A 144,179-nucleotide genomic window follows, 5' to 3' on the forward strand; every position below is an offset into this window, starting at 1 on the left:
GCAAGAGCACCTAAAAGCCACACAAAAGGGGCACAAACTGTTCCTCCTCCTCCTCCTCCTTACCCACTTCAGTCTGTCCCTGCGATACCGAGTCATTACCTTTCAGCAGCCTCTACTGACATGGATGATGGTATAGCACAACCAATGGCTGATCATTAAGGATGCATGCACTGTATTGTCACCATTTGAGGAGGCCACAAAGATGGTGAGCAGTGACAGTGCATGCATCAGTGACACAATCCCTGTTGTGTTCCTGCTGGAGCAGACTCTGCGTGGCATTATGGACAGGGCACTGGAGGCAGAGCAGCAGTAGGAAGAGGAGGACTTCCTTTCCTCTCAAGGCCCATTTTATGCAGACACCATCATTCCTATGTCACAGAACACACAGGAGGAGAGAGGGGAGGAGGATGAGGAGGAGAATTCTGGCACTTTCATAGGCTTTGAACAATAGGAAGACATGCATCAATCTATAATCGATGGCTTTCCAACCCTTTTCCAGGACCCTTGGGAGTAGTATGTGGCTGGGAGGAGGAAGTTCCACATGCTGTCATCCTGAGTGACCCCGAGGAGTCTGCTTCTCAAACCTCTGCAAATTTGAGGTGCATGGGCAACCTCATGCTTCAAAGCCTGCGAAAGGACCCAAGAATATATAGCATAAAGGAGAAAGATGATTACTGGTTGGCAACCCTCCTTGACCACCGTTATAAGGGGAAGGTCTCTGAACTCATCCCGTCCCCACAGAGAGTGCAGAGGATAAAATCTCTTAAGGACACATTAAAGAGGATTTTATTGAACATTTTTCCTGACTCTAGTAGGTTACAGTGTGGTGGAAAACGTCATTTTGAGTCTCCCGTCGGTCAAGAAAGGAGTGTTGGAGAAGGCATCCGCCTAAGTGAGGCATTTTGGAATTTTTTTAGTCCTCGCTGCCCAGGGCTGTCAGCTTCCACATCCCATCGGCAGCGTCTGCATCACATGGTGGACGATTACCTCGGGGCCAAAAGAGAGATGGAGAGCTTTCCAGCTGACAATCCATTGATTTACTGGGTTATGAGAATAGACCACTGGCCAGAACTTGCCCAGTATGCTATTGAGTTGTTGGGCTACCCTGCATCCAGCGTGCTTTCAGAACAGGCATTCAGTGCTGCAGGAAGTTTCGTTACTGATCATAGAACGCGTCTATCCACAGACTCTGTGGACCGTTTGAATTTTCCAAAAATGAATCAGTCCTGGATTACCAGCTATGGAGCCCCTGATGCTGATGTCACTGATTAAGTCTTTTTGGGATGTGGAATCTCTGCAGGACTTCGAGGCTGCCTAGCTTTGAGGGTGATCAATCATTTCATCTGGAAGAATCTTTTTGGTATAGGTTTCATGGGCTCAATTAACACCCAAAGACCAATTTTTCTGCACCTGTCTGACAGGTGCATATCATTGCAATTTTTTACAGCAAGGCAAATTCTTGCTTTCATCAAGAATACCTCTATAGGGTTACTGTGGGAAGGCACCACTGACACTGAAAGACCAATTTTTCTGCACCTATGTGACAGGAAAAATGTCATTTTTTTTTTACATTATAAATTCAATTATTGCTGCAGCAGATTCTAGACATGGTACAGATCTGCCACTTTACAGTTAGACTAAGGGGACCCCCCTGGCACTATATTGGAAGGAATTTTTCATTTTTTTTATTGATCCATGTCCCCCAGGGCAGGCCCTGGACCCCTATAACCATTGTATGCCTAATTACTTGCATTTAAGCCTTCAAAATGGGCACTTTTGATATTTGACATTCGGGTCCCATTGACTTTAATGAAAAATAGAAAAAAATAAAATAAAATACTCTGCCACATCATGTGCTGTCAGAGGGGGAGGGGTCATCTGATTACATCAGCAGGTGGCCCCGACCTTGCCTATATAACAGCTGTCACAGTGAAAAGACAATGGAAGCAGAGTATTTTAATTTTTTTTTCTATTTTTTTGGGTACATCAGCATCATGATTGAACATGAATGGACATTGCGGGACACTTTTTTTTTTTAATAAAGTAATTGTCAAAAACTGTGTGGTTTTTACTATTTGACACTTTTTTTGGTGAATGGGTACAATGTACTCCATACCCACTCACATGGGGGGGGGCAGGATCTGGATGGGGGAGATCTTGATCTCTATGCATTTTGCTAGATTTAGCTTCCTCAGGAGAAATGGAAGGGGGTTCAGGGATGCTCACTCCTATGTTGAGGGTACAGACCAACCCAGGGGAGTTATATACTGTATTGCAGCACCAGGACCACACACCAGGTTGTGGGACAACCCCCCAAGAAGGGGGAGGGGCAATATATCTATTTATCAATTTAAAGTGATATACTGCCCTCTGCACCTTCTTGGGAGATTTCCCCACAACCTGGTGTGTGGTCCTGGTGCTGCGACATAGTATAGAACCCCCTGGGTTGGTCTGTACCCCTCAACATAAAAGTGAGCATCCCTGAACCCCCTTCCATTTCACTTGAATGATCTCCTGAGGAAGCTAAATCTAGCAAAATGCATAGAGATCAAGATCTTTGTTTAGATCCTCCTTCATCCAGCCCATTGATACCTGTATATCACTTTGAATACTCGATCTTCAATATTAATGTACCATATGTAAATGTCTGGGTTAGATATTATAGTTATGGAGGTTATAGGAGTTCAGTATACCCCTTATGGGATGTTGTCACATATCCTATATGGATATTGAAAGTTTTAATAATGTTTTAAAGTATGCTCTACTCTAGTGCTTTTTTCCTTTACATTGAGGTTACATTATGAGTGGCAGCCTTTAAAGTCCTTTCTTTCTCCATCTCTATAGAGATTATGTACATACCACCTAACAAGTTATTGCTTTATGGTCCATTTAAAGAATATGTAAACGCAGCATTTCATGTTCCTGTTATTTGCCTGCTGTACCATGTACTTGTACATGAAACAGTAACCTTTCCTTTATATACTACTTCCTTTGTGTGCAATACTTGGTGTCCCTGCCAGTCCCCCTGCTTTCTTATAATAAAAACTGACCACACTTGGCATGGGAGCACATCCAATGATCAGACTTGTCCTGCACTCCCCCCCCCCCAATCCACACAGCCATTCACTGGGAAGAGCTGTTATTTCTCTTCCTCTCTGAGCTCCTTATGCAGCTGAGACCAGAGGGTATAAGGCAACTAAGATGTATTTTACCGGGGGCATAGCTCAATATTATAGTTGGCCAGTTCCTTTTGATGGTTTTCGATTGTCAACCTTGAGCTCAACGCATTTCCTGGACTGTTACTGCTTCATAATGAGTACAAATACTATATAAAATAATAAAAAATGACAGTTGAACATTCATATAATACATAATGAGTTGACAAACCCCAAAATAATATCCATATTTTGCAACAAGATACCTCTTGACTCACCAGGTTACAATCTGGGAACCCCTTTGAGCTCAAGGTGGCGTTCCTTTAACAAACTGAATTACTTTTAATGGTTGATTTGTATGAATTAAATTTGCTATATTTTTCTAAAACAAATAATCTGTGAGTATGCAGTGCCTCAAAAGTCCAACCATTTTCTAATGCTTTATAAATACATGTTTGGATAAACAAATTTCTTATATTTTCATGGAGCTCTGTTTTAAATAGTTAATGTCATCAGATAAAAATTTTCTGACTGCTCACATACTGTACATACAATGTTTGAAATTAGCACTTACTGCCACTGCCCTTGCCTAGCAATCCATGTATTACATTTTTTATTTATAGCCTTGTAGTTTTTTTTCACTGTCTGACATTTTTAAGAGTGTCAGATTTCTGTATTAAGCCCTGCACTGACTCTGACATCACCAAGATGACTGGCTATGAAACATCCAACATCTAAAGCTATGTGTGAGAGAGTGCCTGAACATTATCAGTGACAGTTTCAATGTTCCGCAAAAATAGAAAGAACTGCTTATTCTTCACTGTCATAGATTGGTGAAGGCTTCACAGGTAGCAGCTGGATAACATGGTTGGCCAGGAGTGGGGAGGGAGAGAGCAGTAACTACTGACAAAGATCATAATGAATTGCTATGCATGGGTACATGTGTACACATGTACATTTCCATACCATTGTTTTTAATGGTCTGGTTCATACTGCATGTGTTGCACTACATCACATCATGAAAAAAAGCTCAGGTATGTTTTTCCATCCAGCAATGTGCATTATGGGGCCTACTCCTGGCAACAGGTCATATCCTCTTGGCCTAGATACATTTGGAAAATGACAGCCTCTTCTCAAACTTCTCTAGATGCTGAGCACATCATTCAAAAAAGGTACAATGAATATGCATATTAATGCAGGAAAAAACACGTGAGAACAGAAGAACATAGGTGTGAAGCCCAGTGGTGTATTTAGGTTTTGTGCTGCCCTAGGCCTGACTAAACTCATGCACCCCCCTAATTTAAATACGACCCACCCCTTGCTGCCGAGGCCACACCCCTTCCTGTTTAAGACCCGCCCTGTCATCTGTAAACCACACCCCTTCCTCTTTAGGCTCATTTGGCACCTTTCAGGGGGGAGGGGGAAACAGGTACCCTTCCCCACTCCCTGGAGACTGCAACTAAAATGTGGACTGTTTAAAGGGTTTGCATTGATTTTAGCATGCATGGAGCACTTTGCACATGCCAGTGGCGGCTGGTGCTCAAAATTTTTGGGGGGGTGCAAACTAAGAAATTAAGAAAAAAAAGACATCAATTGCAGCCTCACTGTGCCCCATCAAATGCAGCCACTGTTCCATCAAACGCAGCCACTGTGCCCACCAAATGCAGCCACTGTGCCCACCAAACGCAACCACTGTGCCCATCAATTGCAGCCACTGTGCCCACCAAACGCAGACACTGTGCCCCACCAAACGCAGACACTGTGCCATCAAACGCAGCCACTGTGCCATCAAATGCAGCCACTGTGCCATCAAACGCAGCTACTGTGCCCACCAAACGCAGCTACTGTGCCCACCAAACGCAGCCACTGTGCCCACCAAATGTAGCCACTGTGCCCATCATTTGCAGCCACTGTGCCATCAAATGCAGCCATTGTGCCCCATCAAACGCTGTCACTGTGCCCCATCAATTGCAGCCACTGTGCTTTTAAACGCAGCCATTGTGCCCCATCAAACGCTGTCACTGTGCCCATCATTTGCAGCCACTGTGCCTTTAAAGGCAGCCATTGTGCCCCATCAAACGCTGTCACTGTGCCCCATCAATTGCAGCCACTGTGCCTTTAAACGCAGCTATTGTGCCCCATCAAACGCTGTCACTGTGCCCCATCAATTGCAGCCACTGTGCCTTTAAATGCAGCTATTGTGCCCCATCAAACGCTGTCACTGTGCCCCATCATTTGCAGCCACTGTGCCTTTAAATGCAGCCATTGTGCCCCATCAAACGTGTCACTGTGCCCATCATTTGCAGCCACTGTGCCTTTAAACGCAGCCATTGTGCCCCATCAAACGCTGTCACTGTGCCCCATCATTTGCAGCCACTGTGCCTTTAAACGCAGCCATTGTGCCCCATCAAATGCTGTCACTGTGCCCCATCAATTGCAGCCACTGTGCCTTTAAACGCAGCCATTGTGCCCCATCAAACGTGTCACTGTGCCCCATCAATTGTAGCCACTGTGCCATCAAATGCCAACACTGTTCCCATAAAACTCTTATAATTTTTTTCAATAACTTTACCTGCTGTGCCGAGGAGAAGGGTCAAGCAGTGTGGAGGAGGGTAGGCGGAGCATAAGGCTCCACCTCTGCCAGTCATCGGCCGCTTATGGGGGCGTGAGTCACACGCCGCCCCCTGCATGAGAGAAAGTCCCCCCACCCGTCTTCCTGATTCCCGGCTCCCGCGCCCGCCCCCGCACACATGCAGCCCACGGCAGCCGCCTTGCTGTAGCGGGCGGCGCTGCTGTGTATGGGCGTGCTTGTCAGAGGGTGGAGGGGCGTGAGCTCTGCTAAGCACGCCCATACACACGCCCCTCCACTCTCTGCCAAGCACGCCCATACACAACAGCACCGCTACAGCAAGGCGGCCGCCGTGGGCTGCATGTGTGCGGGGGGCGGCCGTGGGAGCTGGGAATCGGGTGGGGGGACTTTCTCTCATGCGGGGGGGCGGCTTTTTTTGCCGCCCCCCGCAAAGTGCCGCCCTAGGCCTAGGCCTTGTCGGCCTAGGCCAAAACACAGCCCTGGTGAAGCCAGTCTAAAGAGTTAGCCCATCCAGAATTTTTATCTTAGTTATGGGAGAATGTTTTTGGAGTAAATCACCAAATTATTTCTTAAAGTGAATAGATTTCCTCACAAGATTTCCATCCCTAAGGAAGGGACAATATCCACAGAGTTGAAGAAACATTACGGCAGTATGATTCAGAAGGATAAGCCTTGCTCTGGCTTCATTCATTCTATATATATGTTTTTGAGAAGACACTTGGAAAATTACTGGTAATTGTAAGAAGCCTGTCCATGTATCCTCCTGCTTGCATTTACCAGAGATGAATATAACCTTTTTTTGTTGAAACTCTTTACATATGTCATTGCTATGTTCCTCTTTCTACACCATCTTCTGAAATCATGTTGTCATGTTACAATAATGTAGTGTCTATAGCGCCACTCTAAAGGTTTGAAAATCATAAAATCTTCTAGTTAGCTAGGGTAATAGTAGACACTAACTGCGTTTTTTGTTTTAAAAATGGGTTTATCAGTAACTTGCATTAACACGTCACCATTTACTGCAAGAGCACATCTCTTTTTTTCTGCAAATTATCATTAAAAAGCAGTCACTGAGCTCCAGACAACTGACTTTGCCTATGCTGAGAAGAGAAATCTGAGAGAACAATGTCATCAGGCTTTTATGGATGGTAGAAGCATTTCCTCAGTCTCTTATCACCAGTGATCACCAGTGAGCTTATACGTGTAAGACACCATGTGTAAGCAAAACCAACAACTGCAGAAGCACCAGGATGTACATGGCTGTGTGATCTCCAAGCCAGCATCTTGGTCCAGGAAGCAGATGATAACCCTGGTTAATGCTTAACCACTTCAGCACTGGAAGGATTTACCCCCTTCCTGACCAGGCCATTTTTTGCGATACGGCACTGCGTCGCTTTAACTGACAATTGCGCGATTGTGCGATGTTGTACCCAAACAAAATGTATGTCTTTTTTTTCCCATAAATAGAGCTTTCTTTTGGTGGTATTTGATCACCTCTGTGGTTTTTATTTTTTGCGCTATAAACAAAAAAAGAGTGACAGTTTTGAAAAAAACACAATATTTTGCACTTTTTGCTATAATAAATATTCCAATTAAAAAAAAAAAAATTTCTTCATCAGTTTAGGCCAATATGTATTTTTCTACAGATTTTTGGTAAAAAATTGCAATAAGCATATATTGATTGGTTTGCGCAAAAGTTATAGTGTCTACCAAATAGGGGATAGATTTATGGCATTTTTATTCTTCTTATTTTTTTTACTAGTAATGGTGGTGATCTGTGATTTTTATCGGAACTGCAACATTGCAACGGATACTTCTGACACTTTTTTGGGACCAGAGACATTTATACAGCGATCAAAGCTAAAAATAGAAACTGATTACTGTATAAATGTCACTGGCAGGAAAGAGTTAACATTAGGGGGCGATCAAGGGGTTAACTGTGTTCCCTATGATCATTTCTAACTGTGGGGGGAATGTGGCTGACTAAAGGAGGAGAGAGATCATTGTTCCTACTTAGTAGGAACACACAATCTCTCTCCTCTCCCCTGACAGAACCGGACAGATCTCGGTTCTCGCTCTGTCACAAGCGTTCGCGGGTGTCCAGCGGTCATCGTGCCCGACGGGCATGCGCTTCGGCTCCCCGGGGACACGATGTAGCGCGCGCCTGCTACAGTGTTTAAAGAGCCGACATACAGCTATGACGGCTAATCCAGGGGGGCCAACCTGCCACAGTGTAACTGCGGCGGCTGGTCGGGAAGTGGTTAAAGTGTATCTATACTGTATCTAAACTTTTTTTTCAGTTTTGAATTGAATGTGATAGAAAGAATTGAGTACTGTTTGTGATACTTTTTTTATTTGTACCAACATGGAAGGAAAAAAATTGAATGTGGAAAAGTTAAAACCCTATTAGGTTTTACTGTGAACTGGGGCTAGATTAGAGCAATTTCCCCTCACTTTCTGTACTGGGACAACATTTTGCCAGACAGGAAATGATGAGGGAAAATCTGCAACAGGTATAAAAACAATAATAGAAATCTGACAGATGTGCTATCATTCCCTTACTTAACTTAAAAAAAAAAAACTTTTTTTTTTTAAATGGGCATCTTTTAGATGGACATCTTAATAATCATAAAATACAGAGATTTAAAGCTCAGTTGAAGCAAAAAAAATCCCCTGCAAGGCAATGTCATAATGTGCTAGTATGCATCACATGCTAGCAGATTATGAGAGCCTTACCTTAAAATGAAGCCCTCTGGCTCTGCTCTGTAATCAATGAGAGGGCTTCCATCTTCCTCTGGTCTTCCTTCTGGGTTTGCGGCCTCCGGCTACATGAGTGGTTGGGGGCGTGATGACGTCACTCCCGCACATGCATGTGGGAGCCACCGTTTATGGCATGGGCTCTGAACGTCACCTGCTACATGCACTCTGAATATTTCCTAAACAGTGCAAGTTTAGGAGATATTCCCACTACTTACAGGTAAGCCTTATTATAGGCTTACCTGTAGGTATAAGTGGTATAACAGAGTTTACTACCACTTTAATATTGACATAAAACTCACGCACACACACACACACACACACACCACAGGTTGCACTGGATAGACTGGCGTCTTTATTCAACTTTACCAACTATGTAACTATGTAAAAAAAATAAAAAAATATTTCTGTCTGTTGCTGCCGGAGGGGGTGTTTTTTTTTGCTTCTCATTCTGGGTTAAGGTTTTTACGTCAAGATAGGAAGCGTGTTACCTGCACCGTGTTTAAAACACACTGGGTGTGTGATCTGCTGCAGAATCTGTAAAATTCTGGAGTTGCATGGCATTTACAAATATCAAAATCAACTTTATGACTTTAGCACAAAAATAGATACTACTCCCAGGATCCTCTCTCTAAAACATTTGCTTCTTACTGGGGCTTAAAGCTGATGTCCAGGTTTACTTTCACTTTAAATAGTTTGTTTGAGACAAGCTGGTCCAAATAAACTATTTCCTTCATTAACATATGTGCCCACTAGCGGTGCTGTACAAACTGTATGTAGCCTCAGCTATAGCACTGAGTTCTTCCTGAATACAAAGCTGCCCATGAATAGCTGAGTGCCACTCAGCTCAACACTATTTTGTTCCAGGTGTGAGACATGAGGGTCTCATCTCACACCCGAAACTAAGCTGAGGCTACATACAGTTTCTACAGCACACCCGGTGGGCATACATGTTAGTGAAGGAGATAGCTTGTTTGGGTCAGCTTGGCCCAAATTAACTATTTAACCACTTGCCTACTGGGTACTTTTACCCCCTTCCTGCCCAGGCCAATTTTCAGCTTTCAGCGCTGTTTTGAATGACAAATGCGCAGTTATGCAACTTTGTACCCATATGAAATTTTTATCATTTTTTTCACACAAATAGAGCTTTCTTTTGGTGGTATTTAATCATTGCTGGATTTTTTATTTTTTGCTAAATAAACAAAAAAAGACCAAAAATTTTGAAAAAAAACCTCAACATTTTTTTTCATAGTTTATTATAAAATTTTGCAAACAGGTAATTTTCTCCTTCACCGATGTAAGCTGATAAGTCTGTACTAATGGGCACTGATGAGGCAGCACTGGTGGGCACTGATGAGGCTGCACTAATAGGCGGCACTGATGGGTGGCACTGATGGGCACTGATAGGCAGCACTGAAGGACACTGATGGGCACTGGTAGACAACACTGATGGGCACTACGAGGCAGCACTGATAGGTGACACTTATGAGGAGGCACTGGTGGGCACTGATTGGCAGCACTGATTGGCACTGATTGGCAGCACTGGTGGACACTGATTGGCAGCACTGATAGGCAGCACTGGTGGGCACTGTTGGGACTGCACTGACAATCAGGCCACTAATAATCAGTGCCTTGATTATCAGTGTAAATGTCCCTTGCACACAAGCCAGTTATTGGCTCTTTATCCTTACGCTGTCAGCATGAGGAAAGGAATGCAGATAACCAGCTTGTGTTTACATCGTGATCAGCTGTGATTGGACGCAGCTGATAACCTGGTAAAGAACCGCTGATCGGGCTTTTCCCCCGATCTGTGATCAGCTGTGTCCTGAGGACACAGCGATCACAGAGCCCGCCACCTGCATGCCTCAGCGGGAGTGCGGTGGGTGTAATCACAGAAGGACATCATGCGACGCCCTCCAAGAACTAGCCAGACACGCTGTAGCCATCATTTGGCTCATTCGTGCCATCAGCAAGTGGTAAAGTAAAAGTAACCCTGGAAAGTAATACAAATAATAATAAATTTAAAGTGCCCCCATCCCGTGGTAGCGAATGCATATGTAGGTTGCACATGCATATGTAAACAGTGTTTTCTCTACACATATGAGGTATCTCCACAAACATTATAGTGAGAGCAATAATTCTAGTGCTAGACCTCCTCTGTAACTCTAACTTGGTAACCTGTAAAAAATTTGAAAGCATTGTATATAGAAGTATTGCAGTTTGTCGTCATTCCACAAGAGTGTGCAATTTTAAAGGGTGACATGTTAGGTATCTATTTACTTGGCGTAACATCATCTTTTAAATTTTAACAATACATTGTCTATATATTGTGTTCTTTGCATAAAAATTTATTAGAGTGTATTTTCTCCAAAAAAATTTCGTTTTAAAAACCGCTGCGCAAATATTGTGTGACATAAAAAGTGCAACGATCTCCATTTCATTCTCTAAGGTCTTGGCTAAAAATATATATATAATGTTTGGGGGTTTAAGTAATTTTCTAGCATTTTCTATGTGTAAACAAAAAGTGTCAAAAAAGGCCTGGTCCTTAAAGGTGGTGCTGGCATTCAGTAGAGAAAAACAGCCAAAGGCATTGTCAGATAAAGTGCTGTAAGAGGTAATAAATACCTATAAATGCTATTTAGCATGCATGCATGCAATATGAAAATATAAATCTGATGCTAGCTTCACTATAACTCCCAAAGGCTTCACAAAAGACTAAAAAATTAAAGTGGTTGTAAACCCACTTGTTAATTTTCAGACAATCACCTGTCTTCCATAATGCTATGTCTTCACTGTTTCTGCTTTATTAAAAAAAGCCATCTATACCTTATTTCCAAGTGCCATTCATCACTCACATGACCGGCCACCTCTCACCTCTCTCGATCTGACAGCTACAGCGTGAGGGGACGAGAATTCCCTCCTGACATCAGTCGGGAGTAGAGATGGAGAGAGGCGGCCGGTCACGTGAGTGCCGAGTGGTGCTAGGAAATAAGGTATAGACGGCATTTTTTTAATAAAGCAGATACAGTGGAGACATAACATTATGAAAGAAAGGGGATTGCCTGAAAATTAACAAGTTATTTCAGCAGAAGGGGAGGGGCGGTCTCTGACACAGCTGACAGGCAGGGAGGGGTGGGGGGGAGAGGGGGACAGAGGAGACCTGCGGATGATGGAGCCATGTAAACTGACCACAGTGTCAGGGCTCAGCAGCCATGATAAATCGTGGTCAGTTTACAGGGGGGAGGGCAGCACCAGGCAGGATCATCCAGGTATTTCAGGTGATAAAAAGGACCAAATGACACAGCACAAACACTGTGCTGTAATTTATACTTTTTTTATAGGGTAACAAACACTGTAAGTTTCATACATTTGGCTACAAAATAAAGAATAGCTATAGGCTCACATAGCATACAGCTTTAATTTTAGACTATGTGATTTAGAGATTGCTGAATGTTTAGGTTGCAGTTAAATGTAGAAGAGAAATCTCAGACATGATATACAGTGGGGACGGAAAGTATTCAGACCCCCTTCAATTTTTCACTCTTTGTTATATTGCAGCCATTTGCTAAAATCATTTAAGTTCATTTTATTTCCTCATTAATGTACACACAGCACCCCATATTGACAGAAAAACACATAATTGTTGACATTTTTACAGATTTATTAAAAAAGAAAAACTGAAATATCACATGGTCCTAAGTATTCAGACCCTTTGCTTTGACACTCATATATTTAACTCAGGTGCTGTTCATTTCTTCTGATCATCCTTGAGATGGTTCTACGCCTTCATTTGAGTCCAGCTGTGTTTGATTATACTGATTGGACTTGATTAGAAAAGCCACACACCTGTCTGTATAAGACCTTATAACTCACAGTGCATGTCAGAGAAAATGAGAATCATGAGGTCAAATGAACTGCCTGAAGAGCTCAGAGACAGAATTGTGGCAAGGCACAGATCTGGCCAAGGTTACAAAAAAAATCTGCTGCACTTAAGGTTCTAAGAGCACAGTGGCCTCCATAATCCTTAAATGGAAGACATTTGGGACGAACAAAACACTTCCTAGAGCTGGCTGCCCGGCCAAACTGAGCTATTGGGGGAAAAGAGCCTTGGTGAGAGAGGTAAAGAAGAACCCAAAGATCACTGTGGCTGAGCTCCAGAGATGCAGTTGGGAGATGGGAGACAGTTGCAAAAAGTCAACCATCACTGCAGCCCTCCACCAGTCAGAGCTTTATGGCAGACTGGCCTGACAGAAGCCTCTCCTTAGTGCAAGACACATGGAGTTTGCTAAAAAACACCTGAAGGACTCTAAGAGGGTGAGAATTAAGATTCTCTGGTCTGATGAGACCAAAATAGAACTTTTTGGCCTTAATTCTAAGCGGTATGTGTGGAGAAAACCAGGCACTGCTCATCACCTGTCCAATACAGTCCCAACAGTGAAGCATGGTGGTGGCAGCATCATGCTGTGGAGGTGTTTTTCAGCTGCAGGGACAGGATGACTATTTGCAATCGAGGGAAAGATGCTGCCAAGTACAGGGGTATCCTGGATGAAAACCGACTCCAGAGTGCTCAGGACCTCAGACTGGGCTGAAGGTTTACCTTCCAACAAGACAATGACCCTAAGCACACAGCTTAAACAATGAAGGCGTGGCTTCGCAACAACTCCGTGACTGTTCTTGAATGGCCCAGCCAAAGCCCTGACTTAAACCCAATTGAGCCTCCCTGCGGAGACCTAAAAATGGCTGTCCACCAACATTTACCATCCAACCTGACAGAGCTGGAGAGGATCTGCAAGGAGGAATGGCAGAGGATCCCCAAATCCAGGTGTGAAAAACTTGTTGCATCTTTCCCAAAAAGACTCATGGCTGTATTAGATCAAAAGGGTGCTTCTACTAAATACTGAGCAAAGTGTCTGAATACTTAGGACCATGTGATATTTCAGTTTTTCTTTTTTAATAAATCTGCAAAAATGTCAACAATTCTGTGTTTTTCTGTCAATATGGGGTGCTGTGTGTACATTAATGAGGAAACAAAATGAACTTAAATGATTTTAGCAAATGGCTGCAATATAACAAAGAGTGAAAAATTTAAGGGGGTCTAAATACTTTCCGTCCCCACTGTACATAGCATTGAAATTTTAAAATCCAGTGTTGTGCCTGTTTGCAGCGGCAGTGGTCTCTCTCTCTCTCTCTCTCTCTCTCTCTCTCTCCTTACAGGCTCAGAGACAACAGTCATAGCCATTGGCTCCTGATGCTGTCAAGTCCTGTGAGGAGGAAATGGGGGTGAAGCCAAGCAACATTTTGTGTGTCAATGGGAGCTCAAAAGTGAACTCACAGGCGTGCCACCATAGGTAGCGGCTTGCTATGTTGGCACAAAGAGAAGAGGAGAAGCCAAGAGCACTGGTGGAGGACCCCAGAAGAGTAGGATCAGGGCTGCTCTGTGTAATACCATTACACAAAGCAGGTAGGTATACTATGTTTATTATTTTACTTTAAAAAATACCCTTTACAACCATTTTAAACCAAAGTAGTACATAAATACTACTGGTTTCCCTAGATGGTGGCTATAGTTAATGACTGCAAGCTAAACAGTTTACTATACTTGAGCTGAGACCAGACCTCCTGACCAGGATGTCACATCATGGTACAAATTATTAAATACACTTAACAAATAGATGTAGTGTTCTTTGCATGTGCACAGGCATAAAGATAGCAAAACATCTATTTATGCTTTCAAAATTCATAATTTTGCTCCTGTCATATTAATTCACATTCTCAATCACATATATGGCAAAGAATATTTTACCTCCTACTGAGTTTTGTACAATACACTACCAAATAGCAGATTTTCTCATTACAAAATTATAAAGCTCCAGCTTGCCATTACTATTATTGCACTTACAAAAGAGCACCATTTCCCAGTGAGCTTTTAGAAGTACTCTACTATTACGTTAGTAAGAAAACAACCGTCTTCAAATTATTTTTAGCAAACACATTAAGGGGATGTTGAAGATCTAGCCTTAACCCTCTATGGAAGCAATGTAAGTAAATTGGAAAGAACACTCTTTTATGTCATAATGCATAAATCGTAATTATGATGTTTGCTAAGACAACTTAAAGCATTGTGTATAATATGATTCACTACCCAAGAAATTTCCATCTACTGCATTCTATGCTTGTATTAGCCAACTTGTTATTATAGGCCCATTATTTTTAAACTAAGCAAAGCCATTACCTAAGCCAAAAAGTGACTCAGTAATTGCAATTCCATCTTCAGGAAAAAAACAAAAACATCAACTAACAATAATAGCGTATTTTGCTGTGAAAATATTAAGATGACTGAAATGTCATTGAGAACTGAGGGACTCAATAACATCAATCTTGTAAAACATATAAAAAAGTGAAGTGCCTAATATGTTAACCTGATATAAAATGCTGCTTGTACTTCATCTAAAGTCAATGTATTTAAAAGACTACAGAAGATGTACAGTTCTAAAAAATCATTAGAACAAATAAATAACTATATGCGTAAGCATGTCACTAAATTTAATTTCCAGATGATGATGAATAAATAAATACATTTTACCAGTATTATAGGTGCAATAGTGTTAATAAATGACCATGAAAGCAAAATATTATTCAGAGTTTAAAGAGTGAAAATATGCTTAACCACTTAAGCCCCAGATCATTTGGCTGGCCAGAGACCAGAGCACTTGTTGCAATTCGGCACTGCGTCGCTTTAACTGACAATTGCGTGGTCGTGCAACGTGGCTCCCAAACAAGATTGACGTCCTTTTTTTCCCACAAATAGAGCTTTCTTTTGGTGGTATTTGATCACCTCTGCAGTTTTTATTTTTTGCCCTATAAAAAAAAAAATTAGCGACAATTTTGAAAAAAACGCATTATTTTTTACTTTTTGCTATAATAAATATCCCCAAAAAATATACAATTTTTTTTTCTCAATTTAGGCCGATACATATTCTTCTACATATTTTTGATTAAAAAAAATCGCAATACGTGTTTATTGATTGGTTTGCGCAAAAGTTATAGCGTCTACAAAATAGGGGATAGTTTTATGGTATTTTTATTGATATTTTTTTTTACTAGTAATGGCGGTGATCAGCGATTTTTATTGTGACTGCAACATTATGGCGGACACGTCGGACAATTTTGGCACGATTTTGGGACCATTCACATTTATACAGCGATCAGTGCGATTAAAAATGCATTGATTACTGTGTAAATGTGACTGGCAGTGAAAGGGTTAACCACTAGGTGGCGCTGTAGGGGTTAAGTGTGTCCTAGGGAGTGATTCTAACTGTGGAGGGAGGGGCTGTGTGTGACACAACACTGATCACCGCTCCCGATCACAGGGAGCTGTGATCCTACAGTTTGTTCCAGATATTGACCTATCTCCCTGCTTAACATAGGCACAAAATTATTTGCTAAAGCAGTGTTTCTCAACTTTTGTCAGTCAAGTCAAAATCTTGTGGTACGCCATTCTATGTAAAATATAAAAAATGTAATGTAATATAATGTAAATGTAAAAAACTAAAGCTAATAGTTTAACATAACATAGCAACATCCACACATGTTGGACACCAAACGTGATTTATTTTTCCAAAGAAAACACACTGTTAAACACTAGTACTGACTAGTTCTGAGATGTTTCTCTTCCTCACTCAGCTAATGTGACCCCAGTGCTGATGGAGAGGAAAAGGGGAGCTGCAAGCAAGGATGCTATGGAGGCACCCAACTTCCTCCTTATCAACCGATGATGTCATTGCTTGTTAAAACTCTGTTGGCCGGCAGGTTGAAATGGTGCACAATGAAAACCCGTAAATTTGTGGAGCTAAAAGGCAGGCTTGATCCTGCTGCCCTTTATACAATTTTGGGCAATTTTTAGGCATTTTGCCAAGGCACCCTTGAAGAAACCTGAGGGCACCCTGGTTGAAAAAGACTGTGCTAAAGATTTGTACCTATTTCTTGTTCCTTGTATCTAAAAAATATTCTCTTCTGTCTGGTAGGATTTGTGCGGGGGGCAAGAGACAACGCAATTTGAGCTCTCAATATTATACACTTGGCCCTGTTGTGGGCGATTCCATGCATCCTACTTTCTACAGATGCAGAAAAAGCCTTTGATAGGGTTGACAGGTCATTCATATGCCTTACTCTGGAGCAGATAGGCCTAGGTCTCACATGATCAAATGGATAACGTTATTTTACCTTACCCCTTCGGCCTGGGTCCATGTTAACAGCTTCTTAATAATTACCTTCACCATCTCTAATGGGACTAGCCTGAGTTGCCCCTTATCTCTCATATTTTTATCTTGACCCTTGAATCTCTACTTCTCTTTATTAGGGAAAACCTTGATACCTAGGGAATCCATATAGCCTCACATCATAATAAGTTTGCTGCTTTTGCAGAGGACCTTCGTTTTTTTGTTACTACCCAAATATTTCTATCCTGAACCTCATGTCAGAATTTTAGAAATATGCGGATCCTTCTAACTTTCATATCAATTATGAGATGTCCAAAACCTTGAATCTTAACACTCACCAAGCTAAAACATGATTTCTCATTTAAATAGAATCCTCAAACCCTAAATATGTGGGTATTCATTTACTTAAAGACCTTACTGTAGTGTTTAACCTTAACTTTCCCCCATTCCTTCAAAAAATAAGAATTGATCTATGTCTCTGGTCTTGGAACACTTTTTCGTGGACAGGTAGATGCAATGTTATCAAACAGAATATTCTATCAAGACTTTTGTATCTCCTACAAACCCTCTAGAATAAAAAAAATACTATTCTATGCAAATTCAAGAATGAGGGATGCCTGACCTTACCAGGCATCAAATTAAACACTGTTATATATTTAGTCCATGATGTAGACTGGTGTAGACATGATAAACTTAAGCTAGGGATACTCTTAAAAAAGACTGCTTCTTCTCTTCCCCTGCTGGTTCTGCCTTAGTGCCTCCAATCCATCCCACAATCTAATAAATTTCAAACAACAATGGGCCCCACTTGGAAAACTAACCAGAGGGTCTTTTTCACTATGCATCTTTCTGAACACCCAAGTCCTCTATTTCCAATCATTGGAAATCCAACGTTCTAAAATTCTGTCCAAATCCTGGACTTCAAGACCCACTTGCTCAACATGGCTCACACTTGGCTCTCACTTTCTCTGGATACTTACTGAGCATCTTTGGGACATTATAAATGGAAACAATTATATTTCTTTTCTCTCTTCTTTACCGTTATGACTTTTGACCAAACTTTGACACTTTATGAAAAGGAATGCTTAAAACCAGTATTCACTAATCATGTCCTCTTTCTATGAAACAAATTATTTCTTTATATAGACAGAGATTCTTTACCTTTTTTTTTTTGAGAAATAGGATGGAGACTTATGCCCCGTACACACGGCCGGACATTGATCGGACATTCCAACAACAAAATCCTAGGATTTATTCCGACGGATGTTGGCTCAAACTTGTTTTGCGTTCACACGGTCGCACAAAGTTGTCGGAATTTCCGATCGCCAAGAACGCGGTGACGTCAAGCACGTACGACGAGACTAGAAAAGGCCAGTTCAGAACCAAGCGCGGCACCCTTTGGGCTCCTTTTGCTAATCTCTTGTTAGTAAAAGTTTGGTGAGAGACGATTCGTGCTTTTTCAGACTCGTGGTTTTCAGATCGTTTTCTGCCGTTCAGTTTGTGCTTGTGGGTTTGTATCTGCTTTTCAGTGCGTGCAAGCAAGTTCCGCATGACTTATAGTCATTGTATTCTTGTTCGTTTGTTACTGCTTTTCAGGTCGCTCTTCACAGGCCTTGCTGTTCTTCAGTGCGTTCTGTTACTTTGTTCTGAGTAGCCGACCATTTTCTAGCCATGTTGCGTATGCGTACTCCTCATAGAGTTCGTGCTGTGCGGGGGCTTGGTGTTGGGGTCCTGACCTTGACACAAGTCCAGTCCATGAACAGGATGGGGAGGAGTTCATGGACCAAGAATTGGTTGCTTCAGCGTGACCAGTTCTCTCATATGCCTTTGCTCCGTGAGATCCGTGAGAATAATCCTGATGATTTCAGGAACTTTCTCAGGATGATGGACCCCGTGTTTCACCGTATGTTGGCTTCGCTGACCCCTTATATTAGCAGGCAGGATGCCTGCATGAGGCAAGCCATCACTGCGGAGCAGAGGCTCATCGCTACCCTGCGGTATTTGGCGACAGGGAGAAGTCTGCAGGACTTGAAGTTCTCGACAGGCATCTCCCCCCAGGCTCTGGGTATCATCATCCCAGAGACCTGTTCTGCCATCATCCAGGTCCTGCAGAAGGAGTATATGAAGGTAAGATTTTTATCCTTTAATATCACATTTCATTGTATTTAATGTGTGCTAATATATTGTATTTCTTTCCTCATTCCCTAATTACCATGATTGGAATATGCTGTGAATGTCCCCTTTGTCCTCATGCATGCTGGATTTTTAGGTCCTTCATACAGATTGTCCTTCACTAACCTCCCCAGCATGCTCTACGGGCCCTATATTCACTACATGTAGTCACTTAAAACAATGTATTTTATCAGCTCCATAGTAGTGCTTTACCCCAAACACCCCCTAAAATGTTTTGAAATGTTATTTTAGCTTTAAGGCTTATTTTTTGTGGTGTCCCCAAATCATTTTTAGTAACCCTCCCTCCCCCAACTGCTAAGTCAGCTGATCCCAATTCTCTATCTATCCTCAATCATCTATCTGCTGACTTTGCCAAACCCATACACACTATACCCATCTCTTTTGTGCTCTGATTTATGGATGAATTCCCCAAAGCATGTAGTGCAAGGGCCTGCCTGTATACTTTCAAATGGTACTGTTTGAATTTTTAAGATCCTATTATTATCTTGAGTCAGGTAATAGCAGAATGTTCAAATGTGCTCAAATGTGTACAATGTGTATTTATATCTTTGTATTCGGACACTTCTTACCTGTCCAGTGGGCTGCCAATAGTGTAACTAAGGAGGGGCTGTTCCAAGTAATACCTTGTATTTAGGCATTCATCTCTCAACGAAGTGAAGAGGGTTACCTGTCCAAGATTTCCACACCCCCTATAATGTTAGAAATGGCCCATGAGAGGGGGGGGAGGGAGAATATGATAGGTGTACCTTATACTTTGGTGTTGTTAAATTCCCCTTAATAAATGCTATCTGGAGGTTGCCCCAGAATGTTTGTGCCTAATCTGCTTGCCATGTTTCTGAGCAAAAATATACATTTTTTTTTTCATCAACAGTTTCCTTCCACGCCACAGGAATGGCAGACTGTGGCCTCCCACTTTGCCCAGCGGTGGGACTTTCCTAACTGCGGAGGGGCAATTGATGGGAAACATGTCCACATCATCCCACCACCCAACTCGGGGTCATACTATTTCAACTATAAGGGGTTCAATAGTATTGTGATGTTGGCGGTGGTGTTGGCTAATCAGGACTTCTTGTATGTGGACGTGGGGAAGAATGGCCGGATGTCCGATGGTGGAGTCATCGCCCAGATGGAGTTCTACAGGCGTCTCCAGAATGGCAGCATGGACTTGCCAGCTCCAGAGGACAATGTGGAAGGACTCCCATTCGTGTTTGTTGCTGACGAAGCATTTGTGCTGGGGGACCACCTGATGCGGCCATTCCCGATGCGGACCCTCACTCTGGAACAGAGGGTTTTTAATTACCGGCTGGCCAGAGCCCGAAGAGTGGTGGAGAACACATTTGGAATCCTGGCCAGCCGGTTCCGCCTATTTCTGACACCTATCCATATGGCGGAGTATAAACTGAATCATATTATACTGGTGTGCTGTATTCTCCATAACTTTTTAAGGAAACATTCGGCCAACTATGCTGGCTCAGTTGGACCTGAGGCTGGAGTGATACCTGAAACACTGACGGCGCTTGAAAGCGGCCGTCCTGGCTTGCCCTCCCTGAGTGCCTGTGATGTCCGGTTACGATACCTGGAGTTCTTTGCGGGTAGGGGGGCCATCAATATGCCTTCAAATTTGTGAAGCCTTTTTCCAATAAAAAAAAAAAAAGAAATTCTTTGTGGAGATTTACTGCTTGTGTTTGTTTTAGCTGACCCTGACAGCAATGAAAATGGCGTGATTGTGTAACCTTATACAAAGCACTGTTGGCTGTTATTTACTAAAGGCGTATACACTTTTTATACTACAAGTGCTCTTGAAACTGCAATGAAAATGCTCTTGTAGTGCAAAGAGGATTTGCCCTTAGGAAATAACCACCATTTTTTACAAAAACAGCAATTACATCACCACAAAAGTGTTGTAGCGTTGAGACAATAATCCACACATTCTTGATTAACAAACTTTTTAATACCTGCACAATCACATGTGCATTTAGAAACGGTTTTTAGAACAAACCAACATGTTTGTTGTATAACAATTTTTGGGGTGGCATTATCAAAAATAGAAATGTCCATTTACGATAAAACAGGCCTGTGTAAAACCAATAAGAAAGACAAAAAACTTGAACTTACAAAGTTCACATATGGTAAAACCTGAAGGCAATATCAGACATGAGTATTTAGGAACTGTGTTTGATATTGCATTCAGATGGGGTCAAATCACCCCTTGAAAAGCCAAATTTGGAAGATGCACACCAATTTAGGAATGTCAACATGTGCTAGCTGCCATCACAGGGGATCAAGGGACATGTTTTAGGGAGCAAGCCCTTCCTCACCGCTACTTTATTATTGAGGAAGGGGTTTCACCCCCAAAACGCGTCCATTGATCTCCCGTGATGGCAGATAGCACATGTTGGCACACTGTGTGCATCCTCCAAATTTGGCTTTTCGAAACATTGCAAAAATATTTTAAACATTGTACCACACAAAAACATAAGTGATTTTGTGGGGTATTAAATTTGCCCCAAAACATCAATGATGTTGTTATTTTTTTGAATCACATCATCGATTTTTGTCTTGATGTTCTCCAATTCTAAATTACACCCTATGATCTCCCCGATCAGGATCTGGGCACTTTCTGATGTGAAAGGATCTCGATCCCTAACAACATGATCACCTAAAAAGAGAGAAACAAAACAAAAACAGGTATCAAAAATCTGCCAGCATCCATCTCTTACCTGAGCCTGTGGTCGCAGACACTCACCTGTTGTGGTGCCAATTTCAACCACATCTTCTTCCTCCTCCTGCTCCACTTGGGTTGGGGGGATTTCACCTTCTTCCACAGGTGGGGGGTCTCTGGTCTCCTCGGAGAGGGGTGTCCTCCGAGTCTTTTCTCCCCTATGTAAAACAAAAATGGTATAATTAGCACACAGTGATTTGATGGCAGAACTATAAAGAGGAAACATTGCTTGGAAGTGGGGTACAATTGTCAATTTTAGCAGAGTTCCAAGATGTTGCTTTTTTATTGTCCTTTGTCAACCTGCAATACTTTACCTGTTTAGTACAAGCTTCACAGATGGAGACCCCCCTATGGTATACACTGGAGCACCTGTGTGCCCCCCCTAATAAAAATGGTGTTCTTGTGTCCCACACTAGTGCTTCAGCGTCCAGATGTGAAAACAGCTGCTCAGTGTCCTCTCCTTACACAGAATCTAGTTTGCATTTCATTCTAGTAACAAACCCATCTACACAACCAAATATTTTGCATCCAAGTAGGCCCTAAAAAATGTAGGAAAATGCATATGGCCTAAACAATGGTGTTTTAGAGGGCGAAAAAAAAAATGTTTGATACGAACGAATAATGGGCCCATGAACATTAAAATTGACATTTTAAACTGTACAATTAAGAAAAGCATATGGAGCAGCACGAACGTAATAAAGACAAAAAGAATAAGAACACAGCACAACTACTTACTTTTTTGCAGCACTCATCGGATCTTTCGGTACTGCTTGGGCTCTCTTAATTTTAGGTCCGACCACCGCTTCCTGAGCTGATCTTTCGATCGTCGTACCCCGAAATTCCTGTGCAGACTTTTGACCACTTTCGCCATGATCTTGGCCTTTCTGACATTGGGGTTGGGGTAAGGCCCATACTTCCCGTCATAGTCAGCCCTCTTCAGGATGTCCACCATCTCCAACATCTCCGCAAAGGACATATTTGTGGCCTTAAATGGTCTCCTTCTGGATCGGGATGTGTCCGGATCTGGGCTTTCCTCCTCCTCCTCCTCGTTGCTATAATTAGCATGCACCTGCTCTGACTCAGCCATGTTCTCTTCACCCACTGCGCCGAATGAAAAGGGGCGGGGAATAGACTAGAAAGAATGTCAGGGATGGGCGGAGTTACACGCATGTGCAGTGTGTATAAAGCGTAACACGCGTGCGTAGTACGTACGATCTGTGAGCGGACGAAGGAGCATTGGACGCGCCGATCGTAAGAACGAAGGTAAGAGACAAACTTGTGCCTATACTGCTTCTAGATTGAGGCCTATATTGTAACAAGATTAGGAGAGTTTTGTCTGACATTAGGCTTTGTCTTGTGTTGTGTCTTGCAGTAAACATGGATATCTTATTAAAAGATAATGACTTCATGTCACTATTCATTGAGATGTTAAGGGAGCTGTCATGTCTGTGGGAGATCAACAACCCACATTACAAGAACCAAACAAGGAGGAAGGCTGCACTGGATAAATTGTTGGAAATTGTGAAGCAGGTGATCCCCACGGCAGACATCACATTTTTGAAGATCTTAATTGGTGGCCTGAGGAGCACATATGTAAGGGAGCGCCAGAAAGTCCAGGATTCGCAGAGATCCGGAGCAGCAGATGACATCTATGTCCCCAGGCTGCATTTTCTGGCAGGCCAGACTGAACCCAGATCATCCCTCTCCAGTCTTCCTTCCACGCTTCCTTCCCCTCCAGCTGAGGCTTCTGACGCCCAACCTGGGCCTTCCAGGCAACAACATGTGGAGGAGCCCAGATTGAGCCAGGTATAGCATTCCTCTAAATAGTTCAGGTTGTCCAATCAATGATGTTAACTAGATGTTAGTTTGGAGTACTAATTTAGGATTGTGATTGATGAATCAAAAACTAAAACCATGTCCCTTTTTCATACACAGGGAAGTCTCAGCCAGGAGGTGGCCGGGCCGAGCCGGCTGCCTGATATGCCGGTCCCTCCACTCCCCCTGGAAAGAGAAAGTGGCAGGGGGGAGGAGTGCCCTAGAGGAGGCTGCCATAGGCCTCTTTTGGAGGGCTACAGAGGTCCTGGGAGCACCACACACCGTGGAGGAGGACATTGCTGCCATCATTGCCTCTAAAATGCAGAGGATGGAGGAGGGACAACAACTCATGTGTGAGTCGCTCATATTGGAGGCTCTTAATAAAGGTATGAGGGGCCAAATTACATCTCAGACACACCTTTGCGAACTCACAGATGGTCCTCCTCCTCCTGCAGTTCCTCCTCCTCCTTCACCTCCAGGTCCTCCCAGTCCTCCTCCTCCTCCAGGTCCTACTCCTCCTCCTGCCAACAGCACAGCCACAGCCTGGAAGGAAGCAGGGAAGGAAGACCAGAAAGTGAGGACCCTGGATCCAGTCTGGTCGGCCAAAAGATGCAGCCTCTTGTGGTACCACAGCCTGGGGACACAGATGTCATCTGCTGCTTTCTGGATCTCTGCGACTTCTGGACCAAACTGCCCTCCCTTACATATGGACTCCTCAGGCCACCAATTTTGATGTTCAAGAATTGATGTCTGCCCTGGGGGTCAAAGGCTTTGCTAATTTCTGCTGTTTATCCAGCGTTGCCTCCCTCTTTGTTTAGTTCTGAGCCCTAATAAAGGAATTTTGGTTGGAATTATACTTGCCTATGTGTGTTTAACTTCAAAAAGGACAGTTTGTTTGTGAGGATTCAGGTACATTTCAAAAATACAATGTGAAATTAACAAGGGACACCAACAACAAACAATCTCCTTGAGATTAAATAATAAAAGATATCAATGGTGTTGTGGTAACTTGACACACAAAACACACACAAAAATAGTCTGGAGTAAAACTAAAAACAACATTAAACAAAGATCAGCCTTGGAAAAAATACAAACATAAAATCTAAAACAAAAATGGCATAAAATCCAAAAAAAAAAACAAAAAAACATTCTGTCAGATGTGACAAATAACAATATATTCAGGGAATCCCAATAAAAAAAACAAAAAATACGTTTGTGAGAAGTGTGTGTGAATATGAGCAGCAAAACTACTTAATTCTTCTCACATTATAAAGAAGAAGAGAGTGCACTGTATTAAACCATTTTTTACATTGCAGCGTGACGAAAGTGCTGTATCCATTGCGAACGCTAAGTTTACCAGAACGAGCTGTTCCGTGTCGGAACTTCTTCTGAGCATGCGTGGCACTTTGTGCGTCGGAACAGGCCACACACGGTCGGAATTGACGCGATCGGATTTTGTTGTCGGAAAATTTTATCTCCTGCTCTCCAACTTTGTGTGTCAGAAAATCCGATGGAAAATGTCCGATGGAGCCCACACACGGTCGGAATTTCCGACAACACGCTCCGATCGGACATTTTCCATCAGCCTGAGACTTATGCCTCAGGCCACAAGAAAATCCAACATTTTTAACTTATAAAATCTTCCAGCAATAATAAATATCAGGTTTCCAGCTATAAAATGTTAACACAATGGTAAATGGTATGTTACACATCCTTTGATCTTCCCCAAAACTTTCACATTTTTGGGTCCAAGCTATAATACAGAAATGTACTAACTTCATAATTCCAATAGACCCTATTTTCTTTTTTTTTTAAATCATAACTCCATTATCTTCAAACTTTACATGAAATGCATTATTAAGCATTTAGTAAACACAACAGGTACATGCCTTCTGGAAAAAGTCACATCCACCTACGATGTAATAATGGTTAAATTCAATAAATTACATTTAACATATGGAGAACCTTACCAGCTGATTTAGGGGAATGATGAAAAAAGTTGTAACACTTGGTTTCATTGGATAGATTTTACCAATATGGAGGAAAGTAAATGCTCTGCAAGAAATGTTGAAACTTACTATCACACAGACTATTTCCATTTCCTACTTTCCTTGTATTGTATGCCACCCATTGCAGCAACATTTCCCACCTCATAAGATGGTATTATATGTATGTTGTAGTTTGTTTTTACATTAGAAAAGGATTGATTTTGCAATTGAGTCAGATTAAAAGCAGCTGGCCCACTCAACAAAAGCTTTTCTATTTCTTTCATGATTTGAACCAAAAATGCCTGTATGTTGAGGGTTTGTCTGTAAAGGCAGACATTTGTCCAACCATATTAAAATCCCCTCCGATTACTGTGAGGGGGTGAAAAGAAATTTGTAATTTATCCAAGACTAGAGACAAAAATTATGCTTGCTCAGAATTGGGTGCATAGACATTTAGCAGAGATTTCAGGGTCTTTGCATATGTACATTCCAACAAAATATATTGACCATGGAGGCTCTATGAGGGTACTTTCACACTGAGGCGGGGTGGTGTCAGCGGTAAAGTGCCGTTATTTTTATCGCGCTTTACCGTCATTTTAGCGGCACTTTTCGGCCGCTAGCGGGGCACTTTTAACCCCCGCTAGTGGCTGAAAAAGGGTTAAAGGTGCCTGCAAGCATCGCTGCCAATGCACTTTGTGGATGCTTCGGCAACGCTGGCCATTGATTTCAATGACAGGGAAGTTTTTTTTGGAGCAGTGTATTCACCGCTCCCGCAACGCCCCAAAGATGCTGCTTGCAGGACTTTTTTTCCTGTTCTGCAAGTGCACCACTCCAGTGTGAAAGCACTCGCGCTTTCAAACTGGGGTAGCAGGGGAGGGCATTTTTCAGGCACTTTACAGGTGCTGTTTTTTAGCCCTTTAGCACCTGAAAAATGCCTCAGTGTGAAAGTAGCCTAAAGGAGGATGTTATTTTTAAGTTGCAGTTTCATTTAACCAGTATGGCCATGCTTTTCCAGTAGGGTCAGAGGCGAAATACGAGGTAGGAAAATTTTTAGATGCAAATTTAAGGGAGACACCTACTCGAAAATACATCTCTTGTACAAAAATAACATCTGCACCTGAATATTTAAACTCCTTCAACGCCATCCATCTTTTCCTAATTGGGTAGAGATATTTGACATTATAAGACAAAATTCATATAGACATAAATATAGGTTCTTTATCAATGCTATCAGTAGTTTTGTAAAGCCACCAATATGTATGAAAAAGATAGGAAATAGAAAATACTGGTCTTCATATGAACAGGAGCTATTTATAATTAACTCTATATTCTGGTTGAGGTCCTTTATGCCGCATACACACAACCAGACTTTCTAGCAAACTAGGTCCGACGGTCTTCCCGACGGACTTTTGGCAGAGGTCCGACGGACTTTCAGAACGAATGGACTTGGCCACACACGAACGGACTAAGTCCGGTCGAAAGTCTGTTCATTTTGTACGTGATGATGTAAATGGTACAAAAAAAGTTCAATAGCCAGTAGCCAATAGCTTCCCTTGCGTCGTATTTGGTTCGTCGGACCAGCACACAGACGAACGCTTTTCCAGATTTTTAGTCCATCGGACTTGAGTCCGTCGGACATATTTGAAACATGTTCTATTTCTAGGTCCGTCTGATTTTTTCCCCAAAAAACGGACTAGCCCACACAGGATCAGATTGTCCGACGGACTAATCCCGTCGGACCTAGTTTGCCGGAAAGTCCGGTCGTGTGTACGTGGCATTAGCTTTCTTGTTAGGATCCTTTATAATTGCTTGCATTGGTCGTAAGTTGTTTGAAGTTAATATTATTACTCCAACTAGCCAGGTTAAGACTGCCAAAGACCAGTTGTTTTTTTCTTATTATAACATCTTTGTACAATAAGATTACTCTTATCTAATATTATCACTGTAAGTATATACTTTTGTCATTATATGGTATTGTATACCCTTATTTATCCTGATACCTGATGATATTACTCAATTGTGATATGCATGTTGATGCTTTAATAAATTAAACATCTCTACTTGTTGTTTTTTAACAAAAAAAAATAATAAAAATGTTTGTAATCAAGAAAATACAAAAACCAACAAAAAACTAGAACCAACAAATATGAGTCTTGCAGCTGAAACTACAAGGCTGGTATAGGTAAGACCACATATAAAAAAAGGTCAAAATAATTAGCAATAAACCTACACTGTGTGGGCATTTCGGGACACCAGGGCCAACCCACAATGGTAGTGAGGAAGCATTAGGACAACCTTCACAGGGCAAAAGCCATCCGCAGCTAGAAAGAAAAAAAAAAACCCGAGTGTAAAAATAGCTTACAATACAGACCTCATGGATTTACAGGGCATTCCCTATGGGGATCAGGGAATAAGGGTAAGCACCATGTGCCAGGCCAAAGGACAGAAGGTAGCCTCATCAGGTGTTGTTGGGCGGGGGAGTCCAGTTGGAGCAGAATGTTGTGGCATCTAGGATGATTTCTTCCCCTTGGACTTTTACATGGTCCAGATTTTGCTGGGTGTTGTTCAAAGTTGTGCATTGACAAGATCAAAGCTTCTTCTGGAAGAGGTGTCAGGCCCAGGTTTTTAAGGAATGCTTCACCTTCCTGTAGATTCTGAATGCTGAATTGGGGGCTATCTTTGGTAGCTTTAAGCCTAAAGGGGAAACCCCAATAGTAAGACACTCAATTATGCCGGAGATGTGCAGTAATAGGCCTCAGATCATTTTGTTTGGCTAAGGTTATAGGGGAAAGGTTGCTCTAGATATGAATCTTTATCCCTTTAAATTTGGATTTGTTGAAAGTGGAAGTTAACAAAGTCTCTTTGCTATCATAGTACTGGAGACAGATGATAACCTCCCAAGGATGGGCCCCAGTGGGGGGGGTTTAGGGCCAAGGGATCTGTGTGCACAGTCCATGCGCCAGTCAATATTAGGTACATTTGGTGCCAAGGTGGTAAATTGGCCCATTAGATAAGACTGGAGTTGAGAATCACCAACAGATACACAGATTTTGTTACCTTTGCCAGTTTTTTGTTTTACCTTTCCCAGTTTTCCAAGTCCTCTTGTTGAGAAACTGCGTGCTTCTGGGATAGATTATATTCTTCTAGCACATGGTCAAACTGAACCAAATCATGAAATCTGGCCGCTAGGTGGTCTATGCATCTCCCAATAAGGTTATTTTCCCCTCAGTTCTTGGGCAATCTTACTCACTTCCAGAGAAATAGCCGGAGTTATATTCTGCAACAGAGTATGCAGCTTCTCATCCAACATGGTTAAGTATAGAACTGTGGATGAGAGTGGAATAGTAGGAGATATGGTACCTGTTTCTTATGTGACTGCGGAGGTGCCCTGGAGATTTGTTGAATCACTAGCTGTTTTGAGGCCAGGCATGTGGGCCTGAAGAGAAATTGATCCAGCATGGGAGATGTGGCTCAGGAGGGGGTGATGGAGAGAGTTTTTTGCACCCGCTTTGGCCCATGAGGTATACAGGGTGATGGTAGGTCAGGATGGCATGCCCCTGTGCTGATTATGTGTTGCACAACCTGAGTGAATTCCCGTAATGGCTGAGGTGTGGCAAAGCTCCCAGTTTACACATCCGTCATCTTCAGTGGTTCTGCATGCTTTTCTGAAAATATACAGTTGCCACAGTGTTGCCCTTTTAAATGCATGTATGAACAAATATATTTCTAGAAACTAGTAGATGTGTTTAATTTGTATGAAAATGTTTATACTAAAGCATACAATATTATTTATTTTGCTTTATTATTATTCAGCTAAAGGTGAGTAGATTGGATCACCCAAATTGTGAGTGACACTAAATGAGGCTTATCATTTGTGAGTAGATGTTTGCTTGGATCATTGAGCCCTCTAGGCAAAACACACTACTGTTTTTGAATTGGTAAAGGTTCCTCAGTACACTACAAGTTTAATTTCAAACAGAAATTCCTGAGAATACCATTCTTTTATGCCTCCAGTTGGCAGTGGAAGAGGCCAGTGTGGATCCCATTTTTATTTACTGCCATAGGTTACATGGGATTATGGATTCTGATTCTGTACATCCCTTGTGGGGTCATTGCCCTAAAAAGGAACTATTTACTTCCATATTAAAATATGTCATCTTTTCCTCACTCTGCATCTTCTTCAAGAGCTCCCAACAGAAGACAAGACAAAGGAACAGACATGTTTTATGAGTACTTTATTAATATTTTCATTATGGCCTTAATTACTGTGGGCATAGTTGTTTGATTTGAAACCAACATTCTGTAAGACAGATTGTTCCATGATTATGTCCAATTTAGACCATACCGTTATTTGTTTTCTCCTAATGAGTCATTATACACTCTGTTATAAAATGTAAGATCTTTATGAGATCTACCTATAATAGCTAAATTATGAATATTAATTTGAAGTTTCAGTAAAACATTCCTTGTAATGAAGCATTTTTTACATTTAAAACATCATCAAACATCTAATTTCAGAGCTTGTATATAATAAATAATTGGGCACAACACAATACAGCCTTAAACAACGGAAAATTAATTTAGTATGTTGGCTCTGATATAGCAAAGTAGTATTTACAAGGATTGCTGTTGTCAAGCCTGAGAACTAGAATAAGTTTTGGTTTTGCACAAAACTAAGAATATTTATGATTGTATTTCATTTCCAACTTTAGGATTGTACCTGATTGCTGCATTGATTTTACAAGAGGGAGAGTTATTTGTTTTCATGAAATCTTTACTTTCATCAGTTGACAACAGCACAATTGCCCAACAGAAAGTGGACATTAAAAAGCTTATTGATAAAAGCTTATGAAGAAAAGTCAGTAGTAACTGAAATACATTTACATATTTTTTCACAATGTTATTTCTGTAACATGGGGATGGTGAACACGCACATCATGTTATCTTAAAGCTCAGTTGGACCTTAGCCATTTTTAATACTGGAATACACTCAGGCTGCATGTACAGCAATAAATATGGTTGTGATTTTGTTTTCTTGTGTTGTACATTCTTTGTACAAGACTTGAGACTGGGGCAGAGGTTCACCTTCCAGCAGGACAACAGCCCTAAACATACAGCCAGACCTACAATGGAATGGTTTAGATCAAAGCATATTCATGTGTTAGAATGGCTCAGTCAATGTCCAGACCTAAAGGAGTAGGAGACTAAAACACCTTAAAGTGAACCTTCTTTTTTTACTGCATGTCTTTATAGCTGAACTCCAGGCAGATAGTATAAAAATACAAATATTTCAGTTATATCACAGAACAGTGTAAATTTCGGCCTATAGTACACCACTCAGCGCCACAGAACCTCTAACCACATTAATCCAGATCCTTCAGCAGATAAAAGGACATACAAAGAGCTATCTACCTGACCCTCTGAAATAAAGATATAAAAACCAAGGGTAAGGAGAAAAAGAAAAGCAGCTGTTTAAAAAAGCAAATCAATATAAATAAACAGTATATAAGACATACATATGATAATAGATGGTCATATACTAAAACAGCGCTAGGTTGAACATAAACAGAAGTGTGGCCAACTACACACATAAAAAGTCCATAAGACTAGTGCAGTATCAGTTGTGATTCAGAGAGTGTTCGAGTAGATCCTAGAGCATGTCACAGCGTGCACCTTCCACCGAACATTCCAACTCCACCATATGTGAACACACTCCCCTTCGGGGGTCAAACTCACCAGAACTTTAAAAATCAAAGCATCCAATTTTAAGAGATATTCTGGACCACCTCAATACAGCACTTCTCTGGTGAGTTCTGGTGAGTTTGACCCCCGAAGGGGAGTGTGTTCACATATGGTGGAGTTGGAATGTTCGGTGGAAGGTGCACGCTGTGACATGCTCTAGAATCTACTCGAACACTCTCTGAATCACAACTGATACTGCACTAGTCTTATGGACTTTTTATGTGTGTAGTTGGCCACACTTCTGTTTATGTTCAACCTAGCGCTGTTTTAGTATATGACCATCTATTATCATATGTATGTCTTATATACTGTTTATTTATATTTCAGTTATATATTCATATATATATTCCGTTAGCCTATGAAGAGTATCACTTTCTGCACTATGAGACTTAACTAGTGTTGAACAGAAGAACTTAGATTGGGAGTGGGATGGGCAGCCCTGGGGATGTTCTGCAAGAACATGTGCTGATTAAGGACAGACTAACAAAAAGAGAGAACAGAAACATAACTATTACAGGTTGGTGGTAGAACGGTAATCGCAAGCTGGACATAGAAGGTTTGAATCTGCTGAACCGGCTGAGATTCAAACCATGTATGGGCAGGCTGAATGTACCCTAGTTGATCGATTGATTAACTTGGGTGCAACCAGCCTTCTGGATTTTACATGTGATTATTGTTAGCAGCTGTTATAGCCGCTAGCAATAATCACTGTGTTCTTCTGGCGGGGACAGCTTCCCCCCCCCCTTAGGGGGTACTACCCCATGAAACACTCAACCTGTGGTTACAGGAAAGAAAATCATTCCGTCTATGGCTGGCCTAACTATATTTTAAATTGCAGTAGAAAAAATTCTGGTCACTACCTTGGCTCTGCTGTCTTGAGCAGCAGTGTAGACATTGTTTGGAAAGTGACTCAGCTACCATATATGTATTTAGGCATTTTTCATGATTGTGCTGTCAGTTCATTGGCTCTAATTCACAGATGATTAAAACATCCTAAAAAAACAACCAAACATAACCAGTTCCCAACCACGCTATAGCCAAAAGATGGCTACAGTGTGGTCGTCCAGTTCTGGGAGGGTGTCCATGGATGTCCTCCCAGAACCATCCCCCCCACGCACCCCCTGGGGTACACATCCGGCGTACTCTGCTCTTCTCTCTTTTTCTGTCTTTTTTTCATTTGTTTAGAAAAAAAACCCAGTGGTGATTAAATACCACCAAAAGAAAGCTCTGTCTGTCTCAAAAAAACAAAAACATTTAATTTGGGTACAGTGTTGCATGGCCGCGTAATTGTCATTCTAGTTGCAACAGCACTGAAAGCTGAAAATTGGCCTGAGCAGGAAGGGGTGAAAATGCCCAGTAAGTGGTTAATTGACCTAACCCCTAACTCATTAATATGCTTCAATTAACCTCTTCAGCACTTTGGTTTTGTCAAGTACATCCAGAGTCTGAAAAAATGAAAAAAAGTTTGTGGCTATTGCAACAACCATCAGCTTGTTTCAGTTTTGTGCAGCAGGCTCAGGTCTTTTATGTAAAAGTGATTTGGATGTCTGTAGACCCACTTTTATGGGACTTGGGGTTCCCCCACAGGGGAACCCCAAACCAAAATTTTTTATAAAAATGCGTGGGGGTCCCCCTAAATTCCATACCAGGCCCTTCAGGTCTGATATGGTTATTAAGGGGAACCCCGTGCCAAAATTTAAAAAAAAAATGGCGTGGGGTCCCCCAAAAATCCATACCAGACCCTTATCCGAGCACGCAACCTGGCAGGCTGCAGGAAAAGAGGGCCACATGCCACATGCCCTCAACATGGGGAGAGGGTGCTTTGGGGTAGCCCTCCAAAGCACCTCATCCCCATGTTGATGGGGAGAAGGACCTCATCCCCACAACCCTTGCCCGGTGGTTGTGGGGGTCTGTGGGCGGGGGGCTTATCGGAATCTGGAAGCCCCCTTTAACAAGGGGACCCCCAGATCCTGGCCCCCCATGTGAATTGGTAATGGGGTACAAATGTACCCCTACCATTTCACAAAAAAAAGTGTCAAAAAGGTTAAAAAACACAAGAGACGGTTTTTGACAAGTCCTTTATTAATTTCTTCTTCTTCCATCTTCTTTCTTCTGGTCTTCCTTTGGTGTTCTTCTTCTTCCACCATCTTCTTCTTCTCCCTCTTCTTCTTCTCCATCTTCTTCTTCCTATGCTCTTCTCGTCCCGCATCTTCCTCTGGCTTCTTCTCCGTTCCGTCCACACGATCCACCTCAGTGGGAGTCTTCTGTCGTGTGATGCTTCGGTTCTTCTGACACTTTTTATATAACGGAGGGTGGGGCCACCCGGTGACCCTGTTTACGTAACCGGGTGACCCCGCCCCCCTCTGACAACACGGGAAAAGCCACAGGGAAGTCCCCATGCATCAGAGGAGGGTGGGGTCACCGGGTGGACCCACCCTTCATTATATAAGAAGTGTCAGAAGAACCAAAGCATCACACGGCGGAAGACTCCCACTGAGGCGGGACAGAGAGAAGAAGATGGAGGAAGAAGAAGAACTTTTGGGGGAACCCCATGCTATTTTTTTTTTATGTTGGCGCGGGGTTCCCTTTAAAATCCATACCAGACCTGAAGGGTCTGGTATGGATTTTGAGGGGGACCCCCCACGCCTTTTTTTTTTTTGTTTTGGCGTGGGGTTTCCCTTAATATCCATACCAGACCTAAAGGTCCTGGTATGGAATTTAGGGGGGCCCCCCACACATTTTTTAAAAAATTTTGGTTCAGGGTTCCCCTGTGGGGGAATCCCATGCCATTTTTATCAATGAACTTTTATGTGTATTGCCGGACCGACAATTCATTAGAGCCAGCGCTAGCGATAGTAGTTTTACAGTAGTTAGTATGATTAGTACTATTAGTAGTGACAGTAGCGACAGTAGTTTTACATGACTTTTTTCCTTTAGAAATGTCATTTTGCTGTCAGACTGTTCTAAACATGAGAAACATGCGCCCCTTTACAGGCATACTATAGACACCCCCCAGGTAGTAGTGATAGTAGCGATAGCAGTTTTACATGACTTTTTTTCCTTTAGAAATGTCATTTTGCTGTCAGACTGTTCTAAACACTGGAAACATGTGCCCCTTTACAGGCATACTATAGACACCCCCCAGGTACAAAATTTAAAGGAATATTACACTTTTATTGATTCACTTTAAGCATTTTTAAAATCACTGCTCCTGAAAAAATGGCCATTTTAAAAACTTTTTTTTGCATTGATACATATCCCCTGGGGCAGGACCCAGGTCCCCAAACACTTTTTATGACAATACCATGCATATATTCCTTTAAAATTAGGACTTTTGATTTCTCCCATAGACGTTTAAAGAGTGTTCCGCGGCTTTCGAATTTGCCGCAAACACCCCAAATTGTTTTACTGTTTGGTGATCTATCACTATCGCCGCGATCGTGCATGCACAGTACAAAGAGCACTGCAACAGGCGCAACCGCTGCCGCGAGAGCTTCACACACATCCCAGGCAGGCATACTCACAATGCCTCTTAGCAAATACCTTGGGGTGTCTACTTTCCAAAATGGGGTCATTTGGGGGGGGGGTTTGTGCTATCTGGACATTTCAGGACCTCCATAACTGTGATAGATAGTGAGGAGTAAAATCACCATTTTACGCCCTTTTTTCTAAATTTTTGGTCTTTTTCCATTTATATCACAAAAAACAAAAATTGCAGAGGCAATCAAATGCCATCAAAAGAAAGCGCTATTTGTGGGAAAAAAAGGACGCAAATTTCATTTGGGTACAACATTGCAATTACCAGTTAAAGCAGCGCAGTGCCAAATTGTAAAAAGTGCTCTAGTAATTGAGCAACCTAATCTTCCAGGGCTGAAGTGGTTAATTGCATGACTTTTTTTCCTTTAGAAATGTCATTTTGCTGTCAGACTGTTCTAAACACTGGAAACATGTGCCCCTTTACAGGCATACTGTAGACACCCCCCAGGTACAAAATTTAAAGGAACATTACACTTTTATTGATTCACTTTAAGCATTTTTAAAATCACTGCTCCCGAAAGAATCAGCCGTTTTAAAAACTTTTTTTTTGCATGGATACATGTACCCAGGTCCCCAAACACTTTTTATGACAATACCATGCATATAAGCCTTTAAAATTAGGACTTTTGATTTCTCCCATAGACTTTTAAAGGGTGTTCTGCGGCCTTCGAATTTGCCGCAAACACCCCAAATTGTTTTACTGTTCGGTGAACGGGCGAACAGCCAATGTTCGAGTCAAACTCATGTAAAAGCCCATCCTTAGTGCCTGGTAAGAATGGTAGGAAAGTATCATGAGATAGGTATACAATGCAACAACATACAGTGCAATCGAGCACTAAATGTGGGTATATCCAATGTAACCATAAATAATACAAATAGCCAACACCCCCTATGTATCAAAGAGACCCGTGCTGATATATCCAAAGAGAATATGTAAAATATGAGTCACTAGTAGTACCTTTATATGCAGTATAGGTGTCTAAACTTCAATTTGATAGTAGTAATGAAAAGGCATAAAGCAGTCTAGAGACTATTAGGCGGCAAACAGAGACTACCATTAATTAATATATAAATACTATAGAAAAAGATCTGTTAAATTCCAACAGTATGCAGGGTCTGTAAATGTGTAAAGGGGGAAGAGCACACCATGATTAAAAGCATAATGGTCTCACCTAAAGCTTGGGTAGTAAATTGTATGACACAAGGCAGGTGGTGGGGCACCACAGATATTGAATCCAAATTTCTTGAAAAGAAAGAGGATGTAACAAGATGGTAAAGGTTTATACCTAAACTGCAACCAAAGCCAGCAGGCTTGGTATGTGTAGAATCTACAACAGAACAATGAAATTATTACAGCAGAGAAGAAAAAGGCAATCACTAGGTTCAAGGTGGAGCATAAAACAAAAAGGGTATCATTCCATCTGTAATCAATAGGCAGGCAAACAGGTCCAAGCATGCAGGTGGTAGGTAGGTGTGTTGGCTGTGATATAGGGCTAAATGAACAGCCCTATATACACGTCGCAATCAGGTGTGCGGTATGACTTCCACATCACCTGACTTGGCCAGGGTTTTGTGCGCTTGCACTATCACCGCGATCACGCATGCGCAGTACAAAGAGCACTGCAACAGGCGCAACCACTGCCATGAGAGCTTCACACATGTCCCAGGCAGGCATACTCACAATGCCTATTAGCAAATACTTTGGGGTGTCTACTTTCCAAAATGGGGTCATTTGGGGGAGGGGGGGGTTGTGCTATCTGGACATTTCAGGACCTCCATAACTGTGATAGATAGTGAGGAGTAAAATCACCATTTTACGCCCTTTTTTCTAAATTTTTGGTCTTTTTCCGTTTATATCACAAAAAACAAAAATTGCAGAGGCAATCAAATGCCATCAAAAGAAAGCGCTATTTGTGGGAAAAAAAGGACACAAATTTCATTTGGGTACAACATTGCAATTACCACTTAAAGCAGCGCAGTGCCAAATTGTAAAAAGTGCTCTGGTAATTGAGCAGCCTAATCTTCCGGGGCTGAAGTGGTTAATTGCATGTTTTTTTTTATCAGATAAATTTTATTGAAGACGTTTTTTACAATTTACAACAAAACTCAAACAATCAAACATTCCAACTAAAAACAAAACTAAGCAAAGCAAAATAACACAAAATAAAACAAAACAAAACAAAAAAACAAAACACGACTTCATTTTATATTGAAGACTGAAGAGCTCAGATTAATTATGTGACTTCCAGATTGTACAGTCACTATTACTTATTACTTAAGACCTTCTAAACCTAACAATATATTGCCAGTTATATTCATATATAGAAAGAAGTGCAGCGCTGGATAAATATATCTTGACAAACTTAATGTGAATATTTACAAAAAATGCATTTAAAATAGATATAAATGCGTGATCAAAGATTGATAAAATAAGTGACCTTAAATTTTATCAAAAAATGATGTGAAAAAGATAAAAAATAAAAATTAAAAATGAATAACAAAAAAGTAAAAAATCCTAGTGTCCATATATTGTTGAACAATGTGAAGTGATGAAATAGTGACTTCGCTACAAAGGTATATGTGTGACTTCCACCGCAATATACACCTGTCACCTTGAGAAGACTAAAGGCTTACCAGAAAGCCCTTTTAAAAGGCATGATGACACCAACACTCAAAACCTTGGGTGCTTCCTCCAGCAGGCAAACCTCATCCGTCATAGAAAGGATATCTCCCTCACAGATGTCAGAGTAACACTCCAAAGTGCTCCCCTCCAGGATAGTAGGTACGCATCAGCAGAGTGTTCACTTCATATAGACCATGTACATCCACTGAAGATCCGATGAAAGGAGACAGCTTAGAGCGGTGGTGGATGTCCAAAAAGAGAAAAGAACTCTAATAGTGCAGAGTGACTTAAACCTTCCTTTAATTAAAAGTGCCAAAAACATCCATAAAAAAATAAAACATATCCTTGCAAGGATGTTTGAAAAAGCCTCAGTTCGTATCAGAACATTCTGCGCATGCACAGTACTAATTAGTAATAATTTATTAGGCAAATTATATTTCTCTTCCAGTTTGTCAAATGGGTATAAAACCCCATTATCAAAAAGCTGACAAAGAAATACAATGCCAGCCCTTTTCCATAAATCAAAGTTTTCGAGCTTTGCTACCTCTGGTAATAGTGGATTATTCCATATAGGCATATATTGGGTATATCTCTCATGAAAGGTGAGTTGGTGAACGGTAGTCCAAACTTTAAGAATTAAATAGAACGTAGGGAAAGAGCGTTTACTACAGAGATGATAAGCTACTATTATTTGCACCAGTGGCACCACTGGAAACTGGGAAAATACAATTTGCTGTATAGGGTCCTCAAGATCTATGATATTCCAGCCATATAGATGCTGAAGTTGTGAGGCTAGATAATATAGTTTAGCTTTAGGGACAGCTAGACCCCCTCCATCCTTGGGCAACTGCAAGACCCCCAATCTAATCTGTGGGTGTTTTTATTTCCAAATAAGGTCTCTAAAAAGGATGTCCACCTGCCGGAAAAATCTCTGAGGCGGCCATATAGGGCAATTATGTAGAGGATACAACAATTGTGGCATCCATACCATATTTACCAGATTGGCCCTGCCAACTACCATTAAAGCTAGCTTGCTCCATATTTTCTCCTGTTTGTTCCTCTCTACATACTCATTCACTTGTGGTGTAATTTGAACGGCTAAATATTTAAATGCAGAAACTACATCTATTTGGGATGCAGAATTTGGCAAATTAGCCACCGGATGGTCTAACTGTAAAAGAACCGACTTGTCCCAATTTATTGTAAAACCTGAAAAATGACTTCGCTACAAAGGTATATGTGTGACTTCCACCGCAATATACACCTGTCACCTTGAGAAGACTAAAGGCTTACCAGAAAGCCCTTTTAAAAGGCATGATGACACCAACACTCAAAACCTTGGGTGCTTCCTCCAGCAGGCAAACCTCATCCGTCATAGAAAGGATATCTCCCTCACAGATGTCAGAGTAACACTCCAAAGTGCTCCCCTCCAGGATAGTAGGTACGCATCAGCAGAGTGTTCACTTCATATAGACCATGTACATCCACTGAAGATCCGATGAAAGGAGACGGCTTACAGCGGTGGTGGATGTCCAAAAAGAGAAAAGAACTCTAATAGTGCAGAGTGACTTAAACCTTCCTTTAATTAAAAGTGCCAAAAACATCCATAAAAAAATAAAACATATCCTTGCAAGGATGTTTGAAAAAGCCTCAGTTCGTATCAGAACATTCTGCGCATGCACAGTACTAATTAGTAATAATTTATTAGGCAAATTATATTTCTCTTCCAGTTTGTCAAATGGGTATAAAACCCCATTATCAAAAAGCTGACAAAGAAATACAATGCCAGCCCTTTTCCATAAATCAAAGTTTTCGAGCTTTGCTACCTCTGGTAATAGTGGATTATTCCATATAGGCATATATTGAGTATAGCTCTCATGAAAGGTGAGTTGGTGAACGGTAGTCCAAACTTTAAGAATTAAATAGAACGTAGGGAAAGAGCGTTTACTACAGAGATGATAAGCTACTATTATTTGCACCAGTGGCACCACTGGAAACTGGGAAAATACAATTTGCTGTATAGGGTCCTCAAGATCTATGATATTCCAGCCATATAGATGCTGAAGTTGTGAGGCTAGATAATATAGTTTAGCTTTAGGGACAGCTAGACCCCCTCCATTCTTGGGCAACTGCAAGACCCCCAATCTAATCTGTGGGTGTTTTTATTTCCAAATAAGGTCTCTAAAAAGGATGTCCACCTGCCGGAAAAATCTCTGAGGCGGCCATATAGGGCAATTATGTAGAGGATACAACAATTGTGGCATCCATACCATATTTACCAGATTGGCCCTGCCAACTACCATTAAAGCTAGCTTGCTCCATATTTTCCCCTGTTTGTTCCTCTCTACATACTCATTCACTTGTGGTGTAATTTGAACGGCTAAATATTTAAATGCAGAAACTACATCTATTTGGGATGCAGAATTTGGCAAATTAGCCACCGGATGGTCTAACTGTAAAAGAACCGACTTGTCCCAATTTATTGTAAAACCTGAAAAAGAGCCATATGTAGTAATTAACCACTTGCCGACTGCCTCACGTCTATATACGTCAACAGAGCGGCACGGGCAGGCAAAATCAAGTACCTGGTACGTGATTGCCTTCCCGCGGGCGGGGGGTCCGATCGGACCCCCCCCGGTGCCAGCGGCGGTCGGCATTTGTCTAGGAGCGATCAGAGATGAGGAGGAGGCCATCTGATCGTGGCCCCCCTCGCGATCGCTCCCAGCCAATGAGAAACATCCCCTGCCTGTGTATAGTACACACAGGCAGAGGATGTGATGTCATCTCTCCTCGGCTTGGCAGTTTCCGTTCCGACGCCGAGGAGAGAAGACATCCGAGTAAGTGTAAAACACTACACAACACAGTAGAACATGCCAGGCACACTAAACACCCCCGATGCCCCCCCGATCGCCCCCCGATCCCCCCCCCAATCACCCCCCCTGTCACAAACTGACACCAAGCTGTTTTTTTTTTTTTCCTGATTACTGATTGGTGTCAGTTTGTGACAGTTAGAAGTGGTAGGGCAGTGAGTATTAGCCCCCTGTAGGTCTAGGGTACCCCCCTAACCCCCCCCAATAAAGTTTTAACCCCTTGATCCCCCCGTCACCAGTGTCGCTAAGCGATCATTTTTCTGATCGCTGTATTAGTGTCGCTGGTGACGCTAGTTAGTGAGGTAAATATTTAGGTTCGCCGTCAGCGTTTTATAGCGACAGAGACCCCCATATACTACCTAATAAATGTTTTAACCCCTTGATTGCCCCCTAGTTAACCCTTTCACCACTGATCACTGTATAACCGTTACGGGTGACGCTGGTTAGTTTGTTTATTTTTTATAGTGTCAGGGCACCCTCCGTTTATTACCGAATAAAGGTTTAGCCCCCCGATCGCCCAGCGGTGATATGCGTCGCCCCAGGCAGCGTCAGATTAGCGCCAGTACCGCTAACACCCACGCACCCAGCATACGCCTCCCTTAGTGGTATAGTATTTAAACGGATCAATGTCTGATCCGATCAGATCTATACTAGCGTCCCCAGCAGTTTAGGGTTCCCAAAAATGCAGTGTTAGCGGGATCAGCCCAGATACCTGCTAGCACCTGCATTTTGCCCCTCCGCCCGGCTCGGCCCAGCCCACCCAAGTGCAGTATCGATCGATCACTGTCACTTACAAAACACTAAACGCATAACTGCAGCGTTCGCAGAGTCAGGCCTGATCCCTGCGATCGCTAACAGTTTTTTTGGTAGCTTTTTGGTGAAATGGCAAGCACCAGCCCCAGGCAGCGTCAGATTAGCGCCAGTAGCGCTAACACCCACGCACCATACACCTCCCTTAGTGGTATAGAATCTGAACGCATCAATATCTGATCCAATCAGATCTATACTAGCGTCCCCAGCAGTTTAGGATTCCCAAAAACGCAGTGTTAGCGGGATCAGCCCAGATACCTGCTAGCACCTGCGTTTTGCCCCTCCGCCCGGCCCAGCCCAGCCCACCCAAGTGTAGTATCGATCGATCACTGTCACTTACAAAACACTAAACGCATAAATGCAGCGTTCGCAGAGTCAGGCCTGATCCCTGCGATCGCTAACAGTTTTTTTGGTAGCGTTTTGGTGAACTGGCAAGCGCCAGCGGCCTAGTACACCCCGGTCGTAGTCAAACCAGCACTGCAGTAACACTTGGTGACGTGGCGAGTCCCATAAGTGCAGCTCAAGCTGGTGAGGTGGCAAGCACAAGTAGTGTCCCGCTGCCACCAAGAAGACGAACACAGGCCCGTCGTGCCCATAGTGCCCTTCCTGCTGCATTCGCCAATCCTAATTGGGAAACCACCGCTTCTGCAGTGCCCGTACTTCCCCCATTCACATCCCCAACCAAATGCAGTCGGCTGCATGAGAGGCATTTTCTTTATGTCCTCCCGAGTACCCCTACCCAACGAACCCCCCCAAAAAAGATGTTGTGTCTGCAGCAAGCGCGGATATAGGCGTGACACTCGCTATTATTGTCCCTCCTGTCCTGACAATCCTGGTCTTTGCATTGGTGAATGTTTTGAACACTACCATGCACTAGTTGAGTATTAGCGTAGGGTACAGCATTGCACAGACTAGGCACACTTTCACAGGGTCTCCCAAGATGCCATTGCATTTTGAGAGACCCGAACCTGGAACCGGTTACAGTTATAAAAGTTACAGTTACAAAAAAAAGTGTAAAAAAAAAAAAAAAAAAAAACACAAACAAAAATAAAAAAAAATAAATAGTGGCCTTTTTTTTGTTCTCTCTCTCTCTATTCTCTCTCTATGGTTCTGCTCTTTTTTACTGTATTCTATTCTGCAATGTTTTATTGTTATTATGTTTTATCATGTTTGCTTTTCAGGTATGCAATTTTTTATACTTTACTGTTCACTGTGCTTTATTGTTAACCATTTTTTTGTCTTCAGGTACGCCATTCACGACTTTGAGTGGTTATACCAGAATGATGCCTGCAGGTTTAGGTATCATCTTGGTATCATTCTTTTCAGCCAGCGGTCGGCTTTCATGTAAAAGCAATCCTAGTGGCTAATTAGCCTCTAGACTGCTTTTACAAGCAGTGGGAGGGAATGCCCCCCCCCACCGTCTTCCATGTTTTTCTCTGGCTCTCCTGTCTCAACAGGGAACCTGAGAATGCAGCCGGTGATTCAGCCAGCTGACCATAGAGCTGATCAGAGACCAGAGTGGCTCCAAACATCTCTATGGCCTAAGAAACCGGAAGCTACGAGCATTTTATGACTTAGATTTCGCAGGATGTAAACAGCGCCATTGGGAAATTGGGGAAGCATTTTTTCACACCGATCTTGGTGTGGTCAGATGCTTTGAGGGCAGAGGAGAGATCTAGGGTCTAATAGACCCCAATTTTTTCAAAAAAGAGTACCTGTTACTACCTATTGCTATTATAGGGGATATTTACATTCCCTGAGATAACAATAAAAATGATTAAAAAAAAAAAAATGAAAGGAACAGTTTAAAAATAAGATAAAAAAGCAAAAAAATAATAAAGAAAAAAAAAAAAAAAAAAAAAAAAAAGCACCCCTGTCCCCCCTGCTCTCGTGCTAAGGCGAACGCAAGCGTCGGTCTGGCGTCAAATGTAAACAGCAATTGCACCATGCATGTGAGGTGTCACCGCGAACCTCAGATCGAGGGCAGTAATTTTAGTAGTAGACCTCCTCTGTAAATCTAAAGTGGTAACCTGTAAAGGCTTTTAAAGGCTTTTAAAAATGTATTAATTTTGTTGCCACTGCACATTTGTGCGCAATTTTAAAGCATGTCATGTTTGGTATCCATGTACTCGGCCTAAGATCATCTTTTTTATTTCATCAAACATTTGGGCAATATAGTGTGTTTTAGTGCATTAAAATTTTAAAAAGTGTGTTTTTTCCACAAAAAATGCGTTTGAAAAATCGCTGCGCAAATACTGTGTGAAAAAAAAAAATGAAACACCCACCATTTTAATCTGTAGGGCATTTGCTTTAAAAAAATATATAATGTTTGGGGGTTCAAAGTAATTTTCTTGCAAAAAAAAATAATTTTTTCATGTAATCAAAAGTGTCAGAAAGGGCTTTGTCTTCAAGTGGTTAGAAGAGTGAGTGATGTGTGACATAAGCTTCTAAATGTTGTGCATAAAATGCCAAGACAGTTCAAAACCCCCCCAAATGACCCCATTTTGGAAAGTAGACACCCCAAGCTATTTGCTGAGAGGCATGTCGAGTCCATGGAATATTTTATATTGTGACACAAGTTGCAGGAAAGAGACAATTTTTTTTTTTTTTTTGCACAAAGTTGTCACTAAATGATATATTGCTCAAACATGCCATGGGGATATGTGAAATTACACCCCAAAATAAATTCTGTTGCTTCTCCTGAGTATGGGGATACCACATGTGTGGGACTTTTTGGGAGCCTAGCCGTGTACGGGACCCCGAAAACCAAGCACCGCCTTCAGGCTTTCTAAGGGCGTAAATTTTTGAATTCACTCTTCACTGCCTATCACAGTTTCGGAGGCCATGGAATGCCCAGGTGGCACAAACCCCCCCCAAATGACCCCATTTTGGAAAGTAGACACCCCAAGCTATTTACTGAGAGGTATAGTGAGTATTTTGCAGACCTCACTTTTTGTCACAAAGTTTTGAAAATTGAAAAAAGAAAAAAAAAAAAATTTTTCTGGTCTTTCTTCATTTTCAAAAACAAATGAGAGCTGCAAAATACTCACCATGCCTCTCAGCAAATAGCTTGGGGTGTCTACTTTCCAAAATGGGGTCATTTGGGGGGGGTGTTTGTGCCATCATGGCATTTTATGGCCTTCAAAACTGTGATAGGCAACGAGGAGTGAAATCAAAAATTTATGCCCTTAGAAATCCTGAAGGCGGTGCTTGGTTTTTGGGGCCCCGTACGCGGCTAGACTCCCAAAAAGTCCCACACATGTGATATCCCCGTACTCAGGAGAAGCAGCTGAATGTATTTTGGGGTGCAATTCCACATATGCCCATGGCCTGTGTGAGCAATATATCATTTAGTGACAACTTTTTGTAAATTTTTTTTTTTTTTTTGTCATTATTCAATCACTTGGGACAAAAAAAATAAATATTCAATGGGCTCAACATGCCTCTCAGCAATTTCCTTGGGGTGTCTACTTTCCAAAATGGGGTCATTTGGGGGGGTTTTGTACTGCCCTGCCATTTTAGCACCTCAAGAAATGACATAGACAGTCATAAACTAAAAGCTGTGCAAATTCCAGAAAATGTACCCTAGTTTGTAGACGCTATAACTTTTGCGCAAACCAATAAATATAAGCTTATTGACATTTTTTTTACCAAAGACATGTGGCCGAATACATTTTGGCCTAAGTGTATGACTAAAATTGAGTTTATTGGATTTTTTTTATAACAAAAAGTAGAAAATATCATTTTTTTTCAAAATTTTCGGTCTTTTTCCGTTTATAGCGCAAAAAATAAAAACGGCAGAGGTGATCAAATACCATCAAAAGAAAGCTCTATTTGTGGGAAGAAAAGGACGCAAATTTCGTTTGGGTACAGCATTGCATGACCGCGCAATTAGCAGTTAAAGCGACGCAGTGCCGAATTGTAAAAAGTGCTCTGGTCTGGAAGGGGGTAAAACCTTCCGGGGCTGAAGTGGTTAATGACATCACTGCTATTAGGGAGGTCATAATATCTCCCAAGAATAGGAGCGTATCATCAGCATAAAAAGCAATCTTGTCTTCTCCTAGGGATCTGCGAAATCCGATAATATTCGGTGACTGATGTATAGCAGCGGCCAAGGGTTCAAGAGCTAGAGCAAAAAAGAGGGGTGATAATGGGCACCCCTGCCTTGTTCCTTGCTGTAATGGGAAAGGAGCCAATACATGTCTATTCACCTGAACCCGGGCCCTGGGGCCACAAAGAGAAGCTGTACCCACTGTATAAACTGGGGCCAATTCCAAATTTCTGCAAACTATACCATAAAAATCTCCACTCTATACTATCAAAAGCTTTTGCCACATCAAGTGACAATATAGCTATGTTACCTAAATTATCAAACGGAACCTGCAAATTAATGAATAAACGTCTAATATTTGTAGCGGTAGATCTGTTTGGACCCGGCTATTAATGAATTGTCGGTCCCGACAATACACATAAAAGTCATTGAAAGTCATTAAAAAATTTAAAAAAAATGCGTGGGGGTCCCCCAAAATTCCATTACCAGGCCCTTCAGGTCTGGTATGGATTTTAAGGGGAACTCCGCATCAAAATAAAAAAAAAATGGCATGGGGTTCCCCCCAAAAATCCACACCAGACCCTTATCCAAGCACGCAACCTGGCAGGCCACAGGAAAAGAGGGAGGGACGAGAGAGCACCCCCCTCCCTGAACTGCACCAGGCCACATGCCCTCAACATGGGGAGGAGTCCTTTTATTCTTTTTGGAAATTGAAAAACTATTTGAATTTGAAAACTATTTGAATTTGAAAACTATTCAAAATTGATTTGAAAACTTTTCGAATCGATTTGAAAACGAATAAATGAAACGAATCCCGAAAACAAATTAAACGAATGAAACTAATTTAACTAAACAAATTTATGTAAATAAGGAATCGAAATTAAACAAAACACATTTTTTCATTCTGCACATGTCTAATCCAAAGTGGAGTCAAGGTAATTATTAAAGTCTCCTATTAAAAGCCAGGGGACATCAGATTTATCAGAGGTAAAATGCAGATATTTAAATACCTGAATAGATGAATATGGGGAGAGGGTATATACATATACATATATATATATATACAGTGGGGACGGAAAGTATTCAGACCCCCCCTACATTTTTCACTCTTTGTTATATTCCAGCCATTTGCTAAAATCATTTAAGTTCGTTTTTTTCCTCATTAATGTATACACAGCACCCCATATTGACAGAACAACACAGAATTGTTGACATTTTTGCAGATTTATTAAAATAGAAAAACTGAAATATCACATGGTCCTAAGTATTCAGACCCTTTGCTCAGTATTTAGTAGAAGCACCCTTTTGATCTAATACAGTCATGAGTCTTTTTGGGAAAGATGCAACAAGTTTTTCACACCTGGATTTGGGGATCCTCTGCCATTCCTCCTTGCAGATCCTCTCCATTTCTGTCAGGTTGGATGGTACACATTGGTTGACAGCCATTTTTAGGTCTCTGCAGAGATGCTCAATTGGGTTTAAGTCAGGGCTCTGGCTGGGCCATTCAAGAACAATCACGGAGTTGTTGTGAAGCCACTCCTTCATTACTTTAGCTGTGTGTAGGGTCAATGTCTTGTTGAAAGGTAAACCTTCGGCCCAGTCTGAAGTCCTGAGCACTCTGGAGAAGGTTTTCGTGCAGGGTATCCCTGTATTTGGCCGCATTCATCTTTCCCTCGATTGAAACCAGTCGTCCTGTCCCTGCAGCTGAAAAACACCCCACAGCATGATGCTGCCACCACCATGCTTCATTGTTGGGACTGTATTGAACAGGTGATGAGCAGTGCCTGGTTTTCTCCACACATACCGCTTAGAATTAAGGCCAAAAAGTTCTATCTTGGTCTCATCAGACCAGAGAATCTTATTTCTCACCATCTTGGAGACCTTTGGGTGTTTTTTAGCAAACTCCATGCGGGCTTTCATGTGTCTTGCACTGAGGAGAGGCTTCCGTCAGGCCACTCTGCCATAAAGGCCTGACTGGTGGAGGGCTGCAGTGATGATTGACTTTCTATAACTTTCTCCCATCTCCCGACTGCATCTCTGGAGCTCAGCCACAGTGATCTTTGGGTTCTTCTTTACCTCTCTCACCAAGGCTCTTCTCCCCCGATACAATATATAAAAGAACCGCGCTAAATACAGATCATTATTGAATAATTAAAAAATATGAAGTGATCAAAATATAAACTCAAATAACAACACAATGTGAAAAATCAGAAAAATGTGCTATGAACCACATGAAAAATATTGAATTATTATAACAATTGAAAAAATAAAATAAAAAAATCACAAAAAAAGGGTCCGTGAAAAAAGGTGACTTTTGTTATCAACAGTCCTTATTGCAATATATTTCACCCATAATGACTGAAGACTTTAGTGAATAAATGCATCTTGTGAAAAAATCCACCACCTATGAAGATATATGATTACCAGAGGTAAGCTGTAATGAAGCTTATGCCAAAAAATCCACTCAATGGGGACACCACCATCTGTCTCGGCAGGGAGGAAGGATCACCCAGAACTCATCGATAATGATTAGCTCAGCAATGGAGACCCAGGGAGATAAAAGATACATCCACCATAGTGTGAATCCGTTTGACCAATTTATTATAAAGTAAAGTAGTACACTTACCAAAAAAACAGATAAAACAGCATGTATAAAATCAGCCGGCCGGCCTGCATACACCCGTTCGTTATTAACCCGTTCGTTATTAATTTTTTGTAACCTTGGCCAGATCTGTGCCTTGCCACAATTCTGTCTCTGAGCTCTTCAGGCAGTTCCTTTGACCTCATGATTTTCATTTGCTCTAACATGCACTGTGAGCTGTAAGGTCTTATATAGACAGGTGTGTGGCTTTCTTAATCAAGTCCAATCAGTATAATCAAACACAGCTGGACTCAAATGAAGGTGTAGAACCATCTCAAAGATGATCAGAAGAAATGGACAGCACCTGAGTAAAATATATGAGTGTCACAGCAAAGGGTCTGAATACTTCAGACCATGTGACATTTCAGTTTTTCTTTTTTAATAAATCTGCAAAAATGTCAACAATTCTGTGTTTTTCTGTCAATATGGGGTTCTGTGTGTACATTTATGAGGAAAAAAATGAACTTAAATGATTTTAGCAAATGTCTGCAATATAACAAAAAATGAAAGATTGATTGTGTGCAATTTTGCATGTTTCAAATAATTTAACCACTTGCTTACTGGGGGCCTAAACCCCCCTCCTGCCTAGACCAATTTTCAGCTTTTAGCGCTATCACTTTTTGAATGACAATTGCGCGGTCATACAACACTGTACCCAAATTAAACTTTTATAATTGTTTTCCCACAAATAGAGCTTTCTTTTGGTAGTATTTGATCACCTCTGGGTTTTTTATTTTTTGTTAAATGGGCACTGATAGGCTGCACTAATGGGCACCGATAGGCTGCATTGATGGACACTGATAAGGCTGCACTGATGAGCACTAATAGGCGGCACTGATGAACAATAATAGGTGGCACTGGTGGGCACAGATGAGGTGGCACTGGTGAGCACTGATAGGTGGTATTGGTGGGCACTGAGAGGTAGCAGTGATGGGTGGCACTGATGGGTGGCACTGATGGGCGGCACTAAAGGGCATTGATAGGTGGCACTGAAGGGCACTAATAGGTGGCACTGATACCTGGCACTGATAGCTAGCACTGATGGGCACTGATAGGTGGCAGTGATGGGCACTGATGGGTGGCAGGGATGGGCACTGATGGGTGGCAGTGATGGGCACTGATCGGCACTGGTAGGTGACACTGACAGGCAGCACTGCTAGGTGGCACTGATGAGGCACTGATTGGTACCACTGGTGGGCATTGATAGGTGGCACTCATGGGCATTGATAGGTGGCACTGATTGCTGGCGCTTATGCACTGGTGTGCACTGATTCTTGGCTCTGTGTGGGCACTGGCAGGTGGCACTGGTAGGCGGTACTGGTGGGCACAGGTGAAGCGGCTTTGCCTCTTCCTCTTTGGGGCCGATGTCCCTTGCACAGAAGCCGGTGATCGGCTTTTTTTTTCTCCTCACTCCTCACGCTGTCCTCCCCTTTGCACGCTCTTCTGTGGGGAGCGTTCAAAGGGGAGGATGTCTATTGACGGCCTCCCAGCAAAGTAGATCCGCGCTGTAGCTGTCATTCGAAAATAGCGTGGATCTGAAGGGGTTAAAGTGGACAATGGATGGTGAAAATTGCTTCAGTGTAGTAAACATGGCTTGCCTCTTCACTGGATCGCTAATACCCCTAATATTCCAAGATACCAAAACATGCATGAAAACAGACATAATATAATACCATCTAATTTAGATCCAGGGTACCCCAGATGATGTCTATTCAGATGAAACGCATTGGGTCAAGCTCTGTTAGTGCCATTGCGATATGTTGATTGAATTTTAAGTGCTTTTTTGTCCATGGATATGTGAGTGTTCTTGACCTTTTTACAATAAATTTTATATCTACGGATTTGCACTATGTGGAGTTTCTCTGTTACTCTTGGATATATCGTTTGAGTGCCATCCGGATATAGTGTTTGCCTTTCAGTCTGCCATTTGCTGAGTCTATCCAACCATCACGGGACCCAGTTACATCAAGGACCCAGGGATCATCTCCCATTGTGGCCAGCATTAGTGGTGTGGAAGTTCACCTACTGGTGTGATTACACCTTCTGCTTTGTTGACTCATGGGGCATAAGCCTTACTGAGTCCACTTGCTCCGGTAAGCCTTTTCATTGGTGGCGGATCCTCTCATATGATCTCTGCTGTTGGCATCGGGATTTAATCTCCCTCTCTTCCCTGAATACCTTAAAGAACATTTGTTTTTTCACATATGGATGCACTGGACATTTATTCTTTATATTTTTTCTTTGCATTTTGCCTGATTCTATTCTGATATTATGTGTCATTACATGTTTTACACTGTTTAGAACTAGACACATTAAGCACATAGGCACTTTTTAGATTGCACTGTAGCCATACAGGTTTTGTTCATTTATTAGTGCTGCACATAACTTTTCCACTAGAGTGTTATCTAGAGCTTCATCTGCTGTCCAAAAATGAAGACAAAAAACCTGAATATTAATTTGCCTGACAAAAATATTTAAAAAATTATGATTTTTTTAGTCCTGACTATAATAATAAGAAAAAAAAAATACTTCCTAAAATTATTTTTAACAAGTAACATTGGTAAGAATTGTTGCTAGGGGGCATTTAAGACCACACCTCAAAGTTATAGAATGCAAATTTGTTAGGCTTGAAATTTGTATTAACTACCGACAGATATATTGTTTTTGTTCTTTATTTATTATTTCATAGAAACTAGGGTTGTCCCGATACCACTTTTTTAGGACCGAGTACAAGTACCGATACTTTTTTTCAAGTACTCGCCGATACCGATTACCGATACTTTTTTTTTAATGTCACGTGGCAATTTTTTTTTTGCTATTTTTTTGGGGGGGGGGGGGTGAACGTTGTATGTGTGTGTGTTTTTTTTTGTTTATTTTTACAATTTTTATTTTTTACAATAATATTTTTTTATTCTTTATTGTTTTTTTTTTTTTTTTTTTTTTTAATAAGCCCTTTTGGGGGGCTTTGGTGAGATATCAGGGGTCTTAACAGACCTCTGATATCTCCCCCTTGAGACAGAGAAAGAGACAGAGGATAGAGATTCCCCAGTCCCTTTCTCTGCAGCGTCAGCTGCACTGAGAATGAATGGAGAGAAGACAGCGGCTTCTCTCCATTCATAAACTGACACATTGTAATCACAGGAGATTACAATGTTTCAGTTATGTGAATGGACAGAGTCAGCTGACTCTCTCCATACACAAAGGAAGGAGGAGGGGGAGGACGGAGGAACTGAGGGGGAGAACCGAGGGGACAGATAAGGAGAGAGGAATGCAGGGGACAGATAAGGAGAGAGGAACGGAGGGGGAGAACAGAGGGGGACAGATAAGAAGAGAGGAATGGATACTTCCGGTTCCGGCACCGCATGGAGTAGCTGCTCTCCTCACCAGCTCCCGCAGCTCGACTCCAAAATCGGCATATAAAGCCAGAAAACCCGCAAAAAACACCGGCACTCACCCCACGCCATCCCAGGGCACAGGATGGACCAATTTGTAGAAAAAACCGGCTCGCGATCGTACGCGGCCGTGGCGGCGCGGACCCCACAGCCGCAAATCGAGGCCCCGGCTCCGGCCTACACGGAGCCTCCCACAGAGCCAGAGCCTGATATGGAGGTAAGCGGCGCTGCGGCCCCCTCCCCACCTGCTGATGCAACTCCACAACACACAAGCACATCCAGCACATCCAACATAGAAATGATAGCACAGGCTGTGGCAGCCCTCCTCTCCCCAATGATTACAGCCTCGGTGGAGAAAACAGTCAGCGCAGGCATGCAACAACTACAGGCCCAGCTAGGGGAACATGCCTCCAGGCTTAATGAAACGGAGCACCGCATAGCTAATATTGAGGAAGAACTATACCACTCTCAATCCTCAGTACAGGCCCTAAATAAAACCAACAAATATATTCTTGAAAAGCTGGACGATTTGGAAAATAGATCCAGAAGGAACAATTTGCGATTTGTGGGCATCCCTGAATCACTGCAACCCTCAGCTCTCACTGACCTATGCGCCAGACGCATCCCTGAAGCATTAGGCCTACCAGGTCCCTGCACAGTAGAACGGGCACATCGCATGGGAACCTTCAACTCAGAGCGCAAATCGCCCCGTCCCATAATCGCAAAATACCTCAATTACTCGGATAAAGCCTACATCTTGCAAAAATTCAGGCAATCTAGATCTCTTCAAATCGACGGCATGAAAATCCTGATTTTCGCAGATTATTCTATTGAAGTGTCCCAGAAGAGGAAAGCCTTTCAACAGATATGCTCGGAACTGCATCATCAACAACTCAAATTCACTTTAGCTTTCCCGGCTACCCTCCGACTCAAAGCCCCAAATGGCGACCAACTCTCCTTCCAAGACCCAAAAGAAGCTGAGGCCTTCCTATGATCGCTACACTCAGGCCCCAACCTCAGCCCCTCTCCTAGAGCGGCTCCTATCAACCGTGCTCTAGACCAAAGGAGCCCACGCAAAGACTCTCCAAAGCGTTTCAGAGGCTCGGCACCGGACCAACACCGCTCCACTCTTCACTGAAGACCACAAACACGGTCCCATATTGCTACCCCATACCGCCTTGCCTCTACGGCTATGGTGGTCTAACTCTTAACGGGATTTTCCCACTTAAGAGACGAAGTTAAAGTGTTCTCTTTCAAGCTTGTTCTCTCCTCCTCACCAGGCATGACAGCTACTGGTAGGCCAAGCGTTTTCTCTTATGTTTTATAATTACGGTTTACATTTTACTAACTGGTAAATTTGTTTTTTGTGACAACCAAGGTTTTGACTCTCTCCCCTGGCTCTCCTGTGTATCCAACCCCTCCGTTAATTACTGCACAACTCAAGCTGCCAATGCAATTCACCCTCTTAATACGGGTTCTCAAATACAACAGTCTCTGAGTCCTGCGATGGGAGGTGGATTACACAGTCGACTCCATGCGGAAAAAAGTGAAGTTTTTTGAATATGTTTTATTGTTTCTCTTTTCTACCCCCCCCCCTTTTACACCCCTCCTTATACTACGCACCCCCATCTTATGGCACACACGCCATTAGCGGTCACACAAACCCTTGTTCAAACAAAACAACCCTCTCTACAACCCAGCCTACTTTCACACCACATCACCACCTATTAACAGGTGAAAATCATACAATATCTTCACATACCCCCCCAGTGACCCCTCCTATATGAAACTAGTCTCCTGGAATGTTAAAGGGCTTCGATCACCCAATAAGAGAATGAAAATCCTCCGTCACCTCAAAAGACTCAAAACCGACATTGCCCTACTCCAAGAAACCCACCTTTCCACCCCTGACTTCCACCGAATGAAAAAATTATGGGTAGGTACAGTACTAGGCTCAGACTCCAATGGACGCAAAGCAGGAGTCCTGATACTCATTCACAAAAACCTGCCATGTGAGGTCTTATCTACCAAAGCAGATGCACAGGGTCGCCTTATCTCAGCCCACATCAAAGTAGGAACCAAGGAAATGATAATATCAAACATATATGCGCCCAATAACCCCACAAAACAATTTTATAGTGAACTGTCAACATGGCTCCTCAGCGACCCGGCTCTCCCGCACATAGCTGGCGGAGACTTTAACTCCACAATCCACCCGATAGACGACAGATCCACTTCTAAAGGCACATATCTCCCCTCAGATCTCGATTCACAAACTCTACTAGCCTCAACGATGGAATCCCTCCATCTACACGACATTTGGCGACTCCGGCACCCAGCTGACAGAGATTATACCTTTTACTCCAATCCCCACAACGTATTCACCAGAATTGACTATCTCTTCTGCTCAGACGACCTTCTACCACTGATATCCGACGCAGACATCCACGACATTGCCATATCCGACCATGCACCAATCTCGACCACGATTGATAACCCTGACTTACACCCGAATCCTAAAATATGGCGTTTCCCTTCTTATCTCCACAACAATTCTGACTTCCGTCAGTACATGGAAAACGTCTGGTCAGAATATACTTCGACCAATGACGAACACTCCGACAACCCCAATTTATTCTGGGAAGCAGGCAAAGCATTCCTCAGAGGCCGTATAATCTCCTATGCAGCATCCTTTAAAAGAAACGCACTCAAAAACTACAAACAAGCCAGCTCCCAACTGCACCTAGCCCAAAGATTACTCTACATAAATAACTCCAATGACAACAGGAAGGCATGGCAATCAGCAAAACAATCCTTTGATACTTGGGCCGAAACCCTAGAACAAACAAAAAAAGCCCACATAGATGCCACCCTCCACAAATTCGGCAACAAGGCAGGTAAACTCCTCGCCAACTTATGTAAGGGACCCTATCGACCGACACACATCTCATCTCTCCGCGACTCTCTGGGTAACATACATACCACCCAAAAAGACATAAATAGAACCATGCTACATTACTACTCATCCCTATACGGACCAGATCCCATAAACCCAACGCAAGCACAATCCTTTCTTGAAAAGGTAACCCTCTCTCAAGTAACACCCTCACAGTTAGAAGCTCTAAATGCCCCAATATCCCTCCTTGAAATATCCACTACAATTAAAAACCTAGCTCCTTCAAAAGCCCCAGGTCCTGATGGATTCACGGGAGAATTCTACAAGTCTCTACAACCACTCTTAGAATCCACACTTCATGAAGTTTATCAACATATATGGTCAGGGGGAACATACCTACCCACGGGCAATCAAGCCATTATCAAATTACTAGCCAAAAAAGGTAAAGACCCCCAAGAACCAGGCTCATATAGGCCAATTTCACTTCTAAACCTAGATGTCAAAATCCTTTCCAAAATTATTGCCACAAGACTAGCGGACATCATTCCCTCTCTGATACACCCTGCCCAATCAGGGTTCGTGAAAGGCAGAACTGCCACCATGAACATCAGGAAGGTAATGATGGCCCTGGAACATGCCAAATGCAACTCAGAGGGAAAGTATGCTATCATCACCCTAGACGCGGAGAAAGCCTTCGATAACTTCAGCTTCGAATGGCTGTCTCTGGTCATGAACAAAATGGGATTCTCCGGTTCCTTCGCCCATCTTATAAACACTATGTACACCGCCCCAGCCGCTAGACTGGTGGCGGCAGGCCTCCTATCAGAGGAATTCCGCCTATACAAAGGAACTCGGCAAGGTTGCCCCCTATCACCGCTCCTCTTTAACATCGCATTAGAACCATTATCTAGGTACATATCATACGTAGCCCCACTAAACGGCATCCCCATCGGCAAACAGGAGATTCGCACCTCACTCTTTGCTGACGATGTCCTTATATTCACAGCAAACCCCTCCTCTGACATGTTCACGATTAAGTTAATCTTTGATCAATTTAGATTATGTTCGGGCCTTCGCATAAACTACAACAAAAGTGAAATCCTCCCCCTAGGCACCGTATCCAACCCCCCTTGGACACAGAATTCCATATTCTCAGTAGCACAATCCCACATCACCTACTTAGGCATAAGAATAGGAAAATTACCCTCCTCTCTTTATCACCTCAACTACCCACCTTTACTCAAAAAGATCTCTGGATGGATCTCCCTCTCTCGCTACTGGGAAGATGTCATCTAGTGAAAATGGTCAGCTTCGCCCACCTACTTTATCCATTACAAACCATTCCCTTACTCCTGCAGCATAAAGATACAAAAATTCTTAACGAGGCAATTTCCAAATTTTTATGGCGGAATAAGCGACCACGAATTGCATTTTCTAAACTATACCTTCCCAGGCGCGAAGGGGGTATTAGTCTCCCTAATGTCAGGATCTATAATTTAGTCTGCCTCCTGAGGATAAGTTTAGATTGGGTAGCGCAAACATCTCGTTACTCCAACTTTTACCTCGAAACTGAAATGGTCAATCCATACTCCCTGGTAGCTCTCCTCCACTGCAAGTGGAAATCCATTCCTGCGCCCCTTCAACACAACCTACTACTCCGGGACACGGCAATTGCTTGGAGGGAGGTCCGGAAAACCCTCAAGCTTTCACCGTTTATCTCTAGACATCTCCCAATACAAGGAAACCCGAGCTTTCCCCCAGGTCTGGAACGTCAGCCATATAATACCTGGCAACAAAAAGGCATCTCCAACTTTTCTTCGCTTTGTGATTCAGAATCTGGCCGCCCCATCCCTTTCAAGTCATTAGCGGAGACATTCCAACTTCCACAGTCACACATGTTCCATTATGGTCAATGTATAAGCTTTCTCAAAAACGCTTGCAGAGACGATCACAAAAGATTTAAAACGTCCCTATCGGACTCTCTTCTTTCAAAGGGCCCCTACAAAATCTCAGACATATACCAGCCTCTCCTCCTAAAAGCCATTCCATCACTGGAGACCTCATCAGCAGCAAACTGGGCAAAAGACTTCCCTGATGCCGACTTGGTCAACAAAATACTTCAAGGCCTCAACACTATTTACAAACTGGTGCCCAACGAATCCTGGAGGGAAACCCAACTTAAGATCATCCATCGAGCCCACATACCTTTCCTCTCAAACAAACAAGCTCAAACCTCCTCCACGTGCCCCCTATGTATTCACCCCAGACCTTCTTTGACCCATCGTTTCTGGGCATGCACTTACATATCCAGCTTCTGGGACCAGGTCCTACAATACATATTTGAGGTGACCCTGCTAAAAATACCTAAGGACCCCCTACTCCTCATTTTTGGACACTGGGACCCCCAACTGCTACCCTGGTCTCCAATCTCTACCCCTTCATGCAAGGATTGGATCCTGATATGCCTCCTCTTCGCTAGAAGAGCCATATTAAAAAATTGGATCTCCAACTCTTGTCCCAACACCTCCCAAATCAAAAGGGACCTCCTACAGTTGCTCTACAAAGACAGGATCAACATGGACTTCACGAATGAAAGAATCAGGACACGCTTCCACCACAAATGGGGAACTTTCATGACCTCAACACTCTCTCCCACGGATATAGCTCATCTGGAGACTTTCTCTTTCCTCTATCATGAACCCCCCCCCCCCATCTTGGACGGATTGATCCCCCCAAACCAAGATTCTACAATTTAAGGAATCCAACTCCTACCAAATACTACAACATAATCCAGGATGTCCTCACGCTCTTCAAAACTCCATATTCTCTCCATTTAGGAAAGTGGGGACCACAACTGTTACAAAAGACATAAAAGCCACTACCACAAAAATCATAATTAGCATTATCATTTTAACCTTATTGTTATCATTTTAACCTGTATTTTCTACCCACAGGCTGCATACTTCCATCCAAAACATGATCTTGGTGCTCTTTTCTTCTCACCCCCCCCCCCTGATGTTGATAATCCGCATCTACCTGGCTTTCCCCCACCCTACGCGGGGTACATCCAGTAACATTCTGCTAGCAACCTCAGGGAATCCCCCCCCCCACCTAGACCCATCCAGTTTTACTTCCTCTCTTCCACATAAAAGGTTACCTTTCTCCCCATTCCCCAGGCTTTTTGTCTTTATCAGCTGCTCCATATTTCTATTCTGTATCAAGCCGATGTTTTTCTTTGTTATTTTTGTATAAAACACAAAATACAATGATACTGTCTTTTGATGTCATTCCCTGTATGTTACATCCTTCAATAAAAACTTATTAAAAAAAAAGAAAAAAAAGAAGAGAGGAATGCAGGGGACAGCGGAGGGGGACAGAGGAACGGAGGGGGCACGGAGGAGGATGCAGTGACAGTCAGCTGTGAGCGATCACCGCTGTATGTCACTAAAGCTGGTGAAAGCCGCTGGGGGAGAATCTTGTAACTCCCCCACGCGCCGATCACAGCTGACAGTCCAGGTATCGCGGGAAGCATCGTGAGCATTTGCCCGAGTACAAGTACTTGGGCAAATGCTCAGTATCGGTGCCGATACCGATACTAGTATCGGTATCGGGACAACCCTAATAGAAACTAGTGCATGCCGATTATTTTCTTGGTTTACCTTCTTTGTTTTTGTGTTGGAGAGTTAATAATCATCATTATAAAGGTGAACCACATTTATGTGAACTGCATAATCATTTAAAATGTTAATCTCCGCTCTACAGGTAAGAGCATTAGTTAAAAAAAAAAAACACACATTCTGGCTTCATAATTAATCAACACATTGGGGTTATTTACAAAAGGCAAATCCACTTTGCACTTCAAGTGCAAACTATATGTGCAAAGTGCACTTGGAATTGTACTGAAAGTGCACTTGGAAGTGCAGTCTCTGTAAATCTGAGGGGTAGATCTGAAATGAGGGGAAGCTCTGCTGATTTTATTATTCAATCATGTGCAAGCTAAAATGCTGTTTTTTATTCCCCTTGCATGTCCCTCTCGGATCTACAGCGACTGCACTTCTAAGTGCACTTTCAGTGCAATTTCAAATGCACTTTGCACTTGTAGTGCAAAGTGGATTTGCCTTTCGTAAATAACCCCCATTGTGTGTGTGTTTCAGCAGATCACATCCAACTAAGACTGCTTATCTGTAATTTTTGCCTGTACACTCAAAGAAAGATTATGTTAAATATTCTACTACATGTACAGAATGTGTTTCTCACAGAGGAATTTGCAGCCCACTGACATTATCAAATGTAATGACATTTCAAATATTTGCAGTACTCCACAGGTAATAACTCAGTAAAGGTGAACCATTGATGTCTCACTTTTTGGCACAGTATGGAACCTCGGACTATAAACTAACAGCTGCTATAATCAGTTCAAAAGGCAGTTAACTGTCAACTGTGCCAATGTCACAGTTCTCAACACAGCTGTCAATGTGAAGTGGATAGAAAAAAAAATATATGAATCAAACCTAATACAATATGGCTCTAATTATCTATACTGTGAGGCAAGGCTGGTTTCCCTTGTTAAACTGAACAGTAAATATCCAGTATCATTTGGTCATCTACAGCAATACCACATAATTAAATAGTAAGATTTAATTAGGCAGAAGAACGGCAATAGACCATCAATTTGAGCTTACAAAAAAAGCACCTTACATCCTGACAACCTAAATTATCAAAGAACCTCTTTATAAGGCTTTAAAGGAAACCAGTGTTGATCAATATTCATTTGGTGCCATTGCTGAACCCTCCTTCTGAAAACACTTTTTGTTTGGACATCAGGAAATTCCTCTGAGCTCAATATTCTCTGACCTGAAAACATCACACAGATCAAGAGTTGTGGTTACATTGTAGGTAAGTGGTTCAAAATGTATTCAAGCCAGAGGCAGCCTGGCAACCAGCATTTACAGATGGGGAGCAGCAATAGCTGTCTATATATTGTATGTTCCACAGCACAGTCCTCCTGTGTAAATTTAAAGCAGTGTCTAAGTAAAGGTTTTGAAAGCATTTCCTATGGATAATATAGTATATTTTTCGTAGTCTGTTGCCATTCTACAGGAATGCACAATTTTAAAATGTGACATATTTGGTATCTACTTACTTGGTATAACATGATCTTTTATATTTTACCAAATGACTGGGTATTATATTGTGTTTTTGTGCATTAAAAATAAATAACGTGATTTTTTTCCAAAAAAAAAATGCATTTGAAAAACTGCTGCACAAATATTATTGCAACCCTCACCATTTTATTCTCTAGGGCTTTTCTAGCAAAAAATACAGATATTTGCATGTAGGTGAAAAGTGTCAGAATAGGCCTAGTCTTCAGGTAGTTAAACTTTGTTGCAGATACCTACCTTTTGTTATTCTGAAAAAATAGCTGTTTCTTTGTATGTGTCCATGTGAAAAGTGAATCTAATGGGGTGATTCTATAATATATTATTAATCAGCTGTTATACTTGCAGGGTTCTAATGAGGAAAGCGGCAAAGTAAGATAAGATAAGATAGGATAATCACTTTATTGTCATTGCAACAAAGCACAATTCTGTTTCTGCATGTAAAACGCTCACATTACAAGAAGGAAAAAACAAACAACAATGACCAAGCACACCTAACTAATCCCCATACCCCCCCCCCCGAAGTAGTTGTCACAGCAGATACCTAATCATCACTACTTTCTATTTATTTATGTTAAAAACTTCATTCATCGACCTAATGGCTCTTAGGAAAAAACTTTCCCTGAAACGGTTTGTCCTCACCCTAATTTTCCTGAACCATCTGCCAGATGGCAGCAGTTCAAAAAGATGATGTCCAGGGTGGGACAAGTCACTCACTATCCTTTCTGCTCTACCAACACAACAGGACTCATAAATTTCATCTACGGAGACAAACTTACAGCCCACAACTCTTTGTGCAATGTTTATGATTCTCTGGAGAGTACTAACGTACAGTTAGAATACCAGGTCAAAATACAATAAGTCAGCACACTCTCAATAGATGACCTAATAATAAATAATTAATAATTATTAAAGGACTCTAGGATATTTTTTACCTAGACCATGTTTCCTAAGGACTCGCAAGAAGTATAAGCATTGCTTACACTTTTAAATAACCGCTCTCACGTTCGTTGACCAAGTTAAGTTCTCTGTGATGTGAACACCTAAAAACGTAAAATCAGGGACTCGCTCTACTAATTCCCCTTTATTATAGAATGGTGCCAAGTTAGATTTTTTCCTCCTAAAATCTAATATTACTTCCTTAGTTTTTCCTGTGTTTAGAAATAGGTTGTTATCCTCACACCACTCTACAATTTTTTCAAACTCTTTCCTGTAGTACTCCTCATCCCCACTCTGAATTTGACCAACTATAGTAGTATCATCTGCAAATTTGATGACACTATTTGTTGGAAAGTAGGGAGCACAATCATAAGTGTATAATGAGTAGAGGAGAGGACTCAGTACACAACCCTGTGGCACTCCTGTGCTAATAATGCGCTCAGAGGAGACATACTTAGTCTGATCCGCTTGTGGGCGGTTTACCAGACAATCTCTTGTCAACAAACATAGGGACCCTGGCAACTTCAACTTCAGCATTTTAGCAACTAGTAAATCCAGAATTACGGTATTAAATGCCAAGCTGTAATCAATAAATAGCATTCTTACATAGTTTCTAGGGGACTCAAGATGACTTAGAGCCCCATGCAATGCAAAGGCAATGGCATCCTCTTTTCTGCATCCCTTTTAGCATTGATTTCCCTTTGGGAGTATCTCACCAAAACTTTTTGTTGCAGGGAATGTCCAAAATCTGACTTGTATCTTAGTGCAGACTTTTGGGAAAATCAGTAAGCCAATCACACAAGCAGGAAATAACATATCTAGGGGTGTTCTGTATACCATCTGTTTATAGAATGTCTCTAGGTTGCTCTATTGCTTTTCATTTTACAGAAAATGACAGTACTGCATATTAAATAAGAAAGGTAATTTTTTAATAACATTCAAATACAGTGTGACTTGTGAGGAAACTGTATATGCTATATTATTTTTTTATTTATTTATTTTTCTATTTCTTTTCCCCACAAAAGGGAGTTAACCTTTAAGGGTCTATTTATCAATGTTTTGCGCAAGTTTCACACAACTTTTACACAGGATTTACACATGTTGCCAATTAAACCCAACTAGAAAAATATGTGAATCTTGGATACAGAATTGTGTGAATTGTGTCTAAAAATATAAATCAATTTTTATTTCTATGCAGCCTGGCTACATAACAAGTAAAAAAAACTGAGGTTTCCAGTGAACCCCATGCAAGCAGCTAAAAATACAAATGAAATGCATATAATGGTATTGTATTACCTGCCAAAGGACTTTTTATTTTGTTTACCAGTCCTGAAATTGAAATCTCACCATTTACTGTACAATCTGCAATACAGCTCACATCCAGAGCTTAGTGACGGTGGTGAAGCTTTACTTTGTATAGAATGCCCAATCAGGTGCAAGGAAAGAAACACACACAGAAATTTGACTTGCACATGATTGGATGATGGAAATCAGCAGAACCTCACCTCATTCACTAAGCTCTTGAAAATGAGTGCAACTGCGCTTGCAAATTGCACAGTCTATTTGCCTTTAGTAAATTAACCCCTCTGCTGTTAACTTGCTTCACCTATTTTTATGAGCTTTTATATTGTTTGGAACATTTACCCAAGTTTTGTACACTCAGGTTGTGCTGAGTGTTCCAAATCCTTGATCATAGACAGCATCTCCCCACATGTATATATGTTTTATTTCCCCTTTTTTACAACCCTCCCCCGTATTACCAGTCCAGCCCTTCCCATGCAAGATTTGCATACTGTTTATTTTTGATAGAATTTAAAGCGGAACTAAACTCTGTGAAATAAATGTAACTATTTTTAATCTTAATGCTGCTAGCATTAGTAAATATATAGGAAGTTATATCATATTTACTTGTTTTAAATGTTTTTAAAGAACACATTTCTTCCTCAGTTTAGGCCGATATATATTCTTTTACATATTTTTGGTTAAAAAAATCACAATAAGCGTACATTGATTGGTTTCCGCAAAAGTTATAGCGTATACAAACTATGGGAAAGATTTATGGCATTTTTATGATTATTATTTTCTTACTAGTAATGGTGATCTGCGATTTTTAGCAGTACTGCGACATTTTGGCGGACAGATTGGACACTCTTGACACATTTTTGGGACCATTGACATCTATACAGTTATCAGTGCTATAAAAATGCACTGTTTACTGTGTGAATCTCACTGGTAATGAAGGGGTTAACACTAGGGGGCGATCAAGTGGGTTAAATGTGTGGTCCCTGGGTGTGTTCTAACTGTGAGGGGATAGGACTGACTATAAGAAGAGAAATATCGTTTTTCCTACTTAGTAGGAACAAACAATATGTCTCTTCTCTCCTGACAGAACAGGGATTTTTGTTTACACACACAAATCTCTGATCCTGCTCTTGTGCACACGATCGCCTGCTATTGCTCTTGAAGGTACAGACGTACCCATATGGCAATATGCAGGAACGAACCACTTTGCTGATGTATATGGGTGTGAGCCGTTCGGCAAGTGGTTAGTATGGTCATGGTTAGCAATGTAAGTGGGTGTTTTCAAAGTGTTTCTCAACAAAACAAATAATGGAGACAGGGATGGATGGGTACGTTTGCTTTGAATAATAAAAAATAATAAAATGGTGTTTTCATTTGTGGCAATCAGATACAGTTTAGTTATGCTTGAAGCATCCTTTAGTTTTCCAGAGGATACAGGGCATTTCTTAGGGTTTGCCACCTGGTAATTCTTTGTTAACACCAAGACAGACCATTCCCTTCAACATCCTCTGTCTGTTTCTATTTCTATATTGCATGTTGCATATGTCAACACTCTGGGCCCTTTCCTTTTTTTACCCTCCTTGCTATCTGATTCTTCTAATATATAGTATAAGGGAACAGTAAAATTATTTGCTTGAATACACAAGACCTCAATTCTAAACTAAAGAGATTGCTAGTTTTTCTCAAACAATACAGTAAAATTCTAGGCCCCAAAAAAGTTAGGAAGCTCATCATTACCACGCCACATATTACATCCATGCTAAAGGGGTGAGCACCTGGTACACAAGAAAACCTCCTTTCACCTTTTTGACCTTACATTGGACCCAGAGAGTAACATAATTACATAGTTAGTCAGGTTGAATTAAGACACTAGTCCATCTAGTTCAACCAATAAAAAAATACCTCCATATACACTATCCTATGCCCATAGTTGATTCAGAGGCAAAAAAAACAGTGAAGCATGATCCAATTTGTTTCAGAGGAGGAAAGAATTCCTTCCTGAACTAACCCTGGTATTATTACTTCTAAAAATTAAAATCCAGATATATTTTGAGCATTTAGGAATGCATCCAGCTCCTATTAAAACAATCTACTGAGCTCGCCAGAACTAGTTTTTGGATCTATTCCACATTTTCACAGTTCTTACTGTATATGAAGGCTAAATGTCTTTTTTGTACAGACATAAGGAGTGCCTCCTTGTTCTCTGTAATGACGTGAAAATCAAGTCAATTTGATACATTTTACATGCTACTGTCTTTAGTGTGGAAATAACCATTGTTAGGTTATATTTTCCTCCCCCAGATGATTTATGATTGTTGTACAAAACTATAACACATGTGGCATAGGCTTGGGATGCCTCTGACCTCTCTTAATGGGCAGAGGCCTACCAAGTGGTGGAACTCTTTAGAGAGAAACACTCACCACTAAAGATTATGCATGTTACTACAATTTCTCCAGAATTTATTTAGCCTACGCCATGCCTCTTTTCTCCTTTGAAATTTCGCCATGTGGCATCTCAGATCGTGCTCCACTTCTACTTCAATCTAAATTGATTCATGATTAGAGCCCTGTATATGAGATTTACTGCAGCAATACTGCAATACTGACACACCAATATCAGTACAGTAGACCCACTGATGGTGTGGGATGTTTCAAAGGTCTACATATGGGGAGAATATGCTGATATTAGATGCAAAACGAAAAACCCTGGCCAGGTGGAAGCCTTAAATGTGAAGCTAGAAGCTGTTTTTGTCAGACACCGAGACCCAGCCACATACACTGCTTTGCTGGACTCCATCCAATAAGTCTCCTAATTTTGCACCGATTAAAAAAAATGTATTTATGAAACCTAGCCCATCTACGAGCAGGGGGAGAAAAAAGATAGACTTCTTGCAAGCTTGGCCACTCAGCAGCCAATTGTATAGCCAGGCAATACAGGTATGTTTCACATGAGCAATTGATTACTCATCCTAGACTTATCATTAAACAGTTCTCTCACATTTACCAGATGCTATAATCATCCCCCGCATCCTCTACCCAGAATGAACTAGAGGCCTACATAAATACTATCCCCAGATGGGCTTCCCACTGTATATTATAAATACTATACAGGGTTTCTTGCTCCACACTCTCATAAAGTATATTAACTTTCCTTCCAAGTCTCAGCCCTACTGCCTTCTATGCTAGAGGCTGTTATCATATCTCTTATCTCCCTAACTACCAGCGGCAGCCCGTCCATACGGGTCACAGGGGCACTACCCCCCTAATCCATGCGTCCGGCCCCTAATTTACTTGCAGGGCGCTGGACACATGGATTCCAATGGAGGTTTTTTCTTTAGAAGCATGTGATTAGAGCCAGAGGCTCTAATTGGCTTAAAAAAAGGCTGGTCTCGGGGCGCACCTGAGCCCACCCAGTTGTGTGACAATAGAGAATTAATGTTCACCATTGTCTTCCTAATTCTCCTCCCATCCAATCAGGAAGTGGGTCCTGAGACCCTATTGGCCGAGAGGAGAAATGATCATATTGGACACCGAGGAGGAGGAGGAGAAGACACAGGGGAAGCCACCATGAAGCCGAGGAGGAGGAGGCACTGGGTGATGCCAAGGAGGAGGAAGCGCTTCTCGCGACCTAGATGGGATAAGTGCAGGGCTGGGGGGGTTGACCGTCTGACCTACCCACCAGCCACCACTGCTGACTACCCCTTAGGTGTTGATGCAAAAATATTGACAAAGGTTCTACCAACAAGGCTTGCTTGTTTGGTCCTTTCCAGGTAAGTGCACTGATAGAAATCTTCTGCTTGTTTAAACATCTTTATTCAAACCATAACAATATCATCAGAGTTATTGCCTCTTTAGATGCCGAGAAGGCTTTCAACTCAGTGGAGTGGGCATATCTTTGGGTAACCTTGGATAAATTTGTCTGTTGTCTGAAGTACATTACAAGCACACAACTACAGTTTTATGACTCTAAATCCATGTATCATCTAGAAGTTTTTTTGTTCAATCCAGCGAGTTGAATGGAAAAAACCTTAGCAATCGGTGTACTAGCACAAGCGATGTTAGTGAGGTGATCTCCACCGTCATTGCCTGCCAGCTCTGATCAGATGCAGGTCGAATGCTGGTTTTCCAGCATGCCCGTTTGACAGAGGTGGTTGTGAGACCACCTTTTGTAGAAAACACAGCTGTACACATGGGCCGAAAGTTTGGCTGTTTTTAAGCCTTTGTGTACAGGGCTTAAAGCGTTTATTACCGCAACACTTCATATTCCTGATACGTGCCTGCTGTACCATGTACTTGTATGAGTAAGTATCCTGTTCTCTTTGTATTGCTTCCTTTATGTGAAATCCCTGGTGTTCCTGCTAGTCCCTTTGCTTTCCTATTAAAAACTGGCCACACTAAGCAGGAGAGCTTACCGTGGTCAGTTGTCTAGCTGGGCTGGGAAATCAGTGTACGTTCCTCCAATGATCAGACTTATCTTGACATGCACCACCATTCACTGTCAAGCTCAGTGTGCTGCTGCTTCTCCCCCCCCCCCCCCCCCAGCTCTTATGCTGCTGAGAACATGAGAACAGAGGAAAAGTGACCATTTATAAAAAAAGAGAAAAAAGGTATTTATAATTTTTTTATATCCTGCCCCTTACCACGTGATCAGTTGTTAGCCAGTGACAGCTGATCATGTGATATAAACAGAAGATCGGTAATTGGCTTTTTTCCTCACGCTAATAGCGCGAGGAGAAAAAAAAAAGGTGATCACCGGCTTCTGTCAAAGGGACATCGGTCCCGAACAACTAGAGCCACTGCTGCCTCATCTGTGCCCACTAGCGCTACCTGCCAGTGCCCACTAGTGCAACCTGCCAGTGCAAATCAATGCTGCCTAGCAGTGCCCACCAGTGCCACCTGCCAATGCCCAGTGCCACCTATCAGTGCCCATTAGTGCTGCCAATCAATGCCCATCAGTGCCACCTATCAGTGCTCCCTATCAGTGTCACCTACCAGTGTCTAGGGATGAGCCGAACACCCCCCGGTTCGGTTTGCACCAGAACCTGCGAACGGACCGAAAATTCGCACGAACTTTAGAACCCCATTGACGTCTATGGGACTCGAATGTTCAAAATCAAAAGTGCTCATTTTAAAGGCTAATTTGCATGGTATTGTCCTAAAAAGGGTTTGGAGACCCGGGTCCTGCCCCAGGGGACATGTATCAATGCAAAAAAAAGTTTTAAAAACAGCTGTTTTTTCGGGAGCAGTGATTTTAATGATGCTTAAAGTAAAAAAAAAAAAAAAGTGAAATATTCCTTTAAATATCGTACCTGGGGGATGTCTACAGTATGCCTGTAAAGTGGTGCGTGTTTCCTGTGCTTAGAACAGTCCCTGCACAAAATGTCATTTTTAAAGGAAAAAAAGTCATTTAAAACTGCTTACGGCTTTAATGTAATGTCGGGTCCTGGCAATATGGATGAAAATCAGTGAGACAAACAGCATGGGTACCCCCAAGTCCATTACCAGGCCCTTTGGGTCTTGTATGGATATTAAGGGGAACCCCGCACCCAAATTAAAAAAGGAAAGGTGTGTGGCCCCCAGGCCCTATATACTCTGAACAGCAGTATACAGGCGGTGCAAACAAGACAGGGACTGTAGGTTTGTTGTTAAGTAGAATCTGTTTGTAATTTTGAACTGGTACATTTTTAATGTGTTTAGCTCCAGCCAAAAATCTATTTTAAGCTTTTTGGAAAACCTAGGGAAAGGTTATCACCCCTGTGACATTTGTTTTGCTGTCTGTGCTCCTCTTCAGAAGATTTCACCTCACTTTTTGTCCCAATGATAAATGTTTTTTGAAAATTTGTTTTTTTTTGTGAAACAAGGATTGGTGATAAAGCATCAGTGGAAAGGAGAAAAGTTTTTCCCATATTAACTCTTAAAGGGGAGAATTTCCCTTTCTAGGGGTAGATTTCATCTCACTTCCTGTTGTCTCCTTCCGTTTGCAAGTAGGAGTCATTTGTAAGTTGGATGTTTAAAAGTAGGGGCCTGCCCTATATACTCAGCAGAAATTTGAGCCTTAGGTGTTGTTGTGGCCACAACACTGTAAGCCCTCACAGGGGCCTGCTGTGAAATATTAGATCAAGAATTGTAATTACATGCCCCTGTTGAACAGGGGCAGAAAAATTGGGCCTTTGGTGGTGGTGGTGCTGGTGCCACAACACTGTAAGTCCTCACAGATACTCTTGGTGGGCGCAGAAACGGGCCCTGCTGTGAAATATTAGATCAAGAATTCTAATTACATGTCCCTGTTGAACAGGGGCTGAAAAATTGGGCCTTAGACACTGGTGCTGGTGCCACAACACTGCAACCCCTCACAGATACTCTAGTTGGAGCGCAGGAACTAGCCCTGCTGCAAAGAATTGCATCAAAAATTGTAATTACACGCCCCTGTTAAACAGGGGCTGAAAAATTGGGCCTTAGGCACTGGTGCCACAACACTGCAACCCCTCACAGATACTCCAGTTGGAGCGCAGGAACTAGCCCTGCTGCAAAGAATTGCATCACAAATTGTAATTACACGCCCCTGTTAAACAGGGGCTGAAAAATTAGGCCTTAGGCACTGGTGCTGGTGCCACAACACTGCAACCCCTCACAGATACTCTAGTTGGAGCACAGGAACTAGCCCTGCTGCAAAGAATTGCATGAAAAATTGGGCCTTAGGCACTGGTGGCGGGACTGGCAGTGCCCAGAACCAAAAATGTTCTTACAAGCTATCATCATGATCATTGAGGAGGAAGAGGACAATTACTAAGTATAACAGGATAGTCACTCAGCATCAGCATAGTCAGTCTTTGAAGGGATCTGGCATTTCAAAAAAAATTATTCGGTTACATCACCATCAGGTGCTTGGTAGCTGGTGGTGATCCAAGACTGATTCATTTTTATGAAGGTCAGTCGATCGACCGACTTGATGGACAGACGCACCCTGTGAGCGGTTACAAAGCCTCCAGCAGCACTGAATTTGCGTTTCGAAAAAACACTGGATGCAGGACAGGCCAGTAGCTCAATTGCATACTGTGCAAGCTCTGGCCAGTGATCCATCCTCAAGACCCAGTAACCCAGAGGATTTTCGGTGGGAAAGGTGTCCAAGTCAGATCTTGCCCCTAGGTATTCCTTCACCATGTAAAACAGACGCTGGCGATGGTTGCTGGAATCGATCATACCTTGGGGCTGCGGACTAAAAAATTGTCTGAATGCATCAGTCAGACGGCCACCTTCTCCACCGCTCCTTCTTTGACTGATCGAAGCTTCAGCAACACTTTGTCCAGAAACAGGAGTTTGTAACCTCACAGACTCTGGGAACGCGTTGCACAGACCTTTCTGCAAGGCCTCCCGAAGATGTTTCATCCTCTGCTCCCTCTGTGAGGGCAAGATAAGTTCCGCAACCTTACCCTTGTAATGTGGATCAAGGAGGGTTGCCAGCCAGTATTGTTCCTTCTCCTTGATACCACGAATACGAGGATCCTTCCAAAGGCTTTGCAGGATCAGGGAGGCCATGCAGCGTAGGTTTGCTGAGGAATTCGGTCCGGAGTCCTCTGGGTCACTAAGGACGACATGATCCGCAGTCACCTTCTCCCAGCCACGTACAAGTCCATGTGTTTCTTGGGACTATAAATGATCCCTTAAAGACTGCTGCTGATGCTGAGTGCCAGGGTCCACCTCCATACTGACACAATCCTCCTCCTCCTCTTCCTTTGTAATCGGCAGGCACGCAGGAACACTGTCTGGATAAAGGGGGCCTTGAGAGCTAAGGAAGTCCTCCTCTTCCTGCCACTGTTCTGCCTCAAGTGCCCTGTCCATTATTCCGCGCAGCGTGTGCTCCAACAGGTGGGCAAAGGGCACAGTGTCACTGATACATGCACTGTCACTGCTCACCATCCTCGTGACCTCCTCAAATGGTGACAGGACAGTGCATGCATCCCTGATCATGGCCCACTGGTGTGGGGAAAAAAACAAGCTCCCCTGACCCTGTCCTGGTGCCACAGTTGCAGAGGTACTCATTGATGGCCCTCTGCTGTGTGTGCAGCTGCTGCAGCATGGCCAACGTTGAGTTCCACCTGTTGGGCATGTCACAGATTAGGCGGTTCTTGGGCAGGTTAAATTCCTTTTGGAGGTCTGCCAGCCGAGCACTGGCATTATATGACCGGTGGAAATGCACACAGACTTTCCTGGCCTGCCTCAGGACATCCTGTAAGCCCGGATACCTGCCCAAGAACAACTGCACCACCAAGTTAAGGACGTGAGCCAAACAGGGCACACGGGTCATTTGTCCCTGTCGGAGGGCGGAGAGGAGGTTGGTGCCATTGTCGCAAACCACCATTCCTGCCTTAAGTTGGCGTGGCGTCAACCACATCTGAACCTGCCCCTGCAGAGCTGACAGAACCTTTGTCCCAATGTGGCTCCTGTCCCCCAAGCACACCAGCTCAAGCACCGCATGACATCTTTTGGCCTGCATACTTGAGTAGCCCCTTGAACGCCTACGGAGCACCGCTGGTTCTGAGGACAAATCACAGGAAGAGGCCATGGAGGAAGAAGAAGAGGAGGGGCTGGAGGAGAGAGGTGTGCCAGAATCATTAGTAGTGGCATTTTGGAGGCGTGGTGGCGGAACAACCTCCAACACTACTGCACCTTGTCCTGCATCCTTCCCAGCTGCCAGCAGAGTCACCCAATGCGCGGTGAAACTTTGGTAACGTCCCTGTCCATGCCTGCTGGACCATGAGTCAGCGTTAATATGCACCTTACCACTGACCGCCCTGTCCAGAGAGTCATGGACATTGCCTTCCACATGCCGGTAGAGAGCCGGAATCGCTTTCCGTGAGAAAAAGTGGCGTTTGGGTACCTGACACTGAGGAACAGCACATTCCACAAACTCACGGAAGGGGTAGAGTCTACCAACTGAAAAGGTAGCAGTTGAAGTGCTAGCAATTTTGCCAAGCTAGCATTCAACCACTGGGCATGTGGATAGCTGGGAGAGAACTTCTTTCGGCGGTGCAGCAGCTGGGGCAGGGAAATTTGCCTGGTACAATCTGACGTCGGTGTACAGAAAGCAGATTAACCAAAAGTACTTGGCTGTGACACACCTAATTCTACACCTTCATTCCTCTCAGTGCAGATCTCAGAAAGGACTGAAGGTATAGTGGGGTTGGAGATCTCAGCTGATGAGGAGCAAGGAGAGGTCCTCTTTGTTCTTTGGTGTGGGTCTTTTAGATACGCTTGCCAACGAACTGCATGGCAGGTCAACATATGTCTGGTCAAGCATGTGGTGCACAAGCGGGAGATGTTTTGGCCACGCGAGATACGCTTGAGACATATGTTGCAAATAGCAGCGGTGCAATCTGATGCACTCGTCTCGAAAAAGGCCCACACCAAAGAACTTTTGGAATAACGCACAGAGACAGCAGCGCCCTGCACATGCGGAGCTTTGCTGTGTGATGCAGTCAGTGTGCTGCCCTTAGGCTGGCCCCTGGAGGGCATCCTGCCTCGTTGATGATGTGCCTCCTCCTCCTTCTCCTCCTCCTCCTCTCTCCTATCAGGCACCCATGTTGGGTCAGTGACCTCATCATCAGCTCCCTCCTCATCACTGGAGCAAACCTGGCAGTATGCTGCAGCAGGGGGAGCATGACTGCCAGATTGCTGTCCTTCTTGGGCACCCCCTCTGTCCGTACTCACGTTACTGCCTTCATCTAGCTCAGTATCATCATCAGAGCCTTCTAAACGCTGGGCATAATCCTGGAGCATGTACCCAACACTGTGGTCAAACAGTTCGAGGGACTCCTCAGGAGGACATGGTGGGGCTAGGGAAGGAGTCACTGATGCCATTGAGCCAAGGGAAGAGGCCACGTTGGCAGCTGCTTTGCCAGACAAAGTATCCTGAGCATGGGTGAGAGAGGATGAGGAGGATGAGGATGGCTTGGTCATCCACTCGACCAAGTCTTCCGCATGTTGCGGCTCAACACGCCCAGCTGCCAAAAAAAAGGCCAAACGTGTCCCACGTGCTGATGAGGCTGCACCGTCTCCACGACCAGCACTGTTGTCTCTAGACACAGAGCCTGCTTTCCCTCTTTTATTGGCTTGTGACTGTCTGCCTCTCCTTGTTGGCCTTCCAGACATACTAATGGTCTGCAGTGAGATGTAGCTGCACTAAGCTGGGATATATATATATATATATATATATATATATATATATATATACTACACTAACGTTAAAATAATGTAGCTGCCTGCGGTAGTGATAGGGTCAGGAAAACACCACCAACCTTCTACAGGTAGCTTTAGCTGAACACTGTGCAGAGGACGCACTACACTAACGTTAAAATAATGTAGCTGCCTGTGGTAGTGACAGGATCAGGAAAACACCACCAACCTTCTACAGATAGCTTTAGCTGAACACTGTGCAGAGGACGCACACACTAACGTGTAAATAATGTAGCTGCTTGCGGTAGTGATAGGATCAGGAAAACACCACCAACCTTCTACAGATAGCTTTAGATGAACACTGTGCAGAGGATGCACTGCACTAACGTTAAAATAATGTAGCTGCCTGCGGTAGTGATAGGATCAGGAAAACATCACCAACCTTCTACAGGTAGCTTTAGCTGAACACTGTGCAGAGGACGCACTACACTAACATTAAAATAATGTAGCTGCCTGCAGTAGTGATAGGATCAGGAAAACACCACCAATCTTCTACAAGTAGCTTTAGCTGAACACTGTGCAGAGGTCGCACTACACTAACGTTAAAATAATGTAGCTGCCTGCGGTAGTGATAGGATCAGGAAAACACCACCAACCTTTTACAGATAGCTTTAACTGAACACTGTGCAGAGGTCGCACTACACTAACGTGTAAATAATGTAGCTGCCTGTGGTAGTGATAGGATCAGGAAAACACCACCAACCTTCTACAGGTAGCTTTAGCTGAACACTGTGCAGAGGTCGCACTAAACTATCATGTAAATAATGTAGCTGCCTGCAGTAGTGATAGGATCAGGAAAACACCACCAACCTTCTACAGGTAGCTTTAGCTGAATACTGTGCAGAGGTCGCACTACACTAACGTGTAAATAATTTAGCTGCCTGCGGTAGTGATAGGATCAGGAAAACACCACCAACCTTCTACAGGTAGCTTTAGCTGAACACTGTGCAGAGGTCGCACTAGACTAATGTGTGAATAATGTAGCTGCCTGCTACAGTGATAGGATCAGGAAAACACCACCAACCTTCTACAGGTAGCCTCTGAACAGTGTAACGGCTAAAGCATTGAGAACGTGCCCCGCCCAGTGAAGGCGGGGCATTTGGATTCACTGGACGGAGGGTCCTGCCTGTCTATCCTCTGTGAGGAGATTGAAGGTGTTGTCTCCACTGAGTGGATATCTACATACCACCAACCATCTACAGGTAGCTTTAGCTGAACACTGTGCAGAGGTCGCACTACACTAACGTGTAAATAATGTAGCTGCCTGCTGTAGTGATAGGATCAGGAAAACACCACAAACCTTCTACAGGTAGCTTTAGCTGAACACTGTGCAGAGGTCGCACTACACTAACTTGTAGCTTTAGCTGAACACTGTTCAGAGGACACACTACACTAACTTGTAGCTTTAGCTAAACACTGTGCAGAGGTCGCACTACACTAACTTGTAGCTTTAGCTGAACACTGTTCAGAGGACCCACTGTGCTAACTTGTAGCTTTAGCTGAACACTGTGAGGAGGATGGACTACATTAACTTGTAACTTTAGCTGAACACTGTGCACTACACTAACTTGTAGCTTTAGCTGAACACTGTTCAGGGGACGCACTACTCTAACTTGTAGCTTTAGCTGAACACTGTGAGGAGGACGCACTACACTAACTTGTAACTTTAGCTGAACACTGTGAGGAGGACGCACTACATTAACTTGTAACTTTAGCTGAACACTGTGCACTACACAAACTTGTAGCTTTAGCTGAAAACTGTTCAGAGGACGCACTACTCTAACTTGTAGCTTTAGCTGAACACTGTGAGGAGGACGCACTACACTAACTTGTAACTTTAGCTGAACACTGTGCACTACACTAACTTGTAGCTTTAGCTGAACACTGTTCAGAGGATGCACTACACTAACGTTAAAATAATGTAGCTGCCTGCAGTAGTGAAAGGATCAGGAAAACACCACCAACCTTCTACAGATAGCTTTAGCTGAACACTGTGCAGAGGATGCACTACACTAACGTTAAAATCATGTAGCTGCCTGCGGTAGTGATAGGATCAGGAAAACACCACCAACCTTCTACAGGTAGCTTTAGCTGAACACTGTGCAGAGGACGCACTACACTAACATTAAAATAATGTAGCTGCCTGCAGTAGTGATAGGATCAGGAAAACACCACCAATCTTCTACAAGTAGCTTTAGCTGAACACTGTGCAGAGGTCGCACTACACTAACGTGTAAATAATGTAGCTGCCTGCAGTAGTGATAGGATCAGGAAAACACCACCAACCTTCTACAGATTGCTTTAGCTGAACACTGTGCAGAGGACGCACTACACTAACGTTAAAATAATGTAGCTGCCTGCGGTAGTGATAGGATCAGGAAAACACCACCAACCTTCTACAGGTAGCTTTAGCTGAACACTGTGCAGAGGACGCACTACACTAACATGTGAATAATGTAGCTGCCTGCTGTAGTGATAGGATCAGGAAAACACCACCAACCTTTTACAGATAGCTTTAGCTGAACACTGTGCAGAGGTCGCACTACACTAACGTGTAAATAATGTAGCTGCCAGTGGTAGTGATAGGATCAGGAAAACACCACCAACCTTCTACAGGTAGCTTTAGCTGAACACTGTGCAGAGGTCGCACTAAACTAACATGTAAATAATGTAGCTGCCTGCAGTAGTGATAGGATCAGGAAAACACCACCAACCTTCTACAGGTAGCTTTAGCTGAATACTGTGCAGAGGTCGCACTACACTAACGTGTAAATAATTTAGCTGCCTGCGGTAGTGATAGGTTCAGGAAAACACCACCAACCTTCTACAGGTAGCATTAGCTGAACACTGTGCAGAGGTCGCACTAGACTAATGTGTGAATAATGTAGCTGCCTGCTGTAGTGATAGGATCAGGAAAACACCACCAACCTTCTACAGGTAGCCTCTGAACAGTGTAACGGCTAAAGCGTTGAGAACGTGCCCCGCCCAGTGAAGGCGGGGCATTTGGATTCACTGGACGGAGGGTCCTGCCTGTCTATCCTCTGTGAGGAGATTGAAGGTGTTGTCTCCACTGAGTGGATATCTACATACCACCAACCATCTACAGGTAGCTTTAGCTGAACACTGTGCAGAGGTCGCACTACACTAACGTGTAAATAATGTAGCTGCCTGCTGTAGTGATAGGATCAGGAAAACACCACAAACCTTCTACAGGTAGCTTTAGCTGAGCACTGTGCAGAGGTCGCACTACACTAACTTGTAGCTTTAGCTGAACACTGTTCAGAGGACACACTACACTAACTTGTAGCTTTAGCTGAACACTGTGCAGAGGTCGCACTACACTAACTTGTAGCTTTAGCTGAACACTGTTCAGAGGACGCACTGTGCTAACTTGTAGCTTTAGCTGAACACTGTGAGGAGGACGCACTACATTAACTTGTAACTTTAGCTGAACATTGTGCACTACACTAACTTGTAGCTTTAGCTGAACACTGTTCAGGGGACGCACTACTCTAACTTGTAGCTTTAGCTGAACACTGTGAGGAGGACGCACTACACTAACTTGTAACTATAGCTAAACACTGTGAGGAGGACGCACTACATTAACTTGTAACTTTAGCTGAACACTGTGCACTACACTAACTTGTAGCTTTAGCTGAACACTGTTCAGAGGACGCACTACACTAACTTGTAACTTTAGCTGAACACTGTGCACTACACTAACTTGTAGCTTTAGCTGAACACTGTTCAGAGGATGCACTACACAAACTTGTAGCTTTAGCTCAACACTGTGCAGAGGTCGCACTACACTAACTTGTAGCTTTAGCCGTTACACTGTTCAGAGGACGCATTACACTAACTTGTAGCTTTAGCTGAACACTGTGCGGAGGACGCACTACACTAACTTGTAGCTTTAGCTGAACACTGTGCACTACACTAACTTGTAGCTTTAGCTGAACACTGTTCAGAGGATGCACTACACTAACTTGTAGCTTTAGCTGAACACTGTGAGGAGGACGCACTACACTAACTGTAAATAGTCTAGCTGCCTGACTGTGGCACTAATAGGATAAGAAGAACACCAGCAATTTTCTTCAGGTAGCTGTAAATACTGTAACAACACAAGCCTGCCTGTCAGTAGGAAGATAATAACAGGAACGGATCTAGCTAAACTGAATACAGTGTATATATATATATATATACAACACCTGGGATGCATATATATACACAATACACTGTAAGTGCAGCTAACTGACTGACTATCTAACTTAAATCAAATGACACTGTCTCTCTGTCTCTCAACGCCAGAACACACTACACAGGGCCGCCGTGCAGGCGGCCTTATATAGTGTGGGGCATGTACTAAACCCCCTGAATCATAATTGGCCAAAGCCACCCTGGCTTTGGCCAATTACAGCTCTCTCTACAGACGGCGCTGTGATTGGCCAAGCATGCGGGTCATAGTGCATGCTTGGCCAATCATCAGCCAGCAATTCACTGCGGCATCGAATTTGGCTCGAACGGTCCATATCGTTCGCAATTTGGCGAATGGGCGAACAGCCTATGTTCGAGTCGAATATGGGTTTGACTCGAACACGAAGCTCATCCCTACCAGTGTCTATCAGTGCCCATCAGTGCCACCCATCAATGCCCATCGCTGCCACCTATCAGTGCCTATCAGTGCAGCCTATCAGTGCCCATCAGTGCAGCCTCATCAGCGTACATTAATGAAGGAGAAAAATTACCTGTTTGCAAACAGTTTTTTGTGAGTTTTTTCAAAATTTTCGGTCTTTTTTCCCTTTTTAGCAAAAAATATAAAAAACCCAGCAGTGAATACATACCACCAAAAGAAATCTCTATTTGTGTAAAAAAATGATACAATTTTCATTTGGGCACAGCGTTGCATGACCGCACAATTGTCTTTCAAAAAGTGACAGCGCTGAAAGCTGAAAATTGGCCTGGGCAGGAAGGGGGTTTACCCCCCTGGCGGTATTCCCGAGTGTGACTCGGGGTGAATTTTCAGTACCAAAAGCGGTATCCCCGAGCCACACTCGGGATCGCATCGCATGATCCAGGTACATGTTACTTACCTTGTCCCCAGGATCCTGCGATGTCTCCCAGCTGTGTGAGCGAGCCTTCCTCCGCTCGATCTATCACGGAGCTGAGCTCCGTTCCCTGCGAGCGTTGCGATGCACGGGGACGGAGAACCGCGACAAATTCAAAAAGTAAAACACACAATACATATACAGTACACTGTAATTTTACAGATTACATTACTGTATCAATTTATTTCACATCTCTTTTGTCCCTAGTGGTCTGTTCAGTGCCCTGCATGCAGTTTTGTATCATAAATACTGTTCTTAGGGAGATTGTCCATAGCAAAGCAACCAAAACCGTCCCTTTACATCAGAAGTGGTTTTAGACCAGCTAGAAAACAGCGATAATAAATTAGAATCACTTGCAGAATTGAGCGATAGTGGTTTGTGGGGAAATCCCTCATCAAACACTGAAAGTAATGACAGCGACAATTCTGCAACTGTGCAAATTTCAGTGTTTTTGATTTGATTACATTATTGAATAATTTTTATTATTACTATATTATTATTTGTTATAATTATTTATAGTTATTTATTATATTATAATTTATGATTTTGTTTTTCAAACTTTATCATACTCGGGATGTCTACTAGACTCTTGTTTGGACAGATTTAAGTGAGTTATTCCTAAGAATTACAGGCCTACAATATAAAACACCAAATTTCCATGCAAAATAATTGTACTGCTTTCAGCATCAAAAATCTGAAATAATCATACCACCAGGGAGCTTGTTTGGCTGTACTTATCCTATGGGTCACAGGAGTGCAGTCCATTTTGCCCTCTTGTGACCCGTTTTTAACAGAGAGCGGACTGACGGCACCAATGTCAGTCCAGGCACCGCATCATCCCGACAATGGAAGTCTGGATCCACCAGATGCCTGGACTGACATCCGGCTCAGCCTCTTAGTGAGCAGCTGAGAGCCTGAGATGTCCTCTCTGCCCCCACCACAGCTCAGCACTCCAATGACTGAGGAGGGAGAAAAGCAGAGAGCTGTGACTGACAGTCTGCAGTTATCTACTCACGGAGCTCTGAAAACAGAGTGATCGGTGGTGTTCGATAGCTCGGTTTTCAGTGCAGAGATGCCGGGGGACAGATGCAGCATCGGATTGATGCTGCATCCAACTAGGTAAGTATGAATCTAAAAAAAAAGATTCCTTTATTTCTCTTTTAAGTGCCCAGTAAGCAAGTGGTTAAACTTAATGGTTTGTTTTACAGGGTGATCGTTTACAATCACTTGAAGGCCAGAGTGTTTGCTAACTGTCAGCAAACAAGACGGAGGATAGTTGTCCACAGGCCTGGCAGAGTAGCCAATTCCCAATATGGCCAAACCCACACAAATACGCGCACACATATTGCGAACGCACGTTCGCCATGGTCAACATGCAATGCACGCCAGATTTTGGCTCCCTCAGGCCTTTAAAAGGAAAACTGTGGCACATGGACATTGCTGACTGGTCTTCAGCTTCCTGTTCCTGTGTTTGCTGCTGTTTCTGATCACCTGTTATCGACCCGGCTTGCCCTTGGATACCTCTTGTCTCGCTCCCAGCTCTGACCTTGGATTGCCCACAGATATTCTCTTGACTCATGTCCTGTGTATGACCCCAGCTTGCCTAACCATGATTCTGATACCTGATCTGCTGACCACTGGCTTCCTTACCTCTGCTATTGTCCCTGACTATTCCTTCTGTTGTGCCCTGTCTGCTGTGATCCACCTTGGTGCCCATCTGCTATACCAAGCCTGCAGTACCTATCTACAGTACTCACTTGTTGCTCTAGCCTGCAGCACTAACCTACTGTATACTGCCTGCTGCACTTACCATTGCAACCTGCTTCCTGCTGCGAGTAGTCTGCACCACCTACAGCTCTCCTGGGTTCTACTGCACACCTCATCTGGGATTTACCTGCAGAGAGATCCCTACTGGCAACCCCTGCTTCTTTGGGCTTTGCGTCTCCTGTTATCACCTTCAGGGGCACCGAGCACTCAGCCACAAGGAGAGCCCTCTCTGCATTTTGGCTTCAGGACCAGGTATGTAACACTAACACTCTGCCCCCTTTATCATTCACAGAGGCAAGATACAGAGGTGTCCCCTCTCCCCAGGCCCTGGCGATGGAGCCCCTTGCAACTCAAATCTGTCTCAACCTAGACATCTAAGGTCTAAAGATGGGCCCTTTGAAAGACAAACAGTTGCTGGACGATACCTGAACAATGCTCAGTCTTCCTTGGAGTCTCCTTTAAGAACCTTTGATGGCTTTGGACAGTACTTGGGCATTAGGTTAATTGGTCTAAAATCTATGCTTTGCCCCTTTACAAACATGACCAATTATTGGCAGGATGTTCTCCTCTCCGATGGGTGCATCAGTCTAAGCATTTAGGAATGCACATCTCTCTAGATCTTAAAAGCTTCACAGATCTTAATATTACTCCAAATGTTGATCAGGTTATCTCCAAGTGTTAGGCATAGTCTTCTTATCAAAATGGTATACCTACCTACAGTTACCTATGTATGTATGTAGACAATTCCTGGTTTGAATTCCTCAGTTTATCTTTCAGACAATAAATTCTGTTATAACAATCTTTATTTGGTTGGGTAAGCCCCATAGCATAGTGCTTGTTGCTTTACAACTTTCAATGATTAGCACAGATTTGACACTGTATAATATGCAATATTTACTATTTGGCATCAACTATAGTTATTATTATCTGGCGGTTTACCCTGCTTACAGGTCTTTCAGGGGTAGATCTAGGGCACCCATTTGAAACTGTTCACAAACCTTACCATTTCTAGTATATAAGGGATATTGAGCATCCTTAGAGGTTATTGTGTCTATGAAAACTACACTAAATGCCTGGTATACAGTTCTTAACTGGTCCTGCATGCCTAATTCATGACTTCCCCACACGCCTTCTGAGGTAATCTCAGTCTCCAACACCTGAGCATGATACTAGACACCAAAATCTGGTCTAGACTGACCATTATCATTCTTGACCAAATCTCCTAAGCAGATAAAGTGGGTACCTTTGACTCCTTAAAAGAACAACACCCACTGTAAACCCTGTTAAGGAACAGGACCTTAGTAAATCCCTCCCCTCCATTAATACCCTACTGATGACATTACATAGTTCCAAATCCAATTCCCTTTTCCATAAATAGAAAAAATATATCCTCACTCTAATGCCCCGTACACACGGTCGGACATTGATCGGACATTCCGACAACAAAATCCTAGGATTTTTTCTGACGGATGTTGGCTCAAACTTGTCTTGCATACACACGGTCACACAAAGTTGTCGGGACTCTAAACGGGGCAGTAGCCAATAGCTTTCATCTCTTTATTTATTCTGAGCATGCGTGGCACTTTGTGCATCGGATTTGTGTACACACGATCGGAAATTCCAACAACGGATTTTGTTGTCGGAAAATTTTATAGCCTGCTCTCAAACTTTGCGTGTCGGAAAATACGATGGAAAATGTGTGATGGAGCCTACACAAGGTCCTATCACACATTCTCCGTCGGAAAATCCGACCGTGTGTACGGGGCATTACAGAAAAAGACCGGTAACACACAATGGCACAATATATCAAACTGATGATCTCTGTTAAAGATCAGTTTGCATAGTTGCAATTCCATCATAGGATTTACTATACCCCTAGAGTTTGGATTGCATCCACCCCACTGTCTATCCTATCTGTAACAAAGGTGCTTGTTATCACATGGTGTGGAGTTGTCCTCAGATCCTTAATTATTGACATAAGGTGGTAGCTAGACAAACAAAAGTATCAGGTTTATCCCTGATGTTGAACCCACGGGTCTTTCTACAGGTCAGTTCAGATGATCTCACCCCTCCAAAATATGCTACATTCCTAATTTTTGCATCTTACTAAGCTACTCAAGAATACTCCTTAAGTGGAAAATCCCTTTTCCCTCTCCTTTGGGAAATGGTATACTGCTATCCAAAATGTTCTGCCATGTACCAACTGGAGTTATTCTGCACAAAATCGGTAGGTTAATTGGATCCTGTCTAAATTGACCCTAATATGTGTATGTATGAATGTGAGTTTGAGACCTTAGATTGTAAGTTCCTTGAGGGTGGGGATTGATGTGAATGTATAATGTATATGTAAAAAGCTGCGTAAATTGAATGCACTATACAAGTACTTGAAATAAATAAATAAATCAGTTATCGAACATATTTGCCTTCACAGTCCAGGCTGCCCTAAACTCATATCCATTTTATACATGGCCATGAATACCTGCTCATCACACTTTAATTTTTCCTTTTTATGTATGCCTAATTTTTTTAAGGGTACTTTTTATTAAACTTTTTTTTATATTCCTAATCTTTACTTATAGCTGAGAGCTGTATGTAAAGAGTAAAGCAAGAACTCTTGCTAGCTGCAAAGGAAGGCACCATTTTCATGGAAAGCTCAATCACACTGTTTGGGTTTATGATGTGTCTGGACTGTCCTTTTTTTCTGGCTCTCCCACTTACTTTTAGTGAATCACATTACTGTTTTTATGCAGCAGCTGTGCAAGAAACTGTCTTGCTCCCTGTTCTGAAAAAATATAACAATAGAAAAGTAGATTTTATAAAAACATAACCTCATAAAATTGTGTTTTTTTTCTCCTTGGAGTTTAGACTCAAGTATCATTATAGTGGTGATTTGTATATTACCTTCTGTAATGGCAACTCTTGCTGCATGAAAACCATAGATCCGGGACAAGTTGTAAAAGAAGATCAACATTTTCTTGGGTGGCGGGTGGCGGGTGGCAAGTCTAACCTTTCTTTTCTTCCAGAAATACCAGTGACACTGCTCTCTGACACTTTATGGTGTATCTGTTAGCATGCTTCCTGCTGCATGCTGTGGTTCTTCTCACCAGCCGCTACATTCCTTTAGAAAGCAGTACTGTCATAGTTGCCAGTGGGGTTTCAAAGTATGTATAACGCTTGAATAAATATGTCATTTTAATTATATGTTTCATGATTTGCTCAGCTGTTTTAAAAAAGTCATGAACCAAAAAGATAGACATTAAAATCAAAATTGAAGGAATTAATTTTATTAATGCTACATTTGCGCACAGTTAACCAATAAACCAACAAGTGGGCAGGACGAATAGAGGGGGAGTCAACTCCCTGAAACTTTAACATTAAAAAAATCTTACTAAAGCTGACCATACATGGATCTAAATTCAGCCAGTTCAACAGGGGACATCCACATTTTGATCCATGTATGGGCAGAGAGGTTGTACAGAAGTCAATCTACCAATCGATTTCTGTACAATCGTCCTGTTGGATTTTCTCCTCTTGATCAGGGCTGCATGCTAAAGCCTGCAACAATGATCAGTGTATTCGGAAGTGGGGAAGCCTCCTCGCTGTCAGAATACAATGAAACAGCAGGGAGGATTCCTTCATTCACCTCATTTGTGAATGGTGGAATTGGATACTTTTTTTTGGTTAACCCACTGGTTGAACAAAACAAAAAAAGTATCCATCTATGGACTGCCATACTGTGTTGTCAGCATCATATAAGTATGTAATGCTAGAAATGGGTGCATCACTCTTCTGTTCAGAGATACTGAGGTACTGTAGAAGTGTGAGGGTGTGGATGCTCTTCAGAATGTCTATCAATGGACTAACATATGGGCAGGATGAGCAAAGGGAGAGAAAGCAAGAGAGTGTTTCCTCAGGTGCATTAGGTGCTGGGTCGTTTAGATCAGTGGCTCTCAATCCTGTCCTCAATTTCCCCCAACAGGCCACATTTTGAGAATTTCTCTTAGATAAAATAGGTGTCCAAAATACCAAGCCATTGACTCTGATTTAAAGCACCTGTGCGAGATAAAGGAAAACTTGCAAACATGGCCTGTTGGAGTACTTGAGGACAGGGTTGAGAACCACTGGTTTAGAGCACAGGATAGTATTACCAGTGTATTCATTCCCCCAAAGAAGCCTGGATGGTCAGTTAATGTGATGATGTCAGCAGCCATCCTTAGGGTTGATTTTAAGAACAAAATTAGGTTAGGCAGACCATGGAAAAATCATAGTTTATGTGGAAAGAAGTGTAGTATTTTTATAGCTGATTTAATAAGTGTGCTAGGCTCATAACATTTGTCGTTTTTAAAACAAAAGTACAGTGAAAATGGTTAAAGTTTTTTTTTGCTCTTTGTGTTCATGGTGGAAAAATTTCCTCCCTTCCTGTTCTGGTGACAGGTAGGTACTAGATCAGGAAGAGGAAAAACAGTATCCATTTTAAAAGAGCCTTAATCAGCTTTTTATTACTATTTTTCTTTGTGCTTTATCATGGAAACAAGTGGCCAAAGGAAAGGGAAACCTTCTCAGTGGGTATGCAGGCAGCAAAAAAAAAACCTCTAAAAAATATGATTTGGCTGAACCTCAAATACCTAAGACACAATATTCTACTTTGTTCTTTTATTTAATAAACTAACTGGAGTTTAGAACATTCATATTGAGTATTCAAATGTGGCCTTACTACAACTGCTACTATATTTATATAAGCCAAATACATTTTTACTGTCACTGAAAATGTGTTACACATGACAGGTTAATTGTGATGATCCTTATCAATGTACTTACACTTCACATCTGTTTAAACTGAAAAATTATCCTTAATTTTTAGCAGAGGAAAATTGGATTTAGCGCAGAAGAATAATATATAGGAGATTGGAAAGGCTATGTAGCTGGATTGGGAACTTGGCTCTTGACAAGGAGTCTATCAGCATGGAAACAGGTGGTGATGTCCTGCTGCTACAATACCACAGGGCATGTTTGTTGTGACCACTGGCAACAAGAGAAATATTTCATAGATTAGAAAATTAACCAACCATGGGATAACTGAATATTAAACACAGACCAGTAGGAAAGCACTATTTTATAAATACTCTATAAATAGTATGTGACACTAATTAAAACTGAATCCAGGAATTCACACAATTTTTAAAATGTGGTGGATTACTAAAAGTTAGGTCCAGCAAGGTGCATGCCAGCTCTTTAATTGACAATTTAGATATTTACTGAGCTCCAGAAGTACAGCTATCGCTATAATTTTGGTGCCTGTTGCTGGAATTTCCGGTCTTAGCTCCCACAGTTGCAGAGTCATATGCAGCTGCTCTGCACATCCATCCACTCATTTTGCCCAATCACAGACAACTTTGTATTATGTGAACCTATTCACACAATACAAAGCCTTCTGTGAATAGACAGTAGAGGGAAGGGTGGGCAGAGCTGTTGTGTGTGAGAATGCAGCATCTCTCCTGTCCGAGTGCTGGGAGTATAGTGATAGCTGTACACCAGTGCTTAATAAACCTGTCAAGAGTAAATAAAAGAGCTAAGGCCAGGAGGTGGCATGCACCTCTGTGGACTTAACCCATAGTAAGCCAGCACATTTAAGAAAGTGTCTGAATTCCTGGAGTTCTGTAACAATGCTTAAAATTGCATTGGTCAAATAAAGTAAAGTCTGTTTCTCCATCTAGTATACTGTGTTTTGTCTACCATCTACATTCATAATATGGTTGAAATGTTAGTTTTAAAGTGGTTGTTATTATCCACTACAATAACATAACATTCTGTAACATAACATCTGTAACATAACATTATGTGCCCCAGTATCTAAAAAAGCTGCTAATCTGTACCTTATAGCAGAGCATCTCCCGGCGCTCACGTGACTCCTTGGCTCTCTCTCCTCCCCTCCTCCCCTCCCCTCCAGTTTACAGGGGGGAGGATGTAGCCAGGCAGGATCAGCCAGGTTTTTTTAGGTGATAGAAAGGGCCAAGTTACACAGCACAAGCACTCATGCTTTAAGGTGTCTGTTTTTTTTAGGGTAACAAACATGTTAATGTATTGAATTTCTCAAGGTGAATCTATAATTCCCTAATATCCTTTTCTAAATGAAAATACATTTCAACAGTGGGGGCAAAGAACATTTGAACAGAGGAGGCAAAGAACATTTGACCAATATAGAAAATTGCCTAACATTATAGGCTAAAAACTTTTAATCAGAAGAGGAAATAATATAAGAGGGAGAACTCTGCTAAGTGTATAGAACAGTATGGCAGGCAAGCCACAGCTGGCACGCAGAGCCCTCTCTGTATGTTGCTAGATCGTTACCTGGTTCAAATGAGCTCTAGCCAGGCCACCTGTGATTGGTGCACTGAGACAGCCACTGACACAGCTTTATCATAGTAGGCTAGAGCCCACCTCACAGATGGGAGAAGGAGGGTGGGAGTGAGCATGCGCTGGGTCTGCGGCCTATCACCTCAGAAATATTCCAAGTATGTACAGCGGGTAGAGGAGCCATGGAGAGCGGAGCACCAACTGCAGCATGGAGCCCTCTGCTGCCTGGGGCAGACCCTGCAAGTGCTAAGGGCACTGGGGAGGCATGGACGATTGTATCTCAACTGCAGGGAAAGAGAGCCAAGAAGGGGCTGCCGGAGTGACTGGAGACTAATGGAGAAGGTAAAGGGGGGGCCGGAGGAGGGGAGTGAGAGAGACACCAATAGGACAGGGGGTGAAAGATGAACTGTCAGAGGTGAGCACAGAGACCAATAGGAAGTTCTATACCAGAAGGAAGAGGACAGGGAGACATGGGCCCGGAGAGTCAGACCATGACAATCTAAATATGTACTGTCAGAGCTGCTCCAGAGATGGACAGAGTGCTGGCAGAGATGAGAAAGGATAAAGCTATTTCTTGATGTGGAGAGCAGAATAGAGTTCTATTAAGAGTCCTCAGTGACTGGAGAGTGCAGTATAGAGTGCTTATTGACTGTCCTATCAGAGAGTGCGGTACAGAGTGCTCAGAGATTAGAGAGTGCAGTGCAAAGTGCTCACTGCTGTCCCTGGAGGATGGGGATTACTGGTGGCTCAGAGCGAGGTGCACAGGTGAGAGGGGAGGGGGCGCTGCACCTGCCGGGGAGGGTGGGGACTCCTAGAGAGGCAATTACTGTAGCGGACCGTGTGTGATCTCCTCCCGGGGATCGGACATATGGTGGGGTGAGCGGAGTTATGGGTTATGTCCTCCCACCCCCCCACTTGGGCTCAAAAAGGTTCGCTATCACTGGTATAGAGATTCTTGTTCTCTCTACTGATAATGTAATGACTTGGCTGACGCAGATGAAACTGCTATACAATTGATACAATGTTGCAGGGACAGAACATTATTTACCTTATGTGATCTGTAAAGGGTTTCTGTCTGGTAATCTTATCAAACAGTGGAGTTTCATCTCTGCAACATTGTATTAATTCTGTAGCAGTTCACTCTCTACAGTAGATGATTCATTGCACAAATACTTATTTACTATGATATCATAGTTACATGGTAGGTGAGGTTGAAAAAAGACACAAGTCCATCAAGTCCAACCTATGTGTGTGATTATATGTCAGTATTACATTGTATATAACTGTATTTTGTGGTCGTTCAGGTGCTTATCTAATAGTTTTTTTAAACTATCTATGCTCCCCGCTGAGACCACTGCCTGTGGAAGGGAATTCTACATCCTTGCCGCTCTTACAGTAAAGAACCCTCCGAGCATTATTCATTTTTAAATTAAAAAACTATTATACATGGTTAATTGTGGATCTTTCTAAAATGTAATACTTACAATTTTCTCCCTCCTATTGTGGCCGTTGCCATCGTGATTGTGGGCATGTGAAGCGCAATTGATATCTCTTCCTGGATAAGCGTTGGAGAGGTACATGCTGGTTACCCAGCATGTACCTCTTGATCTCGCTCAAGCGAGATTTACCGGCAGCTGTAGCGCTGATTGTTTCTAACTTTGCCATAACAAAGGGTGGCGGCGGAGGAAGTCCCGCCCTGTTGTTATGGCAACATAAACACATCTCGGCGCTGAGATCCGCCTTGAATTGCATCATTTCATGTCAGGAAATAATGCGATTTTTGATCACAGTACTGCCCAAAGACTCCTGGGAAATGATGACACATCATTTCCCAGGAGCACAGGCGAGGAAGGAAGTGACGAGGAGCTCTGCGGACCAGGAAGTGGCGGATTCAGAGGACTACATAGTAATAGGGTGATTCTGGCAAGTTTAAAAAAAAAAATTTCCTCCAAATGTTTTTTATAGGTTTAGAGGAGTCTGATTCTGAAAAAAAAAAAATTCAGGGTGGAACTCCGCTTTAAGGTTAAACCTCTTTTCTTCTAATTTTGATGAGTGGCCATGCATCCTGTTAAACTTCCTTCCGCAAAAAAGTTTTATCCCTATTGTGGAGTCACCAGTACGGTATTTAAAAATTGAAATCATATCCACTCTCAAGTAGGGATGGGCTGAACACCCCCAAGCAAAAAAATTAGTTCGAACACGCGAACACCGTTAAAGTCTATGGGACACGAACATGAAAAATCAAAAGTGCTAATTTTAAAGGTTACGGGAATCCTTCGTTGCATCAGAGGGGGGCGGGGTCACCCGTACATTTCACTGTGAAACCCAGGTGTTTCCCCTTGTCAGAGGGGGCGGGGTCATGTGACGGGTAGCCCCGCCCTCAACTACATAAGAGCTGTCAAGCTAGCATCGCATCATTGGCTGGGTGCCTCTGGTGGAGGCAGGATCCTGTGCGTGTTCCTTGCTGGAGTCGCTGGAGATCATTCATCGCTGGAGATCGAGAATTGTATTACATCGCTGGAGTAGGAGCATGGATTTATTGGATTACATCGCTGGAATATTTTAAAAATTTTTTTAATACAATGTACCCATTACCAATTCACATGGGGGGCCGGGATTTAGGTGTCCCCTTTGTTAAAGGGGGCTTCCAGATTCCGATAAGCCCCCCGCCCGCAGACCCCCACAACCACCGGGCAAGGGTTGTGGGGATGAGGCCCTTGTCCCCATCAACTTGGGGACATCATCCCCATGTTGAGGGCATGTGGCCTGGTATGGTTCAGGAGGGGGATGCTCTCTCGTCCCCCCTCTTTTCCTGTGGCCTGCCAGGTTGCGTGCTCAGATAAGGGTCTGGTGTGGATTTTTGGGGGAACCCCACACGATTTTTTTTTTTAATTTTGGCGCTGAGTTCCCCTTAAAATCCATACCAGAAAGGTCTGGTATGGATTTTTGGGGGGAACCCCACGCCATTTTAAAAAAAATTTTGGCGCGGAGTTCCCCTTAATAACCATACCAGACCTGAAGGGCCTGGTAATGGAATTTTGGGGGACACCCACGCATTTTTTTTTTCAATGACTTTCAATGACTTTTATGTGTATTGTCGGGACCGACAATTCATTAATAGCTGGCACTAGTGCTAGCACTTTTAAATTACTTTTTTTTCCTTTAGAAATGTCATTTTGCTCTCGGACTGTTATAAACACGGGAAACATGCGCTACTTTATAGGCATACTATAGACACCCCCTGCTATGAAATTTAAAGTAATATTTCACTTTTATTGTTTCACTTTAAGCATTATTAAAATCACTGCTCCTGAAAAAACGTCCGTTTTTAAAACTTTTTTTTGCTTTGATACATGTCCCCTGGGGCAGGACCCAGGTCCCCATACACTTTTTATGACAATAACTTGCATATTAACCTTTAAAATTAGCACTTTAGATTTCTCCCATAGAATTTTAAAGGGTGTTCAAATTTGCCGCAAACACCCCAAATTGTTCGCTGTTTGGCAAACAGGCGAACAGCCAATGTTCGAGTCGAACTCAGTCAAGCCCATCCCTACTCTCAAGCGTCTCTTCACCAGAGATAATAAGTTCAGTGCTCACAACCTTTCCTCATAACTAATATCCTCCAGATCCTTTATTAGCTTTGTTGCCCTTCTTTGTACTCGCTCCATTTCCAGTACATCCTTCCTGAGGACTGGTGCCCAGAACTGGACAGCATACTGTAGGTGCGGCTGGACCAGAGTCTTGTAGAGCGGGAGAATTATCATTTTATCTCAGGAGTTAATCCCCTTTTTAGTGCATGCCATATATATTCTGTTTGCTTTGTTAGCAGCAGCTTGGCATTGCATGCCATTGCGGGGCCTATCATCTACTAGGACCCCCAGATCCTTTTCCATCCTAGATTCCCCCAGAGGTTCTACCCCCAGTGTATAGATTGCTTTCATATTTTTGCCACCCAAATGCATTATTTTACATTTTTCTACATTAAACCTCATTTGCCATGTAGTTGCCCACCCCATTAATTTGTTCAGATCTTTTTGCAAGGTTTCCACATCCTGCGGAGAAGTTATTGCCCTGCTTAGCTTAGTATTGTTCTCAAATACAGAGATTGAACTGTTTACCCTATCCTTTAGGTCATTTATGAACAAATTATATAGGATTGGCCCCAGTACAGAACCCTGGGGGACCCCACTACCCACCCCTGACCATTCCGAGTACTCCCCGTTTATCACCACCCTCTGAACTTGCCCTTGTAGCCAGTTTTTGATCTATGTGCTCAACCTATGGTCCATGCCATGTATTTTGTATAGTAAACATTTATGGGGAACTGTGTCAAATGCTTTTGCAAAATCCAGATACACCACGTCTACGGGCCTTCCTTTATCTAGATGGCAACTCACCTTCTCATAGAAGGTTAATCTAATGTTCATAACATTTCTCTGATTCCCTGTATTCCTCATAAATAAAAAACATTTAAATCTAAGACAAAATAGAATAATAATATTTCATTTTTCCCCCATTCGCACAAACAAAATGTACATTTTTTTTCACAAGATAAATAGCTCTGCCATAAATATATTCCTTAGTTTACAGTGCAGAGGTCTCCATCCTATTACAGTATTTCCTCTTCTGGTCAAATATTCTTACCCTATAGCGTTAGGCTATTTTCTTTATTGGTTGGATGTTCTTAAAGCTACTTTCTCTTAGGATCAAATGTTAGGGAATATTACATTCACCCTGTGAAAGACAACAAGCAGAAACTGACATTTCGCATGCATAACAAACATTACTGGTTTTACTTGTGACTTTTCTGTGAATGCTGAGACATTCACACTGACATAATAAACAAAACAAATAAACCCCCAAGTGTGGTGAAATCTGCCTCAGACAGCAGAAGAAATCCCCCAGGGGTTCTAATCCTTCCTCATTCTATTATATATATATATTTTTTTTTTAAGTTTTTGCTACATGTATACTTTAACAACTAGGAATGGGCGAACGGTTCAGCCCGAGCATAAGTTCAGGCTGAACATTCGTTGTTCGGGCGTTCAGCGAATTGTCAGTGTAGAATAGTAGTTTGGTGTCAGTCTGGGGATAGTGTAAGTGTAGTGAGGTGTAGTAAGGAGGACCATCATTCAGCTTTGCGTAGTGTGCAGCTAGAGTAGGGACAACTCAGATAGTTTCACTGTAGTGTAGTGAGATTGTGTCATTCATACATACATTGGTGTGGAGTAGGGATAGCTCATATAGTTTCAGTGTAGTGTAGTGAGACCGTGTCAGTAATCTTGACATTAGTGTATAGCTAGAGTAGGGACAGTTCAGATAGCGTCACTGTAGTGACGGTTCAACACCATCTATTTGATTGTGTTACTGCCAGTTTAACGCCATTTATGTCTGTGTGTGTTACTGCCAGTTTAACGCCATTTACTTCTGTGTGAGTTACTGTCAGTTAAACACCATATAGTTTTGTGTGCGTTACTGCCAGTTCTGCCATATAGTTACGCCATATAGTTCTGCGTATGTTACTGCCAGTTTAACGCCATATCCTTTTGTGTGCGTTACTGCCAGTTTAACGCCATATAGCTTTGTGTGCGTTACTGCCAGTTTAACGCCATATCTTTTTGTGCACGTTACTGCCAGTTTAACGCCATATAGTTTTGCGTGCATTATTGCCAGTTTAACGCCATATAGTTCTGTGTGTGTTACTGCCCGTTTAACACCATATGGTTTGTGTGCGTTAATGCCAGTTTAACGCCATATCGTTTTTTGTGCGTTACTGCCAGCTTAACGCCATATCGTTCTGTGTGTGTCACTGCCAGTTTAAAGCCATATAGTTTTGTGTGCGTTACTGACAGTTTAACACATATAGTTCTGTACATCACTGTACATTGCAGTATATTATAGTGTATCCGTGGAGTGTGTCTGTGTAGTGTAAGTACTCAAATTAAGGTGCACCAAACACCTCTTTTTTTTTAATCACCAAACACCTCTTTACATTGATTAAAGTGCATCTACATACGGATTTCAACTTCTTCTTTACATTTGCTTATAAGCACCACCCCCTCCCTTCCAATAATGTCTGGGAGGACAACAAGGAGAGGCAGACGTTCCCTTGGCACTGTAAGGGGGCCAGCAACAAATGTGTCCACAGGCAAAGGTGGACGTGGTGGTCAGTCCTCAGGCAGGGCATCATTTCCTCTGTTTAGTGTGTTTGCCCAGGTTATCCAGCCACAGCATGCAGAGGAGGTAGTGGACTGGCTTACTAAACCTTCCTCATCCTCCTCATCCTGTGTCACGCAAGCAGAATTGTTCTATGAACATCAGGTACCCCCTAAGCATTCAAAGGGCTATTTCCAGAGTCAGGATAAAAGGTACCATGCAGTGTTTCAGCTGGTGTGTTTAGGGGACAGGAACCACACTGTAGCAGAGATTTTTGCAGCTCTGCAGGGACAGGCCCAGAGGTGGTTAACACCACACCAGCTAGAGCCAGGAATGGTGGTGAGCAATAATGTCTCAAACCTCCTGTCCGTCCTTAGACAGGGAAAGTTGGCACATGTTCAGTGCCTAGCACATGTCTTTAATTTGGGGGTGTAGCATTTCCTAAATACATACTCAGGGTTGCAAGATGTGCTAAAGCTGGTCAGAAGAGTCTGTAGCCTTTTCAGGCGGTCATACAAAGCCAGTGCTCGGTTGGCTGAAATTCAGCGGGAAATCCACCTGCCCATAAACTGCTTGATTTGTCACATGCCCACCAGGCAGGTCATGAGAATAGACCACTGGCCAGAACTTGCCCAGTATGCTATTGAGTTGTTGGGCTGCCCTGCATCCAGCGTGCTTTCAGAATAGGCATTTAGTGCTGCAGGAGGTTTTGTTACTGATCATAGAACGCGTCTGTCCACCGACTCTGTGGACCATTTGACTCAGTCCTGGATTACCAGCTATGAAGCCCCTGATGCCGATGTCACTGATTAAGTCTTTTTTGATGAGGAATCTCTGCAGGACTTTGAGGCTGCCTAGTTTTGAGGGTGTTCAATTATTTCATCTGGAAGAATGTTTTTTGGTACAGGTTTTGCGGGCACAATTAACACCCAAAGACCAATTTTTCTGCACCTGTTTGACAGGTGCATATCATTGCAATTTTTTTCAGCAAGGCCAATTCTTGCTTTCATCAAGAGTACCTCTATAACGGTTATGGTGGGAAGGTGCCACCGACACCCAGAGATCAATTTTTACGCTCCCGTTACTTTTATCCAAAGTCAAAGTAACACCAGAATGTATCCAAAAAATCTCTAACCTTGTTCCCAGTGCACTACATTGTGGCCTCATCATACACACTGGCTCCCCAGCTGTTGCTGAGCAAAATAAAGGCATTTTGCAGGGAAAATGTCATTTTTTTGGCTTTGTAAATGCAATTATTGCTGCAGCAGATTCTAGACATGGTACAAATCTGGCACTTTACAGGTAGACTAAGGGACCCCCCAGGAACTATATTGGAAGGAATTTTTCATTTTTATGTTTTCACTTTAAAAATTCACAAACTTTTTTTTATTGATACATGTCCCCCATGGCAAGACCCGGACCCATATAACCATTGTATGCCCAATTACTTGCACATAAGCCTTCAAAATGGGCACATTTGATTTTTGACGTTCGGGTCCCATTGACTTTAATGGGGTTCATTATTCGGGTCCGAACTTTCGCGGTGTTCAAAATTTCTGGTGTGAACCGCACAGGGGTCTGTTCAGCCCATCTCCATTAACAGCTTGCGGACCACCTGCCATCATTATATGGCGGCTGTTCAACGTTCTCTAGGTTGTCTGAAAAAATATATATAATGTTTGGGGGTTATAAGTAATTTTCTAGCAAAAAAAAATGTTTTTAACTTGTAAACACCAAGTTTGAAAAATAAGGAAATAAGGGATGGTCAGCACTCAGGATGACATCCAAAATAGTATTACTTTATTAAATACATATAATACAGAGCTGTAAAACATCCAAAACACGTAGGCTGTTTTACAGCTCTGTACATGTATTTAATAAAGCAATACTATTTTGGATGTCATCCTGAGTGCCAACCATCCCTTTCCTTATTCTAGTACGTTGGCGGTGTCAGAAGCCTCAAAGTCTGAGCACTGAGCGGAGCTTTTATGTGGGAAGGTTGCAGCACCTATACACCTGTTTGCCCTGGAAGTTTGAAAAATAGGCTTGGTCCTTAAGTGGTTAAAGTGGTTGTAAAGGCACAAGATTTTTTACCTTCATGCATTATATGCATGAAGGTAAAAAACCTTCTATGTGTAGCAGCCCCCAGCCCCCTCTAATACTTACCTGAGCCCCCTCTCGATCCAACGATGTCCACAAGAGCCTTGCCACTCCGGGGGCTTGCACTCCTGATTGGCTCCATCTCCTGATTGGCTTTTGGCAGCAGTGGAAGCCATTGGCTCCCGCTGCTGTCAATCAAAGCCAGTGAGGCAATCAGGAGATGGAGGGGAGGGGGTGGGACCAAGCTGAGGGTCCAAGTGTGAATGGAGATATCAATAAGTTAACTAAACTCCAGCATAGGATGGAACTGTGGGAATTTTGTGTTAGAACAGTGCCACGTCCTAAATGACAATCTAACACAAGAACAACAAAAATGGACTTTGTAGGCACCAATTATAAAACATACATACATTTATTTTTTACTAAACATATAGTGCAAAATCGATTTTAAAAACATTACAGTAAAAGTGCAAACAGCTAGCTAGACCTCTCTAATGTGAGTTGTATACAATAAATGCATAACATTAGCGGAGATGGAATCCTGCAGTAAATTGGAATATAGAAGAACGAAATAAGCTCTACATGTTTCGCAATTTGATTGCATCTCCAGGAGCTATAAAGTATTCTACAAAAGAGAGATAAAATTACAAGCAATCAGTAACAATAGACAGACAAAAGTTTATTTAAAAGGTAGAATGTCTCCAGTGGTTTGCAGGGAGTGTCAGGATTTGATCAGAGTTAGCTCCCAAAATTAGCGTGCATGCGGAGACACAGGGTATACGTGGGGGCGTATACGTGGGAGCATGCCGGGTATAGAACATACAAAAAGTTGGTACTGGTGGTAAGGGGGACGCAGTCAATCCAGGCTATCTACAAAAGGCAGAACGCATAGAGCTAAAATAAGCTAAGACAAATAAAGAATATACAACAACAGAGTTTAAACAGACGGGTAGATAAATACCTTTGCTGGATAGATGGTGAAAGTCCAGGAACAGACCTCCGCCATAGAGGGTAGTAATGGTATAGAGCTGAAAGTCAGCCCTATATACACGCCCCAGTCAGGTGTGCGGAATCACCGCAACACCTGACTCGGCCGGAGAGAGCTGCACACGCACCCCCGCTGCGGCCGCGCCTGCACAGTGTGAAGGAACAACCGTGCCAGACATCACCGCGCGAGAAGGACGCAGTCCTCAAGTAGCAGGGCTGTGGGCCCCAGTGGGCGCTCCTGGGAATGACACTAAAGGAATGAAGTGGACCTAAAGACGTAGTATGAAGGGAAGAGAACGAAAAGTAAAAAGAGAAAAAGAAGGGGGGAGAGAATGAAGTAGTGGTGGAACAAAAAGATAAAAAGAACAGGGACAGTATGAGGTCATGGTGGAAAAAAGCAGTCCACTAAAGAACTGAAATGCGGCTACCCGGCCGCATGTATAGTTCTGCAGCAACAGCACGCTAAAGGAGCCACAAAGATGGTGTCCAGACAATCTCCACTGCAGGCTCCAGAGACAGAGAGCCAGAGTCGGGGATAATTGAAATTTATGAAATCTAGGGAAGGAGAAAAAGAAGATATATGATTAGATATACATGTCAAACTGTGATAAAGTATTAACCATGTATTTCAGTAATTCTGCGAAGGACAGTAAGGAGTTGATGGCTTGGAAACAAAAGACGCAGTCCTCAAGTAGCAGGCCTGTGGGCCCCAGTGGGCGCTTCTAGAAATGACACTAAAGGAATGAAGTGGACCTAAAGACGTAGTATGAAGGGAAAAGAACGAAAAGTAAAAAGAGAAAAAGAAGGGGGGAGAGAAAGAAGTAGTGGTGGAACAAAAAGATAAAAAGAACAGGGACAGTATGTGGTCATGGTGGAAAAAAGCAGTCCACTAAAGAACTGAAATGCGGCTACCCGGCCGCATGTATAGTTCTGCAGCAACAGCACGCTAAAGGAGCCACAAAGATGGTGTCCAGACAATCTCCACTGCAGGCTCCAGAGACAGAGAGCCAGAGTCGGGGATAATTGAAATTTATGAAATCTAGGGAAGGAGTAAAAAGAAGATTTATGATTAGATATACATGTCAAACTGTGATAAAGTATTAACCATGTATTTCAGTGATTCTGCGAAGGACAGTAAGGAGTTGATGGCTTGGAAACAAAAGACATATCTTCAGAGGGTACCCTTCAGGAGGTTAAAGGAGAGAAGCAAAGCTACATCAGCATGAGTCAAGTAAGGATATATCGCAACAAGTAAGTATATTAGGACGTCAAAAAGTAGCCAAACAAATGACGGGTTAGAGAAATGACTTGTAGGTGTGTACTTCATTAATGCCTGGCCAACGTGTGGCGTTGAGGCGTTCAATCCATTTTGTCTCATGCTGTTGTATTCTCCTGTTCCAATCACCTCCCCTGGGGTCCTGTGGAACAACTGCCAAGACAATAATAGAAGTGTAATGACACCCCGAGTATGAAAGGGGTTAACGTCATTTAGGACATTCCATACCCGAACACAAAGGCAGCTACCGAACACTTCAATCATCTGAACAAGGAACCCATACAAATAATTCTCCCCCAAGTATGAGACAAGGCTTTGTTTTGAGGTTCAAGCAGGAATGAATCTTTATTCAAAAACATGCTATACAGATCCTACTTCAAAACACTCCCCCCCACCCTTGGAAAACAGGGCGGGTTAAACTGTCCAATGACAATGGACACACAGGTCAGGTGTGTTTAACGTCTCATCAGTACACAGTCTTATCAGCAGGGAGAGCTGTTGGAGGAATCTCCCCTCCCTCCATAGAGATACACATCCTGTGATCAAAGGCAGACAGACACAATAGAACATTGGAATACAGCCCCACCCCAAACTAGCACAGCAAATAGTACACAACAGCATGAGACAACACACAATATATACACACGACATTGTGAAGCAGTCACTATTTATAATATGGCACATACGGGGTTCCCAGAGTTTTGTGTTTTGGGGGATATGGACTTGAATCCCAAGTAACATTACTTCCAGGGTCCCCAGGCATACAGCTCACAACAAGCACTGTTCCCCCAAATGCCAGGGCCCATAATCGGTAGGCAAGAGGCTGGCATTCAGTCCTCTCCAAAAGCCTCTGTCCCAGCTAGGTCTGTCACAGGAAGCAACCAAGGTGTTGAACTTATGACAAAGATCAAGATGCCTACTAATGGGGTTGAGCATCCTACCATTGGCAGATGAATAAATGTGGTCTTTAATTCTCTGTCGTAATTGGCGTATTGTTTTTCCAACATAAAATATCCCACATATACAGGTCCTTAAATAGATTACCCTCTGGGTGCCACAGTCAGCCCCAAAGTGTGGATAAAAAAGTTCCCCATTAGGTAGTTTGAATCTCCAACCTGGGGAAATCCAGGGACATATAGCACATTGTCCACATTTAAAAATTCCTGGTTAACTAATCATAGGTCCTTGAGGAGGGACATAGTGGCTTAGTGCCAGTTTATCCCGAAGGGAGATCACCCTTTTAAAGATGATCTCAGGACGGTCAGTGACATATTTGCTAAGGATGGGGTCCTCATATAGGATGTACCAGTATTTATCCAACACATTACGTAACTGGTATTGTTGGTAAGAATATTGCGTAATGAATTTCACAGTGACATGGTCATCTGACTTGGTTTTATGTTGGTAAAGTAAGGTGTTTCTGGGTTGTTTGAAAGCTTTATTGAAAGCTTTACGCAAAAGTGATTTAGAACATCCCTGTCGAAGGAGCCGATCCCTAAGATGGTCTGCATGATGGTCTGCATGATGTCTAAATTGTTATCATTGGAACAATTTCTTCTTAGGCGCATATACTGAGGGTAGGGGATGCTCCGGACGAGTGTCGATGGGTGAGAGCTGGAAGGGAATCATATTCCCAGCTGATTCTTTACGGTAAAGTGTAGTAGCAAGGCAGTTATCTCGATCTTTCAAAATTGAGAGATCAAGAAATGGAATCTGGTACAGGTCACTCTTCACTGTGAATTTCAAGTTGTAGGTGTTTTTATTGAGAAGATCAACAAAGATGTCTAGGGTTTGCTGTGAGCCCACCCAGACAACAAATATGTTGTCAATATATGTACTGAGCCACATCAGTACATGACTGGAGTGGTTGTTCATTCCCTCATTGGAGAATATGTCCCGCTCCCACCCCCCAGGTACAGGTTGGCGTAGACCGGGGCACAACAGGTGCCCATGGCCATGCCCTGCACCCGGAGGTAGTGGGAGCCATTGAAAGTAACCCAGTTGTGTGTCAAGATGAAAGAAAGTAATTTTAGGAGGAATTCACTGAAGGGCCAACAGTGGTGGTCCCCTTCTCTGAGGAAGGTGCGAACCAGCCTGACACCCTGCTCATGAGGGATGCTCGAGTATAAAGCCTCTACATCCAAAGTCACGAGCAGGGCATCGGGAGGGACCGCAACCCCCCACAATGTGTTTGAGAAGATCTAACGTGTCTTGGACATAAGAGGGCAATTGGATGACATGTGGGGTCAGGAAAAAATCGATAAGTCTACTGGCATTCTCAGTCAATGAGCCAATGCCAGAGACAATAGGGCGGCCTGGAGGGGCATGTAGACTCCTATGAGTCTTCGGTAGTGGATAAAATGTAGGGGTTCGCGGGAACTTAGTGTCGAGGTATGCATGGGTATCCTGGTCAATCAAACCCACATGGTAGGCATTTCCTATTATGGATTTGTATTCTATGATGAGTAGAACTGGCCAAAATCCGGCGATACCAAGAGTGATTGTTGAGGATATCCATGCACATCCCGACGTATTGATCATGGGTCATCAATACCACATTTCCTCCCTTATCCGCCTGCTTGATGACTAGATCAGAATGATTACGTAGTTTGGAAATAGATTGAAGTTGATCAGAGGATACATTTTTTGGCATAAGGTCTACTGTGATTTGTCTCAGTTCCCCAGTCATGGCCATCGAGAAGGCCCATATTTGGAGGTTAGTCGTCAGGTCAGGAAATTACCTGGATTTGGGTTTGAATTTGGTAGCAGGTCTAGGTTTGACAGCTGGTGAGGAGCTATTGGTAATGGTATTGGGTGTTAGAGGGTCTATGGTTTCGTTCTCCTCCAATAGGAGGATAAGGTCTCTGAAGGCCCGGAATTCCTCCATAGTGAAATGTTTGATACTTTCGGATAGGTCTCTATCTTGTTTAGAACGAATTCGATCATGATCGAACAGAAATTTATAAGTAAGCTTTCTACAAAAAAAGGTAAACATCTTTAATGGAATCGTATTTATCCAGCTGGAAAGTAGGACAAAAACTGAGACAATATCTAAAAACGTCCAGGTCAGTTTGAGAAAAAATATAGGGGGTAAGGTTGATGACATCGAGTTCTACGTGTGAAGGGTCATTGTGGGGGCCATGGGAAAATTTGAGGGTGATGGCCCCATGGACGCTAGGTGTTGATCAAGTGTGCTCTGTTTTGTGGGGGTCGACAAAGATGCCATGGAGTGAGGTGTAGGCAATGTCATATTGGTGTTAGAGCATGTAGGAAGAGTGTCTGTATCCAAATTGGCCCCAATATTGGGGTTTGGATTAACCCAAGATGGGTTGTGTAACAAATTAAGTGCCTGTGTTGCTAAGATTCCTAAGTGTGTGGTTGTGTGCAAATTCGAACCCAATCGGGTCTGTTCAGAGTGTGTTCTCAAAGCATGTGAGTTGTGTTTGGTAGCTTCTTCAGGGCATTTTTTGGGTTGAGGAGTGGTTGACCACCATTAAGTTCTCTTTTTCATGCTCCTAGGTTGAGATTAAATTGTGTGTTGATAGAGTGGGAAGGAGTGGGGTGAATGGATGAAGAAGAAAGGGAGGAGTCTAATCATCATTTTTTCAGGCCTATACCTTGCAGGCATTGTTTATTTATCCAGGTTACCATCAATTTATCCAAGGTAGGCTTACTGCCTGTGTAAGTGGTTATATTTTCACACTCCCCTTTGCCCTCTTGAATGGAGTTACCCCTCTGTCTCCCCTATCTGTTGATAGAACTAATTTCTGTATTTCAATTGGTGGTCGACTGCGTCCCCCTTACCACCAGTACCAACTTTTATATTTTTGTATGTTCTATACCAGGAACGCTCCCACGTATACCCTGTGTCTCCGCATGCATGCTAATTTTGGGAGCTAACTCTGATCACCTCCTGACACTCCCTGCAAACCACTGAAGACATTCTACCTTTTAAATAAACTTTTGTCTGTCTATTGTTACTGATTTCTTGTAATTGTATCTCTCTTTTGTAGAATACTTTATAGCTCCTGAAGAAGCAATCAAATTGCGAAACATGTAGAGCTTATTTCGTTCTTCTATATTCCAATTTACTACAGGATTCCATCTCCACTAATGTTATGCATTTATTGTATTCAACTCACATTAGAGAGGTCTAGCTAGCTGCTGGTACTTTTACTGTAATGTTTTTAAAATCGATTTTGCACTATATGTTTGCTGTGGGGGAACCTGGTAGGAGGGAGGAGCCAGGAGCACCAGTGTGGGACCCAAGAAGAGGAGGATCCAGGCTGCTCTGTGCAAAACCACTGCACAGAGCAAGTACATGTTTGTTATTAAAAAAAAAAATTAAACAAATCCCTTGTGTGGATTTTTAACCTTGTCTCATCTGACTTTCTGCCTGGTTTATGATTTCTGGCCTCTCTGACGTTGCATGACTCCTCTCTTTTTGACTTCATGTTCCTTAGTTCCCACTAATGTGCTTTGTCCCTTGTTTTCAAGATTGTCAGCGGTGATTAGCAGAACCTTACTAAGAGAAGACAGAAGAAGAATTAAAGGGAGTGGAGAGGAAAAAAGTAGGAAGTGAGAATGGCAAGGCATACTAAAGATGTATAGGAAGGAGCAACAAGGAATACATTATAAACTCATAGGCATTTAACCGTTTGCCAACCATATACTGTATATATATGGCAGCAAGGCGGCTCTCCTGTGCAGTATCACATACCTAGTATGTGATCTTGCACTTCCGGTTCTGAGGGTGCGCATGCACACCGCCTGCGACCCGCTTCCGCTGTGATTTGACACAGAGGGAGCTGATCTGCAGGTACTGAAGACTCAATGTCAGCGTGCACCCACCGATAATTAGGCAGAGAGCCAGAACAGCGATCTGCCAAGTAAACAAGGCAAATTGCCATTCTGTCAGTAGGTAAGGCATTGATCCTGTGTTCCTGCAAAGCAGGAGCATGCATCAATGCCTTCCCCTAGTCAAAGCACCTCCCCCCACAGTGAGAAAGCACTGGCTAGGCACATGGTTAACCCTTTAATCACCCTTGATGTTAACCCCTTCCCAGCCAGTGTAATTTATACAGTGACTGCATATTTTTTAGCACTGATCACTGTATGTGTCGCTAGTCCCCAAAAGTGTGCCAAAAGTGTCAGTTAGTGTCTGATTTGTCCGCCATATTATCACAGTCTCGCTAAAAGCCTCTGATCACTGCCATTGCTAGTAAAACATAAAGAATAAATAAAAAACCCATACAAATATCCCATAGTTTGTAGACTTTTGTGCAAACCAATCAATTTATGCTCTTTGGGATATTTTTACCAAAAATATGTAGCAGAATACATATTGGCCTAAATTTTTGAAGAAATTCGATTTTTTACATTCTTTTATTGGATATGTTTTATAGCAGAAAGTAAAACAATTTTTTTTTTTTTCAAAATTGTCGGCCTTTTTTGTTTATAGCGCAAAAAATAAACACTGCAGAAGTGATCAAATACCACCAGAAGACCTCTATTTGTGGGGAAAAAAAGTACATAAATTTTATTTGGGTACAGGGTCGCATGACCGTGCAATTGTCAGTTAAAGTAAAGCAGTGCCATATCGCAAATATCAAATATCAATATCAAAAAATTGCTTGGTCATGAAGGGGGGGGTAAATCTTCCTGAGATCAAGTGCATAATATGATGACTTTTTCCCTTTTTTTTACAAATCAAAAAATGTGTATAAATGTGTATAAAATGTATAAAAGCTAAATTCTGATATCCAGATGTTAACTGAAGAAAACCATTATGAAATGTAATGACAGCAACGATAATAACCCAGCGCCAATGAGTGTACACCCGGGGGGGTCACTTGGGGCATATGAAAAATAACATATTTTATTTATTTATTTATTTCAGGTACTTATATAGCGCCGTCAATTTACACAGCGCTTTACATATACATTATTCATTCACATCAGTCCCTACACCCTCAAGGAGCTTACAATCTAAGGTCCCTAACTCACATTCATACATACTAGGGCCAATTTAGACAGGATCCAATTAACCTACCAGCATGTCTTTGTAGTGTGCGAGGAAACCAGAGTACCCGGAGGAGAAACCCACGCAGACACAGGGAGAACATGCAAACTCCAGGCAGGTAGTGTCATGGTCGGAATTCGAACCAGCGACCCTTCTTACTGCTAGGTGAGAGTGCTACCCACTACACCACTGTGCTGCCCAACATATAATATGATCAGCATGCTCTGTGGTACATAACATGTATTATGTAAAATCACATTACATCACTTGAACTCAGGAATGGGGGGGAGGGAAAGTGAGGGGGGGAGCAGGAAGGGAACCAATGCAGCTAGACTAATCATAACTGGTGGATACAGATTAGTAGCAAAAAACAAACAAAAATTGTCCAGCGTTCTGGGTGTCACAATGACAATAGCAGCAGTCCAAGGTGAAACTTAATTTAAAAGTTTTAATAGATCCAGAATATAAAAAATTAGCGAATAGTAAGACAATTGTCAAAATTAATACCATGATAACAAAGCATTGTACACTTGAATGAGAAATGTAAAAATATAAAACAGACAGAAAAGTCCAATCAGTAGCAGATAGCCTGAACCGGAGATCCATCCAACTGATCTAACCCCAGGCTGTGAGTGAAAGGGGATGAAGGGGAGGAAAAAGCCCAAAGCTTACAGCCTCTGGAGACTCACATACTCCCCACTGGCTGTGGGATACAGAGGGGATGGCTCACCAGTTCCCGAAGGCGGCTTCGTGCATGTAACCTGAGAACAGGCAGTGATTTCACAGTGAGGAGGGAAGTCCGGCCGGAGCTCCATGCCGAGGAGCAATGACGTCAGCCCAGCTGGAGGGGGAGGGCGTGGCTGCACACGAGGGAGAGACAGCTGATGGTGCTGGGCTGCTGACTCACCGGCTTGTGTTTCCACTCGGTGAAAACAGACTCAGGAGATAGTGTCACTCGGGGAAGCAAGTATTAACATGGATAAAAACAGCCAAAAAAGGAATGATGTATAGAAGACTGCCATAGAGTCAGCTGATGACAATCAGCTGAAACCTCACATGTCTGTGCCTTCTCTGGAAAAGCCTCAATAAAAAGTGATGACACTCAGGGAATCCGATAGTAAGGGCATAAATAGCCAGCCAGGAGGGGAAGGATAGAGTCAGCCATCTGAATGGAAAGTCTTGCTGTGGGCAAATTAAAACTCCCAAAAATGGATGGATGGATGTTCATTGTGGCATGATTCTGAATGGGACCTCTGTCATAAGGTTGCCTTGACGATGCGTTTCGCGCATAAGCGCTTTTTCATAGTCAAGGAAAGAAGGCAACTTCCAAAGTTTAAATACAAGAATGTTAAATGGAAAAAAAGGGGGGGGAATGGAAAAAGGAGCAATGGAAGGGAAGGGGAAAGAGATTAAAATGCGGGCGGGAGTGATTGGCCCATTTCGAGAACGGGAAGGGGAGGGGGGGGAGTGGGGAAATTCCAAGAGAAGGGCTACCCATGTGATCTTATTAATGACGCCTTTTTGTCCCACATGAACCCCCTTCCCAAGGATAAGTCCCCGAAAGAAGATGTAGGAACCAATCAGACAGTTAGATTTATTTCTACTTTTAATGAGAGTTTTAAGTCTATATCCAGAATTAATAAGAAACATTACAATATTCTGTTATTGGATCAACGTCTATCTCCAGTTTTACCTGAGGCTCCATGCGTGACATTCCGCAAAGCTCGTACTATTAAGAACCTATTAGCACCCGGTAAAATAACCAATAAATCATCTAAATCTCCACTTGACATCAGGTCTTATTTTAATGACAGAAAGGGGATTTTTCAGTGCAAGAAAAGGGGATGCCTCACGTGCCAATTTATTGTCCATGGCACCAAAACTATTACGACCAATCTAGGCAAAATTTACGAGATCAGGCAATTTATTACTTGCTCGACAGACTTCGTAATTTATGTTTTGCGGTGCCCCTGTGGGCTTTTCTACGTCGTTCAAACCATCAGGGCCCTATGGGCAAGGGTGGGTGACCATCGTAGACTCATTTCTAAGGGGAGCGATGAACATAGTGTCCCTCGACATTTTCTACGCTTTCATAATAAGGACTTTAGATGTTTAGAAGTTTATGTGATTGAAACCATTCCCAAAGGCACACTGACCAGCAACGAGAGATTTTCTCTGCTTTGCAAATGTGAGGTTTTTGGATATACATGTATGACTCACTTGCCCAAAGGGTTAAATAAGGGGTTGAAGACATGTAGCTTTGTGTAAACTCTGGTGTATAAAGAATGGTCGTATTCTATTTCATGTAACTGATGTAAATACCCATGTATGTTTTATTGTGTTTTTTATGTTTTCCATTGCAAGTCCATTGAGCAGTGGGGATTTTGAACTGGATACCATATCCTTCTTGCCCTCCCCCCTCCCCCCCACTTCCCCCCCTCCCCTTCCCATTCTTGCAATGGGCCAATCACTCCCGCCCACATTTTAATCTCTTTCCCTTTCCCTTCCATTGCTCCTTTTTCCGTTTTTTTTCTCCCCTCTCCCCTTTTTTTCCATTTAACATTCTTGTATTTGAACTTTGGAAGTTGCCTTCTTTCCTTGACTATGAAAAAGCGCTTATGCGCAAAACGCGTTGTCAAGGCAACCTTTTGACAGAGGTCCCATTCAGAATCATGCCACAATGAACATCCATCCATCCATTTTTGGGAGTTTTAATTTGCCCACAGCAAGACTTTCCATTCATACGGCTGACTCTATCCTTCCCCTCCTGGCTGGCTATTTATGCCCTTACTATCAGATTCCCTGAGTGTCATCACTTTTTATTGAGGCTTTTCCAGAGAAGGCACAGACATGTGAGGTTTCAGCTTATTGTCATCAGCTCACTCTATGGCAGTCTTCTATACATCATTCCACTTTTGGCTGTTTTTATCCATGTTAATACTGGCTTCCCCGAGTGACACCATCTCCCACTGAGTCTGTTTTCACCCAGTGGGGACACAGACCAGTGAGTCAGCAGACCAGCACCATCAGCTGTCTCTCCGGTGACTCCCTCGTGTGCAGCCACGCCCTCCCCCTCCAGCTGGGCTGACGTCATTGCTCCTTGGCATGGAGCTCCGGCCGGACTTCCCTCCTCACTGTGGAAACACTGCCTGTTCTCAGGTTACATGCACGAAGCCGCCTTCAGGAACTGGTGAGCCATCCCCTCTGTATCCCACAGCCAGTGGGGAGTATGTGAGTCTCCAGAGGCTTTGGGCTTTTTCCTCCCCTTCATCCCCTTTCACTCACAGCCTGGGGTTAGATCAGTTGGATGGATCTCCGGTTCAGGCTATCTGCTACTGATTGGACTTTTCTGTCTGTTTTATATTTTTACATTTCTCATTCAAGTGTACAATGCTTTGTTATCATGGTATTAATTTTGACAATTGTCTTACTATTCACTAATTTTTTATATTCTGGATCTATTAAAACTTTTTAATTAAGTTTCACCTTGGACTGCTGCTATTGTCATTGTGACACCCAGAACGCTGGACAATTTTTGTTTGTTTTATGAAATGTAATGGCTGTTGGCATGTTAGGTAAAATGGTAACATTAATTTGATTATTGTGTGAATATTAATATTTTGTGCTCCAGAGGCCTCATGAACATTATAGAATCCAGGAATAAAATCCTGATGAATCAGGTACTCATATGCAAAGCAGAAACCAGGGCACCTACTAAACAATAAGTATAGCTTGAGAAGTTTGAGAGGAAAATGGATGGTGTAAAATACAGTATGCAGAAGTTTGGGACTTTGCAATTGTTTAGTGACATGTGAAATTCAAAAAGCTACAGTATGTACCTTCAGGTTGATGGGTTATACAATTCAATTAGATGTAGATGGTCTATAAAGTTTATGAAGTGACTCTGGACCAAGGCATTAGAAATAAATACCTGACTGCCATGGAACATTGGAGATGAGCCAAGGTTAGGATGTAGAAGTTGGAAGCCAACTCACATAAAATATAAAAGTTGGAAACCCACTCTGAGCTGCAGTACCAATGAAGAAACAGAGGTTTGCTGTTATGATGTGTATTTAACCCTCGGTCTACTGTTTTTTTTTGTTTTGCACCACCTTGCACCGCCAGGGTCCAGTCGGCCCTGTACTATAGTTTGGTACATATAATGAATAAATGTTGGTACATGTAATGAATAAAAGTTTTAGTATAATTATTTTTATTGTAAAACAGGGTAATTATGAATTTTGATTATAATATTAACTAGTAAAATATTGAATAACCATGAAATACTAAGCAGTTCTTACTCATTTGGTGATAATAAAGTATATTCTCCATATTTTGAGTAGTAACTGTGAAGAGTATAAATTCACAGATAACGATAAAAATTATAAAGAAATTGTCAATTGAGAGAAACATGACATTTTGATATGTAGGTGTAGGGCATAGGTAGTTAGAAAAGTTATGCTAATATGATGAAAAAGTTCCAATCTCCACTGTTCAAACACATCACTTTCAGATGTTCTTGACATATAATTTTTTTGCACACGCAACACACTGTTCAAATTTTTCTGTCTTTGCTGTTAAGACAGATACAGCAACGTACTTTCTTTCTTGGTGGTTCTTCTAAGGTAGAAGTTTGAGGAAGTCAGGCCCCCCAAATACTCCAGTCAGTGCTTTCCCAAGATGTGTAAGGAAAACCTTCCTTTTGTGTGATTTACTTCCAGTTCCAGTTCCAGTCTGGTTTTAGTGACATCCAGATAATGTAGGCTCTGATAGCACTGACATCGAACATGTTATAAAATGTAACCATTGGCCATCTTCTGATCATTCGTTTAATACTGTAAGTATGAACCATCTGATCCAATGTATCAACACCTCTTTTTGTCTAATTGTAAGACTGAATTATCTCTGTTTTGTTGTCTTCTCGGTTTTGAAAAGTAGTTTGGGAATGCATAGAGCTCAAGAGGGTAACAACTTTGTTTTTGTTGGGACAGTATGGTGCAATCATCACGTCTTTCTGAAAACCAGAGTAGAGTAGACATTTAGTTTTTTTGTGGTCACAATTTCTTGGGGCAGTTCTTTTTTGTTTTTACGAATTGTACCAACAACTGTAAATTTCTTCTCCGGTAATTTTTTAGCTAACTGCAGGCTCGTGAAGAAGTTATCACAAGTGATGTTTCTTCCAGGATGTAATATTCCTTGAGCCAAATCCATTACCACTTGCACCCCCTGATTCACTTCCCTTCCTTGGTCTTGACATTTCCCGGTGTACACCTGCATAGTAAATAGTTCTATTCACAGATGAAGATGGCAAAGCAGTTTGGGTGGTAGGTGCTGTGATGGTCTATCTATTCTATCATGAGAATTCAAGTTGTCTTTTACAAGGATGTCGTTTATTTTGTCTTCATCATCCGATGGCTTGTAATCCTATTGCATGTTGATCTTCAGAATCTGAGTTCAGCAAACTAAGTATTTCTTCATTACTGAGGCGTTTTTGTGAGCCATGCTAAAACGACACCACCAAATCAAGAAAGCATAACAAATCTTCAAAAGCTAAGAAAGCACGTCCTAACATGCAGAAACATGTCCTAAGTTGCAGACTGAAAATGGCTTACAAAGTACAGTACAGTAATCATGTGACTTGATGATTCATAACGAAGAAACCATTGAAGAGCAACATGGGTCCAATGGACCCTGCCATTGTACGATGCTATAATTTGAATTTACAGAAAAAGTGTAAACACAAAAAAATAATGCTTTCAGATTTATAACTATCTAATTAGCAGTAAAAAAGTCATAAGTTCTTATCAAATAATAATAATAAATTCCATAAAAAACACAACACAAACTACCTACAGGGTCCATTGGACCCTGCCGGTAGACGGAGGGTAAATATATTAAATATATATGGAACAGGACCACCAGTTATACAACTTTTATTTTTTCATCTCAATGTTAAATGAGATGTTTCAAAAAACATTTTTGAAAAAAATGGGTCAAAGATTCCTCACTACTGCTATGTTACTATTTGTTCTTTACATCTGATTATTATGAATCTGAATATAATCTCATAACAGCTCTTCCCTTGAAAAGAGTAACTCTCTGGCAAATTCTATGCTGAACACTGGAACAGGGCACACACATAATTATTTAGTAAGGCAAAAAGCACTGTAAAAATGTAGCAGGCTGCAGCAGCCAATCAAAATGTATTTTACATAAATTGAACACCAGTAAAACCCAACAGCTTCCTATTTGTTACTGCAATTTGAGCATTATAATGTTCTTTTTAGTAAATATGTCTGAATGTCAGCTTTTTATGTGTGCAGCAAGGGGTATTGGTGTTATTTTTTTTGTCAGCATGATTATCATTAACAGCTTAACAATATTTGTCACTCCATTGCTTTTGAATTAACTGTCTAATTGCAGTAGTGCATGGAGACTGCTGTGTAACTTTCCTTTCCAGTTATCATGAGCATGACATCAATCTTTTTCTGATCTAATTAGCAAACTGATGTGGTTTTTTAAACTGAGATGTTAAAGAAATTACAGATGGTTATTTAAAATTCTGATTAAATCTAAGAGGAACAGCTATTCTGTCTCAGATTAAATATTTATTACGTATGATCCACATGCTGTTTTGATTATATTGGGTAAGGTCACTAGTCTGTTAAATCTATTTTCTAATCATTTTGGAATCTAGTATCCATGTAGAATAATAAGGATGTGATATACACTTCTTTTGGATACTTTCTAACTTTCAACTTGAAAATAAAAAAAAAAATCTAAAAAGCTTCTGCCAGAGTAATCGTTTGTCAACTGTCAATAACACATTTTGTTCTTGTTTTTACTAAAGTGTAACCTTACTTCAGACCCTTCTCTTATTTCCATCTTTCATTAGTTTTAATTCACTAAGGCCTATCACATCTATTATTTGCCATACCGATCATTATTTTCAGCCATGTGACTGGTATTTTCAGCAGTCCTTAGCTCTTGTTGCTGATAAATAAATGTTGCTATGGCAAACAATAATCATTATAAATGTATGAGCTAAGACTATTTTCTCAGACGTCAAAAAGTCTGTCTGTTCTGTTTATAGTAAACACATTTTTTTTACTCCTTTCACACCATGACAGTATTTGTTGGACAAAGCACAAAGCAGGGGGAAATCTCTCCACTTTTTCTGTCTATATGAGTGTGTCAGACAGAACAGGAAATAATAGAAAATCCTTGTAATGGGGATGTAGGAAGCAATAAAAGCATTTTTTTTATAGAGCATGGACTTAAATGATGTCTTTGTCTCCAAGAGGGAGATTCCCACTACTTGTCCAGGTGAGTGTCAAAACAGGAAGATATTATAAACAGCTTCTGTAGGGAAACAGATAGCATGTTGTTTACTATTTAATTTGTAAAGTTAACTAAAACTTAATATGAATTATCACTTTTCATCTAGACATGTGCAGAATGAAAAAAAGTGTTTTGTTTCATTTTGTTATTTACATAAATTTGTTTAGTTAAATTTTCGGAATGTATTTTGTTTATTCTAATTTGATTAGAATTTTCCAAATTTGGTCGAATTTAATTAAATTCCATTTGAATTCAAATTAATTATATTCAAAATTCTAATTTTGGAAGCTGGTTATAATCTTTCTATTTCATTTTATTCTATTTTTTCTATAATACTCTATTCTTTTCTATTCTTTTATTTTCTATTCTATTCTTTTCTATGATATTATATTATATTATATGCTATTAAAATTCAAATTTATTATTTTCAAATTCAAATTTATTCTATTTGAAATTCAAATTTCAGAATATATACTTTCTATTTCATTCTATTCTATTGTTTTTTTTCTATTCTATTCTATTATTTTATTTTATTTTCTATTCTATTTACATTTAAAATTGTTTTATTCAAACTCAAATTCATTCTATTCAAATTCAAATTTATTATATTCAAAATTCAAATTTATTATATTCAAGATTCAAATTTCAGAAGATGGTTATATTCTTTTAATTTTATTTAATTTTATTATATTATATTCTAATCTATTGTTTTTTTTTCTATTCTATTCAATTCTATTTTATTATTTTCTATTATTTTATTTTCTAATCTAATCTATTCTTTTCTACTATATTCGAATTCATATTTATTATATTAGAATTTTAGGAAATGGTTTATTCTTTCTATTCCATTCTATTCTATTCTATTCTATTCTTTTTTTTTTTTTTTTTACTATTCTATTATTTCATTACTGATATACAGGATTTATATAGTGTCAACAGTTTTCAGAGCACTTTAGCACATGAGGGACTTGAAAAAGTCACGTGACTGTGATGCAATGCGTGGGAGGAGCCAAGGACGCTCTGTGCAGATCAGCAGTATCACACAGTGTACTGCAGTGAATCTGCTCCTGTCTAAGGCGGCTGACTGCTATAGTAAAACCTGCATATGCCTTATCATTATAAGGCACACGTGAGTGGATTGAAGTTTGCCTGTGTACCTTGGTATCCTAACTATTGCACAAAGATTGTTTTTTTCTCTTATCTGCTTGTCAAATGAGATCTGTCTATGATTCTCACATTGGTTGTGAACAGAAGCAAAAGAAACATTGTTACTATAAATGTCAATGAGCACCTTAATTAAGCAAGTGTTTTTAAACAGCTTTGCTAGTGGGACCGGATCAAAGCTTTATACCAATCGGATTCTACACTTGTATAATTGAACCTTCTGAATACATCCCTATATATTTATTTTTATGTTGATTTTTATGTGGATTTTTTACACATTTGGTGGCACTAATTTTTTAATTTTACACTATTTTGATTGCTGGATTTTTTAGGAATTTTTATTCACCGCTGGATTTATTTGAGTATTTATTTATTTATATTTATCCATATATATTCATTTTTATGCACATTGTGAAGCGCTTCAAATATCATTATTTAAGCAGTGTAGCAAGCTCGTCTATAGTGGTGGGGTTGAATGAGGGAAGTAAAGATTGTACCTTTGGGCATGAAGTGTAAGGCGTAGAGCAGGGATATGCAATTAGCGGACCTCCAGCTGTTGCAGAACTACAATTCCCATGAGGCATAGCAAGACTCTGACAGCCACAAGCATGACACCTAGAGGCAGAGGCATGATGGAACTTGTAGTTTTGCAACAGCTGGAGGTCCGCTAATTGCATATCCCTGGCATAGAGGGTATCTGAACAGCAGAGATCTCCTCATGAATTGTATCACTCTTCTGTTTAAAGTGATTATCGATCTCCTATTCTATTCTATTCAAATTCAAATGTATTCCATTTGAATCTGAATTTATTCTATTCTAACTTTGGAAGATGGTTATATTCTTTCTATTTTATTTTAGTATATTATATTGTTTTTTTTAATTCTATTCTATTCTACTCCAATTTGAATTTACTCTCTTTGAAGATGGCTATATTCTTTCTATTTTATTCTATTTTATTATTTTCTATTCTATTCTATTATTTTCCTTTATTTTCTGTTCTATTGTAATCTGTTCTTTTATTTTCTATTCTATTTTGTTCTGTTTTACTCTATACTATTCTATTGTATACTATTATTTTTTCCATTATATTATCTTCCTTTATTTTCTATTCTATTTCTTTATTTCCTTTACTATTCTATTCCATGCTATTCTGTTCTATTATTTTCTATTCTAACCCTTTGTTTTTTGTTATATTTTATTCTATTCAGAAATTTAAATTCAACTTGAATTCTAAAACAATCCTAATTGAATAAAAAAAAAATCTAATTCAATCTAAATCTGAATTTTGTACAAAATTTTGTTTCGTTATTTTGGATTTGTTTAAATTCATTACTATTGTATTAGAATTTAAGAATAATGAATAATTCATCCAAATTGTATCATGTTTTTTAATCAGCTTAAAAGACCTGCATTTTTTAAATAAACAAGCAAGATTTTTCTAAATTGTACTTAGCTGATGTTTTTGTAACTGCAGTAGAGAGCACTTAACGTTATTACTTTAAATAACTTGTCGGGTCTAGTCAAGTCAGGGGCAATATTTATCTGCATTTGACATGCGTTTGGAAAGCATGTCAATGCAGGTCAGCAAAATCCCAATGACTTTAACTGAACAGTACACATGGCAGTTCAGAGGCTGTGGTTGAGATACTTTGCATTGCTCTGCATGTTTTGAATGCAGCATGTCCTGTTGAGGTGCATTTAAACAGCAAGTAAAATAGGCAAATGTAACTTTCTCTTGTTAAGCATTGGGGTTGATTTACTAAAACTGGAGAGTGCAAAATCTGGCGCAGCTTTACATGATAGCCAATCAGCTTCTAATTTCAATTTGTTCATTTAAGCTTTGACAAAACCCTCCGAAACCTTATTGGTTTCTATGCAGGACTGCACCAGACTTTGCACTCTCCAGTTTTAGTAAAGCAACTACTGTGCCTATAGTAAAACAGTTAGACAGTAGGGATGGGCGAACTGTTCGGCCTGAGCATAAGTTTGGGCCGAACATTCGTTGTTCGTTTGTTCGGCAAATAGCCGAACAAACGGGTCGTTCTAACGTTTGTTCGCCCCCCCGAACTGACCACAATGCATTGCGGCGCTGAACAGTGCATTGCAAGCCCTGATTGGCTGAAGCAGTGAAAGCTTCAGCCAATCAAGGCACAGAGCACTGTCAGAGTCATGATTGGACACTGTCATCATGACTTTATCCAAGCATGGCTCATTCCCGCCCCACAGTATAACAGTATTCTTTTAATGGCAGCCATTTTCAGAGTGATTTTGGCATGGAGAGAGAAAGAACAGGGCTCTCGTCAGTGCTGTCAGCTTCCACATCCCATTGGCAGTGTCTGCATCACATGGTGGATGATTACCTCGGGGCCAAAACAGAGATGGAGAGCTTTCCAGCTGACAAAACACTGACTTACTGGGTCATGAGAATAGACCACTGGCCAGAACTTGCCCAGTATGCTATTGAGTTGTTGGGCTGCCCTGCATCCAGCGTGCTTTCAGAACGGGCATTCAGTGCTGCAGAAAGTTTCGTTACTGATCATAGAAAGCATCTGTCTACAGACTCCGTGGACCGTTTGACTTTTATAAAAATGAATCAGTCTTGGATTACCAGCTATGAAGCCCCTGATGCCGATGTCACTGATTAAGTCTTTTTGGATATGGAATTTCTGCAGGACTTCGAGGCCGCCTAGCTTTGAGGGTGTTCAATCATTTCATCTGGAAGAATGTTTGACAGGGGCATATCATTGCAATTTTTTTTGCCTTCATCAAGAGCACCTCTATAGAATTACGGTGGGAAGGCACCCCCGACACACAAAGAGTAATTTTTCTTTTGCATATCATTGCAGTTTTTTACAGCAAGGCCAATTCTTGCTTTCATCAAGAGTACCTCTATAGGATTATGGTGGGAAGGCACCCTCGACACCCAAAGAGTAATTTTTCTGCACCTGTTTTACAGGTGCATATCATTGCAATTTTTTACAGCAAGGTCAATTCTTGCTTTCATCAAGATTACCTCTATAGGGTTACGGTGGGAAGGGGCCCGTTACTTCTATCCAACCACCGAAACCCAAAGGCCAACTTTTACGCACCCGTTACTTCTATCCAAAGTCAAACTGACAACAGAATGTATCCAAAAATCTCTAATCTTGTTCCCAGTGCATTATATTGTGGCCTCATCATACACACTGGCTCCCCAGCTGTTGCTGAGCAAAATAAAGGCAGCTTGCAGGGAAAATGTCTTTTTTTGGCTTTATAAATGGAATTATTGCTGCAGCAGATTCTAGACATGGTACAGATCTCCCACTTTACAGGTAGACTAAGGGGACCCTCCAGGCACTATATTGGAAGGAATTTTTTATTTTTATTCTTTCACTTTAAAAATCAAAAAATCACTGCTCATTTAAAAATTACGGTTTTCACAAACTTTTTTCTTATTGATACATGTCCCCCAGGGTAGAATCCGGACCCCTATAACCATTGTATGCCCAATTACTTGCATATAAGCCTTCAAAATGGGCACTTTGAATTTTTGATGTTCGGGTCCCATTGACATTTTATAGGGTTCGTTATTCGGGTCCGAACTTTCGCAGTGTTTGAAAGTTCGGGTGCGAACTGAACAGGGGTCCATTCGGCCCATCCCTATTAGACAGTATATCAACCAGTGCTCAAGGACCGTGGGCCCTGTCAGTCCCGAGTTCACAAAATCATTAGAATGGAAAGTTTCTTTAAGGAACTACACAGAGGTGGTTCATCCATAAGGTAATGAAAGGACCTTGCTGCCCTCTTCAGATTGGGGGAATCTGTAAACACAATAGCTAGAAAAGAAAAGAGAAGAGAGAGGACACATCCGCCTTGTGCATTAGGATTTAAACTGTTTATTTAAATAATATAAAGAATTCCAAAAGACTCAAAAAAAGTAGTGTTTCAGGGGCATAACCCTCTTCATCAGGCTCTGATGAAGGGGGCTCTGCCCTTGAAGCATGGTAATAAATACAAAAATAATACTGTGCATGTGAAAAGATAATTCTGTGTGAAAAAAAGCAGCACCACAAATGTGAGATATTATCACAAAAAACAAGAAACAAAATAAAGGTGTGTTGCGCTACAGTGATTGATATTAAAAATACAGAAAAAAATATAAATAAACAGTTCAAAAAAATCTGTCTCTCAAATGGACCATTATGGTAAAATGGCAAACTCCATTATTCCACTGTGGATAAGGTTATCCAATCCCTTCACCAAGTGAACACGCCACCCCCACAATAGGTTGGACTCTTACCAGAGAGCCTGGACACTTTATTAGGGTCAAACAGGCTTGATGAATATGTCCTGGCAGGGGTCATAAGCAGGGGATGTACAAAGGAACCACATGAGGAACAGCTCCAGAGCATCCAGGGGACTCCACCCAAATGACAATCGTGTAGTCAGATCCAAATAAAATATAAAACGCTGGATAGTGTAAAATCTGTTAAGGGTTGCATTTGATATAAAGTTTAGCACTTGCACATATCTATAGTAAAAACAGCATTGCGTGGTAAAAAAGGAAGGCCACCACAAAACATCCAAACACATAAAATGCACGATAACAGGAACATACAGCTCAGCCCAACCAGTTTCGTCGACAAAGGAACTTCTTCTGGGGCATGCCGGAAAACGACTAAACCGGTTTTGTAAACTAAACCAGTCGGGCTGAGCTGCATGTTCCTGTTATCACGCACTTTACATGTTTGGATGTATATTAAATGCAACCTTAGGAGGTTTTATACCAGGCATGTCCAAAGTCCGGCCCGTGGGCCAATCACGGCCTGTGTTCTGGTTTTGAACGCCCCGCCTGGTTATCTGGATATATATATCTTTTGTGGCCCCAAATGATCTCCCAGTGCTGGGGGCCACAAAAGATATATATGTCCAGATGCCTTAGAGGGGACAGGGAGGAGACGGGACGAGTGCTGTGCACACAGGAGTATTTCCTTACACAATGGCCTCTGTAATAGGAAGTCCTGTCTCCGGTGCTGCCATTGGACGACTGTTCTGTCCATCAAAGGAGGCGGGACTTTCTATTAAAGAGGCCGCCAAGAAAACAGGAGTTTCTCCTGTGAAAAAAGGGGGGAATACAGCGCTGTGTGGGATAAGGTATAAACAGCAGCCAACACAGCTATAGACCAAAGCAATATGTGTAAAAATAAAAGTATAGCGCTATTTAACCATGAAAAAACTATTAAGGTAAATGAACTCCCTAATACACATACAAGAAATACCCTAATATACAAGGGATATAAATAAAGTGATGCAAGACTAACCCAATAGGGAAGTGATACATGTTACATATATACTACAATGCATACATATGTACATATCTTAGTTAAAAATGAGTAAATCAAATAAAGTGACAAAATGAGTGGATAAAGTGATAATATCACAATAAAGATGTGAAAAAGGTGCCAATATGCATATTTTGCACCTTATTCACATCTTTATTGTGATATTATCACTTTATCCACTCATTTTTAACTAAGATATGTATATGTTTATGCATTGTAGTATATATGTAACACGTATAACTTCCCTATTGGGTTAGTCTTGCATCACTTTATTTATATCCCTTGTATATTAGGGTATTTCTTGTATGTGCATTAGGGAGTTCATTTACATTAATAATTTTTTTCATGGTTAAATAGGAGTTTCTCCTGTATCTAATCTTTTGGCGCTCATCCCACCCCCTCCCTTTCCCATCCAAGGCTGCAGATGGATGGGCATCAGCCAGGCTGCACTGATTGCAATGGTGAGTCTGCATTCCTGGCAATAATGGGGGCTGCATTCCTGGCAATGATGGGGGCTGCATTCCTGGCAATGATGGGGGCTGCATGCCTGACAATGATGGGGGATGCATTCCTGGCCATACTGGGTGCTGCATTCTTGGCAATGGTGGTTGCTGCATTCTTGGCAATGGTGGGTGCTGCATTCCTGGCCATACTGGGTGCTGCATTCCTGGCCACACTGGGTGCTGCATTCTTGGCAATGGGGGTCCTGCATTCATGGCAATACTGGCAATGGTGGGTGCTGCATTCTTGGCAATGGTGGGTGCTGCATTCCTGGCAATATTGAGTGCTGCAGTCCTGGCAATGGTGGGCGCTGCATTCATGGCAATGGTGGGTGCTGCATTCCTGGAAATACTGGGTGCTGCATTCCTGGCAATGGTGGGTGCTGCATTCCTGGCAATGGGGGTACTGCACTGATGGAAATGGGTGTGCTGCATTCATGTCAATGTTGGAGCGGTATATGGGCACTGACCCTTATTTTGCTTCATAGTTCTTTATTTTAAATTTATGTTTTTTTCCTGAAACTTCCCTCCTAAAGTGAAGGTGCATGTTATACGCCAATAAATATGGTATATCCAAATAACATGCCCAAGATCATCTCTTTACTCACACACAGCCACAAAGGCAAGAGAATTCTTGTTGGGCAGAGTATTAGTGCTCGAACTAACACACTGAATTTTAATGGTTCAAAGAATGTCATGCAAAATGGTCGGCCCTCACGCATGTTCACTTCATCAAATCTGGCCCTCTTTGAAAAAAGTTTGGACACCCCTGTTTTATACTATTCAGCATTTTATGTTTCATTTGGATCTGACTACACAATTGTTTTTTGGGTGGAGTCCCCTGGATGCTCTGGAGCTGTTCCTGATGTGGTTCCTTTGTTCAGCCCCTGCTGATGACTAGGGATGGGTGAACAGTTTGGCCCGAGCATAAGTTCAGGATGGACTTTTGTTGTTTGGACGTCCAGCGAACATCCAAACAAAAGTGAGTACACCCCTAAGTGAAAATGTCCAAATTGGGCCCAATTAGCCATTTTCCCTTCCCGGTGTCATGTGACTCATTAGTGTTACAAGGTCTCAGGTGTGAATGGGTAGCAGGTGTGTTAAATTTGGTGTTATTGCTCTCTCTCTCTCTCATACTGGTCATTGAACATTCAACATGGAACCTCATGGCAAAGAACTCTCTGAGGATCTGAAAAAAAGAATTGTTGCTCTACATAAAAATGGCCTAGGCTATAAGAAGATTGCCAAGACCTTGAAACTGAGCTGCAGCACGGTGGCCAAGACCATACAGTGGTTTAACAGGACAGGTTACACTCAGAACAGGCCTCGCCATGGTCGGCCAAAGAAGTTGAGCACACATGCTAAATCTCCCCACGCCTTAAGACAGGGAAAGTTGATACATGTGCCATGCCTGGCACATGTCCTCAATTTGTCCTCAATTTGGTGGTGCAGCATTTCTTAAATACGTACCCAGGGTTGCAATATGTGCTGAAGCTGGCCAGAAGAGTCTGTAGCCATTTCAGGCGGTCATACACAGCCAGTGCTCGGTTGGCTGAAATTCCGTGGGAAATCCACCTGCCCATAAACCGCCTGATTTGTGACATGCCCACCAGGTGGAACTCAACTTTGTCAATGCTGCAGCGGCTATACATGCAGCAGAGGGCCATAAATGAGTACCTGTGCAAATACAGCATGACGACAGGCTCAGGCTGCCTCGGCTTTTTTTCCTCACGTCAATGGCTAATCATTAAGGATGCATGCCCTGTATTGTCACCATTTGAGGAGGCCACAAGGATGGTGACAGTGCATGCATCAGTGACACAATCCCTGTTGTATTCCTGCTGGAGCAGACTCTGCGTGGCATTATGGACAGGGCACTGGAGGCGGAGCAGCAGGGGGAAGAGGCACACTTTATCCAGACACCATCATTCCTATGTCACAGAACACAAAGGAGGAGAGAGGGGAGGAGGATGAGGAGGAGGATTCTGGTACTTTCATAGGCTCTCATAGACAAAGAAGAAGACATGCGTCAATCTGTAAGCGATGGCTTTCAAACCCTAGGACCCTTGGGAGTAGTACGTGGCTGGAAGGTGGAAGTTCCAGATGCTGTCATCCTGATTGACCCCGAGAAGTCTGCTTCTCAAGCCTCAGCAAATTTGAGGCACATGGACAACCTCATGCTTCAAAGTCTGTGAAAGAACCCAAGAATATGTGGCATAAAGGAGAAGGATGATTACTGTTTGGCAACCCTCCTTGACCACCGTCAGAACTCATCCTGTCCCCACAGAGAGTGCAGAAGATAAAATCTCTTGGGGGCACGTTAAAGAGGATTTTATTGAAAGTTTTTCCTGACTCCAGTAGGTTACATTGTCATGAAAAACTTAGTTTTGAGTCTTCTGTCAAGAGAGGAGCGTTGGAGAAGGTGTCTGCCTAAGTGAGGCATTTTGGAATTTTTTTAGTACTCACCGCCCAGGGCTGTCAGCTTCCACATCCCATCGGCAGTGTCTGCATCACATGGTGGACGATTACCTCGGGGCCAAAACAGAGATGGAGAGCTTTTCAGCTGACAATCCACTGACTTACTGGGTCATGAGAATAGACCACTGGCCAGAATTTGCTCAGTATGCTATTGAATTGTTGGGCTGCCCTGAATCCAGCCTGCTTTCAGAATGGGCATTCAGTGCTGCAGGAGGTTTCGTTACTGATCATAGAACGCATCTGTCCACAGACTCCGTTGACCGTTTGATCCTTTTAAAAATGAATCAGTCCTGGATTACCAGCTATGAAGCCCCTGATGCCGATGTTGCTAATTAAGTCTTTTTGGGATGTGGAATCTCTGTAGGACTTCGAGGCTGCCTAGCTTTGAGGGTGACCAATCATTTCATCTGGAAGAATGTTTTTGGTATAGGTTTCATGGGCACAATTAACACCCAAAGAGTAATTTTTCTGCACCTGTTTGACAGGTGCATATCATTGCAATTTTTTACAGCAAGGCCAGTTCTTGCTTTCATCAAGATTACCTCTATAGGGTTACGGTGGGAAGGTGCAACCAACACCCAGAGACCAATTTTTACACACCCGTTACTTCTATCCAAAGTCAAATTGACAACAGAATGTATCCAAAAAATCTATAATCTTGTTCCCAGTGCACTACATTGTGGCCTCATCATACACACTGGCTCCCCAGCTGTTGCTGAGCCAAATAAAGGCAGCTTGCAGAGAAAAAGTCATATTTTTTTGGCTTTATAAATGCAATTATTGCTGCAGCAGATTCTAGACATGGTACAGATCTGCCACTTTACAGGTAGACTAAAGGGACCCCCCCAGGCACTATATTGGAAGAAGTTTTTCCTTTTTTATGCGTTCACTTTAAAAATCAAAAAAATCACTGCTCATTTAAAAATGACGTTTTTCACAAACTTTTTTTTTTATTGATACATGTCCCCCAGGGCAGGACCCAGACCCCTATAACCATTGTATGCCCAATTACCTGCATCAGGTAAGTCTTCAAAATTGGCACTTTTGTTTTTTGACATTCGGGTCCCATTGACTTTAATGGAGTTCGTTATTCAGGTCCAAACTTTCGCGGTGTTCGAAAGTTTTGGGGGGAACCAAACAGGGGTCTGTTCAGCTCTATCCCTATTGATGACCCCTTCCGGGACATATTCATCAAGCCTGTTTGTCCCTTCATAATAAAGTGTCCAGGCTCTCTGGTAAGAGTCCAACCTATTGTGGGGGTGGCGTGTTCACTTGGTGAAGGGATTAGATAACCTTATCCACAGTTGAATAATGGAGTTTGCCATTTGACCATAATGGTCCATTTGAGAGACAGATTTTTCTGGACTGTTTATTTATTTATATTTTTTTTCAGTATTTTTAATATCAATCACTGTAGCGCAACACACCTTTATTTTGTTTCTTGAAGCATGTAAGTCTCACTCCCAGCTGTTGGGCATCATTGAATTATTGCCATTGTATCAGTACTGGATTTATTGTTCCTGTTCATATTTATTTTTTTGAGTATATTGGAATTATTTATATTATTTTTTTTGTGGTAATACAGGAAGCTCCCCCCCCCCTTTTTTTTCTAGGGGTTTTTCTCTTTTCTAGCTATCTAGTAAACAGTGTATATTATTGGAAATTTAGTGATGTAAGATGGTAATTTTCATTTTATTTCTTACATTCCTCCTAGAAAATTGGACAACTTCAATGTGAAATTTAAAAACCTATTGGTTTGTAATAAAAACTCCATACGTTTTATTTGTAACCATTAATACACACTTTGCTGTAAGCAGAATTAAAATAGGCTACTCTATGCAAGGAGATGTTAAGCAATAATTATCTAACAAATGAACTACTATTTTTATGAGCTGTTCTAAAACTGATATTTTTTATGCAAATGCGCCATGATGTAGTTACTTTTATTTATACTAAAGAAAATAAGAGAAGAAAAAGGGAGGAAGGAAGAGGGGGAGGAAAAGAAAAAGGAAGGGTGGGTTAGCAGGATTAGGCTTCCTAGACAGGGTAAACAAATACCTTTGCAAAACAGGATAACAAATAACTGTTTAAAAATCTGCATCTGGGAGTTGTGCCAAAAATACTAAGAAATTGAAATCCAGGCAATTAATGATGCTAATATTTAAGGATGGCAGCTTACCAATCCTTAGATGTGGTGGCTGCATTAGTTTTATTTTTTAGATTGTTTCCCTTTATTTTCACCTGGTTACATAGTTACATAGTTTTCAGGTTTAAAAAAGACACAAGTCCATCTAGTTCAGCTAATAAAAGGGAAAAAATATGCAATCCTATATACACAATCCTATACCCATAGTTGATCCAAAGAAAAAAACTCAGGAAAGCAAATTTCTCCCTGATCCCCCGAGAGGCAATCAGATATTCCCTGGATCACCTTTACCTATAAATGTTAGTATCCAGTTGTATTATGTACATTTAGGAAAGAATCCAGGTCTTTTTTTTAAAGCAATCTACTGAGCTGGCCAGAACCAGCTCTCGAGGGAGTCTATTCCACATTTTCACAACTCTTACTATGAAGAAACCTTTCTGTATTTGAAGATTAAATCCAGACGTAAAGAGTGCCCCCTTGTCTTCTGTGATTACCTTAAAGTGAATAACTCAAAACCAAGTTCACTATATGGACCACTTATGTATTTGTACATGTTGAATATATCCTTCCTTAATCTCCTCTCTCAAGAGAGAATATATTCAGTTCCTCTAATCTTTCCTCATAGCTGAGCTCCTACATGCCTCTTATCACTTTAGTTGCCCTTCTCTGCACTTCCTCCAGTTCTGCAATAACCTTTTTGTGAGCTGGTGTCCAAAACTGAACTGCATATTCCAGATAAGGTATTACTAATAATTTGTACAGGGGCAAATGATCTCTCTCTCTCTCTCTCTCTCTCTCTCTCTCTCTCTCTCTCTCTCTCTCTCTCTCTCTCTATGGCGTCCATAGCTCTCTTGAAACAAGAAAGGACTTTGGAAACTGCAGCTTGGCATTGCCTGCTATTATTAAGCTTATGATGTACCAGAACACCCAGATTCTTCTCCACCATTTATTCCCCCAGTTATACTTCCTCTGGTATGTATATTATGAATATGCTGGTCTCATTATTTTTATGTATCTTGAGAGAGCACAACCTCAATGTGATGTTTCCAGAGTTTTTAAAATTACAATTATGAATTTTTAAAAAATTACAATTATGATGTCTTTATCTATCTATCTATCTATCTATCTATCTATCTATCTATCTATCTATCTATCTATCTATCTATCTATCTATCTATCTATCTATCTATCTATTCTATCGTTGTGATTTTTGAAGTAGCTGAGTTCTCAATACTTTATCTTATTCTATTTAATGCATCATAGGCATGCACCCGATTGCATCGTGGTAGAGTAGCTTGAATATTCATCTTTAAACTACCCGTTTTCTTTTATTTTTTATGAGTATTGTTATGTGACAGCTATGATCATCAGATCGAGGTTTGACTCTTCCTTGCGTTGCATCAGAGTACTTGTGAGTCACAACATGGTGCCCAGATGATAATGAGGCTTGGTTGTAGCCGTTTGATATAAAGGTGGCGGATCAGTGCATCACTCATGCCCCAGGAAGACGTAAGGTATTATGAAACATGTAGGGCAGTGCTATGCGCTGACGCCATCACGCCACATGCGACCCCGGAACATGGGTGTTTGTTTTTTAAGCTTTGACGGCTGTTTTATTTGTTTTTTTACTTGTATTGTTGTGGTTTTTACTGCTCGCTCCTTTTGAAGCATTAAAGGCTCCGTTTTATACGATATTTCACCATTGGAGTCAGTTTTTATCCTTTTTTACATTTGTGGCTTTGGGTCCGAGTGTATAACCCTAGATTGAAGTGTTTGTGTGCCTGGTTCCATCGAGCTCCGCCGAGTGGCTGTCAGTCATAACAGGAGGATTTCGGAGGTGCCAGAGATCTACCAGTTCCCGCAAAGGGCATAATCTGCCTGCATTTATGACCTCGCTCTTGAAGGGGTCCACCAGTTCGGGTAAGGGTTCACACACACACAGAGTGGGATCTTCTCCTCAGACTGAGAATTTCTCTCCTTCTCCCCCTCTTCTTTTGGTGAAGGTGGACAATATTGGAACTTACTACCTCAATAGACTCATTTTTTATTTAATTTTTTAAAATTTTAAATGAGGTGGAGGAAGACCGGCTGCTCCTGCCACACAATCCCTTTCCCCCACAGATCTCCAGGCAGTAGCATCAAATATCAAAGCCACACTCTCAGTGGCGATCACCAACCTGAAAAACGGCATCCCCTCGATAGCAGCGCAGATGGGGACAGTGGAACAGACTTTTTCCCGCCATGCAGACGCCATCAGGCAAGTGCAATGCACTTCAGACACAAATCTATCCCACATTCTTGAAATCCACAAATCTGGAGGACCTCGATAATCAAGGCCGCCGCCATAACATTAGGATTAGAGGGATCCCAGAGTTTGTGGAACAACAACACATTGAACAGACTGTAGCTGGCATGTTTAATGAATTAATGGAAAGACCTGCTGACGCCCCCAAAGAAATGGAAAGAATTTACAAAGTGCTCAGACCAAGGGGCCGTGAAAATGATTACGCCCCCGGGGACATAATATGCTGCCTTGTAAACTCTCCATTAAAAAAAGCCAATCTCAGAAGGCAAGAGAACATAATTGAGTTCTCCTTAATGGGACAGAAATTAAACTATTCCAGGAACTTTCCACCATCACTCTACAGCACAGGAGACCCCTACGCCTCCTGCTGGATCAGCTTCGCATGAGAGGAATCCCAAATAGATGGAAGTTTCCCTTTTGTCTGTCAGCCACGTGGAGAGGTCACACAGCCCAACATTGCACACCTGATGATCTACAGGCATTTTGTGGCACATTGAATATACCCTTAACTGAAGTCCTGGAATGGTACAGCTCATTTTCCATTGCAGAAACCTGGATCGAGGTTTCCAACAATTCTACCCCAAGACCACAGAGACAAAGAGACCGCAAAAGCATAAACAACACTAATTCTGCAGCCCACACCCCAAATCGCAGAGGAGAAGACCCCAGGAGTCCAAGCCTATCACCACCCAGGAGAAGAGATTGAATGGACACTTGAAGTACCGTAAAACACTCATTTCTATCAGTTACTGTATCTTACTAGCTCCTCATCAGGGGAAGGACTCCCACTCTCCACCCTTGCTCTAGTAGATAACAAAGTCTATCTAATTTTTCATTAATCTCTCTATTTTTCCTTAATATACCCTGCAGTATGCAGTCACTAATTCATTCAGTCAATTTTTGTACAGTGCTTAGAGGAGAATCCTCTACTCAAGAAGACCATGGTAATCCATCCTGGATTACAGGACAATAAGCGCAACTTTGTTAACATCCTGAACAATGCCTCCCTCATCATAGAGCAAGTATATATACAGTCAGGTCCATAAATATTGGGACATCAACACAATTTTAATCTTTTTGGCTCTATACACCACCACAATGGATTTGAAATGAAACAAACAAGATGTGCTTTAACTGCAGACTTTCAGCTTTAATTTGAGGGTATTTACATCCAAATCAGGTGAACGGTGTAGGAATTACAACAGTTTGTATATGTGCCTCCCACTTTTTAAGGGGCCAAAAGTAATGGGACCGATTAACAATCATCCATCAAACTTTCACTTTTTAATACTTGGTTGCAAATCCTTTGCAGTCAATTACAGCCTGAAGTCTGGGATGCATAGACATCACCAGATGCTGGGTTTCATCCCTGGTGATGCCCTGCCAGGCCTCTACTGCAACTGTCTTCAGTTCCTGCTTGTTCTTGGGGCATTTCCCATTCAGTTTTGTCTTCAGCAAGTGAAATGCATGCTCAATCGGATTCAGGTCAGGTGATTGACTTGGCCATTGCATAACATTCCACTTCTTTGCCTTAAAAAACTCTTTGGTTGCTTTCGCAGTATGCAGTATGCTCCATGGTATCCTACTATAAATTAAGCTCACCTTACTGTAATACTGTATACAAAATGTTAAGACTGATCTCTCCTGACTTACCCTAACGGTTTATAGAAGTTCATTATCTCCTAGGTTTACTAGGGTTATACAGTAGCAATTATACATACAATTTTAAGGGGTAAAAAGTGAATTGTTTATGTTAATTTCTATGTTTATGACTTGCAAACGTTGCTACTTACAAAGTATAGAAATGTACTAAAACAAAAAGTTATGAGAGACCTTTTAGTTACAGCTGAGATAACTGAGCATTTATGGAGATAAAGTGGTTCCTATACGCTGACAACGGACCAATTCTACCACACTCAGTTAATATGTACAATTCAGTATGCGAAACATGTTTTATAATTACCTACATTTAAGACCTCAGACTCAAACAATAAGCAACATAGAATGATCTCTGTTGACCTCTGTAGATTAACCATACATTTTTGGATGCACTTAGTGCCATCTTTATTATCTTTTCTGGTCTCTTCTTTAACAAACATAACATATATTGCACCATCCACTAGGGGTCTAACGCCCCGATGAAATAACATTCCAAAAGGGAGACAATCGATACCTCGCAAATACCTATCTATCTCACTATCCCCCCTCAGATACATAGCAGGGACAACTATCTTCTACCAACCTTGCCCTAAAGATAATTATACACAAACCCCATCATATACCCTATCCATAGCCTGCTGCACTCTCCTAGCTTCCAAATACTCCAAAAAACGTTCACAGTTTATAATCCCCATCCCACTCAATACATTATACTACCTAAACATACTAACTCATGTACTATCTTTTCCAGAACCGCAGCTCCAAACTCGTAGGAATCTGTCACCCATCACACTCAGTTAGACCTTGAACCCACTCAGAGAGAAAGCCCTTTCCTCTCTGACCCACCTGGATTACCTACACTTGCTAGGAAGTTTAGCTGGACTATTTCTTCCACCGGTAAATTAACCCTCCCCTCTCAACTATCCGATTTTCACTGCAGATCTCTCTCACATCCCTGTACCTATCTCTCCCTAAACCCTCTCTCCCAATCTTCCCCCCCCCCATCCTCCGAAACCCCTCTCTCACCACAAAATAAAAACTACACAAAATATACAAAACTCAAACCTGTATATGGCTCACACCCGTAATCCACTTTTTGAACCTCCTCATAAACAACCCAACTGTCCACTTTATACCATGGCCTCACAAAATCTTAGCACACTCCTCTTTCACTGAAAATGGTTTCTATCAATGCCAAGGGCCTAAACATATCAGAAAAGTGTTCTCAGTTGCTCAGGGAATGCAATAAGCTTAGAGCAAATATTGGATGCATTTAGGAATCTCACTTTCTAACGGACAAAATCCCTAATCTTTTGGATAAAGAATTTCATCTTGCATTTCATTCAACTAATAAAGAATCCAAAACAAATAGTGTATCCATCCTTATATCCAAAAATATGATCAAGCAGGCAGATATATTTTCCTTAAAGGAAAAAAAGGGTTCACAGCCTATCACAATCGCCGACGTTTATGCTCCCAACACCAAACAAGTTGCATTCTTCGGACAAATTTGTGATCTTTTGTCCTCTTTTTCAGCAAGGATTGTAATTCTCGGGGGGAGATTTCCAAGTTCCCCTTAACTCACTTCTGGACACATCCTCAGGTACCTTAGTTATTCCATAAAGGGCGTTAAAGCAGATCAAACTGAGACTCCAAAATCTCATGCTGCATGACACCTGGAGAACGCTGAACCCACAAGGTAAAGACAACACATACTTTTCACCATTACATCAAAAATATTCATGGATTGATTTTTTTTCATCTCTCAAACTGACATCCCCCTTCTACAAAAAGCCACTATAGAGCCTTTGACACTCTCGGATCATCATCCAATCACTACCCTTCTAGTCTTCCCTGAAACAATCACCAGGATGAAAACATGGAGACTTAACTCCTCCCTACTCAAAGATCCAGTAGACATAGAAAGATTTGCCACTTGCATTCGGGAATACTTCTTTCTCAATGACACTGCAGACAGATCCTACCTTAATCAATGGGAAGCAAATAAATGTGTCATTCGGGGAGAATTCATAATAACCGCCTCTAAATTCAAAAAAGAATGCCAAATCTCATCACTCATGACTCGCATACGAGCATTAGAAGCTACTCACAAACAAAATATAGCATCTTCAACCTTCCAAGAATTAACCCAAACAAGACTTCTCCTACTTGAAGAACTTAACATGAAAACCAAAAGACAGTATATTCTAAAGCCATGTACACACAATCGGATTTTCCGACGGGAAATGTTCGATGACAGGCTGTTGGCGGCAAATCCGACCGTGTGTATGCTCCATCGCACAATTGTTGTCGGACAAATGTGTGTTGTCAGATTTTCCGAGCGTGTGTACACAAGTCCGTCGGACAAAAGTCCAAAGTACAAACACGCATGCTTGGAAGCAAGGACGAGCCGGAAGTGGCTGGTCTTGTAAAACTAGTATTTGTAATGGAGATATCACATTCGTATGAAATCTCTCAATGCAGCGCATATTCTCTTCTTCTTTATAATGGGATAATAATGAAGCTGCCTTGCTGATGATATTGAAAGAGTTCTGCCAAACGTATTTCAAATGGCTTTTTTTTTCTAGTGATATCCAGAATAATACATTTTTTTGTTTTTTATTTTGGGTCAAGTCACCACAACACCATTATTATCTCGTAGTTTTTAAGCTCAAAGATACAACTATGTTGATGTCCCTTGTTAATTTGACATTGTATTTTTGAAATGTATACCTGCCTACTCACAAACTGTCCTTTTTTAAGTAAAACACATAGCCAAGTATTTTTCAAACTAAATATTTTTTATTTAATAGGGAGAACAAGGTCATATAAAAATCAAGAGGAAGGCAGCGATGGAGAAACAGCTGGAATTGGTGAAGCGTTTGTACCCCAGGGCAGACATCAATTATGTGAAGTGCAAAATTGGTAACCTGAGGAGTCCATTCAATAGGGAGAACAATACGTTCCTGGACTCTGAGAGATCAGGAGCAGCAGCAGATGACATATGTCCCCAGGCTGTGGTCTTACCATAGCCTGCGTTTTTTGCCAGAACAGATCGAACCCAGGCCATCACTCTCAACGCTTCCTTCCACACAAATAAACTAAATTAAATAAAAAACGCATTCTCTGTACAAAAACAAAAAAGTAGAACAACTCAAATCATAATTTAAAAAATAAACAAAAAGAAAATTAGAAATTGTAGGGGTGAAAATCCCCAGCCCAGCGGGATTGTTGGGGCTGCATTTGCCATGGTCCACCATGCTGCTGTGGTGGGTGGGGTGGCTGTGGTGTCTGTGGAGGTGGTGGAGGATTGTCATCTAAATCACAGATGTGGGTTTTCTGTGTAATTTGGCCCTCATCCCCTTGTTGAGGAGCTTCACGATCAGCTCCTCACACATACTGCATTGGTCCTCCTCCATGTCCCTCAGCTTATTGATGGTCATGCAGCCACATGCCTCCTGTGCATCCGAGGCCATGCTAATGGAACTTGTTGAATGCCTGAGGAAGGCAGCCGTGGCATCATCCAGGTTTCTGGTCTTACTGGACTTTTTAGTAGGAGGGCATAGGGGAGGAATATGTGACTCTGTCTGGCTGCTAGGCACGGGCTCGTCCTGACTGAGGCTTTCCTGTGTATGAAAATGGGACATATTTGTGTTTTTTTGGTCATCAATCACACACAATTTTGAGCTCATGACTGTTGCAAATTGAATGTTGAAAATAAGTTAATTAGATTGTTGTCTAGATGTGTTTGTAACTATAATGAAATGTCAACTTAATTCAGTGTCAGTAGAGGACACTCAGCAGCTGTTAACGCATCTGGATGCAGGAGCACTTGTGTGGGACACCATAACACCCTTGTTATGGTGTCCCAAGCAGGTGCTCCAGTGGATACTAGGGGTATCTCCATCTGTGAAACTTGTAGAAAACAGGTAAGTATTCCTGCTTTGGAAAGGGAAAAATCATGTATTCCGCTTGGACCTCTGCCAAAACAGACAATTGGAAGACACTTCCAAACAATGTTTCATATTACTATTTCTCATCTAACAAATCTGTCTGCTAAGTATACCTTTTTTGGATTCACATAGGGGAGAAAAGAAGAGGGACTTCTGAGCTGTGTGTGGACACCAGTAAGCCAAAACTTCCTGAAGATACACAAAGTCAACTCACCAGACACCCTGAAGAAGATGCTGATGCTGAAGCGCAGGAAGTACTGTGTGAAGTTCTCAAAACTGTGTGGACCACAGATCAGTGTTTGAGACCACAGCTTCAAGTAATAGATGGATGCCTGCATATTTCTAATACATGGTGTGTTTTTTATTTTTTAGGTGATGTGGATGTTGTGGAAGACCAAAATCACTTCAGCAGTGCAAGTGCACAAATACTTATCAGTGAGCTCTTGGTTTGCAATAGGGAATTGGAGAAAATTAAAGAAAACATGCATGATCTACGAAACAGAGTTATCAACATCATCGATATTTTAGCTAAAATTAAAAAAACAAACATGTTTTATTTTGTTAGTTATGTTGTACATGTGTTTGTACAGTTTAAAATTGTTTACATTACCTAAAATCGCCAAAAGTAGTGCAGGAACTACTTTTTCAAATTGGTGCGGCCCTGCTAATTTTGTGTCACACTGATTGGAATAGTGCCATTGCCTCTAATAGGCTGCGACCTGTCATGCAATTTTTTTTTATTTCAAAGTATTTTATTGGTGAGCATGAAGGCAATACAGTAATCATTCATTATGTATTAAACATTGTAAATGTTACAGTCATAAGGTAAACAATAACAGAATATCCCAGCTAGTATTGGTAACCACTTCCATGCTGGGTGAGTTGTGAAAGGGATATATACCCAACTTATTTCTATAATCTGGTTTTATTGAATGATAACCGACTTTCTATAGAGGTTGTATTTTGTTTGCAGTAAGAGAGTCGATATACGAGTTTTGAGCAGAAAGAAACATGTAAAACTTCTGTCGTAGGTGAGATATAGTTCTTATTGGGTCTCACAGTGGGTCTGGTTAGTGAGCTTTTCGAGTATCTTCGTGGTTGTTTAGAGTTCGTTATGCCGATTGGGTATTTGATATGGAGGTGAAGTGGAGAAGTCATTTGCCTACGTGGGTGTCTGTATGTAGGCCGTGGGGATTGGGGGAGGCGAGGGGAGGTGGCAATTAGAGGTAGGGGAGTATGGAGGGAGAGGAAGGGAAAGAGGAGGAGAGGGGGAAGAGAGAAAAAAAAAAAAAAAGGGGGGGGGGGAGGATGGGATTGGGGGGTCTCTGACTTCCCTTGATATATGTTATCTAGTTGTGATGTTTCAAAGGGATATCGGGTTGATCTTGGGGAAAAACCCCGATTTAGTAAGGAAGAATCGATGGTGGAGAGTTTAGATTTTATGACCTATAGGTCATCAGATTTAGATCTACTTTAGGTGGGTGGATTTAGCGTGTCTTTGTATTCAGGTGTGGATTGGTAATGTATCCAGCAGGCCCACTTGTGACTAAATTTTGTTGGCATGTCTCGTGAAATATGTATGAGCTGTTCCATTTCTGCTACTCTGTTTATTCTGGCGAACCATTCTTGGAGGGTGGGTATTTGTTTTGAATTCCAATGTATAGGGATACATTGTTTTGCTGCATTGATCATGTGCATCATAAGCGATTTGTGATACGTAGTGTGCGACAAAGATTAGAGGTGGAGAAGAAATTGAGCAGGTGTGAAGTCTAGGTTGTAGGTGGTAACTTGCATGATTATGCGATGGACCTCAGCCCAAAAGGTTTGCAATGGTGTGCAAGACCACCAGATATGAAGAAGGGTGCCCTTTTCTTGGTGACATCTCCAGCACGTTTCGGGAATTACAGCTTTAAATTTATGTAACAGCTCTGGGGTATGATACCATCTAGCCTGGATTTTGAACCCATTTTCTTGGGTGGTGACATTAATTGAGCCCTTATGTATGTTCAGGAATATTTCTTTCCATTTGTCTTCCGTGATGTGGATGGATAAATCTTCCTCCCACTTTCTGCATGACCGGCTTTCATTTGCTTTGAGATCAGCGAAGAGGAGGTTGTGTATGTAAGAGATAAGATGCGATTGTGGTGTTGTCTTGGTACATAGTGATTCAAAAGGATTGAGCGGTCTGGAACAGTGACCGCTTTTGTCTAGGATTTTGAGGTAATGGGCTATCAGCATGTATGTCCATGGAGGGATAGGTGATTTCTCTGAACAGGCAGCAATTTGAGCTGCCGTGAGTAAGTTACCTTGGTGATAAAATTGGTGGGCTCTGATTTGTTCCTGCGACCAATTGGCCGACAGATATTGGTGATGCATTCCTGGAGGGAAGTCGGGGTTCAGCTTTATTGGAGTCAGTGGGCTGGGGATAGAGGATATGGATGATTTTTTACGTGCTTGGTGAAAGTATTGTATGGTGGGTCCTATTGTTGGGTGTGAGCGGATGTCTGGGGAGAGATGGTTTGGGGAGATCCAAGGGAGTGAGCTCAAGTTTAGTTTTGTGAAGGAAGCCTCTAACGAGACCCAGTCTTTCTGTTGAGTATGGACATTCCAGTCCACTATCCTGGCCAGGTGAGTGGCTGTGTGGTAGTGAAGAATGTTTGGGAGGCCTATGCCTCCTAGGTTTTTCGGACGGGTAAGTTGGTTGTGACCGATCCTATGTCTGTGTTTCCCCCATAAGAAGCTGGAACATATCTGTCTGTAGGTTTTAAAGAAGGAAGGAGGGATCTGTATCGGGAGCGTCTGTAAGAGATATAGAATCCTTGGTAGAGCGTTCATTTTTAATATGGCCGCCCTACCAAACCATGAGAAGATCGGTTTGTTCCAGGATTTGAGATCTGAATTTAGTTTATTGAGAAGGGGGAGGAAATTTTTGGCATATAAATCAGAGATTTTGGAAGGGATTTGAGTTCCCAGATATGTGATCGAATCATGATTCCAAAGGAAGGGGAAATTTTCCTTGCATTGATCTACTTGACTTTGGGGTAGTGATATATTTAGGGCGAAAGATTTGGTGAAGTTGATCTTTAAGTTGGATAAGGTCTGGAAGAGCTTGAATTCGGATAAAAGTATTGGCAGAGTGGTCAGTGGTTGTGTGAGGAACAGTAATATATCATCTGCGTAAGCAGCATATTTGTACTCCTTCTTCGGAGACATAATTCCCTTTATGTCTGGGTTAGTTGTGAGTTTGCGGAGAAAGGGTTCGAGGGTGAGTATAAAGAGAATAGGTGACAGGGGGCATCCCTGTCTGGTTCCATTGTGGATAGGGAAGGCGTTTGACAGAGTGCCATTGACCCTTACTTTAGCTGAGGGGTTGCCGTATAATGATAGGATCAGCCCAATCAACTTCGGTCCCAGGCCTATGGCTCGTAAAACCGCCGACATGTATTCCCAGGACACTCTGTCAAACGCCTTCTCCGCGTCTAGTGACAGGAAAAAGCCTTTTTGTTCTGTTAGGGACATCATGTGGTGTAGATTAATTGCTTTGATGGTGTTGTCCCTGGCTTCGCGTCCAGGGACGAAACCAACTTGATCTTGGGAGATTATGGAAGGCAATATGGCTAGCAATCTGTTGGCTAATATCTTGGAAAATATTTTTATGTCCACATTTAATAGTGAAATTGGTCTGTAATTTCCTGTTTGGGAGGGGTCCTTTCCTTCTTTGGGGATGACCACGATGTGGGCCTCCAACATTCCCTTTGTAAGAGGGTTTGTAGGGGAGAGTGAATTAAAGGTCTTAAGAAAGGGGGTTTGGAGAGTACTTAAGAATGTCTTGTAGTATACCGCTGGGAGACCGTCAGGTCCTGGGCTCTTTCCAGGTTTAAGCTGTTTAACTGCCTGTTCCCATTCCAGGGGAGAAATCGGTAAGTCAAGGGATGCTATTGTTTCTTGGGGTATTTTCCCTGGGGCATATTGCTCTAGGAACGCGTCAATGTTCAGAGTCCTTTGGGGTGCTGGGGTCAAGTCATGTGCAGAGGTACGTAAGTCGTAAAGGGAGGCATAATATGTTTCAAATTCCTTAGCTATGTCTTCATTGTGCGTGAGGAGATGTCCCTTAGCAGAATGTAACTGGTGGATTGTGTTATTGTTTTGTTTCTTACGGAGGGCCCGTGCGAGTAGGTGGCCACTCTTGTTCCCAAATTCGTAAAAGAGTTTGTGAGACAAGATGAATCTTTTTTTGAGATTTAAGTGTAACTCCTCCTTAATAAGTGTGCGTATCTCCGTTAGTTCGGAATGCGTTTGTTGAGCTAGAGTATGTTTATGTAGGGTCTCAAGTTTTTTCAGTTTAGCAAATAAGTTGGATAGTGTAGCTTTCTTCGCCCTTTTGATAGAAGCAGCTAGTGATATCAGTTTGCCTCGTATGACACATTTGTGAGCTTCCCATTGTGTCTGGGGAGACGTGTCTGGGGTGTCATTGTCGATGAAATAGTCCTTTAAGCAGGAACGGATCTCCTGTACATGTGTTGCGTCTGTTAGGAGGGTAGGGTCTCATTTCCAAATGTACGTTCTGTGGTGTATGTCAGGAAAGGTAAGAGTCATGGAGATGGGATGGTGGTCCGACATTATCATGGGGTCTATAGTTGCCGCAGTCAGAGTCGAGAGGTCTTGTTGTGAAAGAAATAGATAATCAATGCGAGAATATTTGTTGTGGGGAGCGGAAAAAAAGGTAAAGTCTTTGTCTTTTGGGTGGAGGATGCGCCATGCATCATGGAGAGAAAGTTCTTGGAGGCAACCCTTGATTTGTTTCAGGGCCCTATATGGTAAATGAGATTTGCCTGTGGAAGTGTCAATTAGAGGATCTAAGGGGACATTTAAATCGCCCCCCAAGACTAAGAGGCCTTCCTGGAAGGCTGCTAGTTTCCCTATCACTGTTCTGAAAAAGGGGACTTGGGCAGTGTTGGGGCTATATAAGTTTGCAAGAGTGATCGGTCTCTTGTTAAACGTGCCTTTAAGGAAGACGAATCTGCCTTGATCATCTAGAAGAGTGTCTGTAACTTGCAAGGGTATGTTTTTGGAGAGGAGTATGGAGACTCCTTTAGTTTTTGAAGATGGGGCTGTAGCATGAAAGTGGTGGGGGAAAGAATGGTTCGTCAGTTTAGGTATATTGTTACCGTCAAAGTGGGTCTCTTGGAGGAATACCACATCTGCCTTTGCGCTTCGCATATGGGCTAGCAACTGCGAACGCTTTTCAGGTATGTTTAATCCTTTCACATTGAGAGAAATTATTTTCAGGGAGAGCTTAGCGGGTGATGTTTGTGGTGTGCCATTGTCAGCTAGCCTGGGTATGAGCTACCTAGCTTATTGTTTAGCAGCAGGGAAGTCAGAGACGGGGGATGGATATGGAAGATAAAAAATGTAGTAGGGGGGAGGGGAGTAGTGATAAGTGGAGGAGGGTGGGTAGTAAGGGTATTATCGGGTGAGGAGTGTGGATGTTGGAACCGAAGGGGGCAATCTGGGAGATATACCGGTTGTGGGGATTGACCTGCAGTCCCACTTACAGAGTCTGCGGGGAACCGGTTTGGGTCAGCGGTATCTACCTGAGTCCGCTGGTGGTGGGGGTGGCAAGTGACGGTCAGCCAAGGGAGTGAGTCCCGTGTTCCATTGAGGTCATCGGGGCTAAGTGCAAATTTTCCTGTGTATCGTGTCAGGGTTTCCAGAGAGGTATGAAGTTGTCTCTTGAATGTTCCCGACAAAAAGTGTATGATTTTTACTATGGTGAGGGAGTGTGTTATATGCTTGGGGAGAACGGAGGAGGATGATGGGTGTGTAAAGTCCGTGAGGTGCCAGAGATCTTATTGTCATTGGGGGTCTATTTGTTATTATTGCAGGGGGAGAATGCTTACTGATGTATGGGTCATGTGTGGGTGTCATGTGGTTGAGGAGCGTTGAGTAGGTCAAGGTACATCCTAATCTAGAGATTAACACTATACCTTTGAGTGGTAAAGATCTCGGATGTTTTATTCATTCTTGAAATTGAAAATATTGAAACTATTGAAACTATTAACTGAGGGTAAACAGTCTGGTCTACCTGACATAGGGTGGAATATAAGGCATAGGCTATGAGATAGCTTGTAGGTACAACCCTATCAGAGAGGTAATGATATAACAGTATTGACTGCAATGCGTGCATACCTGTGAGAGAAGAAGAGAAACTTATACAGAGCATCTCCAGGACCGAGGGGGACGTGCTCAGCTGTGGTCTAATGAGTCGTACCCTGTGCTTGATCCCTTGGAAACGGGAATAAGGGTGTGCTTTAAGTTTGAATCGGGAGGATAGTTTTACACCTCTGGGCTTTAGTGGATAATGGTTGGTTGTAGTGTTTGTCCTTCTTACCTGAGCACGTCCTACTCGGTTCCCAGTTAGCCCTCCTCAGCTCTTGGTTCAAGCGATTTGATATGACAGAGATATCTATAAGAGGAGAAAGAGGAAGGGTGAATGCTTGTACAATAGATATACTATGAGGACAGTGGAGTGTGTTACTTGAGAGAGATACAACGGAAGGCAAAGTAAGTGTGATAAGGGGAGAGCTGTAGTAGGGTTAACATGATATAGTATGAGTTGGAAGAAGGTGATATGGTAGGAAAAGGGGAGATAAGGAAGAGGCAAGAGAAAGAGTGAGGAAGGAGGGAGAGGAAGGAAGGAGTTGTAGGTGGGTATTGAGATACTGCAGATGTCTTCAGAGGGGGATCCAAAGAAAGTTTCTTGATCGTGTGGTCATAAATTGGGATCCAGAGACGGTATGACATCTGTTGAATATTAATACGTCTCTCTTCCTGTTGATTCAGTGAGAGGATGAGTTCCATGCTGTAACTCCGTTAGTCGGGCAAGGTGATTAGTGGAGGATTGGAGTCGGTTTTTTGAGTAAAGGGCGGTAGAAAAGGTGGGTAGAACAACAGCTGGGGAGTGTGTCCTCTCTCTGCGTGGGGTGATTCACCACATAGTGCAATGACAATGTTCCTTTCTGGCTGAGTTGTGGATATAAAGATAAGGCACTATGTGGATATGCCTTCTGGAACTTAAAATAGAGATGTCATCAGGAATTCCAAGGTGGTGTCACAGTGTCTGGTAACAGGTCCCCTGGTCTCTCACAGGCTCTGAGGGTGTACAGCCGAGGGGAGCGTAGGACTCGATGTCATCCTTCCCGTGTCAGGTAGGTTCGATAAACCAGAAGGTGAGAACGAAACATCAAAAAAAAAAAAAAAAAAAAAGAAAAAGGAGAAAAACCCATTAAAGCAAACATGGGTGCTCCGTTTAGGTGATGCGGGCCCTGCGGTGTGCAGGGGAGGCCGTGGGGCTGCCATTCCGTGGCATTCCTGGATCTCTCAGCGGAGAGTGATGGGGCGCTGGGTGAGGGCGGCGACGGCCTAGGTTAAAGTTGCCAGCTTCTGCGATGCCATCCATCGATGTGGCTCTTTGCATTTGTGGTAGGCGGAAATCGCTATACCAATCAGGTAGTGCAACTACTGGCAAGTCCAGGGTGGAACAGAAGTGTTCCAGGTCCTCTGGAACCCTGAGAAGTGCTGTGCGACCCATGTGTGTTGCTGAGAGGCCAAAAGGAAACTTCCAATGATACACAATCGATCTGGCTCTCAGTATGTCTAGTAACGGTCTCAGTTCGCGCCTTCTTTGCAAAGTAATATTTGAAAGATCTTGGTATATCTTGATGCTTGAGCCTTGGAAAGAAAGTTGATTGCGACTTCTGGATGCTCGCAAGATCTCTTCCTTAAGGGGGAAATCATTGAGGCAGCAAACCGTATCTCTAGGGGGATCTGTATCCCTTCCCCTCGGGCGTAGTGCTCTGTGGATACGTTCAAAAGCCACTGGAGTGTCCTGGGGCCTCTCGAGTAGCTCATTAAATATGGATGACACTGTTTGAGGCAGTTGATTGGGATCGATTGATTCAGGGATCCCTCTTAGGCGGAGGTTGCGGCGTCTCCCGCGGTTATCGAGATCTTCCATGTGTCGGTTAATGTCTCTCAGGTGGACTGCATGAGATTCAGTAATTTGCTGTACATGGCATAAAGCTGCATCCTGGCGTGTCTGTGTCATCTCTACCTCCTCCATTCTGATTGACATGGCCTGGAGGTCAGACCGCATGTCCGAAATGGCCGCCATGAGAGTGTTTTTTATGTCCGCAGCCACGCTGTGTAAGTCATCTAGGCTGACAGCCGGCGGTTGTCTCTGTTCTGACCCCATATCTGACGGGCTCTGGGCTCCGGAGCGGTGGGGGCTGTCACTCGGGGAAAACGTCGTGCTTGCGGAGGCTGACTGTGAGGCCTGCGTCCTTCCCCTAGGCCGGGATCGGAAGATCTCGGGAATGTGTCTGTCACCCTGGGTTTCTTGGCTCCGTGGAGATCGGGACCGGGTAGCCGAGGCGCTGCGGGATGTTCTCACCATAGTAGGGGAGACTAGAGAGCTAGAAAGCTGAAGATGCTGGACCTCATGGACGGGAGCTACGGATCTACACGTCCATCTTGGAGTGGCACCAGACCACCCTGTCATGCAATTTTATCTCTCAAATCGCATGACAAATTGCTCCAATGTGAACCTAGGCTTTAGTGTCCGAGGTCAGTGTTTCTCCACTCCACTTCTCTAGATGCACCACCAGGTCCTGTTTTCTGTATTTTCCTCAGTAGAAAAATGACTGTGTGAATTACTAACCTGGAAAATGACATCATCATCTGTGACAAAATAAAAAAATATAGAAAACATGACCTGGGAATATATCTGGAGAATGAGAGTTGGGAAACACTGCCCTAAGTAATGTTAATTGTAATCTTTTTGTGTTTTTAAGAATCGCAAAGCCAAAATTTGAAGATGCCCACAAATGGTGCCAAAATATTCTTATTTCCCTCATGATCCCATGCCTAAAATGTGTGTCTTTCCCTACAGCTAGTTTGCTAAAGCCCCAAAACACACAGTGTGTTAACATGTGCTATCTCCCATCACGGGATATCAATGTACGCGTTTTGGGGGTGCAACCCCCTCCGCCAAACTAAAGTAGGTGAGAAGAAGGGTTTGCACCCCCGAAACATGTCCATTGATACCCCACTTTCAAGTGCACTTGTGCTGCAAAGTTGATTTGCCTTTCAGAAATAGGGATGAGCCAGGGGGAGTGGCGACTGAGTTCCAACATGGACGCTTGAATTAAGAGCTCCGCTCGGCTGCCAGAGAGAATCCACCAACATCCACGACCACCGGTGACATCTGCACCCTAAACAGCATCTCCTGACTCCCTGAGACCCGCTGCATCGGCGGAGATGACCCGCCATCGGAAAAACCCACAGAATCCTCAGAAAATGCAGGACTTCTTCAAAGCGCGTGAGCTCCAGCAAAATAGCACCGGTACTTCAGAGAGACAGGCAGAGCAGCGGGCCACGATCGTTTCTAACGGCCGCTCCGGCTCAGTACAGCAACCACCCATGGAGCCCTCCTACACAGCGGATCCTCTTCTGGGACCTCTAGTCCATCTACCAGAAGCCCAGCTAAGCAAAAAAAGTGGATTACCTCACCGGACAGGCCACTGAAAGACCCAGACATGGAGGTAAGCAGGCCTGCTAATGATGGGGAACCAGGAGTGCACAATACACAGGATCCCATAGCAGCATTTCCCACCTCTGACAGGCCAGTATCAGACACTGTTCTTAAGGACATGCTGCTATCCCTGAAAGCCTCATTACATGCACATATGACTGCAGGGATAAATCACTGTCACATGGAAGTACAGGCCTTGGGCAGCAGGGTGGGTCATGTAGAACAACGCATAAGTGACTTTACCTCATCCTTTAACACAATGGTGGATGCCCATAGCAAATACAGTGAAGAAATTGCCTGGTTGAAAAACAAAGTAGCAGATTTAGAAGACCGTTCCAGAAGGAACAATATCAAAATTAGGGGGATCCCTGAAACCATACCTGCCACGCAGCTACTGTCATATACCCAGGCATTATTCTCCACTTTACTGCCACAGGATCTCATTGTGGATCGTATTTAACGCATTCCCAAACCCTCCTTCCTTCCAAACAATACTCCCAGAGACCTCTTACTCAGGGTACACTTCTACCACGTTAAGGAACAAATCCTAACAATCTCCCGCAGAACAGACAATAGGCACCCACAATAGGCAGATTTACAGCTACTCCCGGATCTGTCCAGGCACACACTCCAACAGCATTGCAATCTAGCGATAATAGCAAAGGCTCTAAGAAACCACCACATTATCCACAAATGGAAGCATCCTGCCAAGCTCTCGGTTACCCACAACGGTATATCGGTCTTGATCTCCACTCTGGAAGAAGGCATAGCAGCACTGCGACAATGGGGCATCCTACCAGACCAAACTTCACCCGCTGCTCCTGCTTCGAAACTTAGTCGATTACAAGAGGACTGGCAAGTGGTCTCACGTAAACACTCCACCAAGAAAAATGCCGGTGGAAGCATGTGAGTTTAAGTAACAAATGTCATTCAGTTCTCTCCGGACACAGGGGTTCCAAGTTAAAATCCCTGTATTTCCCCTCTAGAATCGTAGCAGCAGTTACGCCTGCACATGGATCAGTTCACAGATCCCTTTCTTATTGTGCTCTTTGAATATGCACCATTAACTTTGTTTTCTTTTTATCATTTTTCTTTTGCTTGTTCTATTGTTGAAGCACGCCGACCAGCAATGGACTCTCATTCCACCCTGGACAAAGCCAGAAATAACACTCCTTCTTTGGATATCAACCATGGTCACAGTGAGTACATGCACCACATAGCACCGCAGACTTCCCATAACCCTCCCCATACCCATTAACTGCCTATCTATCAATGCCAGGGGACTGAACCACCCCGCAAAGAAACTCTCCATGTGGAACGATGCCAAGAAACACAGGGCTGATATCCTGTGTGTCTATGAGACTCACTTCCAAGAATCCAAAGCCCCAAAATGCTCAAATAAGGACTTCCCTTATGTGTTCTTGGCATGCACACCCGGTCATAAGAAAGGAGGAGTATTAATCGCTTTGAGGAACACTTTATCCTTCCAACATAAAGAAACCATACTTGACACTAATGGCAGATACATTATCCTGAAGGGAGATATCAACTCCAATCCTTAAACGCTGGTATCTTTGTATGCTCCTAACTCACACCAGATCCGCTTTCTTAGCAGACTACTACGGAAAATGAAATCTCAACAATATGGGAAACTTATAATATGTGGTGACTTTAATCTCATAGTGGATCCTAGACTGGATACGTCCAATCAAAAAACAAATAGTTCCACAGATCTGAGGAAAACAATACACAATGCGGAACTTGGGATGCTTAAACGCGAACGCAAGAGACTATACTTTCTTCTCCCACGGGCATTGCTCTTACTCGCGCATTGATTTATTCCTAACAGATAAATGGTTGCTACAAAAAGTGTCTTCTGCGCAGATACACAATATTATGTGGTCTGACCACGCAGCTGTTACTATTGCCGTTAACGATCAGGTTGTCTCCTCTTCCCCACCCATCTGGCACAGCAACGTCAGATTACTGCAAGAACCCCGAACCGCCACATTGATCTCCCAACACATTAGTACTTTCTTTCTAAATAACGCAGGTTCTATGGAAAACCCTTTTACTCTCTGGAATGCCCATAAGGCATACATGAGGGGCATATTAATACAACTAGGTGCTAGGGAAAAGAAGAAATACACAGCTAATCTCAACTCTATTCTAAACAAAATACATACACTGGAAACGCAAAACAAACGGGCATCTGAACCTTCTCTTACCCAGCAGCTTTCCCAACTAAGAGACAAACTTAGAGAACTACTGTCACACAACAATATGATTTTCACCTAAGATGCCTGAAACTGAATTCGTACACCAACGCCAATAGAGCAGGCAAGTATTTAGCCAATAGAATAAAAGCAGCACACACCAAGACGAGAATTGCCCACTTAATACACCTCACTCTCAAACACGAAATCAGCAACCCGCAAGATATTGCAAACCAATTTGCTACTTACTACAGTACTCTGCATAATATCAAAGATGACTCCTCCACCCATCTCTGGAAAAAATGATGCAACTGGTAGAAGGATTTGGGAAAGTATCGGGCCTAGTAGTTAACTGGGACAAATCTTCATTACTACAGATGGACCCATTTAATAACCCCCTCTCTGACGGCCTCCCTGGGCTAAAAGTAACTGATAGGATAAAGTACCTGGGAATAGAAATGGCTAGCGATCCCAACGATTACATTCGGGATAACTTGGTCCCTCTACTCACGAAGCTTAAAAAAAAATGCGATATCTGGTGTCGGCTTCCCCTGTCGCTGGCAGGGCGTTCAAACTTGATCAGAATGATCTGGTTACCACAAATCCTCTATATTCTCCATAACTCCCTGGTATGGATCGGGAGAAAATGGTTTATAAAAATAGACTCTTTATTTAGGGACCTCCTCTGGAAGAAAGGCCAGGCCAGGATTAAACTGCAGGCACTACAGCGTCCTATTTGGGAGGGAGGATTAGCAATTCCCCATCCGTATGGATATTTTCTAGCTGCCCAGATGCAACACCTAGGGGGCTGTGAATCCCTGAGCGAATCAAGTGCTAGCAATAAAATAATGCTGGAAGGCAGCCCACATAGGCGCTTGGTAGATGCACTTGAGGCCGGCTCTCTCCAGAGAAACTTACCAACATTTAAACTAGTAAGCAAAACTTGGCATACAGTTAAGCTGATTGTGGGGTACAGGGGCATTACTGAATATTCGCCAATATGGTCTAACGAATCCCTGGGGGAATTAAGGGCTATAGAAAAGAACCCTGTTTGGGAAAGCCATGGAATCCATAGATTGGTGCAGTTATATACTGACATCAACCTGAAATCCTTTACAGATCTCAGAACGGAATTTGGCATCCCATACAATACATTCTATAAATACCTGCAGATAAGGCATGCGCTGAGTACTCAATTTAAGTCCTTCCCTATGGAGCGAAGTAAAACACCTCTCCTCAATAAAGTTGTTAAAGGAACAAACACTAAGGGGTTGATTGGAGCTGTGTATACACAGCTAGTGGACAAGATACTGGCTCAAAGTGTGGCTGTTGGGCCTAGAGCGGGTTGGGAGGCGGATGTGGGGAAGTTGTCGGGCGCCCAGTGGAAAAAAATACTGAAATCGGGGCAGATGGAGTCCGGCTCTCCCTCACAGAAGGCCTCACACCTACTCCTTATACATAGAGCTTACTACACCCCTAGAAGATTATATAGATTTGGGAGTAGGCCAGACGACAGATGCCCTAGGTGTTGCAGGACAGGGGATCTCATACATATGGTTTGGAGATGTCCAAAATTGGTAAGATACTGGACGGAAGTGGTCAGGACAATTAACCACAGATTTAAAGTTAGCTTGGAGCTAGACCCCAGGGTATGCGTGCTGGGACTGGTGGGAGATATTACGGGTCATACCAGTACAACCACTGCCATAGTTAGATGCCTATACCAGACGAGAAAGCTGATAGCACAATCCTGGCTCGCGAAAAAAAACCCATCTATGGAGGAATGGCTTAAAACAATGGATTCCCTGGTCTGGACAGAAAGGACAGTATACATTAAAAAAGGGAACTACAGAAAATTTATTGGTATATGGAAGCCCTGGTTGCAGGAACTGAACACCCGTTATTTATTCTGAATCAACTACCTTTGAATCTCTGATGAATACAGGGGCGAATAGCTAGCCAGTGCCGTAAAAGCCAGAGTGCTGGAACAGGCCCCATAGGGGCCTAAACAGATATACTATGACGCGAATCTTAGAGTTTTTCCTTTTTTGACCCTAACTTATGTGGTGATTATAAGATAAGGGAAGGGAAGGGGGTGGTAAGGGGATCAGTAGATAAAGGGGGGCGGGAAAATCAGGGGGGCAAAGGGGAAGGGAAAAAAGGGGATAAAGGTAGCACATTATAAAAGATTGCCACGTATCCACAGGTCAACACTTGAAATCACTATAGAGCACAGTAGACACGTGAAGTATTGGGTTTTAATATATTGTTTGAATTATGTCTTACTGCTTGCGACAAATGCACCTTAAATGTACCCTGTTATGTAAAGTTTGTAATTCTTTTTCTATACTGCTACAAAAAAAAATAAAAGCAAAAAAAAAAAAAAAAGATGACTCCTCCACATACCAACCTACAAATGAAAACATTCAAGGCTTCCTACAGAAACTAAATTTGCCTTCTCTCTCTGAGTCCCAAATTCTCTCCTTGAATTCCCCAGTCACCACAACTAAAATATTAGCTGCTATAGAAGCATTACCGAATGGCAAATTACCAGGGTCTGACGGGTTTTCAAATGAATATTTTAAAACGTTTTGCTCTTGCCTTGCACCACATATGCAAACAGTTTTCACAAAGGCTGCAGACACAGCGGCATTTCCCCCAGAGATGTTACAAGCATATATAGTCACCCTTCCCAAACCAGGTAAAGATTAATATAATACACCATGTTGAAAACCACAAAACTCCTTCTCTACTGCTTTCTATAGAGGCAGAGAAGACGTTTTATAGAGTCCACTGGAAGTACATGTCAATGACTTTGTCTAAGTTTGGATTTTGTGATCATATACTGAATGCAGTACTAGCATTATATTCTTGCCCCTCGGCACGAGTGTACACGTCCAGCATGCTCTGCACTCCCTTCCAGATAACTAATGGAACCCGCCATGGTTGTCTCTTACCTCTGACAATCTTCAATCACATGATTGAACCCCTGGCGGAGGCCAAAAGAAAACATGCTAGCATAACAGGTTTTCAACTTGGTTCAACTTCCCATTTTTTAAACTTGTTTGCGGACGATGTGGTATTGCTATTAACTAACCCACTTACTTCACTCCCTATGGCACATGACATACTTAAAACCTTTGGAGACATCTCATATTATAAGGTGAATTTCACCAAATTCCTCATACTAAATCTGGGGATACCAGTCAAAGACTGTCTCATATTACAACAATCAATCCCATACTTATGGACTGATAAAGGTATACCATACCTGGGTATTACCCTGACCAATACCACTCGCTCACTAGCGGTCACCAACCTAAAACCCCTTATAACCAAAATAGAAATCCAAAACAGAAATATAGCTAAACATGAACTTTCTTGGTTGGGAAGGTTAGCAGCATTTAAAATGCTTATTCTACCACAAATCCTGTACATTTTCAGGGTACTCCCAATAGCCATTCCAGCACAATACCTCAATTCCCTCTCTAGCCTTCAGTGGACACTCTTGTGGGGTACAAAGAAAGCAAGATGTTCACAAACTAATCTAAACCCTAACAAAACTGCGGGGGGGGGGGGGGGGGGGCGGGATTAATCGACATCCATGACTATATGTGGGCAACCAGACATGACCAACTCAAACATTGGTTCTCTCTCACTGAAGTACCGCTATGGGTAGAAATCGAAAAATCCCTGGCTCCCATACCAAATCTACCAGCGGTTCTTCTGGGAGACAGTTGGATACCCTGGAACACGAGAACTATACCCCCCACTATCAACCTATCATTGCAAGCTTGGAGATTCCTCCTAACCCACCAACTCAGTAACCGCAAGGTAATAGTCTTCAATCTTCCTCTAAGCATAATTGAAGCTAATATATCAATGCTATACTTGAAAACATCCCCCTCCCAAGGGATAAACACGATGCAAGACTTGCTCCTAAACAACTGCCCAAAAACGACAGAATGTCTAATGAGGGAATTTAATATGCCAAATCACATGCTTTTCACTTGTATAGGAGTGTCTCACTTTATGCACACACACCCGCTCCCTACAACCCACCTTCCGACCTTAGTATGGCAACACCTCACACGGGGCT

This window comes from Aquarana catesbeiana, linkage group LG04 (assembly GCF_042186555.1).
Source record: "Aquarana catesbeiana isolate 2022-GZ linkage group LG04, ASM4218655v1, whole genome shotgun sequence".
Taxonomy (NCBI): Eukaryota; Metazoa; Chordata; class Amphibia; order Anura; family Ranidae; genus Aquarana; species Aquarana catesbeiana.